The sequence below is a fragment of the Coffea eugenioides genome, chromosome 5, assembly GCF_003713205.1.
Source record: "Coffea eugenioides isolate CCC68of chromosome 5, Ceug_1.0, whole genome shotgun sequence".
Classification (NCBI taxonomy): Eukaryota; Viridiplantae; Streptophyta; class Magnoliopsida; order Gentianales; family Rubiaceae; genus Coffea; species Coffea eugenioides.
In genome coordinates this window covers 43,950,344-44,076,846 of record NC_040039.1, presented here as the reverse complement: position 1 = coordinate 44,076,846, position 126,503 = coordinate 43,950,344, and the positions used below count along the sequence as shown (strand labels likewise).

The following is a 126,503-nucleotide window of genomic DNA, read 5'->3' as shown; positions in this document are numbered from 1 at the left end:
TAATTGGGGTTGTTCTTAGTAAATCCTTGTTCAGTATTCAAACATTAATTGACTTAATTCGAAGGACTTTAGTTTTTTTTTTTTTCCTTTCTAAACCGATAATGATTAAAGAGACAATGACCATTTTAGTCCCTTGCTTTTGGGATCTTGGCCAATACGGGTCAATGTAAGACCCGTGACAGAAAATTAATAAACTCAAACAAAATTTGTCAATCTGCACGACATGTACGCCACCATATCTTATATCTTTTCAGTCGTGTCTAATTTGATTCTTTATGTGTCATCTCTACAAATTTAAACCTTGATTTCAACGAGATTGAACCAACGTAGGACATTTAGTTAAAAAATTATAGAACCTTGATGGACCAATCCCGTACACAGGATTGTACTACTAAAACAAAGAAGAATTATGTATATATAAAAAATAAAAAAAAAACCAGAATGGAGAAATAGAAGAAATTTTGCACCTAGTCCACATTGTCAGTTTCTTCCTTTAAATGGTATCTCCCTCCTTCAAAGTTCAAGCAGCTCTGCATTTTTTGTTTGTTGTGTTTTTTAATTCTTGGTTGGAAGAAAAAGTCAGCCTCAACCTAAGCCCGGGTTGGAGGATGATTGAAGAGCCTCCGTTATACTTGAGGCCTCTCCTAATTCATAATGTAATAGGCATTAGCCAATCTACACTAGTCACTTTGTCATGGGCCTCGGGCCCTCCATTAGACCCCAAAGAAGAAAAAAAAAAAAAGCCCCGTCTACAAATGATAAAGTCATTAGAGTGTTGCTACGTAAGGTGTTCAAGTAGGAAAATGGACATCTCCAGAAAAGATTTTAAGTTCAATTCCTTTTTTTTTTCTCTCCACCCGGACCAACCCACCCACTCGGCTTCTTATTAGAGAGTACGCATTACAGAAACGGCCTTAGATTCGGCCTGGACTAAGAAGGATTAGCGCGGGATTTTCATTGGCCTGCTTTACAAATTGGATCTGGCCCTGGATCCGATTTTGTGCAGACAAGCCCCCAGGACCGGATTTTGTATATAGGTTAAATATTTTGCAGAAGGGATCCTTTGTCTATTATGTCTGTCCATTCTCCTGTCCAATACAAAATTACGTAGTTCTATTTACTAATACTGTTGATGTGGTACATAACAAAACTTCAGACGTTTGACTGTCTTATGTTTCTTCTTCATTTTTTTTTTATTTCCTCTATTTACACAACTTAGTTACAATTCCCAAAACCCTATTGCTATCGTTACAATTCCCAAAACCTGTTGCTACCATTTTCTACCCAGAAGATGAAAGAAGTTCTTCAACAAAACAATTCTTTTCTTTCTGGTGTAAGTGAAAGCAAACAATTTTGGGAACCTTATTATTAAGAAAGAGACTTGAGTGTCAAGAAGATTTGTGACTTCTTTTGTCTCTCTTTTAGTTGATGCAATTGCTAACAGATTGCCAGAAACGAAAGTAGAAAACTGTCATTGTAGTAATCTAAATTAAATGGTATTTTTGGAAAAACAAAAAGAAGAAGAAGAAGAAGTGTATGGCAGCCAAACGTCTGAAGTTTTGTTATGTGTCATATCAGCCGTATTAGTAAGTGGAATTATATAGTTTTGCATTGGATAAGAAAGTGGACAGACATATTAGATAGAGGATCCCATCTGGATATTTTGGCACATTTTCATTTCAAATGGTGGTTATTTTTTGTACCAAAAAGTTGTGTTCAAGAATAAATTATTTACACAATTTAGTTACAATTCCCAAAACCCTATTGCTATCGTTACAATTCCTAAAACCTGTTGCTACCATTTTTTGCCTAGAAGACGAAAGAAGTTCTTCAACAGAACAATTCTTTTTCTTTCTGGTGTAAGTGAAAGTAAACAATTTTGGGAACCATATTAATAAGAAAGAGACTTGAGTGTCAAGAAGATTTGCGACTTCTTTTGTCTCTCTTTTAGTTGATGCAATTGATAACGGATTGCCAGAGATGAAAGTAGAAAATTGTCATTGTAGTAATCTAAATTAATTGGTATTTTTGAAAAAAAAAAACAAGAAGAAGAAGAAGTGTTTGACAGCCAAACGTCTGAAATTTTGTTATGTGTCATATCAGCCGTATTAGTAAGTGGAATTATATAGTTTTGCATTGAACAAGAAAGTGGACAGACATATTAAATTGAGGATCCCATCTGGATATTTTGGCACATTTTCATTTCAAATGATGGTTATTTTTTGTACCAAAAAGTTGTGTTCAAGAATACATTATTTACACAACTTAGTTACAATTCCCAAAACCCTATTGCTATCGTTACAATTCCTAAAACCTGTTGCTACCATTTTTTGCCTAGAAGACGAAAGAAGTTCTTCAACAAAACAATTCTTTTTCTTTCTGGTGTAAGTGAAAGTAAACAATTTTGGGAACCATATTATTAAGAAAGAGACTTGAGTGTCAAGAAGATTTGCGACTTCTTTTGTCTCTCTTTTAGTTGATGCAATTGATAACGGATTGCCAGAGATGAAAGTAGAAAATTGTCATTGTAGTAATCTAAATTAAATGGTATTTTTGAAAAAACAAAAAAGAAGAAGAAGAAGAAGTGTATGGCAGCCAAACGTCTGAAGTTTTGTTATGTGTCATATCAGCCGTATTAGTAAGTGGAATTATATAGTTTTGCATTGAACAAGAAAGTGGACAGACATATTAAATTGAGGATCCCATCTGGATATTTTGGCACATTTTCATTTCAAATGATGGTTATTTTTTGTACTAAAAAGTTGTGTTCAAGAATACATTGTTTCTAAACATTAGGAACAAGTGAAAAACATAATTTTCTAATAGATAAACAAGTTTCTTAACATCAAACTAACTAGAAAAACAATTGATCATTCTTTGAGAGAAAACTTGATATTTGTTATCAAGTCTGTCTAAATCTTGTTGTGTTCTAGAAGTAATTTGCCATAATCCTGTAATAAATACTTTGTGTATTGGAGGGTCAATAACACCTTAAGAATAACATAAAAGATGCCTTAAGATCATTAATCTCAACCCCACTTTTTTTCAGCACTTTTTTGTGCTTGTATATCAAATACACCAACAATTACTATTGGGTCAAGAATTATTATGTGAGTTGTCAGATTTGTCTTTTAAATGTTGAATACTTGATGTGTCCGTAACTTATTCCGGTCAAATTATGACTTGGAAATGTGACCAAGTAAAAAAGGAGTGTTTCTTATTTGTGAGCAATTAAGATAACTCATTTTGAATTTGAGGGACTAAATTTCATTTTTGTTAAAGAATGATCGATGTTATTTTCCCTTACATTAGTTATGAATATATGCTTTGAAGGTTCATCAAGTCAATATATCTTGCCTTTTAAACGTCCAACACATTGTAAATTGCAAAAGACGTTGTACGATAAGTAATTTCTGCTAGGATAAGGACTCACTATAATTGTATTTTGTGCGATTTCATTTAGTCATTGTACATGTTCAAAGTTTTGATGTACAAATACATCATAATATTGTAATGAATATATGTTAAATATTTTATTCATGTGCATCATTTTTACTTCGAATACAATAATATAATGTAATTATGCATCAAATAATATAAAAAATATAACAACTGGATCAAACTATACCAAACTCCAACTGCACTGAGTCCTCTCTTGGATGGTACCGCAATGTTCCAAATTTATTGCTTTAATTAAAAAAATATGTGGTAGAAGATTTACGTCAAAACATTTTACCATGTAAATGTCCAACACATTAACACATGGTCCTTCTATCATAACTAATTTCTACATAATTGATTAACTAATTTCATTTGTAGTTGAACGTTCAATTACCAATTATTGTGTGATTTAGTACAATAAAACCTCTATAAATTAATAATTTTGGAACCATACAAATTTTATTACTTTAAAGAGGTATTAATTTATCAAGTGTACTTACAATTCAAAAAAGCACTCATTTAATCAAGTAAAATTCTGTAGAAAAAATGGCCTCAAAGAACTTAATTAATCTTTTAGATGAAGAATATATATATATATATATATATATATCAATCCCTTAACCAAACCTCAACCTCTTTGAATCCATTAACCAAAGACCTCATCATCATCACTTTCCTCCCATTCGCCTTTATCCTTGTGTTTTCTTTCTCTCACAAAATCTCTTCACTCTCTTCAGCAGTCCTAAAAGATGAAGTTCCCAAAGGTCCAAACTCTCTTCCTTCATGTCTATTGGTATCACCCCATTTCCCGTCCCTTTTTCCTTCACTTGTCGACCACCACTGGAACCACTCACTCCTCCGTCCAAATTTCATTAGGTTAAATTTCCTTTGGTAACCCAAGTGAACCCTGAATATTAACCTTGTCACTCCCATTATTAAGTATTAACCTCTGGAGTTAGGCAAAGAAATTTTCCACTTCAAACTGTACTTTTGTTCAAGATTGGTCGAGGTCCATTTTTTTTTCCTTTTTCTGTTCTTTTCGTCCCTTAATTTTTGGACTGCAACTGGAGTTCCTTTCTTCTCTTATCGCCTATTCAGAAAGGAATTATAATTTATAATCATGTGAAACATCGAAGGATTGCTACTGGTGTGTTTATTTAATTGGGTTGGTCTGATGGAGACACCTGCTATGTTAGGGATTGTGTCATGGTTGACAGCTTTATCATTCTGGCAGCAGAAATAGATTGATTATAGTTTGGAGAACATCTTATTCAAAATTAAATGGTGGCATCTTTGCAGATGGAAAGGAATTGGAAGGGAAGACCCCCAAATAGAAAAGAGGAAAAAGAGAGAGAGAGAGAGAGAGAAACCGGCAAGCACAGCATTTACAAGTTTTATACTTGCACGTCTGTGATGCCTACTGGCAATGCTCTTTCTTTTATTGGGCCGCTTCTCATTTGAAAAGGAAAGAACAGTTTGCTACAATCATCTACGAACCCACACAGGAAGATTTGAATTGGCAAATTTTCATGGCTTGTGAACTTCCGCGGCACAAGTATGGAAGGGCTCGTGATTGAGTACTTGATGCATTCCTTTCAAATAACTTTTTGATTTTTGAGTAGTTGGTTGATGCTTTTTCCGGATAGCAGTTGAGCCATGATACCACATATTCAATATGTCGTGCGCAAATTCGTTGGATATGAATGTCCGCAAAACCCTCCCTTATAGTTTCAAAATAGTCACGTAAACTCCCTATAATTTTATATAATGTAAAAAATGGACGGAACACACAATCAATTACAGCGTTTATATCGAGTGCACTCTGAAAATGCGTGTAATAAAATTTTAATATTCATGTAATCCTCTTATGATTTGCATAATATCTATTTTACCCTCCTATAATTTTTATATTTATCTACGTAATCCCTCTATACTTTAATTCAAGATAATTAATCCGTCGATTGATTTAACATTTAATAAGAGCACTATTGGTATTTTAATTAAAAAAGTTACATATGCTATTTTTCTCAAATTTTCACTTTACATAAAAGTATAAGGGAGGTGAAGTGAACATTTTAAAACGTTAGAAGGGTCATGTGGCAATAAACAAAATCATGATGGGGTTATATGTAATTTACTCATAAGGCAATATGTATATAAGTGAGCCGCATGCTCAGCCAAATGAGTCATCTGTGTAGCATCAAATACCAATCCTAGAAATCGGATGATAATGGAGTTTGAGCACGAAGAAGAATTATTAGAACCTGTGAGTCCTACTGGACAATACATGAGAAGCTCGGCCTTATCGCTCAGTATCATTGGTGTAATGGAGCTGGAAATTCCAATGGCCGAATCCATTGCCATTCAGCTAGTTAAGGATCTCTTCTTACCCATCAACCCGCGCTTCTCCTCCATCATGGTACACATATTTGTTCCTTAATTTTCTTCTATTGAAGAAGCAAGATTTGTTTTTCATTTCTTGAAAATTTTGGATAAGGCCTTTGCACTTATTGCACTAGCATATCAAGCTTAGTCTGTGCAACACACTTAACACATATGTCCAAATTTTAGCTAAAATTAGACATCTTTCACGGAGAACCACCCGCTGTAAGATTTTCCACACTTAAGTTTTAAAAGATAATTTTTTGGAAATTTATGTTGGCTAGTGTAAACTTTGCTTTCATAGCAAGGAGTGGTACTTATATTAGCATCCGAATATATACACATGGGTTCTTTCATCTTTTCCACCTATAGATTCATGGAATCCCTTGATCGTCAAAAAGAATAATTGAAAAGGTGATTTGATCTATGGAGATATATTTTGTTCTTTAGGGTAAATTGCATGTAACCCTCTTGTAGTTTTGTCTATTGCCACGTAATCCCTCTAACATTTCAAAATATCCATTTTACCCCCTATGATTTTATGTAAAATGGAAAGTTGACGAAAAATAACTTATATAACGTCATTAATTGAAATACTAATAGTACCCTTACTTAAATGTTAAATCAATCGATGGCTTAATTATATAAAAGCATGGGGGGATCATATGGATGAATGTAAAAATCTCGAGGCATTAAATTGGATATTTATACAAACTATAAAGGGGTTATATAGAGATTAAGATTTTATCACACATAGTTTTAGAGTGCATTTGGTATAAATCTCATAAATGATTGTACATTTTGTCCATTCTCTACCTTATATAAAACCATAGGGGGTTATGTGATTATTTTGAAACTTTAGAGGACATCATTTAATGTTATGCAAAAGTAATCAACCCTTTCTTTTATTATTTGTGTTGTGTAGTTGTAGGCTTTATACAATCTTTAGACTTAGGATATTGCTTTTGAGGGTAATTTAGTTTTTCTATAGTAACAAGTAAATGTCACATGAGCAATTTAGTGCAAAATTGGGCGCACAATGCCAAGTGAACATGATTGATAAAAATAGACTAGAACCCCCCGGGGGGGATCCGATTCAAATTTCAGGGGTATTTTCAGAATTAACCCTAAAAAAAGGTTCTGTTTTTTAAATGAATAATAGGTCGAGTTCAGCAATAAGAAATAGTCAATATAGTTTAGGTAGCAATCCATTTCAAAAACAAAAAGAAATATATGATGGATTCCCAGCTACAGCTTCCTAAGACAAGGTAGAATACAAATTGATTGTGAAGAAACTGATTGCAGGAGAGGATGGACAGAAGAAATGGAAAAGGGTAGAAGTGAATATCAACGAGCATGTGAACTTTCCAAAATTTCCACAAGGAATGTCACCAGATTATTATGATGATTGTCTCTCAAACTATTTGTCAAAGCTAGGAATGGAGGATTTTCCACCAGAGCGTCCATTGTGGGAAATTCATGTAATGAATTATCCAACAACAAATGCGGCAAGCAATATTGTATTTAAGCTTCATCATGCACTTGGAGATGGATATTCCTTCGTGGGAGCTCTTCTTTCTTGTCTAAAAAGATCGGACAATCCTTCCCTGCCGTTGACATTCCCTTCACTTCAGTCTAAGACAAAGTTCAACACTGCCAGCACAACTTTTTTGCCTGATGTACTCTCAAGGGCCTTCAATACGATTTACTATTTTGGATATGGTGTTCTGAAAGGCTTCTTGTTACGAGATGATCACTCTTCAATTCGATCAGATGACGAAGGGGTGCTGTTTCGACCGTTGACTATGACCACTATGGAATTTTCCCTTGATCAATTCAAACAAATCAAGGCCAAACTTCGAGTGGTAAATCTTGGAGTCATTTACTGAATCGAAATTTCATGATTATTCATCTGCCTTGTCTTTTATAGATTTTGGCCACTTTTTTTTTTTTTTACTAATCTTGTTCAAGGGATAATAATGTGGACCAAAATCAGTTTAACTTATTATACATCAATTTTAATTGTTTTCATAGGCTAAGACATTTGTTTTCCACTCCTTAACAGACAATTAATGATGTGATTACGGGAATAATCATGTTTGGAACAAGAATATATATGCGAGAAATGAATCATGAGTCAAGCGAGGCAAATTGTACCGCTGCAGTGTTACTCAACACCAGGTACACCGCTGGGTACAAGTCAGTAAGTGAGATGATCAAACCTGTAGTAGTTAAATCAAGATTGTTATATTGTTGGTCTTGGTTTCCTAGTCGGTAGTGATTTTTAAGTCCAAATACAATTGTATTTCGGAAGCTAAGTTTTAAGAGACTAAGTGGTCTATATATACCACTTCTAGTAACCTCTTCCATTGTGCCGTGAGTTGAGAAGAATAAGATACATTAGTGCCTCCTAGAGCTCTGCTTGTTTTCGGCTCTTATCCTTGTTTTTGTTCCTTCGGTTTTTGTTTCCGCTGCAATACTTATTTGACTTTGAGTTTTGTCTTGAATTGTTTATCCTGTGGGTTCTATTTCTACAAAGTGGCATCAGAGCTTTGTTTGAGATCCTGAGAAATTAAAATATGGATCCAAATTATTTGCACAATTGTCACGTTTTTATCTTCGATGGTAAAAACGATTTTGAGGCTTGGAGGTCGATGATGAAGAATTTTTTCCAAAATATTGGAGTTTGAAATATTGTCGAAACAGGATATACGGAGCCGATAGAAGGTATAGAATTATCAAGCAATACAGTTAAAGAATTAGAGAGAAATAGACAGTTGGATTGCAAGACAATGTACTATCTCAACACTCAAGTCCAGTTGCATGTTGCCAAAAAATTTATACATGCAAAGTCGGTAAAAGAGGCTTGGACAATTTTTGTGAACTCAAATCGAGGTGCTGCTAACGTGAGAAAAATCAGATTGCAGGAACTTAGGAGACAATTTGAGTTGGCCCAGATGAAATCCACGGAGTCAGTTAAAGATTTTATTGGCACAATTAAAGAAATTGTCAATGATATGGAGTCCAATGGTGAGAATTTGGAAGAGGTTAGAGTTGTTGAAAAAGTTCTAAGATCTCTAACTACCAAATTTCACACCAAGAAGACGGTCCTTGAAGCCACAAAGGACCTTGACAATTTGTCACTTGCTGAATTGGAAGGTGAATTGCTGACGTATGAGATGTCCCTGAATCAGCAGCCATCGGATACAGTAGAGGAGGTGTTACAAGCCAAGGTAGATCACCCAAAAGGAAAAGAGGGGGTGAATCGTATGGACACAAATCAAAGGGGCCAGAACTTCAGAGGTAGAGAACGTGGAGGCAGAGGTAACTTTCGTGGTCGTGGAAGAGGTAATTATTCTTACCAACCCAGAAATAATTTTAATGGGGATCAGGAAAATAGTCAACAACAAAGTCAAAGAAATAATTTTCAAAGGCGTGATAGATCTAATGTCCAATGTTATAATTGTGGTAAAATTGGTCATTATCAGAATGAATGTTGGTCCAATGAAGAGGTGTATGCTAAAGTGGCTGAAAATAGTAGTGATAGAGAGGAGATCTTGTTGTTTTCTAGTTCTACATCTGAAGAGTCTATGAAAAATGATTAGTTTATTGATTCTGGTTGTAGTAATCATATGTGTGGTAAAAAGGAGATGTTTTCTGACTTGGATGAATCTTTTCATGCATCTGTGAGATTTGGAAACAATGAAAGAGTGTCTGTTCTTGGAAAAGGAAAAATCAAAATTATCTTGCAAGATGGGTCTTCAAATTATATTTCTGATGTTTTCTATGTGCCAAGTTTATATCATAATTTGTTGAGTTTGGGACAACTGTCTGAGAAAGGTTATGATCTGCATTTTAAATATGGTGATGGCACCATAAGTGATAAGAAATTGGGATTAATTGCCAAGGTAAAAATGAACCGTAGTCGTTTGTGGCCTCTTTCTCTTAACTGTGGTGATTTACCTTGCTTTAATTTCGTGACTTGTGATGATTCTTGGTTATGGCATATGCGTTTTGGGCATTTGAATTTTGGGAGTTTGAAATTTCTTGCAAGAAAAAAATTAGTTGTTGGGTTGCCTTCTGTTGAGTTTTCTGACAAGAAGTGTGAGTCTTGTATTTTGGGAAAGAAGCACAGGGATCCTTTTCCAAAAGACAAGGCTTGGAGGGCTAATCGACCGCTTGAACTGATTCATTCAGATTTATGCTCAGTTGAAGTTCCTTCCAATGGTGGTAGTAAGTATTTTATTACCTTCATTGATGATTTCAGTAGGAAGACATGGGTGTATTTTTTAAAAAATAAATCTGATGCATGTGATGTGTTTAAAAAATTCAAATATTATGTAAAGAAGCAGAGTGACTACTTTATTAAAATTTTGAGAACTGACAGAGGCACTGAGTATCTTGTTTGTGATGACTATTTAGTGGAAAGTGGTATAAAACATCAAATGACAGCTAGATATACACCTCAGCAAAATGGTGTGGCAGAAAGAAAGAATAGGACTGTGATGGATATGGTGAGATCTATGATGCACTCCAAAGGTATTCCTAAATCCCTTTGGACAGAAGCAGTATTTTGCGCTATTTATGTTTTGAACAGGTGTCCTACTAGATACAATTTTGGGAAGACCCCACAAGAGATTTGGACTGGCATGAAACCGGATATTTCTCACTTCAAGGTATTTGGCTGTCTTGCGTATGCGCATGTTCCAGATCAGTTGAGAAAGAAATTGGATGACAAAGTAAAAAAGTGTATTTTTATTGGATATAGTCATGAGACAAAGGGGTATAAGTTATTCAATCCAAACACAGGAAAGGTGATTGTTAGCAGAGATATAAATTTTGATGAACATAGAGTTTGGGATTGGTCTAGAAAAGATCTCGAGACATCACCAAAATATCCATCCATTTCTTCCATTATGGGACCGAGTGCTAGTAAGCAAGTAGTGGAGCAAGTTGTGCACTCTTATGGTGATCCCTCAACTTCTACTATTCAGGTTGAGACATCCAGTCGACCACAGAGAGAACGCCGCATGCCAGCCCGATTTGATGATTATGTTGTTGGCACAGATGATGATTTAACTGATGAAGCAATTGTAAATTTTGCTATTTTTGCAGATTGTGACCCTGTTTTATTTAAAGAAACTGTCAAAGATGATTATTGGGTTCGTGCAATGGATGAAGAAATTCATGCCATTGAGAAAAATGATACATGAGAGTTGACCACTATCCCACCTGAAAAGAAGCCAATTGGAGTGAAATGGGTATATAAGACCAAGTATAAGCCAACAGGAGAGGTGGATCGCTTCAAAGCGAGATTGGTTGTCAAAGGCTATAAGCAGAAGGCAGGTATTGATTATTTTGAAATTTTTGCACCAGTTGCCAGACTTGATACTGTTCGTATGATTGTATCACTTGCTGCAAATAATTGCTGAAAAATTCATCAAATGGATGTGAAATCTGCATTTTTAAATGATTATCTTGAAGAAGAGGTATATGTTGAGCAGCCTGCAGGTTATATTAGAAAGGGTCAAGAAGATAAAGTATATAGATTGAAAAAGGCATTATATGGTTTGAAACAAGCTCCTAGAGTTTGGTACACTCGCATTGATACCTATTTTGTTGAGTATGGTTTTCTGAGATGTCCATATGAGCATACTTTGTACATCAAATTCAACTCTGAAGGAGATGTCCTTATTGTATGCTTGTATGTGGATGACTTGATATTTACAAGCAATAATTCCAAACTAATTTCTGAATTCAGGGAGGCCATGATTAGTCAATTTGAGATGACAGATTTGGGATTGATGTCTTATTTTCTTGGTATTGAGGTTCATCAATTGGATGATGGAATTTTTATTTCACAAAGGAAGTATGCAAGTGATATTCTAAAGAAGTTTAAGATAGATGTGGCTAAACCAATGATGACGCCGGTTGAAGAAAAATTGAATTAACCAAAGATGGTACTGGTGATTTTGTTGATGCTACTTATTTTAGGAGGTTGATGGGGAGTCTCAGGTATTTAACTTCTACGAGACCTGACATCACTTATGGAGTTGGTTTGATTAGTACATTCATGGAATCTCTACGCCAGTCTCACTTGCAAGCTGCTAAGAGAATTTTGAGATACGTTCAAGGTAACCAATCTGACGGTATATTTTATTCATCTTCACATGATAACAACCTTGTTGGATACACTGATAGTGATTGGGCTGGTGACACAATACAAAGGAGAAGCACTTCTGGTTATGCATTTTACTTGGGATCTGGTATATTTTCTTGGTCCTCAAAGAAACAACAGGTGGTTGCTTTGTCCACAGCAGAAGCGGAGTACATGGCAGCCACAAGTAGTGCTACTCAAGCACTTTGGTTGCGGAGAATGTTTGGATTTTTACAACACAAGCAAGACGGTCCTACCAAAATATTATGTGATAGTTTGTCTGCAATTGAGTTGACAAAAAATCTAGTTTTTCATGGACGTAGCAAGCATATTGATATCAAGTATCATTTTATTCATGAGTTAGTTCAAGAGCAAGAAATTGTCATTGATTATTGTAGAAGTGAAGATCAAATAGCTGATATTTTGACAAAGCCGCTCAAATTGGAGGCGTTCATGAAATTGAAGAAGATGCTCGGCATGGTGAAAATTGAAAATCTTGATTTAAGGGAGGCTATGTAGTAGTTAAATCAAGATTGTTATATTGTTGGTCTTGGTTTCCTAGTCAGTAGTGGTTTTTAAGTCCAAATACAATTGTATTTCGGAAGCTAAGTTTTAGGAGACTAAGTGGTCTATATATACCACTACTAGTAGCCTCTTCCATTGTGCCGTGAGTTGAGAAGAATAAGATACATTGGTGCCTCCTAGAGCTCTGCTTGTTTTCGGCTCTTGTCCTTGTTTTTGTTCCTTCGATTTTTGTTTCCGCTGCAATACTTATTTGACTTTGAGTTTTGTCTTGAATTGTTTTATCCTGTGGGTTCTATTTCTACAAAACCTAATGCAGAAATGCCATGGGGAAATCGTTTCGCATTTTTGCCTCTTCCAATTCCTAAACTTACAGCAACCGAGTCATCAAATCCGCTGAGCTTTGTCCTGGAAGCACACCAAATAATTCAGAGGCAAAGGAATTCTACTTCAGTACTCTTGACTAGTTATTTGATGGAAACAATGAGAAAAGTTAAAGGCCCCGAGGTATGTTCTAGAGGAAATTTTGGTAATCTCATTGGGTATAACAGAGGAATTTTTTCACTTTGGACCTTTAAATTCTTATGTGCTATATTTTCGATTGTAAACTCTTACATGAGAATTATCCCACTTTTTTTGTTTCGGAGGGGGGCGCATTGAGTTGGATAGTAAAGTGTAAGGGATTACAAGTAGAAGATCCTAAATTCAAAATATTTCACTCCCAAATAAAAGAAAAGAATTATCCCAGTTTGGAACTTTAAACTTACCATTCGAAGTACAAAAGTATTAAAAGGCCAAAACTAACTATGCTCGAATTTAAACTCAATTAGGCTTGAGTACTTACTGAGATTAATTGAATATTTTCTTGGAGTCTGTCTACAGGCAGTAGCCAGGTACATGCGTGGCATTCTCAAGAATTCAAGCATGGCAATTACCAATCTAATAGGGCCAGTGGAGCAAATGTCTTTGGCTGATCATCCAGTAAAAGGAATTTACTTTGCTGTTCCTGGTGATCCACAAGTAATTCCTCTTTTTTTTATTTTTATTTTTATTATTTCATGTCTTATCCGTCCACTGATAGATTCAATTATTGATAATCTCTCTACACACACATTTACACATATATGATTTATTTGTAGCCACCATAACATCCTTATTTGCATGTTGAATATGCAGAGTCTCCACATAACAGTTATAAGTTACGCGGGAAAGCTGAGGATTTGCCTTGTAACAGAGAAAGATTTTATAGATCCTTGCAAGTTCAAGTCTTGCATCAACAATGCTTTTGAGGCCATCCTTGAAGCAGCTGTCCAGACTTCTCCACAAAAGATAAATTGATTTCATCACTGTTAATTTGATTTTCAAGACTTGTTTCTGTTTGATTTACTCGAAATTTGGTCATGTTATATTACTAAAAACCTTTGATAAAAGGTTTTATCGAATGATAGAAGAACTTGAGTAACATATTATTACTGTTTATGAAATTAGGGCCATCAAGCTTTGTGCCTTTTATCCTAAGCCTTTACAAGTTGTATCTCAAACTTAATTGATTTAACAGACAAGTTTCGAACTTGTTTGATTTACATATTTATTTTACATTTGAGTAAATCTTATATACATTGATAGCGTATATATTATTACGATTGGATATACGACACATATACAAAATTTGAGTTTCAAATTCAAATTTGAATTATGTATCATGTATCTAATGGTAAAAGTGTATACACTGTCTGTGTATAGAAGATTAATCCTCTACATTTTAGGGAATACCAATCTTTTGATTATGGCCCATAATTCTCTTCTATAATTGTTGCATTTAATGCCTCCCGTCGTCCATTAGGACGTAATAAAAATAAATTGCGTTTGAAGAGGAAAAACTACACAAACTATTGTTGAATTGTGGTGGATTCTAATAACAAAATATTGGATTAAATCTAATAATAATGGAGGTAAGTAAATAATTTTATTACACTCAAGGCGTATATAATAATAACACTCACAAAATAAACTTATACTAGACACTACTAAATTGAAACTCACTCTTGACAATATCTGCTCTAATTTTATCAGAGCCTTACACTTGATCTATCTGTTCTTAAATTGCATTGATTCATTGGAAAATCTAGGTTACTTTCACATGGAATAAAGCTAAAAGACAAAGTCCGTTTCTTATCCTTGTTGTAGCGGTGCAAAATTAGTTCCAAACGAATTAATCTCTCTTTTTTTTTGTCAATTGTCATTCCTACTCCTACTCCTACTCTTACTCTATCTACGGGGGAGGCTCAACTGAGTCTATAGGGACCGATGGGGACAGAACCACCACCGGACCAGACGGGTGCACTACGCACGCACCCGTCTGGATTTGAAGCATAGCCAAACGAATTAATCTCTCGAGGCATCTCAAACATGGTAGCGGAAAAGTTGGTGAATCAAACTTCCCGATTCCCGCCGCTAAATATGAAGTTCATCACCTCATTGCAACAGGCCATAGCGCTACACTTTTCTTTCCTTTTTTTTTTAATGTCAATCGGCAACATCTACTCTACTCCTACTCTAACTTATTTTAGAAGGCTCAATTGGATCATGGAAAACTAAGGGTGGCAATCGAGTCCGTTTCGGGTTGACGGGTAGGATTGAGACCAGAGTATAACAGAAAACCTGTTGACCCGAACCTGACCCGTCAACCCGAAATAGATCAGAATACCTAACACGAACTCGAAAATTTCGGGTTGGCAGGTCGATCCGAAATGACCCAAAACTTAATTTTAATTTATTAATTTACCACTATAATTTCTAATAAAACCAATTTCTTACAAGATTAATTACATAATCAAGTAATAAAAATTTAAATAAATAATCTCAAACCAAATTTAAAATAAATTAAAACGCCGTAAAAGTGTTTTATCCCAAACCAAATATAAAATAAATTAAAACAGTATAAAAGTAAAAAAATAATATAATATATTATTTGTCCAAATATATAATTTCAATTTCACACAAGTTAAATAAATTCATTTAGAATTAAGTGATTAATGCCTTTGAAAAAAAAGAATAACTTAGTTTAGTTAGATAAAATAATTTTTATGTTTATTAAATTTTTTTTAATTCACTGTGAAATAATATTGAACGAGTATATTCTTCTCCTTGAATCTTTTTGCAATAAGTCTGAAATCCCATTAACACTTTTGGAGGATATATCTCCTGTTGAGGTCCATAATATCTCCACCAATGATAGAACCAAATTGGAAAATCATTTGGGCAATGTTCATGAAATATAAAAAATCATGAATGATCAAATGGTCTATATAGAAAAGCTCTATACCAGGCCTGTTTGTAATCCTGATATGTGAATCCTTCTGGAATCCGCCGGACTGAAAAATTCTTTTTTGAATAAATAGAGGCCCATTCTCCTGGGGAGCAAACCTTTTTAATTATACATTTGCAATGAACTATTTCCTTTGGATTTGAAGGATTGGGTTTTGCAATAATTTCGACTGATCCAGTATCAACTAAAATCAGTTCATAATAAGATTGATTTTTGCGTTTCAAAAATGATGATAAATCCGGATATGCTTCAAAAATATCTGAATTATTTGAAGGAACAAACAAAAGAAGACAAAGGAATTTCAAATCAAGGACCCACAACAGCTGGATCCACTACAGCGGAAGAATCTTCGTCATCACCCACTCAACATCTGACCCTTTTGGTGGGCCATGTGCACAAGATCCGTATGACTACTAAAAGCTAATTTTCAAAAAGATGGTTGGCAATATTTCAAAAGCTATGGATTGCTCCATCCAATCAGAAGAAGATTTCAAGATTACGAAGATAAAAAGATAAAATTCAAATGAAATGAAAATGAAATGAAAATGAAATGAGCATTTTCAATTCATGTATAAATAGATGTAGGATTTCAAAAGACAGGCATCGATCAATCTATGTGATCTGAGCCTTCCTTATTGTAAACATTCTCCTAGTCTCCAATAAAATCAAAAAGCTTTTATTCTATCTTTTTATCTTCGTAATCTTGAAATCTTCTTCTGATTGGATGGAGCAATCCGTAGCTTTTGAAATGTTGCCAATCATCTTTTTGAAAATTAGCTTTTAGTAGTCATACGGATCTTGTGCGCATGGCCCACCAAAAGGGTCAGATGTTTGAGTGGGTGATGACGAAGATTCTTCCGCCGTAGTGGATCCAGCTGTTGTGGGTCCTTGATTTGAAATTCCTTTGTCTTCTTTTGTTTGTTCCTTCAAATAATTCAGATATTCTTGAAGCATATCCGGATTTGTCATCATTTTTGAAAGGAAAAAATCTTGGGCCGGATTTGCTGCTTCTGTCTCTTTTCCTTTTGAAGAGGTATTTGACCTTTGAATACTTGAAGAGGCAGTGACCTTTTGAAGCGAACTTTTTTCTTTTGTTTGAACTGTCACTAATTGCTGCATGGTCCATTTGAGTTTTTCGCCTGTTTGAAGAAATTTGAGTACTGTCTCTTGGGAGCATATTTCTTGTTTGAATTCATCCCACCATGTAACTTTGAATTCTCTAACCAAAAACATTGATAATGGTGCTTCTAGATCTTGCATAATTTTAAAACTCCAGTAAAATATCCAAGGTACTTTGAATTCACTGTGAAATAATATTGAACAAGTATATTCTTCTCCTTGAATCTTTTTGCAATAAGTCTGAAATCTCATTAACACTTTTGAAGGATGTATCTCCTGTTGAGGTCCATAATATCTCCACCAATGATAGAACCAAATTGGAAAATCCTTTGGGCAATGTTCATGAAATATAAAAAACTATGAATGATCAAATGGTTTGTATAGAAAAGCTCTATACCAGGCCTGTTTGTAATTCTGATTTGTCTTTTGAGAAGAAAGGCTTTTTCTTTAGGAGTCTGAACAGACCAAAAACTGGGTCTAATATAAATTGGGGAATGATTTTGAATTTGATGATGAGGAATAGGCTGAATTTCCCCTTGTGGATTTTTAATATAATAAGTATGGTATCTATTGGAAATATTTTTATCTTTTCTTTGAAGAATAGGATCGTCTCTTTCTCTTCGTAATCTTCGAATGTATTCTTTGTGTGACTCACGATCCATTCCCTTGAAGAAATTCGTGAGTAAGAAAATATACTTTATACAGATTACAGAAAATTATGACCAACAAATTCAACAGTTTCGAGAGAAACTCAACAAAATTATTTCTTGACTTTAATTTTGCAGATATGGCTCGCACTCCAAAGGATTATGAAATGTCTCAAAGTAAGGTCCCTACTTCAAATAGATATAGTTTATTTCAAGATTTCCCAGCTTTATCTTATGTTCAAGCAGCTCAAAATCCATCCAACTCTTCAAAAGCACCACAAACCCCAATTGCAAAAGAGAAATCTCCTTATATTATAAAACCCTTGATTCAACATATTACTCTAACTAAATTCAAAGAAGTACCTCCCTATACCACACTCAAAACCCTTACTCAGAGGATTTTCCCAGAAGGATGCTATTGGTGTCCTGATGACCCCCTCAAAAATCAATCTTATTATGAACTGATTTTAGTTGATACTGGATCAGTCGAAATTATTGCAAAACCCAATCCTTCAAATCCAAAGGAAATAGCTCATTGCAAATGTATAACTAAAAAGGTTTGCTCCCCAGGAGAATGGGCCTCTATATATTCAAAAAAGAATTTTTCAGTCCGGCGGATTCCAGAAGGATTCACATATCAGGATTACAAACAGGCCTGGTATAGAGCTTTTCTATACAGACCATTTGATCATTCATGGTTTTTTATATTTCATGAACATTGCCCAAAGGATTTTCCAATTTGGTTCTATCATTGGTGGAGATATTATGGACCTCAACAGGAGATATATCCTCCAAAAGTGTTAATGGGATTTCAGACTTATTGCAAAAAGATTCAAGGAGAAGAATATACTCGTTCAATATTATTTCACAGTGAATTCAAAGTACCTTGGATATTTTGCTGGAGTTTTAAAATTATGCAAGATCTAGAAGCACCATTACCAATGTATTTGGTTAGAGAATTCAAAGTTAAATGGTGGGATGAATTCAAACAAGAAATATGCTCCCAAGAGACAGTACTCAAATTTCTTCAAACAGACGAAAAACTCAAATGGACCATGCATCAATTAGTGACAGTTCAAACAAAAGAAAAAAGTTCGCTTCAAAAGGTCGCTGCCTCTTCAAGTATTCAAAGGTCAAACACCCCTTCAAAAGAAAAAGAGACAGAAGCAGCAAATCCGGCCCAAGATTTTTTCCTTTCAAAAATGATGACAAATCCGGATATGCTTCATGAATATCTGAATTATTTGAAGGAACAAACAAAAGAAGATAAAGGAATTTCAAATCAAGGACTCACAACAGCTGGATCTACTACGGCAGAAGAATCTTCGTCGTCACCCACTCAACATCTGACCCTTTTGGTGGGCCAAAAGAAGAATTACACTCTAATAAAATGTTTTTAACCAATTTAAGATGTCCAACTCTTACAGATTACAGATGGTACAAAGATATGTTTTTAACATATGTATTAAGAAGACCTGATTGTAATATGTCATTTTGGAAAGAAAAATTTATCACTGGACTACCAACTTTATTTTCTCAAAGAATTATGACTAATTTACAAAAAGAAATGGGTACAGATATATTATCATTGGAATGAGTCACTATGGGACAATTATTAGGATTTATTAAAAAAGAAGGATTAGCATTATGCACAGAATTAAAAATGCAACAGAAGTATGGATCACAAAAACAAGAAGTTGGATCATTTTGTGAAGCTTTTGGTATTCAAGGTATTAGATCACCTTATGCATTAAAAAGAAAATCTTACAAAAAATCTGATTATATTAAAAAAGGGAGAAGACAGCCTTCTAGGATTTCCCATGAACCCTATTATAAGAAATTTAAGAACAGATTTCAAAATAATAGAAATATTACTTGCTGGAAATGCGGAAGATTAGGACATAAAGCTAATAATTGCAAAGTAAAGCAAAAGATAAATGAAATATTTTCAAATGATTTAGAATTAAAAATGCAACAGAAGTATGGATCACAAAAACAAGAAATAGGATCATTTTATGAAGCTTTTGGTATTCAAGGTATTAGATCACCTTCTGCATTAAAAAGAAAATCTTACAAAAAATCTGATTATATTAAAAAAGGGAGAAGACAACCTTCTAGGATTTCCCATGAACCCTATTATAAGAAATTTAAGAACATATTTCAAAATAATAGAAATATTACTTGCTGGAAATGCGGAAGATTAGGACATAAAGCTAATAATTGCAAAGTAAAGCAAAAGATAAATGAAATATTTTTATACCATCTGCATGGTCTAATTTATTAAAATCTATTTTTCTTTTTAAGTTTATCATATTAATTTCTCCTGCCATTTGTGAATGTGTGGGTGAATATTCACTTTTGTTTGTCTGTATTATTTCTGGAACAGGACTTTTAAACTTATAATTCGTATCTTGATTTTGAACTGGTTGAAAGGTTTTTGGAAAGTCTGTCATAGAATGCCTAGGAGGTTGTGTATATGAATAAGATTTGTAAGAACTAGAGGGTCTTTCTCTAAATGAAAGAAATTGTAATGTTACCGTTCCATCGACTTCTTCAATAATTTGTTCTATATTTCGAGGAATTTGTGGATTTGAAATTCTTGTGGAATAGTTATTTCATTCCATTTTAATTTTTTAGGAGTAAATACATTAGATTTTTCTGCTTGTAGTTCTAATAAAACTGTTTCATCTTTTGAACTAGGTACCATTATACATTTTGGTGAAATTTGAGAGGATAATAATTTAAAATATACTTTATAGATTATAGCAAAATTTTTACAATTTTTATGAAATTCGTTCCCGTGTAAGTGAATATCTAGGACTAATGAATCCATTATTAATGGGTCTGTCATCTCTATTGAATAGTTAGGTGCACAATTAAAATAAATAGGACCATTACATGTGTTAGTTTGAATTAATGCTAATAAAGAGCTTTTATATCTTTTGAGTCTTTTATCTCTTAATGCCATGAAGATTGGGGCATCCACCCCCATATGAACTAAGGGTTTTACGGCTACTTGTACCAAACCTATGTGAATATATCTATATCCATTATTAATATATTTTTGTAATGATTGATCATTTAATAAATGTATAGTTTGAAATTGTTCGTTTACAGATCGAGTTTTCTCATGTATTTTTATAGTCATTGCTACTTTGAAATCAAATAATCCTACTTTGTAAATTTCTTCAATTTTCTGTTCAGGTATAGTCCAATTTGAACTATCTATTTCCATCTTAACTTCATTACTTAATACCAAGTCTGAATTTTTTGAATCAGATCTAGTCATCCATCGCTTTAATTTAGCTGCCATATTTGCTAATTTCTTCTATTCATCTATCCTATGGGAACACCATAGTCTTATGCCGGGAACACCAACTCTCTAGGCTTACCAACGGTCTCACTAAGTCTCAATGGCTTACCAACACAGCATAGAAAATAGTCAGAATATAGCATAGATAGTAACTATAATTAAAACAATTTCTGACCAGGCACTGGTACCAGAACCAGCCCAGGCATGAACAGAAAATTATAGTAGGAAATAAATAATTGAAATCACAGGTGTTGAAAGAAAATGAAGAGAGGGTTTTGAACTTACTTGTAATTAAAGTTCTTGAATAGTTTGTAATTAAAGTTCTTGAATAGTCTTGAGTTTAGGAATTAGATGAGCGTGGGGCGTGGAAGCGAATGTGAATGAAAGCTTTTTGATTTTATTGGAGACTAGGAGAATGTTTACAATAAGGAAGGCTCAGATCACATAGATTGATCGATTCCTGTCTTTTGAAATCCTACATCTATTTATACATGAATTGAAAATGCTCATTTCATTTTCATTTTATCTTTTTATCTTCGTAATCTTGAAATCTTCTTCTGATTGGATGGAGCAATCCGTAGCTTTTGAAATGTTGCCAACCATCTTTTTGAAAATTAGCTTTTAGTAGTCATACGGATCTTGTGCGCATGGCCCACCAAAAGGGTTAGATGTTTGAGTGGGTGATGACGAAGATTCTTCCGCCGCCGTAGTGGATCCAGCTGTTGTGGGTCTTTGATTTGAAATTCTTTTGTCTTCTTTTGTTTGTTCCTTCAAATAATTCAGATATTCTTGAAACATATCCGGATTTGTCATCATTTTTGAAAGGAAAAAATCTTGGGCTGGATTTGCTGCTTCCGTCTCTTTTCCTTTTGAAGGGGTATTTGACCTTTGAATACTTGAAGAGGCAGCGACCTTTTGAAGCAGACTTTTTTCTTTTGTTTGAACTGTCACTAATTGCTGCATGGTCCATTTGATTCATGCTTTTGGTATTCAAGGTATTGAATGGATTTCCCATGAACCCTATTATAAGAAATTTAAGAACAGATTTCAAAATAATAGAAATATTACTTGCTTTCATTTATATTTTGCTATAATGAATCAAGCTATACCAAATGATTTAGAATTAAAGGAGAAAATATTACTATAATCAAGTAATAAAAATTTAAATAAATAATCCCAAACCAAATTTAAAATAAATTAAAACGCCGTAAAAATGTTTTATCCCAAACCAAATATAAAATAAATTAAAACAGTATAAAAGTAAAAAAATAATATAATACATTATTTGTCCAAATATATAATTTCAATTTCACACAAGTTAAATGAATTCATTTAGAATTAAGTGATAATGCCTTTGGAAAAAAAGAATAACTTAGTTTAGTTAGATAAGATAATTTTTATGTTTATTAAATTTTTTTTAATTCGTAAACGGGTTATCGAGTTGTATCAGGTCACCCACGGGTTGACCCGAATTCGACCAGTTTTCTTTTCGGGTCCATCGGGTTCGACCCGATTCTGACTGAACCCGCGAAACCTCAACCCAAACCCATTAATTTCGTGTCAGGTTCATGTCATGTTTTCAAGTCGTGTCGGAAATTGCCACCCTTATGAAAAACTGACAAGAACTAAAACTTCATCAAACCAAATGAATGCACTACGAATCTGTATAAATTTGAGAAACCAGGAGTTAGTGACAAAGTGATGAAAGTAAAGATTTAAACCCTTAACTTTCTACCCCATAAAACCAAATCTTTTGTGGTGGCCAATAGATTGGCATTTGATCAGAAAACAAAGGCATCCGGACATAATTGCTTCTGACAAACTAATAAAACTTATGTGTCAAAAAACAAATATGTCAGTACTAGTAATGTCAAAATGCATTGTATAATTTAGCTACAATACTGGTGAAAAAGACTCATTTGTACACCATCAAAGATCAATATAACAAATAGCTCAGAGAAGTAAATGGAGGTTGAGCATGCAGAGTTGTTACAGCCTTTCAGTCCGAGTGGACAGTACCTGAGAAGCTCGGCCATATCACTCGGCGTTATTGCCGTAATGGAATCAGAAATTTCGATAGATGACTCTATGGCAATCCCGCTACTGAAGGATGTCTTCTTACCAATCAATCCCCGATTTTCCTCTATGACGGTAGGCTTCCTAGCTTTCTATCTTTCTCATGTCAAATTGGGAAATTGACAGAAAATGGAAATCCAGATTTGTTCTTTTGTTTCTTCTTTATTTCTGTATTACACGAAACACACATGTACTGGTCAAGAAGAATATATCTGCTTATTCTTATACAACCTTAATTTGCGCCTCGTACCTTTGACAAGGAAGTATATAATGGAATAAAAATTTGTTCAAGAGACTAGGTCTTTAACTTTCTAATTTAAAGCTTTCAGCAAGATGCAATCTGCATGGCTTACCCCTTTCTCCATTATCTAGAAAGTTAATCAACAAAGGATTTTGTTGAAATTTACTTTACTTGTTGAAATCATTTTACTTCATACACTAGTAATTTGCATGGGGTGCTAAGTTATATAAAAATTCCCTTGTAGAAACCTCAGTTCCTATAGATTGTGTGTAAGTTATATATGCACGTTTTCAGTACTTTTGGAGTGTATAGAGATATCTCCATCTTAATGAAAATTTTATACAATCATCATTTATTTCCTTGGTTCCATCTACCGGTAACAATCTCTTTTCATTTACCGTTCTTGCCTAACCGTATATTATATTTTAAATAAATTCATATCAAAATCACTCAATGTTTCAATATAAAAGATAGTATGGCCTTATTTGGAAGACAAGTTTTTTGTCAAGTTTGTCTGCTACAAGTTTTTTAAATATTTTTAGTTACAATAACCTCAAAAATTTTTTCAAAGTTTTTAAACTATACATTTCAAAATATTCAAAAATACATTGCCTACCATTAACATTCCCTTCACGTCAGTTTAAGACAAAGTTCAACGGTGCCAGAGCAAGTTTTAACACTACCCTTAAACTTCTGCCCTGTATTTTTTCAAGGGTCTTCAATACAATATGTGACTTTGGAGATGGTGTTCTAATTTCTAAAGAGTTCCTTGTTACAAGATGATTGCTCTCCAATTCGATCTGGTGAAGAAGGCGTGGACTTTTGGCCAACGACTATAACCGCCATGGCATTTTCCCTTGATCATACCAAACAAATCAAGGCCAAACCTCAAGTGGTATCATTTATTGGACTGTTATATCTTGACTTACTCACTCCTGCCTTGTCTTTTTCTCGTCCAACTTTTCAGAATTTTCATTAAATTGTTCTGGTATATTTGCACCAACACCTTCAACATCGTAATGACCACACACAAAAGCATTTCAAATCAGATGTGCATGTTTTTGAAATGGGATAATTGCAGAAACCTCCCCTGAGATTTCTGACATTTGCACTGACCTCCCCTCTAGGTTTAGAAATTGCATTCACCTCCTCTAAACAGTAACAATTTGTTGCAGAGACCTCCTTGACAGCTTTTGTAGAAGTGAGATAAGAATTTTCTTCCAATTTTGCCCTTACTTGCTTGATAATTATTATTTGCTTGACAATTGCTTAACTAATTATCTAATTAGTTAATAGTTAAAGTAATTAACTATTAATTAATTATCTAATTAACTATTAACTAATTAACTAATTATTTAATTAACTAATAAACTAAATCTGTTGTTTGTCCGAAACTAACAAACTATTTGCATGTTAAACTAATTAACTAATTAACTGCTTAACTAATTAACTAATTAATTAACTAACTAATTAACAAACTATTTGCATGTTAAACTATATGTAGTACGCATTACCTATTTAAAGTATCGGCTCTTTATGACTATTTTACTTTCAAACATTTAATTTATGATAAAAATATCAATGTTTGTAAGTAAAATTCAAACATTTGTTTGGATAGCAAGTTATTCCAAATAATATTTCGCTTGAATTATAACCACATTTTTCAACCCACCTTCTTATGTTTCGAATCATCTTTTTTATCTCATATACATCACATTATAAAAAATATTACAGTAATTATTTCAAATAATATTTTGAATAATACTTTGTCCAAACAAATCTATAACTGGAATTACCCTAGTACAGGCCTTACTCTTATAGTCTAATGCAATCCAAGATTGGACCCCCCCCCCCCCTCTCTTTTCAATCAGTCCAAGATTGGACCCTGGTACTATCAGCCAGGCAACTGTAAAAGTGGTTTTGCATTCCTATGGAATTTGACCCCCTCTCCCTCTTTTAACTACTATTTTTTTTTCCTTTGAATCTTGTTTCAAAAATTGATGAAGTTGATGAAAATCAGTTTAATATATTATCCTTCATAGTTTTCATTGATTAGGGTATTTGTTTAATGAAGTAATTACGGAATGATCATGTTGGGGACAAGATTATATATGCAACAAGTGAATCATAAGTCAAGCGCAACGAATAGTACGGTACTAGTAGTAGTGTTACTCTACACCAGAGCCATCGCAGGGTACAAGTCAATAAGCGAGACAGTCAAAACTAATGCAGAAATTCCATGGGGAAATCATTTCGCATTTTTGCCTCTTTCAATTCCTAAACTATATGCAAATAAGTCATCAGGTCCCTCAGCTTTGTCCTGGATGCACTTGAACGCGGATGATTCAGAGGCAAAGGAATTCTGCTTCAGTTCAATTGACTGGTAATAATGAGGAAAGTTGCAGGGGCCCAAGGTAAGTTCAGTAGGAAATGTTAATCCTTTCTTTGGGTATAATAGCGGAAATTCCACTTTTGACCTTAGAATTCTTATATGCCACACTTTTTTTTTGACTCAAAACTTGTATTTTTGTGATGAATCAGTACCGGCTAAATAACCGATCTAGACTCGATTTTGATCAAGTTTGAGCTTAAACTCTAACTGCTTAAATGCATAAGAGAATAAAAATGGAGTAGGTTATGAAACCATTTTGAATTTCAGGCCCTAATCGTCATCTCGAAGTTGTTTATTTATTTATAAATAAATAGAATCATAAATATGATTTCACCTAGAGATTAAGCGCAAACCTTACTTTTAAATCAATTTTCAAATTTTTAAGTAAGGCAATTTGCAAGAACAAAATAAACCATATATGTCGGCTTTCATTTTGGACATATACTGTAGTACGTTGGACTCATCGGCCCAGTCTTATTAGTTAAAACTCAGAGGCCTACTCCAATGGGGCCACCTTCTCAAAAGAATCATTTACAGCCCCAAGCTGTGTTAGGGCTCCAAAGTCCATCTGTATAAATTCCCCTCCTCTCGTCGTCTTCAGATCTCCACCTTTAGATGTCCACTGGTTCCCTGGAGCTAAGCTCGGCTGCTCAGGTATATTTGCTCGAATATTTAAGTAAAATATTTTATTTTTACAAATTTTTTTCTTATATATTTAAGGGAGGATGAATATGATGAAAGTTATAGAAGGTATTGATGAAATTTCTTCATTTGATTTATAATAGCCTTTGCTACGTTCTTTCTGATTCGTTCTCCAAATTCTTCCTCTCTTTTTTTTTTCGTATTCCTTTTTATTTTTATTCTTAGTTTTGATTATTAATAAATCATACAGATGATGAAATCTTAAAATCTTAGGACACCTTCTGACACAGTTTGACAATGCTGTGTATGAGAAAAGATTTTAAATTTTCTGATGTTTGATGACCACTCAATTAATTAATTTTATGGTTTTTTTTCTGGGCTTTTCTACGACGTCGTCTCGCCTTTATATCTGTGTTCGGTGGTATGTTTATGGAACGACGACGATTGTTTAATTGGGGCGAGCTGATTGATACAATAATGCTCGCAAGTCTCAAAAAGTTATTATGATTGAATTCGTCAAAACAAAGCGCTTCTTCAGTAAAAGCGGTTGAGGCTTCTATAGGAAGAATCCCGCTTTTCTGAAAGAGTCGCGTTCTCATATCCTATCGCCTTGGGGAGCGGAGACTCTGCTATTACCTCTTGGGATTTGCCATGAGAAATATATTCCCCCTTTTTTCTCATGAATTTATTTGCGATATTTAATTTGATTAGTATTTTGCTATAAATCGTTTTTATAAATTAAAGGGTTTATTCGGAACTATAGATGGTTATGCTCCCTCAATGTGCTTGAGTACTAATATTGGTGTAAAATTCAAAAGAAACAAAAAGGCCGAAAAAAAAAAAGAGAGTTTCTAATGAACAGAAAACATTATTATTATCTTCTAATTCATACTTTAAATGAGTTAGAATTCTGTATAGAAGGGAACAAAAAGCGAAAATTTTAAAAATTGTCAACTGCCCAAGTTACACTATCCATTTTCCAAGTAAACAAAAACAGCTCAAAAGATTAATTCCTAGTGTATTTCATTGGCCTTCTCTTATAATTGCAGAATCTTATTCAGTACAATGTATTTAACCAGGTCAAGGGGTGCCATGGTTTAGCCTCCACATTGATTTAGTGGCCAAAATTAAAATTTCAAAAATTAAAAGTTCTAGATTCTAATCCCTTTATTTTCTCTCTGCCTCTTAAATCTCATCTCTTTTTAGCTGAAACTTTTTTATTATTATTATTTTAAATTTTAAATTAGTCCAGATAAGTTGAATAAGATTTTAAGATTTTAAATATTGTTGAATAAATTAATAACATAAATGATCAAGATACCGAAGTAAAAGAAATTTGCTTGAGTTTAAAAAGACCTTTTAGCCAGGTATTGAGATCAATTGTGATAGGATGCATGTCAAGAGATCGAATCTCCTTAGCTACGTTTTCTCTTCAAAATTTTCAGGAGCATGGTTGAACATTGTTGAAGGTTATTTAACTCCTTCTGAACCTTTCAATCGATTAAATAGGTCCATTCCTTCCCCTTTCCCCTAATGTTGGACTAATTCTAAAAAAGTTATGCTTAAAAAAAAAGTATCTAGATCCGATTAAGAGATTGGCATGCACATACAACTGCATAGATTATATAAATTAGATAGCCCCCTGGGAGGAGGGATGGGTTAGATGGTGTGGAGAAGAGAGCGAGTGAGCGGTTCCAATCTCCCACTTACACTAAAAAAAATAAAAAAAAATAAAAAAAATAAAATAAAATAAAGCCCTCTAAACGTATTAATTTGCCACTCGTCTTAGCCAAGAATTTCCATAGCCTCTAGACTCTCTTGAGCCAAAAACTACGCCACGCTATGCTACTTTTTCTGGGCTTGTGCCTCCGTGGGTCCATGAGGTGATCCAATATGGGAGCCCAAATTTTTCGTTTCAATCGCTAAAGCCCACCCAAAAAAGAAAAAGTAAAAGAACAAAAAACCTTGGATGACAAAGTTGTAGTCGAATACATATTGTCCTTAAAAGGCTGTACAACTATTAGAAAGATGAGTTAGTGATTGAATTTTTTTAATCCCTTGTTATACGATTTGGAGTTTTCCTATAATCCTTTCCTCCTTTTTCCTCGTACAATTTGGAGTTTCCATGTAACCCTAAATATAATACGATAAATTTCAAATCTGACAACCAGATCTGAAATGAATTTGGATCAAACAACAAAATAAGGATATAAATAGAAAATTCTCATTAGAAATTTTTAGGAGAATTTTCTCACTAGGAACTCCCAGGAGAAACAGCTAAGAAAACTTAAAATCCATAATAGGGACCCCACAGTGGTCTCCCTTCAGAAAAGGAAGGCCTTCCAAGAAGACGAGGAAAAATAGGGAGAAATTAGAGAAAAACAGAGAGAAGAGTTAGCTACTGATTTCAGCTTACGGATCCAGAATCCAGCCAATCTGGATTATTGTTCAAATTACTATAAGTTCCATCTAAATATTTGGGAAGTCAGCCTGCAGTGTTAGCATTTGTCATTCTCCGCTAGTTTAGTTGTTGCTCGTATATTTAGTGGTTTTGTGCTTGTAATGACCTATCATGGTGATGTGTTCATCTTGCACACTAGTAATTTTGGATGCACGCTCTGCTTTTCATTGATGATTGACATTGCATGTGAATATCGGTCTACTAATATTAGAGCAATTACATGAACTTGTATAGAAAAACAGGACAGGAATCATATTACTCATATTGATCAAATGCAACATGATATGAATCCGGATGTCAAGCTATTCAAGAAGATGGTGATCCCGGGTTCAACTCTAACTCACTTATTCATGATTGAGTCTGATTCATGTCATCATTTATTAGTTGATTGTTTAAGTAGTAGCTATGAATAAATCTAGTCCAAGATCTCATGTTGAAGTTGGGTTGAGATTCATGGTAGATTGTCATGTTGAGATACATTTTAATTGAGTCGTTTGTGTAGAGGTCAAGTTTGGCCAGCTTAAGTTTCCATTAGGGCCGATTGAGCTTTCTTGGTTAAGTCAGGAATAGAGTTAGATTTGTCGTTGTCTTCTTTTTTTTTTTTTTTTTTTTTTTTTTTTTTTTTTATCGACACAGGAATATCCGGGTCAATCCTTACGGTTAGATTTGTCGTTGTCGAGGCTATAAAAGGTTCACTTTATGCGTTTAATAAACATAAAACATTACGTGAATTTTGAGAGTTAGCTATCATATATGAGATCTAAAAAGGATTGACCAATTACGGCAAAGATCGCTTTGTTAAGGATACACGTGGGAACGCACCATTGGGTACTATTTCGAAAGGAGGATCTATCGATTGTACTGAATTTTCTTTTGGTTCCTGTAGTTTTCATCGATCCAAATTTTAGTAGTAGTATGGTAGAAGTTTGAAGATAACAGTCACAAATTTTAAAACATTAATATTGGGCTCGCTTTTATTTTTTCTATATGCTTATTGTTTGCCCTTAGGGCACCAAATAAAAAATTTTTGCTTTAATGTAGAGTGTATTTGGTGAATTTAATGAATTTTACAAATCATATAGAATATTCAAACTTTTTCGTCTTGATCAATGTCTAGAAAATAACAAAAAGATAAAGTGCTTAATGTTTATATTGGAAAATTTGTTTGAGATGTTTCTCTTTATTTGTAAAGTATTTTGTCTGATTTTTATATGTTTTGTTAATCATTTAAGACTTTAAATTTTTAAATTTTTTGTGTCCAAATTATGAACGAAAACAGTTGAAGATTTCTCAGCCCATTAGAAACTTTTAATTTTTCATTAGACATGGTGAGTTTTCAAATTAAGGAATTAAATGGTTTGTCATGACAATTAAGGAACTATAACAAAAGAGCAATTTTGGAAAAAAAATATTTTCTTTCTCCCAAAATGAATTTTTTACTCTAATATTTTGAAATGGGTTGACAAAGTTACAAAATGTTGAAATTGGGGAAGGCAAATTATATTTTTTGAACTCTAGGGGTGTTAAATGATATTGTCACAAATCTTAGGGCAGGTTCCTGAAATTATCCTTAAATAAAAGGCCACAATTCACGACGCGTAGGAAATTTTTGCCTCGTAACCAGAGCTACTCGACGTAACCACACTTTATGGTCCCACTAGGAGGGGATCACCGCGCGATGCACGGTGTTAATTTCATGTTGCCCAGAAAATGCCCAGATTTTCAAGTGGAGATATCATATATCGTATGCATTGCATTTAAGTTATTTGGTTATAAAATGATTAAGCTTTTAAATAAGCAATGTTGTAAGAAAATGCGAGTAAATAAAGGTTTGCATCTAACATGGTGTCGAGAAAAAGATCAAAAAGAAAATAATTGAGGCGAATAAAATTGAAACTCAACAGTATGATTTTGCTTCATGTAGAGATGGGATGAAGTGTTGGGAGAAGTAAATGGGAGATTCAAAAATATTAAACAATGAGTAAACACTACTAATTTTTTCTATTATTCTGTGGAGGATTGATTATCTGTGGTGTTCTTAAATTTACAACGAGCATTAATTTTGATGTTGTTCAATCGTTTCTATATTGTTCATCCAATTCTTTGCATGTAACATTTTAGGGATGTAACAAGCATTTAATGCCTTTCTAAGAGCTGCCTTTCTTCATTGGCAGCACACTCCTACATTGAAGGAAGAAACCAAAACAGAATCAAACTTAAAGCAAGACCACAACTTAGAGCAGAAAATAGGTTCAAGTGGAAAAAAAGTCAAATCACCTTAAACTTCTTTTCTAGATCAGATAATTGTTTATCATTGACTGTCTGTGATTCTTCTACAATTCGGCCTAATTGTGAAACATGCGCATCCAAAGTTTTGAAAAAGTTGGCAGTTATTTCAGCAATTGACCTTATTGTCGTGACAGCTCTTTGATGAGCCTGCAGAAGATGTCAATGTGAGTAACATTAGCTGGTTCTCTCAAATTAGATCAGAGAATGGAAAGTTATCAGGCCAAGCATGTTTCTTTAGTTTCTTAAGCAAATGCCAACCTTACGTTGCTGCTGTGCAAATGCAATTAGTTTGCTCTCCTGACCGTGAAGACTATTTTGAAGATCATTCAGCAGTTTATCAACCTCTGAAGCAATACTATTGAAAAGCTGCATTTTTTTGAACATTGATCAAGCAAAAGATACAGAGGCAAATCATGGTTGTAACATTCAAAGTCAAGAGATACTCACCTTAGTCAGGAAGATGAATGCCCAGAGACCTGAGAATTTAGATGTCCAAAAGTTGACTGTGAATTCCCATCAAGTTCCCCAGCTAAACTGTCAAGAGATTCTATACCAGAACCATACATGGTTTTCAACTACTCGAGGCGGCTTCGAAGCTCTTCAGTAGCCTAGCACACAAGAGAGACGTGAATGTATTGACAAACAATCTATGCAGATACAAGTTTATGCTATTTCATGTATACAATACCTGTGTCTTTGTGGATACAAAAGACTGCATATCTTCTTCCATATCCTTTAATTGTTGCTCTTGTTGTGTTGCTGAAGCTGTCACAGTTTTATGCAAGATGCGAAGCTGTTGCGTTAGCTGTGATTGGAACTTCTGGACAAGAATTCTGTTTCCATCTTCTATTTTGTCCTTGTGCTCTGGATAAGCAATTATGCATGAATAACAACATTAAACTGCATGGTTTTGGGCATAATACATCCTTATTCTGTTTAGATCACTAAGCTTAGCATACAAACCAATCTTAACAAACAAATTGGAGACATCTGATGCAGCATTCTCCAGTTCTGTTTGAAGATCAAATGCCCGCTCCATAAGTGCTTTCTCTGGTAGAAGAAGACCACATGATGTCAGAAAACTGTTCTAATAATGTCTTGATGGATTATAGAAAGATTTCTTTTACATGATGGATAGTTGTTATTAGTACATAAGGTGAGAAAAAGCAAGCAGAGAAATTCAAAAACTTAATTGTGTCTAGCAAAAAAAATTCAGCTCATTGTGGGCCTCTGTCACTCTTTTGCGTTTCCTATTTAACCAAAGGCAAGTTGCACAAGTAAACAGACTAAAATATTGAAAGTAAAGGGACCTCATATCACCAGTCAAACTGGAAAAACTTAATTATGTCTATCAAAAAAAATATTCAGCTCATTGTGGCCCTTTATCACTCATTTCTGTTTCCCATTTACCAAGGCAAGTTACACAAGCAAAAATTATGAAATGGCCCATGTATATAACATCACAGATCTCACCTAGATATTACTGAATATTAGAGTCAAATAAGAAGGAAAATTGCTTAGGAGACAGGAAAGCATTGCAGGCTAGCAGATCAGATGCAACAAAAAATCATAAATTGAAAAAAGTTATTAGAATGACTTGGTAGCCTAAGTAACAGGAAAATAATAATAGATGCATTATTTATGCAGCAACATTAGCATTTAGGACTATATGTGAACAACTTTAAACTGTGGTGAACATTGGCCTCACCAGACTTCAGAAGATTGGCCATCAGATACTCCTTTTCTTTTATTGTGGCATTAGCTTGTCTAAACCGTTCCTCCAGATCAGCCAAAGCATGCTCAGTTTCCTGCAGCATTTTCTAGAGCACAACAAAAATATAGTTGTGACATCATGAGCAAAAGAGGGGAAAACAAGACGTACTATTATGAGGGCAACAAAATAAATTAATTTTATCTCAGTTTTGTCAAGTTTGTCACTTAACTCTGCTGTCAATAGCTGTTGAGATTTGTAAAGTTCCTGAAGCACCACAAATTGCTGCTCAAAAAGCATAACGTGTAATCAATCAAGTGTTGCAAGTGGCAACAAGAAAAGACAAGCTTAAAGATTCATTTCTCAAGCATACCTTGTCCCTGGATTCCACATCAAGCTCCATGCGTTCTATCTTCTCAGCCATTGCCTGAAATTAGAAACAAAATTACTAATTTTCAGGGGAAATTTTCAGGTAATACATGTCATCATCAGACCAAATGACCAGATTGGGACCTTTTTCTCGGCTTCATCCTGCAGATAACGATCTTTTGGTATATAAATCCTGTTCTTTTCTCTAGCAGCATACACCTCTGATGAACATAAGATTGTTAAATAGATTCAATGCAATATTGTCACGGCATGTGCAAAATTATCTAATGTGCTTAACCAGTCTGTAAACCAAAAGATTTCTGTATTTATGGAAGTGTACACAACACACTTGCATGAACAGACATAGACAGAGCAATCAACAAACCTTGCTTTAGTCTGTCAATTTCAGAGTATAGATCTTTAATCATTGCAGATTTCATCATCTTCTGATTAATCTGAAATCGCAAGCAAACCAACATTTTTTAGCAGGATATAAATGAAGACAGTCACAAACCCTATGAAGGAACACAATGGGAGAAACATAGAAGGAAATCAATACATGTAATGATGAAAGAGCTTTAAGAGCTCTTAGAAAGACATGTAACATTTTAGGGATTAAATGCTTCTAGAAAGCTTTAAGAAACCACCATAACTCATAATTTCTGTCAAACAGCACTAGAAAAAATGTTTACAGAGGAAAACATTGATGTTCATGCCTATTTTTAGCTAAAACCTAATAAAAAGGTATTCTGTCAAACATTGATGTTTACACAGGTATGAGCCAAAGGGCTCTTATAAAAAGGGAAAAACAAGGGAAAGAAAGGCTAAAGCACAGGACTTATATAGCAGCAGAAAAATGAACAGAAAAGCATAAAGCAGGCAAACGGACGAGCAAACCTTGTAACATTTTTTTAAGGAATGCAACATTATAAAGCTACTTTAGGGCAGACATAATCAGCACGAAGGAGGAAAACGTTCAAGAAAACCTTGTAACATTCTAGAAGGGTGTAACAACATGGACCAAATGTTAATTGGCAAGGAACAAGGCAACAGGCAAAGCAAAAAAGGCAAGCTTATGCAGAAGGGAGAATAAGTGATGGCACCTTAACCTTAGATAGGCAGAACAATCCTTTGGCAGCCAACAATAGAGCAGGAGGAAAAAGGGCAGAACCGCCTTCTGTATTAAACAAAACAACGAGAAAAAGAAAGATTAAGAGGATACAATGATAAAAGAGCTAATGAGCTATAGCACGCAAGAGAGAATGAAAGGGGAAAAGCATCAGGGAATCAGGGGAAAAGGGGTAAAAAGCATAAAACAGAACGCGCGAGAAGCTTACCCGCACAAGCTAAGAAGCGCAGAGCAGAAGCTAAAACAAAAAAATAAATAGGATTGTAAGCACCACTGACAGGAGAGAAATGGAACACTGAGCTAAAAAGATGCGCACAGGAAATCAAAGATAAATAAAGCAACAGAAGCAGCAAAAATGGGGCGTAATGCAAAGGAAGTAGCCAAGGCAACAGTAAGAGTTCAACGGGGCATAAAAATTTAGGGGGGAAAATCAAATAAGCATGACAATTCCAGACAACAAACTTACCAGGAGGAAAAATGTAATAGTAACAGGGCAAGTAAATTCGAAACAAGAACGCAGGAAGACAGCAACTCCGACAGAGGGAATAAGGGAAAGGAAAGAAATGAGCTAACAAGACAGTGGATAGGAGCAAATAGATGGAAAGAAAGAAAAGACCAGCGAAAACAAGGCACAGTTACCGTGGAGCATAATGGCGGTAGCTGGAGGAGGCGGTCTCAGAAACACAGGAGCCTCTGCATACATCGGAGAAACAAAGTTTCTCAGTCCTTTCAATCAGAGGAAAGAGAAAAAGTCCGTTTTTGGTAGCTCTCCAAACCAGAGCTAAAACTCCTTCTCAACAAAGGACAGAGGCAAGCAATAAGCTCAGCAACAAACAACGTTGCATTTGTTTTTTTAAAATGAAGGGCAAAATGGTAAACCCACGCAAACCCACATTGAGCCCATCACCCAATACTTCGCATCAATCAAACCAGCACCAACCGCCATAAGCTTACTCAGCAGGTTAGCCGGTCCTCATTTTCGTCTATCGGACAAAGAGCAGGAATTGTAGTGCTCCTCCCAGCGGACAAAAGAAAGAATCCGAAGCCCCCTCCCAGCGAAAGCACGCGAGCCTCACGTGATGGAGGACGACCCTCCAGCGAATAAAATGCAGCCACATCAGCACAGCCACCACAACCCTTAACGAATCCTTTCGCGCTTTTACTATATAGGTAGATTAAGGCATAAGTTAGAGCTTTCTAAATTAAAATTCCCAGCAGGCTAAGAACGGGAAAAGATTTGACAAATTGAATAGCATAAATGAGAAATGAGACTATGAGGGCTCAAATTATAGCAGCCTAATTTGTCCAGGGCAATAGGAGACGCTATTACTTTCTGTCTGCAGAGGAATTGGAACTAATGCTTGTTTGAAGGAGATTCGGCTAATGTTGTGATTAAGGCACTGCAAAGGCAGAATTAGATACCAGCGAGTTTGGTCGCCTGATTGATGAGCTACAGGCAAATATGCACAAAGAAAGAACACTAGAATCTGGTGTAGTCCTATCTCTAATTAATTAATGGCTTGTTCTCGATTGATTATTTTAACTGATTATAGATTCTCAATTTAGATAATCAATTTTTGTAATGTTCTCGATTATTTATGTATTCTGATTATAGAATTTTTAATGATAAAAAAGTTAAAATTTATAATTACTCAAAAAATAGCTTGTGCTGATTTTGTTTATAATCAATTTCTATAATCAGATTTTGTAAAATCTAAAACAACGGAAACAAGGCTTAAGGGATCAACAGCAGGCCAAGTCATTTCTTTTTGTTGAACATATAGCTTGATCTGCCTAACTTATATTGATCTTACTCTTGTTTTCTTGTCGCCAATTATTTCTTTAACTTTAGTCTGCATGCTAAAATTGGAAAATAATTTAAAAATTGAATAACAACAATGAAAAATGAATTTATGAAGACTTATTTGAATCCCCAAGCTCCATATTGAGGGCAACGTAGATGGGAAAAGAATTTAAATCCACAGGCTCCATATTTATTCCATATCTTCAAAGGAAATTAAAGACTTGTACTGTTAGAGTCAGGACTAACTCCACTTTGCACCCCTTAACTTATATTACTTTTTCATTTTACACTTCAAATTTTAATTTTGGATACTTTACACCCTAAACTCTTAATTTTGGACAATTTGCACCTTAAATTCTTAAAATTATCCCAATTAAGTCCAATCAATAATTACATTATCAAAATTAATGAGGTAAAAGATTATCAAAATTGATGACAATGTACCATTTTGTTATAAACGCGATCCTTTAGCATCTTTTGACAACTTTTAGTACTTTGTCATCGACTTGCATGGTTTCAATCATTAATATTGTTAGCAAAATTAATAACAATATTAATGAGATGGTTTAAATTAATGATAACGTATTGTTTTACTTTTGTCACGACATTATGGCATCTTTTGACCATTTTAGGCATGTTATTGTTAATTTGTTGGGTCCTCTATGCCACTAATTTTTTAATTTAGAAATACTAGTAACTTTCTATCCCAAAATGTGTTACTTTTCACCTGCAAAATCTATCATTGGAATATTTATAGCTTTCTTATCTCTTGAGAAACGATCCTTCAACTAACATGCGTGACTGGGAAGAAGTTTATCAAGATGCTTATACATGGGCCATTAACAAGAAGACATGGGCACCTTTTTAGCTCCTTTTGCACAATTATTCTTGAATGAATTGGAATGCATTTTGTTTCTTCTAGAATTTCTGTACCAGCCAGAGAATCTTTCATTGCTTCTTCAAGGCTCTTGAACCAGATTCTCTTGAAGCTTGAAGGGTTTTATTTTTTGGTTAGTTTATTAATCATAACAGAAAAGGCATACAAGTAAAGGGATTATACCATAGGAGATACAAAATTAACATACATACCTGAAGTTTGGAGTAAGCAGATACAAAAGCTGCATACGTGAAGTTTGAATTTTGAGATTGGCTACAACAGCAATTCTGCAGTAAGGATCGAGGAATATGGCTGCTGAAAACAGGAGATTTTTGCAAGAATTAGAGCGAATGAGCGTTGCAAGCTAATGCCAATTAGAGATTGATGTTTTTCTCTTTTTTGATTCAATAGCAGAACTCTCTTCGGCAAAATCAACCAAGGTTGGATTGCTACATTCAATTTTATTCAGATCTTATTCATCTTCAATAGCAGGCTAATGATTTCGCAGCTTTCGCTACATTTAGAAATCCTTCAGTTTTCCTTGGGAATTTTATGAGAACTGGAAATTAGTCACATAAGGACGCATTAACAAGATTATCTCAAATTCAGTTGGAGCTGCGATTTCAAGATTGTGGAAGATAATCTTACATGAACTAGTTATTGTACTCCACTCCTGAATCTTGATCAGTAGTGGTTCTGGCAGAACCAGGTGATTATGATGAATGATCAGATACAATTTTGTGACGAGTCTTCTAAGTTTGAGGGGCAACATAAACTAACACAGGACTGATTCACTGCTTATATGCATACCTACCTACCTGACACTAACTAACAACCATGGTTTATAATCGTGTAATATTAACACAATTCAGATGTACAAATGATTCTTCGTGTCAAATCAGATTCGTCTAACTATTTTTACATTTCAGTTCATGTCAAAAGCTTTGAAGTTGCAACTTAGGCCTTATTCAGTCCTTATTTTGCCGGCTGCTCGCTTACAAGTAAAGTTATAAATGTACAAATCTAAGGTCCTGGTGTTGAAATTGAACATCAGTATTTGGCAGCAAGGATTGATGAATGTGGCTGCTGCCAAAGTAAGAGATTATTGCAAGAACAAGAATGAACGAATTGCAAGCTAAATCCAGTCTGCAGCCATCCTTTTCTCTTATCTAATTCAATAGCAGAACTCTCTCGGGCAAAATCAATCAAGATGACTAGCTACTTTTGATTTTGTTCAGATCTTATTCTTTTTCAATGTCGGGCAAAAAGAATTTGCTACATTTCCTTTAGGATTCCTTGGGGATTTAACCAGAACTGGAAACTATTCATGTGACGATGCATTAAAAGATTTTCTTAATTTCAGTTGGAGATGTGATTTCAAGATTGAGAAAGATAATCTTGCATGAATTAATTAATCTTTTCCACTTCTGAATCCTCTTATGTATCAATTGTGGCATTATCATATGATTATGATGAATGATCACATACAAAATTTCTGAAAAGACTTCAAAGTTTGAGAGGCAACATAAAATGACATAGGACTGATTCACTGCCATATGCATACCTGGTAACTATTTTAAGAGCCATGGCTTGTAAGTATTGTGAACTTGTTATCTTATCTAATAAAAAATTCTAACATACAAATGGTTCATATTGTCAAAGTCAAATCCCTCTAACTATATCTACAGATTAATTCATGTCGAAAGCTTTGGAGTTGCAACTCAGGTCTTATTCAGTACTAATTTTGCCGGCTGCTTGCATAGAAGCAAAACTATAAATGTACAAATCTAAGATCCTTGTATTGAAATTGACCATCGTTATCTAATTTCTTATAGTAAAATCTCACTTGCGCGCGCAACTTTAAAGTTGCTGCAGAAAGCAAAACTGTCCTGGTGACATCAACTCAAGAACGTTAGAATTTAATATATCAGGTTCAATTTCAAAGTCCCACGAGTCTAGTCTTGTTTCAACCCACGAGTCTAGTCTTGATTCAACTTCTCCATGTGAGTATCCATAGATCAGTTCTTTTAACCTCTTGGCAACTGCTGTTGTTTCAGTCCTCGATGTTGATATTCCACCCTACACATACATGAATCAAACAATCAAGAAACTCAGTTTTTTAGCTATGCCATTTCTTTTCTCAATCAGCATTGAGAAAATTGAAAGATGATAAAGAATTACAACAGAATGGCTAGATCTCACTAGTACTTTTACTGAATACTAACCTTGTCATGAACTACTTGGAGCACTGAGTTTCCATTGCTGGAAAAGTTAGCATTGACAACCTCAAAACCTTCTTTGCAAAGCAGGCGAATAATGCCATAAAATGAAGCTTGTTCTTCCAGCCCATTTAGCAGAATCACATCCATATTAGGTCCCATGTCATGAACTTCAACATTAGTTATCTTTGTAGTCTCACTTGTAGCGCCTGAATATGGTCTTTTTCCAAACAACAGCTTCTCCTTCTTTTCCTTACATTTCTCGAGCTTCTTCTCCATGCTTTTGATGTAATTTATCGCTTCGTCTATTTGATCAGGCACTGTCAAATTTTCCTGCATTCAACATATATCAAAGTCAGTCCCTTCTGTGCATAATCTTTTTCTCTTTAACACATATAATTAGGAATATAACACCATCTGAATTGAGGGGTAAAAACTAAAAACAGACCTTGGAGCTGTCACTTGGAACAAGACCGTAAAGCCGAGCATAGAGATCCTTCATGTGACTTCTCCTATTTTTCTCAACAATTCTTCTTTCCATTTTGGGATTTGAAGGTGAAGGATGAAACCTCTCCATATGTTCTTGAATTGGAAGTTTAGTTAGGAACCGGAAAGCATTTGAAACTTTCAATCTTGAAAATTGAAAATTGTTGAAGTTCCTTTTGTGCTTGCGGTTTGGTTTTTATACTAGCTTTTTCTTAGTGGCCAAAGAATATTGCGACTAGCACTAGAAAGTAATGGGATTTCCAGCAAATTTATAGCGTCAAAAGATAAAGAGACATGACGAAACGAGTATGAAATCATTAATTGATACGTCACTTATCATTCATCAGCCGGCAAGTTGGAAAACAGAAGTTTGAGTTCACTCTCGCTTTTTCCCAACTATGAGTTGACTTTTTTCACCACGTGTTGTTTTGGGTAACTGCGACGAAGAGGTATCCTAGGACCCTGGTTAAAATGAAAGTTCCCGAATCATTCAGCAATTCCTCTGAAAATCCTTGAATTCGGTTAGTATTAAAAACAATAAGAGACAAAGGATATCTACCTGACGCAGGATTAATTACGAGGGATAGTGATAAAAAGTTTGTACCCACTGAATATCAACTCTATTATATTATGTATACTTAAAGAATGTTATACTTCTTTTGTCATATTTGGAATTTTAGGGGAAAAAAAAGGAAGAAGAAGCATATTTTTATAGTTTACTTTTTCAATATACTTAAACCAATGGTTGTGTTTGGATTGCTTGTTTCCATCGGAAAATATTGTCGTTTTCCGTGATCACATTTCCCTATCACCTTTCTCCCTCACATATATCAAATCGCTACAGTAATTTTTCCATGAAAAATGACGGAAAATGCAATCCAAACACAAAAGTCGGGGGATGATATCTATTTCTTTCTTTTGTCATCTCTTTCACTGTTGGCGTCTTTAGATTTTTATTTTAATATATATATATATATTAAAATATTTATTAAAATACTAAAAGAATGTTATACTTCTTTTGTCATATTAGGCATTTTAGGGAAAAAAAAGGAAGAAGAAGCATATTTTTATAGTTTACTTTTTCACGTTTTAAACTAAAAAAATAAGTCAGGGGATGATGTCTATTTCTCTCTTTTGCCATCTCTTTCACTGTTGGAGTCTTTAGATTTTTATTTTAATATATATACATATATATATATATGGTTGTATCACAAGTTGCATAAATCTAAGGCTACTTTGGCTCTGCTAAAGTCAATAGTTGTAAACTTTCTGTTTGATTTTCAAACTTGGCCCCAGATTAGGTCACAATCAAAATTTTTGTCCGATTCCTGATTAAAATTTGTGGCATGACTAAAAGACACGACTATGGCAACCATACCAAACACATCATCAATCACCATTTGGTTGGAATCATTTCAGGGGCTTCATAAAACAAAGAAAACAATTTTCCAAGCGATTTTGTGCTTTTTTTTTTTTTAAAGTGATTTTGTGTTTATTCAGCCAATTGAATCAATCACACCTGAATTTACTTGCAACAATAAGTTGAAGTTTGACTGTTAAGTGCTCAATTTAAGAAAACAAAATGCAAAAGGTGAGATTTTAGAATGCCCCAAATATATCTTTGAATTGTCATATCATATCATAGATTCAAAGGCTACACTGATGATTATCTATATTTAGAAACTGGAATCTTATGAATACATCTTTTTTCTCGCCAAGATTCAACCAGACAAGCTTTTTTCGCAACAACTTGTAATCTGAGTGTTTATTTCAGAATTCCTTCTGAGAGTAATCATGACTAATTAATGAAACAAACAGTCCGGAAAGATGGTTGGAATCTTGATTGTGGTCTAAATGTTAGATAAATGTTCAAAAATTGAACAGAAAAATTGAGAAATTGATTTATTAAGGGCTCAGCCGATGTAACTTCATCTTTTAAGGGCTAAATGCTTTTCGATTTTGGGTCCGACAATAGGTTGTGCAATGACTCACGAAGGCATTACATGTCTCATGCAAAAGAGGTAATGAAAAAGTCGCTATTAGATTAGGTGTATGATGTGTTAATGAAAAGTTAGTGGATAATTTTTCTTCACGAGCTCACTTTTGTCACCAAAAAATAAAGTTCAGTAAACAAAATTTTTAAAAAAAAAAATCAGTTAAAACTTATAAAATTCTCGAAAACGAAGTCATGCGCAAGAAAATAAAAACATGCAAATTTGTATTGGGATGAAAATCAGACAAGCAAAAGGTGAAATGATATGTATCAAGTCTCTGTTTCTCCAGTTATAAATTTTTTTCACTTTAGCATTAATTAAAAGAGCAAATTTGTTGATTGGAAATTGATCACTTTTATTCATTCACACAAATTTTTGTCTTGACTAACCTGGATGAATTTCGTGGAAAAGATGCAATGGCTATGGCACAACTGAAAAGGGTATTCCATAGATTCGAATTTGTCTTCCTTCCGTGTCAATACCACGAACACTAATGCAAGACTGAAGACTCCATGGTTCTCTTTTTTTTTTTTTCCAAAAAAAAAAAGCATTTATTTGACTCCATGATTTAACTGTTACTTTTTTCATTCTCTTTTAGAATTTCTTCTTCTTCATTTTTGTGACTCCCTTTTGGCTTCTCCCACTCCCAATGGCTAGTCAAACTGCCCCTTAGCATGAAATCCACGGTCCAAGTCTTGCATTCTTGTTGAGTAATTTGATCAACGTAAACTAAGCTAAAAACTTTAATCAAGCCACATGAAAACAACTCAAAATTTTTTTTAAACTCTGATGAAGCTAAAATCTGCTCCTTTTAAGGCCTAAGAAGATGATATTAGACCATCAATATACTATTGTTGGTCAATAATCTTCAAGGAAATAACGTATCAACTGCCTTTTGCATTTGAACACCTTTATTTTAGCATGAGCACCTCTGTCTGTCCCTAAATAAAAAAAGAAAAAGAAAAAGAGCACTTCTGCATTTTCCATAACTAGAAATCCAGTGAGCCAATAGTAGTCAATAGTCAACAGTTGAGCTTTTACCATTTGTGTATTACTGGTTTTGTATTTTTCTATTGGTTGCAAATGAGACGAGTCGAGTCGAGTCGAAATTAGATCTAATCAAGTCAAGATTTGATTTAATTTTATTAAGCTCAAGTTCTAGTTCTACTCAAATTCGAATCAAGTTCGAGTTTAAACAAATAAAAATAATTATTTTATTTTTAAAAAATAAATAAAATAATAATTTATCTTAACAAATAATAAAATATTAAGAATATATATAATTTTATTATTAAAATTATATATATATTTATACATATAATCGAGTCAACTCGCGAGTTAACGAGTTGGAGTTATCTTTAAAATCAAGTTCAAATTGATTAGTTCGAATTCGATATTGATTGAATTTAAATTGAGTTTTGATTCAAGTTGCTCGCGAGCGGCTCCACCGGACATTGCCCTCTTCTATGCTTCGATTTTGTCTTTGTTCCGTGTTATTGACGCTAGCACCAAGGCAAGAATACTCTATTTTTATTCAAAGTATGGAAGACCAATGACTTCAAAATTCAAAGTTTTACTTTTCTTTTCTTTTCCCTGTCTACTTTTTCTTTTTCTTGTCTTTTTCCCCTCTTTGGTCTTTTCACAACGTCATGATTCATGCCTAGCATCAGTGGCACAGCCACATGCAATCAAGTGGGGTCAATTGACCCCACTTAACTCTGGGAAAACTAGTTTTTACTTTTTAGACTCTGGAAATTTAAATAATTTTAAAGTTTCATCTTATTTGATTCCATTAAATTTTATCAAATTCTCTTTTCTGTATGCATTGATCCCAAATAATTGAAAATTCATAATTCTTACCATCACAATAATTTTGAATTTATTTGAAGTAATTTATAGAAGTTAGTTCAAGAATAAATTCTTTTAAAGTTTCCAAAAATTAAGGATGAGCTTTCTGGAGTGGAATGAAAAAAATAATTTTTTCAAGCTTCAAAGTTTTCAAAAACAAGAATTTTTCAAGTAGATGGTAAGTTTTTATTTATAATATGAAATTAAGTTATTATGATTTTTATTTATAACATAGTAAAGATAAATTTTTTAAAAGAAACCCATAAAAGATCGAGCTAATGATAGCTCGCAAATTATTTTACGAAAATAAAAAAACTTCAGTTACTTACATTGGAAAAGATGTATTTAACAAAATTGATAATGAATTCATTTTGTAACGCTTTAAGAAAATTGGTACTCGTGGAGCACAATTATAATTTATATGTAACGTTAGTAGTTTTTATTGTTTATTTTTTACAAAATAAAAAATTTTACTATACTAAAATTTGATCTCACTTACCGTAGGATCTTGGTTCCCCCCTTGCCTAACGCGGTGGAGATAGTTCATGGATAAAAGAATCAATCCGTTGGGATAAATAGAAGTAGTAATCAACTACCTATGCTCAATTTTTAATTGCATTAAAATGGATCAAATTCTTTAATGGACATTAGCACTTTCTTTTGAGACATCATTACATTAGCTTATATAATGGATAAGCATTACTACCAAATGTTCTTTTTAGACTTTTGGGGCATTATCAATAAGGTGTTTGTGGGCACCTAAATATACAATATGCTTCGGGGATTTGAAGCCAAAATAGCAATTGGTTGAGAGATTTAGTAGTGGACATGCCCTGTTAGTGTTAATGATTCAAGACTAGCCAATTACATTTTTATGTTACACATCAAAAAGCAAATTTTTAGCAAAAGCTGTAATGTTTTACTACCTTACTAGCAGATTTTATCGTGGTCCAAATTCCTGTGTTTATGAGTCGCTATGTGCTAATCTAACAAACACGCAAACACGTGAATGGCTGTAGACTTTAATCTGCTATAATCTTGGCATTATCTGATTGTCAGTCACTATGCTAAATTACGGACTTTTTTGTTTTCTATTTTCAAAAAAAAAAAGAAAGAAAAATCTTCTGTTTCTTTACGGTGTCATTTTTATAGTGATTCTTAGTTTCCCTTTTAGATAACAAATTTCTAACTCAGAGACACTAAACAAACTATTTGTTTATTGAAGAAAAGCCTTAGGAAAAAATATACAATTTCAAGATTGTACAAGGAACTCACTACAGGGGGAAAAAAATACGCGAAATTCGAATGTTTATTCATGAAGAAAAAGGTCTAGCTACTGATATTTAGTGTCCAATATGTGATAAATGGCGAGGGCAAGGACGTATGGTGGACAAAGTCCTGATCCACAATAGGATTTTCTTCTACTGTTTATTTGTTGTTTTCGTTATATTTTGTGATGCCTAAAATTCTCGTACCGTGTGGTCCAAGTAGATAGAGTGACCTTTGTTGACTAGAATAAGAGCTTCCTTCATCTTTGTTTGGATAGGGTATTATTTGGAATAATTACTGTAACACTTTTTATGATGTGATGCATGTGAGATAAAAAGATGGTTGGAAATATAAAAAGGTGAATTGAGAAATGTGTTTATGATACAGGCGAAATATTATTTGGGATAATTTCACTATCCAAACAAATTTGGATACCTCATTTTTCCAAATAATATTTCGCTTGCATCATAAACACATTTTCTAACTCATCGTTTTGTATTTTCAATCACCTTTTTTTCTCACATACTTTACATCACAAAAAGTGTTACAGTAATTATTTCAAATAACACTCTATCCAAACAGATGATTCTCATCCGCTAATTAGCAAGAAATGAAGGTTACAATGGAAACATTGAAGCCTCTCCCAAATCTTTTTCATCATTTGAGTCATCGAAAAACTTTACACTAAAATTAACCATTTCTTCTTAAAAAGCATTCAATCGAGTCCAACAAAAATTAGTAGGCTATGTCAATACTCTCGGCAGTAACAATCGTGTTTTGAGGTTGTACCAACCCATCCATTGTCACCTTTCACATTAATCAAGTATTGGTTCTAAAGTTAAACAACTATCAATTCAATTCAAGCCCATATTGCAAATTCATGAATCTAAGCTCTTCATCTAGAACCCTTCAATTCAACGAAGTAAGATGGACCAAAATAAATACGAGTAGGTGATAGGTGTATTTATCATGTATGTTAACATCTATGTCGTGCACTTTCACATCTTTGGCCCAAAGATCATGTGCATGCAAGCCTTCTCTCTAGACATTTATTCTCATTAAAAGGACATATTTGACTATTTCCCTGTAGGAATAATGACTCGCAAGACAAATCTATACGAAATCACTGTACAAATTTCGGCCGTGGTCCAAGTATATGTGATCATGCTGGTGAACTGGTGTCGCCGGTTGTAAACAATGAGGTGATAATTAATTAGTGTTTGCCACGTACTATATACTGATGAAGCTTAAGTCATTTTCATGGAAACTCGCAAGATGCCCCTTTGCCGTGGAAAGTGCAAAGTGGAAATAATTCATGAGGACATTTCCTCGAATTTGTTTAAAATGTGGGTCGGTTCTGTGGAGATAATACTGGCTTGACTGTTGACTTTAAAGTTGAAAGTGTACTGTTTTGAAAAACACAATAGTTGATTTGAAGAAAAGAAAGAAAGCATATATAGTTGATTTGAGCCTAAGCCTATGCTAAACTGCAAACCTAAAAGCTAATTTACAACCTAATCTAATTTAGGTAGACATGATAAGTACTACAGCAATCTTAAAGAAGAGCATATAGCATATACTAGGTGTCTGGTTATGTTCTTGTGTTTGAGTTGTATGGATTCTGAAGCTGTTTGCCATCATTTTATCGGTGGCATCTGGCAAATGCCTGCTTTGTTGATAGTGAACCAAATTTTTTTTTTTATGCATTTTGATTTTTTAAGTTTGTTAAATTTTGTGTATTACTCAATTAATAGTTATTGGATCTTAAGGAAACAAAAAAAAATTAAAACATGATGTTTATAAAGGAGAAATAGCAATATAATAAAAAGTGGGACAGAGAGTGACACAGAGTGTGGGACAGAAGATCCGTTGCGAGGTTGGAGTGACAAAAGTGAGAGCAATTTTGGATCAAAGTGAAGTTTCGTTATTGTTACCCTTGTATTTGGGGTTTCTTGGAAAGGTTCATATTTTTTCCCTGCAATATCCAGTTGTTATGTATTCAACAACCAAAGCTTTTTGGTGCTTGTTCTTATAGTTATGGCAAGAAGGCCTATAAGTCTGTACAGTATGAATATATCATCATGTTTAGGACATTTCAAGGATGGAGATAAGGCGCAGCCGGGGCTGCGAGGGGCAGCTGGCACCAAATTTTTTCACACTTTTTCTTTACGTAACTTTCACATAACAGACCAACCTCTGATCTTTTGAATAAGGTAAAATATCAATCAAATACTAATTAAACTGAAACGAGAATTAAAATAGAAGTAAAATATAAAAATCAACATAAAAAGCCAATACGTTATTGTCACAAATTTTTTTAATAGAAATTCCTCTAGCATATTTCCAATCTTTAGTTATTCTTAGCTGGTGATTATTCTCCCCTAGCTAAAATTTCTAGATCCGTCTATGGGACTTTTAATCTTGTATTTGTTACCTTATATATACTCTGTGAAATTGTTGCAAATATATCTTCTAAGCTCTTTAAAGATATATTTATGCTTGTGAATTGACGGAGACCATTATTGATGTTTTCGCCTTGGTGTTATGCTGTCGTGCCTGATAACTAAGACAGCCTATGTAATGAAGGGAAAATCAGAAGTAGCAAGTAGGAATAGAGCGAACAAACAAGTAGATGCTGAATAGTTGGGAAGTAGCCCCCAAAAAAGGTTAATTTTACTTTACACCCTTCAAATATATTTTGATTCCCACTTTAGCCCTTAAATTTTAAATTGGAACACTTTAATCCTTAAAGTATAAAATTTGTTCCTGCTTAAATAAAATATGTCCCAATTAGTCCTTAAAGCATGCATAATATGTGTCCCACATTAGTCCTAATTATAAAATGTTTCAATTAAATATAGAATCTGTCCTGCTTCTATTAATGATTTTATTTAAATAGAACAAATTTTACACTTTAAGAATTAAAGTATCCCATTTTGGAGTTTAATAACCAAAATGAGAATTCGGATCAGTTGAAGGATGCAAAGTGGAATTATCTCTAAAAGCAGTTATTCTTGTATAGACGGGAAATAAATTTTGAAACACTTTTTTACAGAACTTTTACTTTTTAACTTACATACATCATATTTTAAAATTTATGATAAATTTATTTTTGTTCTAGCTATTTTTATTTGGCTTTTGTTTGTCATGCTTTAGTTGGAAAGATTCAAGATATCAAATTCAATATTATAGCACCAAAGTAGCCAGCAGTAGATAAATATTAAATAGGGTTCAAAAGATTTTTTTTTTTAAAAAAAAACTTGATAAAGCCAACAAAAACGAGTGAGCCGTCAGCGATTGAGACGTCAGCTATCATCGTCAGCTGTCAAAGTCGAAAAAAAGAATAAGGAAAACGGGAATAAGATGACTCCAGTTTTTCGGCACGTGTTTTTTATGTCATGTTCACGGTCTCACGTGATATAATATGATCCCGCAACGAAGTTTTTACGAAGGATCCAGGTTCGATGCTGTGAACTTCCGAAGTCATATCTTGAAAAAATAAGAGAAAAATGCAATTTTAATCCCAATGTTTAGTTTCTGTGCAGTTTTAGTTTCTAAAATTTTGGTAAAAGTGTGTAGTTTTGATCTCTAAACTTTTGGTAAGAGCAGATCTAATTTCTAATGTATTCAATTTAAAGTAAATTAAGACATTTGAATAATTTTTCCTAATTACTAACAGAATTTAGTTACATTTAGTCCTATGTCCCTTAAATTAAATTTCAAAATAGAGATGGAAAATAGCAGCTAATTTTAAATAATAAAATTCATGTACTCACTTATATATTAACTGGTGAAAACAAGAAAAAAAATTTTAAACTAAAACTAGTCGCAAGACCAAGTTCATCAATATAGAATTCATTTTCACTCGCTATCCCCACAATCTCAAGCAAAAAATTGAAATACTTAATTTTCGTACAGACCAATAAATTTTCTATCTTTTTCTTGATTATTTAGATATTGATGTGCCATCATTTAAGTTATTCTTATTTTTCAAAATACTTGCTATTTTGCATTTTTTAAGAAATTTAATCCAACAAACATATAATCATACATGACTGATTTCTCCAGTTATGATTCATGATTTAAAAAGCAAATTAATTTCTTTAAGAAAAATCAAACTTCGTTTTCCAAAATTTCCAGTCCTTCAATACAATTGAATCCTCGTCTAGTAAGGATGAACTTCGACTTAAAAAAAAAATCTACTTAACAACTAAACTATGAATTTTGTTTTCGGTAAGTACATTTTAATTTTTATGGATGTTGCGTGATGAAACAAAGCTTCTGTAGATTCGATTTTTCCTGCTGAAACGTGATCACTTACGCAAGACCCTATGAAAGATGTGTTTTGTCTTCTTCACTTTCTTTATCTCTTATTTTTCTTTTTCTTATTTTTTTTTTGTCTCTCTTGTAGAACATTTTGGCTTTCTTTGAATTATACCGTCATGGAGTAAGAAGGATTTATGAAAATTTTTTTTTCTAAAAAGGGCAAAAAAGGTAGATGCTTGAAAAGAGTTACTTTTCTATCAACTTCTCAAAACTCTTCAAATTCTGTTTCTATCAACTTAAGGTAAAAATTAAATTAAATTAGACAAAAACTCCTCAAATTCTGTTTCTGAATTAGACAAAAACTCTGTTTATTTTTTCTAGGCTTCCTAACTAACTTAATATTTGTTCAAGAATTGCAAGATAATACTAAAATAATTTTCCACCATATGGAAGATGAAACATTTCAACTTTTACTAAACTTTTTGCATCTCAAATTTTGGCACAATTATTACATATCTTTTTTTTTTTTTTGAAAATTGTACCTCTTACTTTGAATGCTAAAATAATAGTTGCTTTTTTTTTTTTGCAAATTATAAAAATTGTTAGGGGACACTATTACCTTGTGAATAAATAAATATAGAGCAGATCATGTACAAGTGGCTGGCAATTCCATGGGATGCAACTGATCCAAGTTGTCTAATGTGTATTTTTGATTTACTTAACATTGAACTCCATTTAATCGGTCTGTGTACTAGTAAATTGAAGCTCAATTTGGGCCTAACTTCCTGCCTTGGGCTAAATGATCGTTGTTCACAATACGTGGGGCCATGAATATAATTACATAATCTATCAAACTAAAGAAGTTCAAGAATTTGGCTAGCCAAGTATTTGCAAGATTGAGCTTGACTCGGTTGGTTAATTCAGCTGCCGGACTTTAATTAGTTGCTTAATTCCACTTGTAAAAATGTATCGAGCAACGTGTCATGAGACATGAGTTACTAATTAAGCTGAAATTTCCAGTTTGCTCATAGTCCAACTTGTTTTTGAAACATTCAATTGCTTAACCATTTATATTTAGGGTAAATTAATTACACTTTACCCCCCTTTGGTTTAGTATTTTATTACATAATCCCTCTATGGTTTCAAAAACTATACATAACTCCCTCATAATTTGGATTAAAGTGTCAAAATGAAGGAATTTGCAATCCATAACGGAGTAAACTAAAATGTCAAAAATACCCTTATGTAAAGTTAAAAATTATATATTAACCACAGGAAATTATGTATATATATTGAAAATCATAAGGGGATTATATGGTAAAATACTAAACCATAAGAGGGTTATATGATAACATATAAAATCATACGAGGTTAGAGTATTATGCATATTATGTTTATAAATTTTGGTCACTTAAGCCATTTTAGTTTTTAAACAAGGGTAATTTTGACATTTTCATAGGTTTCGTTATGGATGATCAATTCCGTTACTTTAACACTTTAATCCAAATTATAAGATGGTTATATATAGTTTTTAAAACTAGAGGGGGTTATGTAAAAATTAGCTATACCACGCGCCGGAGAAGGGTAAAGTGTAATTTGCCCTTATATTTATCTTAATGCATCTACTTTCCAAGATACTACTATCCTTGCTACTTCAAAAGGTTTCAATTTTTCACCTAGAAAAGTTATACCAGAATCTTTATAGATCTCTTAACTCTTCAGAGAATCCTTCAACTTACATCAGTGGCTTGGAAGTTTAGATCGAGATGCTTGTGTGCAAGCAACAAGAAGAGGCATCAGGCATGCGTTGGCTAAAAATGACTTCTCGATTTTGGACACCAGCAAGGGAATCTTCCATGGTTTCGCAAGGCTCTACTGGGACTAGTTTATCATGAAGTTAGAACTTTTAGACATTGGCTTCATCGGGTCAGACTCAAGATTCAGCAGTAAAGATTCAAGGAAAGTGGCTGCTGACAGTAAGAGATTATTGCACTCGCCTAAACGTAGAGTGAGTGACCAGTTGCATGCTAAAGCCAGTGAGAAGCCATGCTTTTCTCTTATGACAGAACTCTCGGACTCAAATTAATCAAGATTTGTAGCTAGAGTTCAAAATTTGTAGATTGTAGCATCATCTTTAATCACATAAAGCAGCTTTCCTGCATTTAGTACATATCCTTCAGTTTTTCTTGGGATTTAACCAGGGCTGAGCCTGAAAACAAGTGATACAAGTAGAGACACGTAAAAATGATCTTGTCAAATTCAGTTGGAGCTGTGTTTTCATGATTTTGAATAAATAATTTAACATGAACCGATCCTGTAATCTTCTCCTGAATCTTGATTAGTATCGTTTTATCACTATGACGAATGATTATATACAAAATTGAGGAAAGACTTCTTAGAGTGGCCACATAAAATAACACTGAACGAATTCACTGCTTATATGCTCACCAATTGCTTGCTTCAGTCTTGTGCTAATAAGTAACAAAATCATGGCTTGTTATCTTATGTCTCATATAACCTCAACTGACCAAAGTACAAAACGAAAATGGTTCATCATATCAAAATCAAATGCATCCATTTTATCTACAAGACAAAAGCTTTTGAGATTGCAATGTATTCCTCAATCGGTCCTTCATTTGCTGTTTACAATACATAGAGGTAAGGTGTAAATATATAATCTGAGACTCCGTTATTGAAACTGAAGCATCACTCCATAATTTCTAATGGTAAAATCTCCCTGAAGCAACTCCAATGAATCAATATTGCTGCAGAAAACAAAATTTTTCTGTTGCAAAAGGTCCAAAGAAGTCAGAAGTTAACAGATCAGGTACAATTTCAAAGTCCAACAAGTCCAGTTTCGATTCAACTTCGCCCTGTGGATAGCCATAGATCAGTTCTTTTAACCTCTTGGAAACTGCTGTAGTTTCACTGCCAGATGTTGATGCTCCAACCTATAAAATGTGAATTAAATGATTGAGAAAATTAGTTCATTTGCAATGCCATTACTTGATTTGCTCAAGCATCTGAAAAAGTTCAGGAATAAAAAAACAAAATAAGAGATGCCTAACTTTCATTGGTTCTATACCTGACTACTGACCTTCTCATGAACAACTTGAAGCGTCGAGGTACCGGTGTTGGAAAAGTTAGCAGTCACAACCTCAAATCCTTCTGCATGAAGCCGGCGAATAATGCCATAAAACGAAGCTTGTTCTTCCAGCCCACTTATCAAAATCATATTCGCATCAGGTCCTATGTCTTGAACTTCAACATCAGTTAACGTTGAGCTGTTGTTAGATTCACTTGAAGCAGATGAACATGGTCTTTTGCCATGCAGCAACTTCTTCTTTATCTCCTGATAATCCTCCAGCTTCTTCTCCATGCTTTTGATGTGATATATCGCATCTTCTATTTTATCAGGCTGTGGGCACAATCCCTGCATTCATTACATAATCAAATGTTAATCTTTCCTATGCACAAAAATTATGCATGAAATACCATCTGAATCGAGTATTTCCTGAGGGTAAAGAGACCTTGGAGATGTCACTTGGAAGAAGACGGTAAAGCTTATTACAGAGATTCTTCATCTGATCTCTTCTATTTTTCTCTGTAATTTTTCTTTTCGTTTTGGTGTTTGAAGCTGAAGCATGAAACGTCTCCATATTCTTGAATCCAAAGTTTGGTTGGTACAAAGAAAGCATATGAAAGTATCAATTTTCAAAGTAAATTGAAACTGCCGAGGATGCTGGTTTTGCTTTTATACTCGCTTAGAAAGCGGACAAACTATTACAATTAATATTAATCCAACAGATTCATAGCGTCAGCCGTGACGAAACCACCAGAAAACCGCATCATATGAGATGGCGGTTTATCTTTGGATTGGAATTATCTACAATTATTATAGAAATTGCACAATGCAATAGAGGATCCATATAGGTTTAATTTGAAATTAGATTGATGGGATTAATTGTGTTACATAACTTTCCAAATTTTGTCATGTTTTCACTTGTTATTATATAGGAGTAAGGGTTAATTTTTATTATTTTAGTTTTTTTATATCTGTTTTGCTAGTACATGTAAAAATTTTATGGTGAATTAACACTAGCAGTTGCGGAAGCTCCCGTTGTCATTCAACAGATGGCATGTTGGAAAAATGTTTAGTTCACTTACACCATTTTGCAACAGAGTATACGTGTCTATACATACGAGTATCTGCTACAGTGTAAGAACCAAGGGTAGCTAATGCCTAAACCAGGTGTCACTAATGCCTGAATCAATCAGCATTTCTACATAGAGCCTAAATTATTAAGCAAACATAAGACAAGAACATGAAGGTTGTCGAAAGGATTCAAATTCTGAACCTGATAATTGAAGATAGAAAAAGTGTGAAGATGGATGAAAAGGTAAAAAGGTTATATATATATGAACTTGACACAGGATCTAAGGAATAGTGATCAAAAGTTGGTAGCACTGATGTTAAATATTTTGTTATTTGTTATGTATCCTTAAGAATGTTGTATTTCCTTATAGGACAATGAAGAAAAGACTGTTGATAAGTAAGAGTTTACTACTCCACGTAGGAAACGAAAAACTAAGTCGAGGCAATTGTATTAAAAATTATAATTTTCGCCGTCCATTTGAATGCTGTCATCTTTAACTCATTATTCTAAGGAACAAGTCCTTTTTGTACGTTGCATATAGCACAAATATAGTTCACTCTTTCCAAATGTCGACATTTTACTGATTTAGCTCTCCTACTGTCAATTTTTGTAATGGTTTTTCAACTTGCTTGGTAGTAGCTTCACAATCACACCTTTCTAGTAGTACTGTCGGCATGACTAATTGAAGAGATTGGAGGCTAGTAAGTATAAGTTTAGAAACTATCATATCTGTTAATTGTAATATCCAAAAAGTGTAAGTGGCAGAGTCTGAATTCGACATCTCTCACTCACTCTCCCTTTCTTTTGGACCATCCAATCCATTTCTCCCACAGTTAAGGAAATAAAGTAAATTACATTATTACATTTGGTTAAAATCAATTCACTGGAATATATATATAATAGAACAGCAAATCAAGGTTTTCAAGCCATTTGATTTAATCATCAAATAACTTAAATCAAAATACCCATATTAAATTCTAGGCATGAGTTCGATTTTTAATATTTAAATGTTTAAGTGGAGAAAATAAAGTGGCAAGGTGAGATTTAAGAATGCTCGAATATATCTCTTGGCACTGTCATTATCATAGTTCTATACCACCAGTTCTTTTACACTAACAAGAAGGTGTTTTAGTGAATAGTTTTTCTTTTTTCTCAGCAGGAGTTAACGAAACTATTTTTCCTTTAATCTGATTGGAATTTTGATTGTGGTCTAAAAGGTGGAAAAGCATTTGAATACTAAATAAATATGACTTATCAATTCCAATAAGAAAAGAATTAGTTTTTACCTTTACAAGTAACCATAATCAACTGTTAAAAAGACGGAACCCAGATTGAAGCATCATCAGCTTGGAATAAAAAATTCTACGAAAGAAGAATAAACATGCGCGACTAATCACCGACCTAACAATTCGTAAATGGAAGATGATAGAAAGCTATGGATTGCAATAAATAAAATCAGCATCTAGTTATAAATCTCATTTATTCTAGCTCATTCAGAGGAACAAATCTGTTCATTGAATTTCACGATTTTGTACAACTCCAAACTTTTTTCTTTCTTTTTTTTCTCTGGGGTAAATATTATTTGCCATCCTATTGCCAAATGTCGATTCCGCCACATTGTGAAATCATCTTTTTTCTCTCTCTCTCTCGCTTCCTCTCTTTTTTTTTTTTTTTTTTATGTCTTGGAGTTGTGATAAACTAAAACCATTAGTTAAATCAAAAGAAAGCGAATCGATGAGGAGAGTTTTTAGCATTGAAGAAGCTAGAATCTTATAATGGCTATTCCACAACTTAAAGGGTATTTTCATAGGTACATTTTCGTGTTCGTATCATGTTGATACTATGACCAATAATGCAAGACTCCAAACTTCCTTCTTTCTTTTTTTTTTTAATTTTTAAAAAATATATTATTTGCCCACCCTATTGCCAAATCGTGGCTACACTATAGTGTGAAATCAAGCCTCTTTTTTTTTTTTTTTTTTTTTCAAGTCTTGGGGTTGCCAATTCAAGATAAGCTTCAGTGAAATCAAAAGAAATCGACTCGATTAGGACAGTTTTTAGCATTTAAGAAATAGAATCCACTCTCTCTTTTTTTTCTTTTTTTTTTTAAGAGGGAAGACGATGATTCTAGGTACTTAGTACGTATACTCTAATTCTTGGTCAATATTATTTAGAAGATATCAAATTTGCTAACAACTTTTAAGATGTAGATACCTTTAAATTCAATGAATCAAGATCCATTAGTAGTCAAGAGTCAATGGTTGTCCTTGTTCCCCCAAACCTACTTCAATTTTTCTGCCTCTTCTACGCTTCAAATCTGTGTTTGTTCCACAGGCGCTAAGAAAGAATGCATGTACAGATGCACTGTAATTCCATTTTCAGATATGGCAAGACTTGATGACTTCAACGGTCGTTCTTTTATTATTATTATTATTATTATTTTTTCTTTTTCCTTTCCATACTTTTTACTTCTCTTTTTAATCTTGTCTCAGCACTTTTGGTCTTCTTGCGAACTTATGTTTCATGCCTAGCAGCAGCATAGTGCACTACAAGAAATATGCTTTTCAGTGACAAAAATTTATGTGACAACAAAAATCTTGTCACAGATAACCTAATTCAGTGACGACATTAGGTGTCATCACAGATGAGTACAGCACAAGCATAATCAGTGACAACATTGGAAGTTGTCATTCTCAACTCGTCACGAAATAGTTGGCGCGCATCTCATTTGATGCCGTGGGAAATGAATTTATGACAACTCAAGTAAAGTCGTCACAAACGGTCTCTCTACAGTGACAACATAACTTGTTGTCATTGAAAGTCTACCCGATTCCAATTTTGTGACAACTTTTTGCATCACTGTATACTACAGTATTTTCATCAACTTTCACTAATTCTACTATGACACCCTAATTTTATTTTTTAGCCCCCAATTCTTTTATATTAGCAAAAGCACCGAAGATATGACACCCTAATATTATAATTTAGCCCCTATTCATTACGTATTAGCAAAATGCAAATGATATAATAACAAACTATTTTTAGATATTTGTAATTTTTGCTAAGTTGACATAATAGACATGTCTGAGCATAAAATTTTTTTCACGAATTGTTTATTATTACTTATAACAACCCCCAAAAATCAATAACTGAAATAATTTGAAAAAGTGTAATTGAATATAATTTGTAGTCTAATGTTAGCACTGTGAAAGATTAGTATAACGTGTAATACATCATAAGTAATAATTATTTTCATATGGAATGGGTATATATGAAATTAAAATTATTCAGTAAAATATCTGTCGTGTAATAAGATTGAGAGTTGTAACACATTTAACAGAATATTTGATTACATGTTTCTTTTAATTTATTATAAAAACTAAGTAAGAGACAAAGAGTAGGATAGCATGAGTAAGAAGTGCTATACTGTATATAAGCAATTCTATAGTATTTTCATCAAATTTCACTAATTCTACTATGGCACCCTAATTTTATTATTTAGCCCCCAATTCTTTTATATGAGCAAAAGCACAGAAGATATGACACCCTAATTTTATAATTTAGCCCCTATTCATTACGTATTAGCAAAATGCAAATGATATAATAACAAACTAGTTTTAGATATTTGTAATTTTTGCTAAGTTGACATAATAGACATGTCTGAGCATAAATTTTTTTTCATGAATTGTTTATTATTACTTATAACAACCCCCAAAAATCAATAACTGAAATAATTTGAAAAAGTGTAATTGAATATAATTTGTAGTCTAATGTTAGCACTGTGAAAGATTAGTATAACGTGTAATACATCATAAGTAATAATTATTTTCATATGGAATGGGTATATACGAAATTAAAATTATTCAGTAAAATATCTGTCGTGCAATAAGATTGAGAGTTGTAACACATTTAACAGAATATTTGATTACATGTTTCTTTTAATTTATTATAAAAACTAAGTAATAGACAAAGAGTAGGATAAGCATGAGTAAGAAGTGCTATACTGTATATAAGCAATTCTATGCATGTTAAATTTTTGAAACATGTTTTATTGTGTAAGTTTTATTGTAAGGTAATTTCTTAAATAATTTGTATATTGAGTTGTCCAAACCCAAAAAGATGTATATAGACACAAACAAGCACACATATATATATATATACATGCACAAAAAAGAAACCAATATCAAATAATTTATTTGATATTTATAGATGAGATTAAGGAAAAAAAAAAGAGATTAAGTATGAAAAAAGAAACCTGAAAAAAAAATTTGACCAGGGAAAAAAAAAAGAAAAAAAATGTATGAAGCTAAAGGTGTGAATCCTGGAATCTCAAAGATGTGCTTAGATGCCAAAAAAAAAAGAGCGCCAGTCTGAAATCTGAAAGAGGCGCGAGGCGGGTGGCTGAAATCTCTACAAAACGACGTCGTTTTTGGTTGTTCACACACAAACAAAAGTCTCGCCGCTTCTCTCTTCCAACACTTAGACAAATTTCATTCTCAGTCTTTCCTTCCTATGGTGAACACCGAAAAACTCTGGACCTCAAACACCTTCTGCTTCCGCAAAATGCTCCTCTAAAGCACCATTGACGAGTGCCAATCTTCAGGTCAAGCTCGCCGAAGAAGCGAAGTCAGAACACTTCCAAGCTCCCTCCTCGTTCCGCGACTTCAGCTTAGACTTTTCTCCGACCCCCTCTTCAGCTAATTGTGCGGTATGTGTTTTTTTTTTGCTTTCAAAAGCTGCTCAGCCTTCTATTGTAAAGACTAATTTATGAACTAGATTGTTAATTAGCAGTGGGGAAGGTAATACTCTTGGCCAAATCGCATCCGAAACACTTGCGATCTGGAGTATTAACAGTGTTAGGGATGGTCAGAACCGGCTTTCTTTGAGGAGCTATGAAATGCGAGCATTTTTTGACTGCATTAATTTGGTTGGATGAAAGAGAAATTAAACAATTTGTCGTGCCATTTAATTGCTTCCTTAAGGGGAAGAGAACTTGACTGATTTGCCTAATTTATTTGGCTGTTTTAAATGTACTTTATGCCATACCATGTAATTTACTCTCTGGTTCTCTCTCTCTCTCTCTCTCTCTGGTAATCAAGCATGCACTTTACTAGAATTTTGCACGTTTGGGAACTGGCCAGAAAACTGTTTTGGGGTTTCAATTGCCGTTAACATGTTGTGCAATGTGTGTTTAGTCATACAATGGTTAATCTTTTGTAATAGTTAAGATTTTCATATCTGTATTCCCCCTTTGTTCTTCATTTCCTTGCCATTTTCGAACCTACATTTTAATTTTCCCCTGTTTTTGTTAGCTCATTATCCAATGGCTTTTGTCCTGCCCCCGAAAGGCTTCATTTCCTTGCCATTATCCGAGGCAATTTGGGCTTCTGAAATGTTGCATTTTCAGTTTGTATCTTGAGAAATTTCTGTGTACGGATGAGGAAATCATGGATTTAGGCCACCCGGGGGGGGTTGTAATTGATTTAGGCCAACATTTTTTAGTTGTTCTTTTTCTCCTGTTATTCGTTTGTGATTAGTGAATCTTCCAAAAGGGAGAGGGGGGTTTGACTTGGTCTCAAATGGCAGATGATAACTTGTAGCTACTAATTTTTATCATTGATGTTCCAATACACTGCCTTATTAAATGCTGCATTCACTCTTGGCATGGAATCAGTTTGAAAGCTAGTTTTCAGGGTACCTTGTGGAGTTAATTTGAATGACCTTGACTAAACATGCTGTTTTGTTCTTTAATTGCTTTTCAGTGCCTCATGCTGGGTTTGGCTTAGGTTTTGAAAGGTTAGTGCAATTTGCAACTGGTATTGATAATATAAGAGATGCAATACCTTTCCCACGAACGCCTGGATCTGCTGAATTTTAGTGTCGCCGACTTCAGAGATGCAGTAATTTTGATTCAGCCTTGGTAGTCGGTACCCATCAAGGCTTATCCTCCTGAGTTTGGCATTGTATTTTGATTAGAAGATTCAAGTTCAGATTCGAACGGTAAAAAATTTTGTTTCGAGTAGTTAGCAATTTGTTACACAAGGTTCATAACATAGTATATGCGATACCTGTCATTCATAATTAGCTTTTTCCATTTGGAGGGGAGAGATATTGATAGATCAATCATTTGTTTAAATTTGATCATCACCTGTGTCTTTTATTACATGGATAAGTCAGATGCTGTAGTTGAATTTATTCCAGTGCCTTATCTTGGTGTTTCTTTGTTAGATTTGGTGTCTGCTTCACTCTGGTTACAATTCCTATTAGTGTTTTGACGTATTGTTTGGGAACCCAAAATGTTGCTAGAGCTATTAATAACTGGTACTCTGCTGTCTAAAATAACTGAGTTGATTGAATTGAATGAAGCACGTGCTGTCTTTTCCTTGCAGCTTTTAGGTCTGTTGAGTAATCTCTTATCATTCTGCATTGAAGAAGCTGACTCTTATTCATGAGGATTTTGGAGTCAATTGATTGATTAATCTTGAAAGGAGTCTTCTTTCAATTTCTTACCTTTTTCAAACTCTGATAACTCATAAATGTTCTTATCTGTACCTGTAATATTTAAATAGAATACTTCTTATCCAGTTCTATATTAATCCTTGTTATAATCCTAGAGACCTAGTTCAACCCATAAACCTGATATTAACGTGTTTAAAAATGCATGACTTTTCCAATTATTCCTGGAGTTCCAGGCACAATTCAAGATGATTTTACCCGTCCTCAATCCAAGCCTCCTATCTTTCATTTTTGTTATCAAGATGTTAGAATGCCAGCGAACAGAAATTTTGCTTTTTCTTTAGACCTTTTGGGTTTATATGGCTGTAAAGAATGGTTTATTCTTTCCCCCATAGGACCAAAAAAATAAAAAGAAATGGTTATTAAAACTTTTGGAGCCACTGGAGAAAGCCATTGTTTCGTAAAAATTGCAAAGACTAAAGGTAAATCCAAAATTTTTTACAATGTATGATAAAAGTTCTCTAGTTTATATATATAATACATTCAGCGGTGGTTATCTTTCATTTCATAGTCTTATAGATGGTCAAAAATCGAAAAGCACAAATTCTAATAAAAAAAATGGTCTATTTTATATATATGGTTAATACATCCAGTCTGTATTAGATTCTCTCATAAGTGTAACCAAATCCCCTCTCTAATGGGGCCTTTAATTCCCTAACCAAAGTCCCTGAAAATAGAAAATGACAAATAGAGAGAAACAGAAAGGAAGCAAAAAGAATAGGGATTATGCAGTTGTTGCAGTTCCAACTTGCACCAAGTGATTGCTAGTGCATTTGTTGGTATTAACCATCAGTTGGTATTAACATTTGTTGATTGCTAGTGCATTTGTTGAAGTCTCTCCTCTTTAATTTCTATTGATTTCATGGTTAATTTCATGGCTGCTTTACATATGGCTTTTTTGGATTTTAGGAAACTGCTTTCATGGTTAATTTCATATGTTGTTTGATTTATACTTTGGGTAACTTTCGAGATTTTATAGTTGTACAAAGTTTAATAGTGCCTTTATCAAGCTACGCTTTTATTCTTGGTCCACAAGAAAGATTCAATAGAGAAATAGATTAGTTGTATACTTTCGTAGTACGCAATTAACTGTCAATGGTTTGTTCTTGCTTACTATTCAATATATATAATTTCACTTTATTTTTGTGTTAAGCAATTTACTTAGATTGCTATAATTTCAAATTAGAGTGACATTAGTTTTTATAATATGGTGCCTATCTAGAAGTGTAGTTCCAGTTTTAACACCAGTGCTCATTGCTTCAATTTTGGTAACGTGTAGGTTCTAACACCAGTGCCCAAGAAGAAGAAGCCAGTCATTGCTGTGAAGATGGTTTTTGAATTGAAGACTACAAGGCCTATCGTGCTCATGTTTTGTTCTAGATGGGAATCGTGCTCATATTTTTGTATAGAACTTTACTACTCTCTATTGTGGATGGGAAATCACTAGTATTGTAACTGAATGGCTTATTTTGGATGGTGCATGGTTTATGACTCATTTGAGGCAACATTTATATATATATGTATTTCGGTTGATCTTCTATTGGAAATGAATGTTGGTTTTCTTTTCGTAGGTTGGCTTTTTTTTCTCCTTGCTACTCAATGAACGTTTTGTGATTGTTGGCAGCTATGTTGCGTAATTAACATTAGCTTATTGCTTTTTACAAAAAAATAAATGACAATAAAAAAGTTGTCACTGCCAACAAGTTTTACTAGTGACACTAGAAAGTCGTCACTTTTTATGGATGGAAAACAACAAAAGTCGTCACTGAACGGAAGCATAATGTGACAACTCCAAGGGTTGACTATGACAAGAATTTAGCCAGCTTAGTGACAATAAAAGTCGTCACACAATGTACAACAATGAGTGACGACAAGAGTCATCACAAAAGCGAAATCGTTTGTGACGACTTTCAACAGTCGTCACATGGATCCCCTTTTGTGACATAGAACTAGTGACAGCTCTGTGACAGTAGTAAAAGTCGTCACTGACTTTTTTTGTGACAACTTCTGAATTTTTAGTGACGACTTTCGCCTGTCACAGAAACGCAATTTTCTTGTAGTGGTGGAGGTGGATCATGGCTAAGCAAACATATGAATGGTTGTAGACTTTACTCAATTATAATCCTGGTGTTATCTTATCGTCACTATGCTTTACTCTTGCTTTTATAATTTTTCTTTTTTCTAAACAAAATTTTCTGACGTTTTAAAATATAAAACAAGGTTGATTAATCTAAGGGATATATGCTCAGTAAGCACTTTTTAGGAGAGGTGTATATCAAATAATAGGTCTTTGAAAAATTGAAATAAAATAGGAAAAGCGTTTAGATCCATTAGGAAATAATAAATGTGAGTCCGTGCTTGCACATGATAATTTTGGCGTAAATGAAGTACACTAAAAAGTGCCGGTTAAATATAACGAAAACCCCAATAAACCATTTGGAATAGTATAGGGGAAAAAATTGTGGTGATAAATCAGGAAAAAAAGGTCTACCTACTGAGTATCTACTATCAATATTTAACAAAATAACAAGTGCAAAAAAAAAAAAAAAATCATGGTGGACAAAGGCTGATCTACAATATTTATTGACTATCTCTTATTGTCACTACAATGTGATATCCAAAATCCCTTTGTCTTCCTTGTTTCTGGATGAAAAAGGAAGATTGGTCATACTATTACCAGTAAACTATGATGTTGCTGATAATACAAGCGACCTTGTCGGCTAGAACAAAAGAATCTCAATTCTATCTACTCCTTCATCCCAACTCCAAGCTTACTTGAAAGGGCAAAGATTTCAATGGAAACACTTGTGCCTCGATCTCCCGAATTTTTTTTTTTAATCATAATTAGAGTTTTTGAGAAAGTTTTAGGTTGCACCAACCCTTCTTTTGCCACGCTTCACATTAATCAATATTAAAGTTGAACAACTTTTTTTAGGGGAAAAAAAAGTTAAACACCTTTTAATTCAAGCCCATGTGAAAATTTTTAGTATCTATCTAACCACTCCTGAATACCTCCTAACTCTTCAAGTAAGATGGACCAAAATAAGAACAAGTGCTTATCAATTGTGTTAAACACTTGTTTTCTATTCTTTGGCCCAGAGACCACGTAAATGCAAGTCTTCTCTTTGGGCATTTTTCTTCCTTAAGAAAACGATATAAGTTGACTCTTTTTCCTGTGGGAACAGAGAATATTGTAAGACGTACTCATCCTAAATCACTGTGCAAATTACGGCCATACAAAGAACATTTCTCTGAATTTTGTTTAAATTAATGTTGGTCGGTTCTAGGGAGTTAACGCTTGATAGACTTCAAAGTTTGAAAATTTTAATAGTTGACTTCAGCATCAGCCTAAGCTTAACTTAACTGCTAAGCTACAAGTCTAAAACGTTATTAGGCAGCAATCAAAATCAACACTAATCTGTCTTAACGGAGGTTAGGTTCATTGGATAACCAGGATAATTCTGTGTACCCGAAAAAAAAAAAAACTTGAATATTTCTCATTTTTGGCTGGAATGATTATGCTATTAGGCAACATAAGCTGTTGAAAGTGTAACACAAAAAAAAGGGCTCCCGACTTCCTCGATTCAAATCAGTTATAGATTTTTTATCCCACTCCCTGTGCCACTCTCTGTCTCATTTTTTATTGTATTGCTATTTCTTCTTCATAAATATCATGTTTTAGTTCTTTTTTGTTTTCTTAAAATCCAATAACTATTAACTGAGTAATACACAAAATTCAACAAACCAAAATGCATAAAAATGAGATTTTTTTTAATGAATTCTCTGCTATATTTTTTAATAATCTATTATATATTGCTTTTTTGAATCTGTTGTATTTATTTTTTACTCAATTAATAGTTATTAGATCTTAAGAAAACAAAAAAGAACTAAAACATGATGTTTATGAAGGTGAAATAGCAATTCAATAAAAAGTGGGACAGAGAATGGCACAGAGAGGGGAACAGAAGATCTACTACCATTGGAATCCCCTCTTCCCCCCACTCCATTTCTTAAATTTCACATTTTCCTTGTTAATTTTTTTTTAGAAAAAAGGGTAACACGAAATAATAGATTGGACCGTGGCGGACAAGCGGAATAAAATCAATTTTGATAAAAGACCATATCATAATCAAAGTCCACTAATCTTGTTTTAGGCAAATAATTTTTCTAGGCCATAGTCCACTAATCTTGTTGGGGCAGAAGAATGATAATCGATCCCACCAATTTTGAGATTTAAGGCTCAAATGCATACTTTTTTTCACTTGATTAGTGCTAAATGCGGCAGGTATTTTTGCTGGGATAGTGACAACGAACAGGGAAGATATTGGAACAATGACAAAGCCGCAACACATTTCCAGGTAATTTGGGGTCGATAATCAATGCAATTAGCATGGGATCAAATTACGGTGAAAACTCTTGGTATTTAATTAATTTTTTTTAATATCGAAAAAAAAGGTTCAAGAGAGTTTTCTATGAATAATCTCCTAATTTACGTGTGAATAGAGTCAGGCATTTCGAAATCAGAAGCTCTAAGGTGGCCTTAGTTATTGGCTTATTGGCATTAAAAATGCTGTTAAATCTTCAATACATCCATGTTCAATGACTAAACATGGGAAACTTAGATATCCTTATCATTATACTATATAAGAACGAGTTTAGGACAAAGACGGTTTTTATATTTCAACCGCAGGGATGGGGCTATTTTGGAAATGTGAGAGTGTTTGCAGTACAATTGGAGTATTGAGTACAAGTCATTACAGCTTTAATTTTGCTATAATTACTTATATAACCTTTCAGACATTTAAGGTTAGGGGCAGGTTTGGTAGGTTGCAATGTTTGGTGCCAAATTGACTATCAAGTACAACTGAATTAAGCTTGTGTTTTGATAGAATTACATAAAAGCCCTTTTAATCATTTATTATACTAACAACCAAGCCTTCCAATTTATTGAAACCATTCTCATCCGTTAAGGAATTAATTGGATGTGTACATAATTGGATTTTAATTACAATTAATTAACCTAATTATTATCTGAACAATCATTATCATATTTATGCCCCCATGTTTAGCCGATACCCTTTCTACTTTCTCCGTTTCACCCCTTTGGTTTTATTATGGCTATTAAATATTTGGTGGAAGGCGTAGCTTTTCCTTTAAATTGAGGTGAGTTCTTTGGGTTTGTCTTCTTTTGTTTTTTTTTCTGATGATTGGTTTATTCAAGAACTCCATATAGCTTGCTTTTTGATACTTCTAATTCAAAAAACTGACTAATTGTATTGTTTTCCTTAGCATATCCCAAAGATTTTGTCTCTGGTCAAAGTACCATTTGAGATAATATTGTCACTTTCTAAAATAATCAGAAAAGCAATTTTATCATCTTCTCCTCCTCGGCCAAGGTATTATCTTTTTATTTAAGTCAAATAACCTTATTTCTCATGAACTTTCTCCTATTGACTCCAGGAATCTGTTGACTCCAGGGATCTGTTCTTAACAATTCTATCGTAATGTTACTGGCGTCGACGAAGACTCATCAATTTGCGACCTTTTTGGACAAACATTTAGAACCATGCTTAACAATTCTGTCCTAATGTTACAAGTTTCCACGAAGACTTCCAAGTCGTCTCATCAATTTGCCACCCTTTTGGGCAAACATTTAGAACCACAATTAACAATTCTGTCCTACTGTGGCAGCTTTCCACCAAGACTTCCAAGTCGCCTCGTCGATTTGTCTCCTTTTCCACCAAAAAATTGGTTGATGGTTTTCTACTAGTTATCATAATGCGTATTACATATTTATACATACTTACATGTAAATGTGCTTGGAGAACTCATAATTTGATGTTTATAGCCATTACCACATTCAGAGGACAATGGGCTATAGCAATATGATTGGACTGCTAACGTGTTATGTCAATTATTTTTAGACCTTTACATCAATTATTTGTAGACGTTTATATATAGTCATATATTAATATATGGATCTCAGAGATATGAAAATTAAATTCAGCTTTAGCTTGGTTTACTGTGTTTTACCAATTATAACCTACTTTTTTTTCAGGGATTTGTTTGGGGAATACATCTTTTTAGCACTTTTACAAGAGACTCTGTGGGCTTTCTGGGTGTGTTCATACACCAACTGAAGAGTCTCTAAGCAAAGATACGGCCCATTTCCTTGTCTTCAATGCTTGCTGCCATGACTTCTCCTATACAGGCAAAAAAAAAAAAAAAAAAAGGAGTACATTTGAAAGTCCATGGGAAAAGTAATTGGAGAAATTATAATTCATTGAAGATCAAGTGCATGTCTAATCCATCAGTCTTAATTAGAAACAATTATGAATTTAAATTACAAATTCATTAGCTACAAATCTCAATGGAAAAAATTTAGATCCTGTAAATAGCAATTAAAAGAAATTCAAATCTAGTATGTAAAATATGTTCTTTGTTTTATATTGCTTTCGGAGATCTAAAAGAAATATTGTGACATTTCTTTTCGTATAGCCTTTTCAAATCGATCATTTTTTATGTAATAAAATGGATGATTTCACCGGTTATAATCGAAAAGAGTTTTAGCATCCTGGCGGTCCCGCTCATGATTATGTAAGTTTTTCTTGTATGGCATGCCACTGCTCTAGGAGCAGTTGATGTAAAAAAATTGGGATAATTTGAGAAACCTCTTTCTTAGATTTCTAACAATATTATTTAGTACCTCTAAAGTTTAAAAAATATCACTTGCCACCCTTATTTTTAAATTTTTATAACACAATTCAAATTATATGATAAAAATACTGTTATGTTTAGGAAAGGGAAAATTATTTCATTCCAAAGTTTCCTTTTTGTTGTGGTCTCTTAATTGTGATGATAAATTAATATAAAATCTCATGATATTTGAAAACTTGATGGATGTGTTCTTTAATGAATAATTGTAAGTTTGAGGTTGAGAGATCTTTTAACAAATTTATCTGTGATTAGGAGACAAAAATTAAATTTGACAAATTATAAATAATTAACAAAGTATGTAAAAACAATTTGAAATATTGTAAAGATGAAGAAAATAATTTTTTTCACCTTTTAAACATCTCAAATAAGTTTTAAATGTAATTTTATAAACATTTTATCCTTTTCTAATTTTCAAGCCATCGATCTAGATAAATAAAAATCAAATATTCTAAACAATTTATTAAATTTTCTCAAAACATTTTACATCAAAAGAAAGGTTTTTCTCATTTACTAATCTAAGGGCAAACAATAAACATATGGATAAATGAAGGTGAGCTCAATATTGAAGTTTTAAAAACATAGCTTCCCTCCTGAATTGCAACACTTTGGCAAAAGAAATATACGCTTTTTTCAGAAAGTGAGGCAAATAATATTTTTAATAATTCAATGATGCAGAGTGAAACTGTCAGAAACCTCAAAGGAGATTTCTGAAATGATCCCTTTTTTCATTTTTTTTTTCCTTAAACAAGTTCAGTATCTCCTGTGTCCTTTTTTTTTTTTTTTTTTTTTTAATTTTGGTGCAATGAACTTGTTAGTATAAGCATATTAAATGGGTCGGCCAAATGCAAGTGAAATCTTTTAATTTTAAGTTGGATCTAGAGCATATGCGAGATTATTCTTCTTAAACTGCAGCGGTACCTTAAAAGTAAAGTAGTTCGATTTAGTCACACACACGTTCTGTACCTTAAAATAAGTGCCTTGAAAGTTCAATTGTTCGATTTAGCCACGCCTATGCGTGCTGCTCAAAGAATAAGTGATAATAATAGATGCTCTAAATATATAGTAATGTAATGTAAAGAAGTCCGCCAACCCATGTGGATTAGTAGATTTATTATATCAATTACTAACATAAAATAACATTCTTTTCTTATACATATACAAAGTAAGATTCTCCTATTGAAGATTTTTTAATCGGCTATTTTAAAATCAATCAAACCTAAGTGATGCTATTGTCATTCACTCACATTCTTTAGATAATCTTCAACTATTGAGATTTTAAATTGCAACTGGTCGAGACTTGAGAGGAATGGTATACTTGATCGTGATTACTAACAATTTATTATTCTTGTGGATTGGTAATCCATTGAGAGACAATCCATTGATTTTTCTTTCAGGTAATTATTGAATGTAAAAGTATTCATTTTACAAGTAGGTCGGCCGACAGTCTGAGTTCAATTCTTTTTTCTTACCCCAGGAGTCAGAATATTAAAACCCCAAATATCCTTTCTTTTTGGTTCATGTACTTGAAGATGAACCTTGCCATCCCGTGGCGACAACTTCATAACTGAGAAGCATCAAAGTCATGAGCAGCTTCTATTTTTAATTTTGAGGTTGCTGGCACCTATAGTACCATTGCTGAAAAAAAAAATGGTCTGCCGCAGCATTTTTCTTTTCTATTTCAAGATTTGGTTAAAATAACCTGTTCCATCACGCTACTAACCAATGTTTTTAAAATCGGACCGTTAATTGAACCGGTGAAGTGAAAAGGTCGAGGTTCAACCGGTCGGACCGGTTTAACCTCGGTTCAATGAATTTTTTTTAAAATAATTTATATAAATATATATATGCACAAAATAAGATATGTAATGAATAATTTAATACTTTATATGATGAAAAGTTTACTATTTTCGAATAACTTGGATTTTTAAAAATAATTTTTTTAAATTATAAGTTAAAAACAAATAAATTTTATCTCAATTTCAATTATATCTACCAAAAAAATCTTAAATCCAATCCAAAAATATCACAATATTTGAAATTATACAAAATTCACGTCTATGAGAATTTAGACATTGTGAACTTAAATTTTAATTTACGTTTTGAAATTTAGATATTGCAATTTAAAAAAGGAAGTTTGGAGTTCGAAGGAAATCAAGAGAATCGAAAATAGAAATGCAAATTTGATGAGAAACAAAAAATGAGATAAAAGTGAGTGGTTATGGCATTAAATAAATTGGGTTAAAGAAAAATAATTCTTTTTTAACTTTTTTTAATTTAATGGACAAAAATAAAATTAAAAGATGGAAGAAAACATCAATAAATTAAAAATAAAGAGGTTTGATTAAAAAATGAGGGGCAAAAGAAAAGATGAGAGAGAGAGAGAGAGAGAGAGAGAGTTTGAAGATTAAAAAAAAAGAGCCATGAGAGGATGAGATTTTATAAGGAAAATGAAACAAAAGAAATATGAGTTTTTGTTTTATATAAATAAGTTATCAAAAAAAACTAATAAGATGTGATGGTGCAACGGTTACTATAAAAAAATTGAAAACCGGAAATGACCGGTTCAAATCCGATTCGGCGGTTTCGCGGTCCGACCGGTTTTTGACCGGTTTCTTGGCAAAGTCAAACCTAGCATTGAACCGGACCGGTGCCATGGCCGGTTCGCGGTTCAACCGGTCGAACCGGCCGGTCCGGTCCGGTTTTCAAAACACTGCTACTAACTTATCTAGAGGAGAACCTAACTAGTGATGGTTGATAATTTTTTGGGTCATCTGCACTTTGCTTCCCTAATTAATGATTTGACCCCAAGCTGATGCTAAACTGCAAAGCTGCTAGTTAATTTAGAACCTAATCAAGTAGATGTTAAAAGTGTAGTGATCATAAAAATGGGTTGTTATGTAGTGATTTGACCAAGTTTAGATTCAAAACTCTGTGATAGACGATCCGTAAGAACTAACATAAACTTATAAACTATTAAAATCGCCGAGCTGGTTTTGAATTAAATAGTGTTCTCCTCAAAAATTTTAATAAAAAATAAGTAAATAAATAAATAAATAACACGACTATTGCGTCACATGAGACTTCATGTATCATTCATCAGTTGGCAAACCTAAAAAAATACTGTGGGATTAGTCGACTCCAGTTTTCTGCATGTGTTTGTTTTTTTTTTTTTTAAACACCAAATTCTGGACATCACGTGCTATGGTGCATGGCCTTGGCTTACGGGTTTTCGAGGCCAACACGACGCAGAATTCGAAGTGAATCATTAAAACTAACGAGGAACAAAATTATCAATCTGGTTACAGGACAAAAATTGTAAAACCAATATTGAATATACTGTTGTAATTCGTAATTTATGTAATAAAAGATAAAATAAGTACATTTGTTAAGTTTTTTTATACACATCGTTGAAATTTTTATGTTATATTTAAAAGTTGGAACTGAATCACTCTAGTTCTCGTAAGAAGAATTATTTAATCTTATACTCTGAATTTTCAAACTTTTTTTTTGGAAAATTAGCAGGCGCACAATTTCGTCCATCTCTGGACAACAAATTTGAATTCACAAGGTCATCACAATCACAAAAGCAGCGATTAGTTTTCATTTGCTTTAATTTGATATATAAAATGTGACAATTAATAACTTCTTGGAAATTTTGTCCAGTGATCGCAGTCACTCTACTTGACACAAGTATATACCCATTTTGAAAATAGACCCCTTTTACCAAGGCTTAACAAGATAATTTGTTCGAGGGGCAGCATGAAATTAGCCAAGAGTTCAATTTTACATGCTCCATCTTCAACTTAGACCCTCAAACGTAGTTTTTTTTTTTTTTAAATGCGAGGGATGGAACTGAAAAAATGAAGAGGAATGGAGAATTTGAATCTAAAACTTTTAATTTTTAGGGTTTCAATTCTAACCATTAGACTAAGTTCTCTACATTCAAATGCAGTTAAAGACTTAAATATTAGCATTTTAAGATTGATGGAAAGTTGTGAATATATCTCCCTTAACGCTTCTTTGTACGTACCGACAGAATTGTATTAATGAGGAAAATGGATTCATCACATATTATGCCGCATATGTAATCGTTAAAAACTCAAGTCATCTATGCAACATAAAATACTGACAATGTATTCAATGTGGTAACAAATTATAGACATGATGCAACATTTATCATTTAATGATAAAATGTCTATCGTATCTCCTTCTGTAAGATTTCCTATGGTTGAATACCGAAAACACAAAAAGAGAAACACTCCAGGTGCAAAATATGTGTAAAATTGACAAGGATTTCCTGTCAAATTGAAATAAATAATTAAAGGCTTACTTTATGAAGTGCGCAAACATAAAATAACATAGGACTGATTCACTGCTTGTATGCTCACCTATTCCTTATCTTAAATCTTACACCAACAAATCAGGGCTTGTAATCTTGTCATCTCATGTAACCACCAAAAATCTAACGTAGACATGATTCATCATGTCGAAATCGAATGCCACCGTTTTGTCTACATGTCAAAAGGTTTGAGGTTGCAATGATACCTTACTCAGTCCTTCAAATACTGGTTGCACTGCACAGAGGTAAAGCTGTAAATATATAATCTGAGATCCCATTATGGAAACCGAAGCATCACTGTTTAATTTCTTATGGTAAGATCTCCATGAAGGACTTTAATGTTGCTGCAGAAAAGAAAACTCTCCTGCTGGCAATGGTCCAAGAAAGCCAGAAGCTAAGAGATCAGGTTCAACTTCAAAGTCCCACAAGTCTACTGTTGATTCCTCTTCGCCGTGTGAATAGCCATAGATCAGTTCTTTTAACCTCTCCCTCTTGGCTATTTCTGTAGTTCCAATGCTGGATGTTGATATTCCACCCTAGACAAATATGAATCAAATTATTGAGGAAATTAGTTTATTTGCAATGCCATTACTTGATTTGCTCAACCGTTTGAGATCAGCTGAAGGAGGATATATAGTATAACAGGATGCCTAACTTTCCTTTGTTCTATCACTACGTACTTACCTTCTCATGAACTACTTGAAGCATTGAGTTTCCATCGTTGGAAAAGTTCGCGTTGACAACCTCAAAACCTTCTTCTTGAAGCAGGTGAATAATGCCATAAAATGAAGCTGGTTCTTTCAGTCCACTGATCAAAATCATATCCGTGTCAGGTCCCATATCATGAACTTTAACATTAGTCAACTCTGAGCTCTTGGTAGATGAATATCGTCTTTTTCTGCCCAGCAACTTCTGCTTCATCTGCTTGTAATTCTCCAGCTTTCTCTCCATGCTCTTGATGTAATTTATCACCTCGCCTATCTTATCAGGCACAGGCAAAACTTCCTGCATTCATCATTAATCAAATGTTAGTCCTTCCTATGCACAATTTCAATTTTTCTACACATAAAATCATGCACAAAATACCATATGAATTGAGTACATCTTGAGGGGTAAAAAGACCTTGGAGATGTCACTTGGAAGAAGAGAGTAAAGCTGAGAATAGAGATTCTTGAAGTGATTTCTTCTGTTTTTCTCCTTAATTCTTTTTTCTGGTTTCGAATTTGAAGTTGAAGGATGAAATCTCTCCATGTTCTTGATTCCGAAGTTCGGCTAGCAGCACAAAGAAAGCCTATATTGATTCTGAAAGTTGAAAATGTTGAGGATTGTCTTGCGTTTTGGTGTTGTTTCTATACTCACTTGTTTTTCCTTAAGCGGACTAAAGATAAGAATCAATGGTCCAACAGATTTATAGCGTCGAAAAGACAAGATACTTGACAAAGTCAATAGGCACGGCGTGATGACTTATGATAAATACATTAAGACTTTTTAATCAAGACTTTTTATTTATAATTTCTCCCATCTTATTACTTAACTCAATCCTTCTTAAAATCACAAACACTATGACTATCATTAATTAGTTAATAGTAAGATATTTTTATTAAAACTCATAGAGGGTTTGGCAACTAGAATTGTAGGGATTTTGTATTTTTTTTCTTCTATATTTATTCCACTCTCTTCGTTTCTTCTAGTGTTTTTTTTTTCAATTTTTAATTTTTAATTAAAAATATGAGATACACGAGTAAGTTTAACATTTATTCTTTACTAAAACTTAGTTAATCTCAAAAATCATGAAAGTGGTTTATCATATCTATTAACTTACTATAAAATGAGTTAATCATATCTATTAGCTCATTCTGAAATGAGTTTATCATATTCATATCCATTGACTCATTCTAGTTAATATTAACTAAATTATAAGTATCAGTACTATCATTAATTTTGAAATCCATTCTTAAGTATGAAATTCACTTACCAAACCTCCCCTTATTTCAGAGCTTTGATTCATGAGATTAATTGCAAAACAAACTGTATTGGATGATACAATTTTTTTTTTGGGTGCTTTTACACGTTATTACCTTAGTATCTAACTAGTGTGTACTATACTTGATGGGTTAGTTTGTATATAGTGACAATTGTAATTGTAGAATTCCGAATTCTCGTTATCAGTCAATAGCTGGCAAGTTGGGGAAAATAAAACAAAAGTTGAGTTTTTTTTTTTGGTTGCCTGCCACGGTATCCAGGGCTTTTGCCCTGACTAATCCGTTGGTCGACTCGGGTCGCACACCTGACTATGGTGGGTGAGTCTCCCAACAAGGGTAGCAAAAGTTGAGTTAACTTGCAACAGTACTGTTGAGTATTTCTTTATTTATGCCCGAGTGTTGATGGGCACCGCGAACGGAGCGAGATCGTAGGATCCAGCTGTAAATAATATCCGAATCAATCAGCAGCCCTTTACAGATCCTTAATAATGAAGCTAAAAAGAAACAAGATTATCAACTCCTTTCTCTCTACAGGCAACTCCAATGGCGTGTCATACCTCCCATGACACATACTCATTACACGGTCACTATGGGTGATCATGTAATGAATATTATATGCATCATCAGAATGATATGGATAAATATTGATGAAAAAGAGGAGATAGTGAGCTTTTTTTTGCAACGGACAATTTTTTTTTTCAACGATCATTTTTTGGTTCTCTCTATATAAATACACAAGACACCTAAAATAACATTATATTATTTTTTGAAGGATAGAAAAAGATATATTGTTCAAACTCAAGATTTTATAATATTATTTTTTAGAAAATAAAAATTCGAAAGGTAAAAAAATTTAAAGAAAGTTAATAATTTATTTTTTAAAAATAACGAAATTATTTTTAAAAAAGTTACTTTATTTATTTACGCGAAATGAGTTGTACATTATTAAAATAAATGTTTGATTTGACGTGAACCTATACTATTATATCGTATAGAGTGTAATCCATTATGAGTGAGAATATAATAAAAAAGAAGATAGTGAAATATTGATGTCTATAGTGAAAGAGTATAATCCACTGTAGATGCCCTAAGAAATAGTGGTTAAACGTTTTATCACATATCCTTGAGAGGGTTATACTTCTTTTGAAAAAAAAATAAAGAAGAAAAATGTTAGTATACCTTACTACTCTACATATGAATGTTTGTTGATTAACACTTTGACGATTTGAGTCCTTGATCAAAGATTATGTTCCGACAAGCGTAGATGAAGTTCGTGGAAAATTTATAAAAAGGTCTTTTGGTTTTTTTTTTTTTTTGGGAGGTTCGTAACTTCGCATTCACGTTTGTACCGCGTTGACGGACGACTAATGCAAGACTCCATGGCTTGCTATCTTATGTCTCATATAACCACAACTGACCAAAGTATAAGATGTAAATGGTTCGTCGCATCAAAATCGAATGCGTCCGACATTTATTATCTACATGACAAAAGCTTTGAGGTTGCAATTTATTATGTAGTACGACATTTGCTGTTTACGGTGCAATATAGAAGCTAAGATCTCGTTATTGAAATTTGAAACTGAAGCTTCACTCCATAACTTGTAATGGTAAAATCTCCCTGAAGCAACTTCAATGCTGCTGCAGAAGACAAAAGTTGTCTGTTGTAAAAGGGCCAAGGAAGTCCGAAGTTAGGAGATCAGGTTCGATTCCGAAGTCCCACAAGTCCAGATTCGATTCAACTTCGCCCTGTGAATAGCCATGGATCAGTTCTTTTAACCTCTTGGAAACTGCTGTAGTTTCACTGCCAGATGTTGATGCTCCAACCTATAAAAATGTGAATCAAATTATTGAAAAAATCAGCAGTTCATTTGCAATGCAATTACTTGATTTGATCAAGCATCTGAAAAAGTTCAGGGAGAAAGAAACAAAATAACAGAATGCCTAACTTTCGCTGGATCTATAACTGAATACTGACCTTCTGATGAACTACTTGAAGCATCGAGGTCCCATTGTTGGAAAAGTTAGCATTGACAACCTCAAATCCTTCTTCATGAAGCCGGGGAATAATGCCATAAAACGAAGCTTGTTCTTCCATCCCGCTTATCAAAATCACAGTCGCATCAGGTCCTATTTCTTGAACTTCAACATTAGTTAACTTTGAGCTGTTGTTAGATTCACTTGAAGTGGATGAACATGGTCTTTTACCAAACAGCAATTTCTGCTTCCACTCCTTGTAATTCTCCAGCTTCTTCTCCATGCTCTTGATATGATTTATTGCCTCGCCTAATTTATCAGGCAGCGGGCAAAATCCCTGCATTCGTTACATAATCAAATGTTAATCTTTCCTATGCACAAAAAATTATGCATAAAATAGCATCTGAATCGAGTGTTTTTCAAGGGTAAAGAGACCGTGGAGATGTCATTTGGAAGAAGACGGTAAAGCTCAGCACAGAGACTCTTCATCTGATCTCTTCTATTTTTCTCAGAAATTTTTTTTCCCGTTTTGGTGTTTGAAGCTGAAGCATGAAGCCTCTTCATATTCTTGAATCCAAAGTTTGGTTAGCACAAAGAAATCATATAGAAGTATCGATTTTCAAAGTAAGTTGCTGGCTTTTATAATCTACTTTCTTTTTAAGCGGACAAACAATTACAATTAATTTTCCAACAGATTTACAGCGTCAGCCATGACGAAGCCACTTGGAAAGGGGACGCCGGCTATCTTTGGGTTGGAGTTATCCACAATTGTTAGAGAAATTCCACAATGCAATAGACCATCCAAATAGGCTTAATTTAAAATTAGATTGATGGGATCGAATGTGGTAGGTAAATTTCAAAATTTATCATGCTTTTATTTGTTATTATGTAAGCGTTTATATTTATTGCTCCTTTTTTTTTTTATCTGTGGTATTAGTACATATATTTTTTTAGTGAAATTACAATGCAATTGCAGAAGCTTTCGTTAACATTCATTAGTTAGCAAGTTGGCAAAACAGCGTTGACATCTGCAAAACAGCGTCAGTTCACTATTCATCGTTTTGCAAAACAGCGTTGACATCCGGAGTTCGTGCCTGTGTACGCACATGAACACTTGCTACAAAGTGATCTTAGGAACCAAGTGTAGCTAATGCCTGAACCAGGTGTCACTAATGCCTGAATCAATCAGCATTTCCATATTGATCCTAAATTATTAAGCAAATATAAGACAAGAATAAGAAGAGCACAGAAAGGCTTCGAATCTCGGATCTAACAATTAGAGGTAGGAAGGGTGTGAAAAAGGTGGGAGAATTATAAAAAAAAAGAAAAGAAAAGAAAAAGAACTTGACAATTTGACACAGGATATAATTTTTTTTTTTTGTTGCACTGATGTTAAATGTTTTATCATTTATCATCTATCCTTTAAAAGGTTATACTTCTTTAGTTTGTATCCAACATTAAATCAGTTGTAAAATGACTGACAATGGATTTATTTCATCAAACAGTGCCTCATCATCTCATGATAGCAGAATTTGAATTTTACAGTTAAATTACGTACCAACAAATGTGACAAAATTCTACAATCAGTGTCGTTGGGATACTATAAGTTGTTGTTATATATTTATCAAATATTGTACATTCAGTACCTTAATGAAAAGTTACCAATAAATATGGCATTTCAATTCCAACAAAAAAAAGAATTAGTGGGATAGAGTTTTTTTCTTTACAAGTGCCCATAGTCAACTGCTAAAAGACAGAACCCAAATTAAAATATAAGGAGATTCGAATTAAAAAAAAAAATCTGCGAAAGAAGGTTCAACGTGCGAGTAATCACCAAGCTGACAATTCATTAAGGGAAGATGATAGGAAGCTACTGATTGCAATAAATAAAATCAGACATTTAATTATAAATAGTATTTATTTTGGCTCATTTAGAAGAACATGTCTGTTTATTGAATTTTGCGATTTTGAATCATTGACCGGTCTTTAGGTTCCGAATGTAGATGAAATGCGTAGAAAATTTAAAAGGGTTTGTTGTGGGGATTTTCTTGGTTGGTTAGTTTTCGTGTTTATACCGTGTAGATACTACGACCAATGATGCAAGACTCCAAAACTTTTTCTTTTTTTCTTTTTTTGGTAACTATTATTTGTCCAGCATATTGTCAATTCTAGACTTAGTCACAGTGTGAAATCATCTTCTTTTTTTTTTTTCTAAGTCTTGTAGCTGTGACACAACTACAAGATAAGCTAAAATCGTTAGCCAAATAAAAAGAAAGTGACTCATTTAGTGCAGATTTTAGGATTGAAGGAGCTAGAGGTTACTCATTTGATTATTTTAAGAGAGAAGAAGATGATGATTCTAGGTACGCAGTATGGCATACTCTACTTATTGGTCAACACTCTTTTAAGGCATCAAATGTACTATGACAACCTTTAGGATGTAAGTATCTTAAAATTCAATGAACCAATATCTATTAGTAGTCAAGAGTCAATATGAATATATAGTTATTACCACGAGCACTAAGGAAAGAATGCATGTACAGATGGACTACAATTCATTTTCAGATATGGCAAGACTTGATGACTAATTAGCTTCATTTTTTTTTCCTTTTTACCTTTTTTTCAGAAACATGTGAGTGTGTTTTTGCATATGATAACTTTGGTACAAATTAAGTACACTAACTAGTACCTATCATATATATATATATATAATAAAGTCGTATTCTCATTCTTATCACTTTATGGTTTCTCTTTTCTACGTGACTTAACGACAGGGCAAGTGATTTCAACACGCTCTATAAAATAACCTATGCTCTTCCATCTCTCTCTTCTTTTGCCTTTGTTCATTTATTCCATGATTTCCACCTTTTTTTTAAAAAAATAACCTATGCTCTATATGGAGCTTATCTCTCTCTTTTCATAAGCACAAAATCAATTATCAATATCTATCTAAATTAAATTTCAAATATAAAACCGTTCTTATCATCCATGTATGACTTATAAAACCATCCTTAGCATTCTATCCTATATTAACGGCCGATTACCAGTCTATCATAAACATATATTTGCGGCCGCTTGCTCCTCTTTTGGTTTGTGAACTTTTAGGTATAGCAATAAGGTATGACCCGTATAATTTCTTTAGCATGCATGCCTTTAGTAAAACTATTTTTTATTATCATCTTTTTATGTTTTTATCAATATCTCTTTATATTCTTATCAATTTTTATTTCCTACCCAAAGTTATGTACTTTCAGCAACTTAAATTAAGATAAAACTACTTTTAATATTCTTATCAATATCTCTTCATATGCTTATCAATTCTTATGCCTACATATAGCCTCTTTATATGGTTAGGTATTTCCAGTACAAGCGGTTGGCACATTAAAGCATCGATTTTGGGTTTCCACTCCTCTTGATTATCAGGTAAATCTTCCTTCGATACACATATTTCTTTTTTAAAAAGACATGTTCATCTTCAATTGTAAGAATTTAGTAACATAACTTGAATTTTGTGTGTTTTGGTTTTATTTTTTATTTGTTTTGTACGAAGAGATAGGATTTAAAATAGTATTTTCATCGTAAGTTTTCATATAGAAATATGTTAGATGTTTCCACCGAATTGGACAACATTCATATGCTATAGGATGCATGTTAGATGTTTATTAATTTGCCTTTGTTTCATTTGTCCAAGGTACTGGGCTTGTAGCTGGTGCTGTGGATCCTTCCTCAACGCATACTCCAAGAGTTGAATTTGTTATTTTCTCCAACCTTTTTTTCCCAATCACATGTAAGTCTGTTAGTTATTTTAGTTGAACTATCTATTCTATGTTTTTTACTGCTGTTAAACATTCATATTATTTGGCCTATACCTCTTGAGTGATCATGAACTGAGAGGAGCAAATTTATTTTCGTTCCTTTTGCGAAGACAAAATGTCTACTAAATTTTCATCTTGTATTGTAAGTGATCATGGGTTTTGTTGTCCAGAATTGTAAATATACTTAAGAAAGGTTATAATAGAATATACATTAAATTTGTATTTCATATCGACATTTTTATAAATTTGATTAAATAGTTTATCATTTTTCGAAGATTCCCGTTCAACGAACGGGTACAAAACTAGTTAAAAAATGAAAACCAAGAGAGTATTTGGAGATTGTACAGGGAACATTATAGGGAAAAATATGATGGAGTGAATTAATCAGGGGGTCAATTCCAAAGTATATGCAGAATTCCACTTCAATTCCTAAATTTCAAAATAAGACACTTAAGTCTCTAAACTACGAAATCCATTGCACTTAAATAAAATTAGTGATGAAATCCAAAAAATTGACGGTATATTAAGGGTGTGGGCTGCACGCTCCATTAGTATGATTATGTAATTATTATAGATAAAAAGATAGGGACATAAAGATTATTTTGCCTTTTTTCCCTTCTTCATCATCTTTCCTTTTTTTCATTTTTTTCTTTTTCCTAATCTTCTTCTCCCCTTGTCCACCACCACTGACGTCTCCAATCCTGCATTTATTATACTCCCCACCACTGACTTTTCCACTACTACTGCCACCATTATCAAGATTTCTCCAGAAGACAAACTTTGATTTTTCACAGGAGGAAACAAGAAGAAAAAAGAAAATTTTGTTCAATTTCAAATCTTGCTTCATCATAATAATTTCATCAGTTGGCAATTATCTGATTACCTCATCTCTCTGGTACTATTTTGGAGGTATTCAGATGCATCAAAGTCATGAGCAGCTTGTATTTTTAATTCTGAGGTTGTTGGTACCTCTAGGACCACAGCTGAAAATTTTGACTGCCACAACATTTTTCTTTTCTTTTTCATGTTTTGGTTAAAATAATCCATTCCATGCTACTAGCTTATCTAGAGGACAACCTAATTAGTAATGGTCGATAATTTTGTGGATTATTCGTACTTTGCTCCCCTCCAGATTTGTTTGACATCTCTTTATTGCCTAAAAATATAGTTGATTTGAGACCAAGCTTATGCTAAACTGCAAAGCTGCAAGTTAACTCACAACTTTATAGGTAGATGTCAAAAGTATAGCAATCTTATTAAACGAGTATATTAAATGTCTGATTATGCAGTCATTTGATCAAGAAAAGTTTAAATTCAAAACTTTTTAATAGACGTAAGAATTATTAGTATAAACTATTAGAAATGCACTTTCTTTTATAAACTACTCTTTGGAATTAATTAGTGCTTTCCCCTCGAAAACTTTTAGTTTTCACCAAAAGTATAAAAATAAACCCAAAAAAAAAAAAAAAAACACGACTAGTGCGTCACAATATGCGACGTCATCTATCATTCATCAGCCGGCAAAGCTGGAAAAGTAGTGGGGTCAGTTGACTCCAATCTTCTGCACGTGTACTTTTCACGCCTTGCTCTGGACGTCAAGTGCTACGGTATGATACTGCCACGAAGTCAACGCGATGTAGACGTCGAAGTCAATCATTAAAAAAATTTAAAAAAAAAACGTGGAACAAAATTTATCAATCTGATTATAGGAGATAAGGCACGAGAGAACAAAAGTTTGTAAAACCAATATTAAATGCTTGATTATACTAAACATTGTTGTAATTCTTAATTAATGTCATACAAGGTAAAATAAATTTATTTATTAACTCTTTTGATACATATCGTTGAGATTTTCATGTTGTATCTAAAAGTTGAAATTGAATCACTCCAATTCTAGTAAGCAAATTTGTTTAATCTTATGCTTTAAATTTTGAAATTTTTTGGCAAATTAGCACAGGCACAATTTCGTCCATCTTTGGACAACAAATTGTATTTCACAAGGTCATCAACGTCACAATAGCAGACACTAGTTTTCATTTTCTTTAAATTAATATATAGAAAGTGACAATTAATAAATTCTTGGAAATTTTTATCTAGCGATCATAGCCACCCTACTTGACCACATTATATAATTCCTATTTTGAAAATAGACCCATTTTATGTAGGTTCAACAAGCTAATTTGTTTCGAGGGGCAACATGAAATTAGACACGAGTTCAATTTTACATGCTTCATCTTCAACTTAGACCTTCAAATGCAATTTTTTTTCGAAAAAAATATTTTCAATTAAGGCAGGGATGGGATTAAAGAAATTGGGATGGGGGAGAAAATTTCAAATCAGCCTGAAAAATTGTCAATTTAGTCCATCACATTTTCAAGAAAAATGTTTTTAGTCCTTCATATTCAAAATCAACTAAAATAGTCTTTCAGATATAAACAATTTTGTGCGTTTGACCACAGAACTCGTTTTTGTCTAGTTTTACACCCAAAAAAATGTATGTCTACCTCATGTGCATATAATTGCAAGGGCAAAATTGAAATAAAGTTCGTTTCTCTTCAGAAAACATACGCTCACACAAAACCACTATCATATTTCAACCATTAAAACTCTATTTCTAATTCTTAAGCAACCAAACCCCAATTCCTAGTAACAAAATTTCAGCAAGTGCACCTTCACAAAAGGTGAAGAAAAAGGGTGTACAGATCATATTGAAAAAGGATAAAAATGATCGAGAAGTATTGGTGAATCATTGTATAGACGAAGAAGGAAAGTAAAACTTGAGTCATATGTTAGTTGTCTGAGGACGTTAAAACAAAAAGAAAAAAAAAAGTAGTTATATGAGTTTGGATATATTTTCCCTGTCCCCAAATCAAACAACTCTGAAGACTCGGCAAAACGTAGACAATTGCAAAGGGAGAATAACATCACGACTTTATCTCCGGTTATGATTTATTTGTTTCCCAATCCTTCAGTGCAATTGAAACTTCTAGCAGTCGAGGATGAACATCAGCCAGAAAATAAATGCAAAGTGCATATCGCTACAGCAAGATCGACTGGGGCCCCACTTCCCTCTTTCGTGGCCAAAATGTTGCAATACAGACATAATCACATGGGAAGATGGGAACGTTAGATAAGGAAATACGCTTAGGTAACTCACAACGGAAAAAGTTTATCCTGGTCTCAATTAATTACGTGGCAAGCCTCGTGTTGACCAATGCGATATCATTAATTAAACAAATATGGAATCCATAATCTTACTTTTGTTTGGCAATCAGAGCCGAACCTACTCAAATTTTTAATCCAGAAAAAAAAATCCTATTTTCATTATATATAATGTCAAATTAGGGTTCCAATATTGAAAATTTTTAATATCTTATCTCCTTATGGTTATTTAATTGGTACTTTCACTCGCTAAATTTTACACACTTCTTTGAGTATGTAACATCCCAACCGGTTAAGTAATGTTGAGGGAATTTTATATTTTTTTTGTAAATTTAGAATCTTAATCACGTAATCTCTCAAAATATAGAAGTAAAAAATATATGGAGTTCCATTAAGTTCTGCAAATAGGCTAACCAAGTATCAGCAAAGTATCAGGGCGCCCTTGGATACTCATTATTAGGGAATATGATAGGTATGATTAGTTTTAAATGCAATTGATATGGTTGTTGTACTCTTTTAAGTCTCTTTTCATGATTTAATGTGCATTCACATAATTTTGTCATATTTCATAATTTGATATACATCCGCATAATTTTTGTTATACATCATGAAATATATTAAATTTACATAATTCTGTACAAAATTATGAAAAAAATACAATAACATGTCAATCGCACCTAAAGCTAACCTTATCTACCCCAAACCCCTTGTTATTATACTTAAATTATACTTAACTTGCTATGTATATATACAAATTCACTTTTAATGCACCCCCTACTTTATTAAACTTCTCCACGTTAGTTTCACTCTTATCGAATGATAAGAGCTAACGCCTAAACTCCCTCTTGACCGCCCCGGGCACTGTTGACCAAACCCTTTGACTAATGCGTCTACTTTTAAGAATACAACTAAGCCTGCTACTTCAAGAGGTTTAGTTTATGGCTCTCTTTAACTCCTTAGAAAGAATCCTTCAACTTACATCAGAGGCGCGGAAGTTTATCCAGATGCTCGTGGACAAGCAACAAGATGAGGCATGGATTGGTTGGAAATGGGTCATTCTTGAGCCTCTTTGCACAGTTATTCTTGATTGAATTGGATGGCACTTTGCTACTTCTAGATTTTCGAAATCGCCAAGATAATCTTCCAGTGTTTCAGAAGGCTCTTGGGACTCTCATGAAGCTTGAGTGAAGTTTGACATTGACTAAATCAGCTCAGGTTCTTCACTAAGGATTCAGGAATGTGGCTGCTGAGCGGACAATAAGCACTCGCGTAAAATCAAAGTAAATTAGTTGCAAGCTAATTAAGACAGTGACAAGCAATGGTTTTCTCTTATAACAGAATTCTCCGGCTCAAATCAATCAAGATGCATAGCTGCAGTTCGAAATTGTTGAGATTGTATTCGTCTTTAATCTCATAACAAGGGCCGAAAACAAGTGTTAATTACAAGCACAAATACATGTAAATGATCTCGTCAAATTCAGCTGGAGCTGTGATTTGAAATTTTTGAAACATAATCTTACACGAACTAATCACTGTACTCCACTTCTGAATCTTGATGCATATAGATTTTTGCAGAACCATATCACTATGATGAATGATCATGCGTAAAATTGAGGAAAGACTTAATTTATGAAGTGCGCAAACATAAACCAACATAGGACTCATTCACTGCTTTATGCTCACCTTTTCCTTGCTTTAGTCTTGGACCAACAAATCAGGGTTTGTAATCTTGTCATCTCATATAACCACCAAAGTCCAACTTAGATATGATTCATCATGTCGAAATCGAATGCCACCATTTTGCCTACATGTCAAAAGCTTTGAGGTTGCAATTATACGTTACTCTGTCCTCCAAATACTGGTTGCACTGCATAGAGGTAAAGGTGTAAATATAACCTGAGATTCCCTTATGGAAACTAGAGCATCACCGTTTAATTTCTTATGGAAAGTTCTCCCTGAAGGTGAAGGACTTTAATTTTGCGGCAGAAAAGAAAACTGTCCTGCTGGCAATGGTCCAAGAAAGCCAGAATCTAAGAGATCAGGTTCAATTTCAAAATCCCACAAATCTAGTGTTGATTCCACTTCGCCATGTGAATAGCCATAGATCAGTTCTTTTAACCTCTTCCTCTTGGCAATTTCTGTAGTTTCAGTGCTGGATGTTGATATTCCACCCTAAACAAATATGAATCAAATTATTGAGGAAATTAGTATATTTTCAATGCCTTTACTTGATTTGCTCAACCATTTGAGATCAGCTGAAGGAGGATATACAGTATAAGATGATGCCTAACTTTCCTTTGTTCTATCACTATATACTTACCTTCTCATGAACTACTTGAAGCATCGAGTTTCCATTGTTGGAAAAGTTAGCATTGACAACCTCAAAACCTTCTTCGTGAAGCAGGCGAATTTTGCCATAAAATGAAGCTGGTTCTTTCAGTCCACTTATCAAAATCATATCCGTATCAGGTCCCATATCATGCACTTCAACATTCATCAACTCTGAGCTCTTGGTAGATGAATATTGTCTTCTTCCGCACAGCAACTTCTCCTTCATCTGCTTGTAATTCTCCAGCTTTCTCTCCATGCTCTTGATGTAATTTATCGCCTCGCCTATCTTGTCAGGCACTGGCAAAACTTCCTGCGTACATCATTAACCACATGTTAGTCCTTCCTATGCAAAATTTCAATTTTTCTTACTCATAAAATTATGCACAAAATACCATCTGAATTGAGTACATCTTGAGGGGTAAAAAGACCTTGGAGATGTCACTTGGAAGAAGAGAGTAAAGCTGAGAATAGAGATTCTTGAAGTGATGTCTTCTGTCTTTCTCCTTAATTCTTTTTTCTGGTTTCGAATTTGAAGTTGAAGGATGAAATTTCTCCATGTTCTTGGATCCAAAGTTTGGTTAGCAGCACAAAGAAAGCCTATATTGATTCTGAAAGTTGAAAATGCTGAGGATGGTCTTGCGATTTGGTGCTGTTTCTATACTCACCTTTTGTGCTTTTTTCGGTTGGTTTGATTTTTATACTCACTTGTTTCTTTTAAGTGTACTAAAAGTCAGAGTCATTGGTCCACAGGATTTATAGCGTCGAAAAGACAAGGGACTTGACGAAGCCAAGAGGAAAGATGCGGGGCGTCATGACTCATGATGACAATATGTATCATTTATACGTGACGTGGGAGATTTTGAATTTACAATCTCTTTTTCTACTTTGTCATCTAATCTAATCCTCCTCAAAATCATAAATACTATGACCATCATTAATTAGTTAATAGTAAAAAATTTTTGTTCAAGCTCATAGAGGATTCAGCAAATAAAATAGTATGGTTTTTTATTTTTTTTTCCTTCTATTCTTATTCCACTCTCTCTGTGTCTTCTAGTATTTCTTTAAATTTTTTTAAATTTATTTTTTAATTAAAAATATGAGATACACGAGCAGGTTAACATTTATCCTTTACTAAAAGGTAGTTAATCACAAAAATCATGAAAGGGGCTTATCATATCTATTACCTTATTCTAAAATGAGGTGATCATATTAACTAACTCATTCTGAAATGACTTTATCATATTCATATCTATTAACTCATTCTAGTTAACCTTAACTAAACTATAAATGTCACTAGGGGAGGGATGGGTTGGGTGGTACCGGGGAGGGAAGTGTAAGCAAGAGGTCTCGAGTTGAGTCCTCCTACTTATACTAAAAAAAAAAACTATAAATATCACTATCATTAATTTTGAAACTCATTGTCAAGTATGAAATTCACTTACCAAACCTCCCCTATTTCAGAGTTTTGATTCATGAGATTAATTGCAAAACAAACTGTAATGAATGATACGATTTTTTTTGTCCTTTTACACGTTATTACCTTAGTTTCTAACTAGTTTTGATGGGTTAGTGTGGATATAGTATCGTGCAATTGACATTTGACAATTCTAGAATTCCGAATTCTCGTTATCATTCAATAGCTGGCAAGTTGGAAAAAATGTTGAGTTCACTTGGAGCAATGCCTGTCCCGTGAGTTAATCGGCACCTTCGATGAAGCGAGATCGTAGGACCCTAATGCCCGAATCAATCAGCATCGGTTTACAGATCCTTCTTTCTCTCTAAGAAGAAAAGAAACAAGAATATCAACTTCTTTCTCTCTAAGAAATAGTGGTCAAAAGTCTGTACTACTCATGTTAAACGTGTTTTCACGCATCCTTAAAAGTGTTATACTTCTTTCGAAAAAAAAACAAATAAAGAAGACAAATGTTAGTATACTTTATTATTCTACATATCAAGCAAAAAATTAAATTTACCCACAACTTTTCGTTGTCAAGTTCAGCATTTGAATCTTACACATGACAGTTGAGCGTGAAAAAGGCGTAAGGAGGGATAAAAGAAAAAAAAAGGAAAAAAAAGGTCAATGCACATAAATAGTTTATACTTTTGCCATCTATGTCTATCATGTTATCATTAACTTATTATTTTAGGGAAAAAGTCATTTTAGCACGTTGCACATAGCATAGATCTAGTTCCCTCTTCCAATTGTTGTAATTTATAGATGCGTAAACTTCATTTGGATTTAGGTCACAATCACAGTTTCATATTTGTTAATGCGGACATGATTAATTGAAAAGATTTGAACATCATATTAAAGGAACTTAAGTTAACCACAACACTATTACCATTTGGTAGGAACCGATTCAATGGATTAAACGAAAAATTATAAAAACAAGTTTCAAGCCATTTGGTTAAGTCATAAAATAATTTTAATACAGTGATACTAAATTCCAAGAATAAGTTGGAATTTGAAGCTTAAATGTTAAGAAAAACAAACCCGCAAGGTGCTGGAGTATATGTTCGGATTGTCATTATCATAGTGCTATAGCACTATGTTTTTTACACTTAGAAGATGGAATTTTTTTTTTTTTGTTTTTTTCACCACGAGTTAAGGACACTAATTTCTCTTTAATTAAATGAGATGTAGCCACAGAAATATCCCCCTGGATAGTGCCAACGCGTACAACAATGTGTTGAAAATGGATAATCTATATAATAGATATTAATTAAGTAATAATGAATGAAAATTGATTTGTTACATTAAAGGGTTCATCATCATTTCATGATAGCAGAATATGTGTAAAGAATTAAAGATAAATTTTATTATAACTATGGTCCCAACAAAAAGAATTAGTACCTGCCAGCTGCCAGAAAATAGACCCTGCACTGAAACATCAGCCAAGCTTCGTATGGGAAAATGATAGAAGCTACGGGCTGCAATTAACCAAATGAGACAAGTCCAATGGAAAATGATAAGACGATTCAAGTTGCTCTAGGCTTTTAAGAAAACAAGTTTGTTCATTGACATTTTGACGATTTGAGTCCTTGACCAAAGATTGTTATGTTCCGACTAGCGTAGATGAAATTCGTGGAAAAATTACAAAAAAGTTCTTGGGAGGTTCGTATTCTCGTTTGTACCGTGTTGATGGACAACTAGTGCAACGACCCCATCACCTTAATTTTCCTTTTTTGTTGTTTTCTTTGTTGCAGTATTATTTCACTCCATGACTTTTATGTACCTTGTTCGGCCTTCTGCTCATCTTTAGCTTCTCCATGAATTAAGAGTCAGGATAAATTGGGACAAATCAGTAGCAAAGAAATCAGGACAGTTTTAACTTTTGAAGAAGTTACAAATCTACAATCGACTCATTTTATTATTTTAAGAGGGCAGAAGATGGTTCCAGATTTTCTTTTCTTTTCTTTTTAGGTAATGTTGGTTCTAGGTTATTAATTAGTAGACACACTCTAATTGTTCAATATTCTTAAAGATGTTAATTAAATAATTCAACTACTTAAAGAGTTTGAGGATGTGAACACCCTCATGGCATGAAGACCTCTCCCATTTTTCCTACCAAGAAATTTAATGAACTGACCAGGTAATTAGAAGGTCCTAGTAAATGGACTCTTAAACACTTTTTTCTTTCCTTTCTTCCTGTAACACCAAGAGTTTTTTTCTTAATTTAAAAGAAAAAAATAATACTCTCTAATTGTACATCCCGATCTATTTCTATATTTCTATCTCTTCTATGCTTAGAATTTATCTTTGTTTCGTGTTGTTACCACTAGCACTAAGGCAAGAATGCATGCACTACACTTTTTCTTCTTTTTTTTCCAAATATGGCGAGACTAGATGACTTCAGCATTTTTCTTTCTTTTTCCTTTCCACTTTATCCTTCTTTTTCTTTTCTGCCTGTCTATTTTTGGTCTTCTTCCAATGGTATGATCCATGACTAGCATGGCGGAGATGGATCATGGGTATACTAATCAGTTCCTTGGGATTAAGGAATAATTGATCAACTAGACATGCTTAATTTGTTAATGCAGTAAAACTTATCGACTGCTTATTATGACATTAACACTTTTTTTTCGGGGCATCTCATTATGGATTTGCATAAACAACTTTGTCATTACCACTTCCAAGTGCCTTTTTAAGACGTTTGGGGCGTAGCCATAAGGTGTTTGTGGACACATTTCCGGTATCATCCCGGGATTCATGGCCAAAACAACAATTGGTTGAAAGATCTCATAATGCAGATGCTCTATTTTCCAGTGTTAATGCTTCAAAATGAGCCAATTACTCTCTTTCATCACACACCAAAAAACTCAAGGTGGACAAAGACTTGACCTACTCCTACTCTGGAGAGGCCCAACGAAATTTAGAGAAAATCGATGGAAACTGAATTACCATCGAACCAGATGGGAATCATCATCAAACCAGACGAGTGTAGGGACTGAATCACCATCGAACCAGTTAGGTGCGCTATACATCCGTATAGATTTAGAATAAATTACTATAAACCCTTAACCTCCCACCCCACCAAGACTTGAAGTTTTTTGTGGTGACCAACAACTCCAAAGACTTTGGTTAGTCATGATCCGTAATTGAAATTTTATTAGTTGTTCATTTCTTGTTATCACTATATTGCGATACCAAAAATACACTTTTGTCTACCTGGGATCTGGATGAAGGAGAGAAATTGGTCATACTTGGTAGACTTTGATGTTGCTCCTAATAGATGTGACCTTATTGACTAGAACAAGAGCTTTTCATATTTGGCTTGGAAACCATTTTCATCCAAACTTTGTTTTCCAAACTCAATTCTGATTCACTTCTCCATCCAAATAAACTTATAACGGAAAAGATTACAATATGGCATTAATGGCTCTCCGAAATATTTATTACAATTAGAGTTTTTCAGAAATTATTATTATTTCTTTTTGCATTTTTCCAAAAATTTTTTAGTTAGAATAATTATTTCTTTGAAATTCGTTTTAGTTGAACTTCAAAAAATAAATAATCAGACTAAAATTTTCTCGCAGCACGACTGGCTTTAGGTTATGCCAATCTTCCACTGTCACATTTTTCATTAATAAAAAAGAAAAAGAAATAGTAAAGTTGAACAACTTTTTATTGAACCCCTTATCGCAAATATCACCATCTAAGCAGTCCCTGTGAAATAATAAATTTGATCAACTTTTTATTGAACCCCTTATCGCAAATATCACTATCTAATCAGTCCTTCCGAAAACCACGTCATCTAAAGAGAACATGGACCAAATTAATGGTAAGTTATCATCTATGTTAACACATCCATCGTTGGGCCCAAAAACCTCGTAACAGCCAAGTGTTGCCTTTGGGAATTTTTCTTAGTTGACTGTTTTCCAGTGGGAACAAAGACTTGTAAGACATATGGATACTAAATCACTGTACAAATGTCGGCCGCACAAAGAACAGTTCCCTAAATTTGTTCAAAATGTTTGATAGATTTCAAAGTTGTTCGTGCACTATTTCAAAAATAAAATAGTTGATAATCTAAGACTAACCATATACTGGTATTGTAATTAACCCGTGCTAATGCAAGAGATTTTTTTTTCTTTAAATTAGTTGTTGAACTTGAACGAATATGAATAATTCATAAAAAAGATATAAAAATATTTTTACTTTATAGGTAATATCCATTTTAGAAAATTAATATATCTTTTTTCTAAATACTTCTTTATTGTAAATAGGAGGTTTTAAACTCAAGATCTCCTAGATATAATCCCACCTATCTTACCATCTAAATTGAAAGAAATCAAGAAAATGCCAAAATTTCATTATCCGACAGTTGTCAAGGGCTTGCTGGGATCTGGTTCAGAGGACCAACAAGTGGGAAAGGAAAGGAAAGGTAAAATATGCAATATTCAACATGCCTCATGTAAGTTGTTAATTTTCTTTGCTGGTGTGTGAAAATGTTAGCTAACTGCAAAATAGTTTTCGATGAGAGTTAAACTTCATTTTCGGACTTGTCCAGTAACGAAAGACGAGTATATTATTCTGAGAATGTATTGTTATTGAATCATGTCTAAACTGAATATTCTGGTTCATTGGGTAAACAAAATAATTTTACCAAACATAAATTTGAACACCTCTCAAATTTGGCTAGAAATTTTTGAATGCAACTTTTTGAGATTTCAAATTTCTGAAAACATCAAGTCCTCATTTGCTTATTCAGAGTCCAAAACTGTGATTTTTGGCTAATTCTGAATGAAGTGATACCATGGTATCAACAGCAACAACCGTGGCATAGTGCGTCAAGATGCACTAATTAAAAATGCAAATGCATTTTTAGTACTGGAAAACATTAAAGGTGTAACACAATAAATAGACTAGACCACCGTACATGAAGGGAAGAAAATCAAAAGTTTGAGTGCAAATTAGTGACCAGACCATAATCAATTAATCATAATCCGCTGATCTTGTTGGCCAGAAATATGATAATGCGACCAATTTTGATAATTAAGGTTAGAATATACACTTGTTTAGCTGTTCATGCGGCCGGTGATTTTAGCCAAGATGGCGACCAATAGGCGAGACGTTGAATCAATGATAACTAATCTTCAAGTAATTTCTGGCTAATAATCACAAGTATTAGCACGGGATGACACATTTCTACTGAATTGAATTATAACTGGTTGATCAAATGCTGTTTTCAAAGGAAAAATACCGAAATTATCGGTGCTGCGATTTCAAAAGTTGTAGGCATCTCTATCAACTATTAATAGACTGTGTTTTTATATAAATCAATCTTTCAACCTAATCCTATTCTTATCTCTAAAGTTTAGATATACCCACCTCTGAAAAGTAAACACCCTCGTGATTTCTTAAAATCTCACGTGTTTACGTTGTGTTTGCAATTTTGAAATGATCTGTGATGTACTACTTATCGTCCCTTTTCCAAATGAAGAACAAAATTTCAATAATCTCTTGGAATAATGTCAAAGTTAGACTAGTCTCCCGATTTGACGCGTCAATAGACTTTAGTCGTTTCTAAGAGCTATATAATGGCCTTATTGGCCTAAAACACATATGGTTTTACCTTTAAATGTTTTTCATGTGCTGTATTATATGGTATATAGCTTTGCACTATACTGCATATTTGTTTGGATAAATAGCTGTTAGACCAGTCCATTGTGACTTGTCAATAAAGACTTTCAGCTACGACTTGCCAAAGTTAGACGTTGGACTTTCCAGTACGTTGTGTGGAGGTGAGTGTCTTATTACTAGCTATAAAGAGGTTTCATACAAAACTAAACAAGTAAAAGGATAATATCAGAAACCTCCCTTGAGGTTCATCTAAAAATCACTTCGCACTCCTAAGGTTTTAGAAGTATCACTTATCTCCCCTAATAATTGTAAAACGACTATATTAACTCTTACTTGACACATAATTCACAACACATCAAATAAATGGAGGTCAAAAATTAAAAAAAAAAAGAGAAACAAAAGTCACTTTTTTCTTTTTCCCTTTGCACCATCATTCTCTCTTACTCATTTTTTGGATGACTATGCAATATTTTATTTGTAAATTATAACAAATTGAATTTTGTTTAACTTTTACTTTTTGTGATTATGATAAAGTGGGGTATATTTATTTGCTTAGTTTGAATTGATTTTCATAATGATTGGTACAGTTTAATGATTTGAGCAAGAGTTGAGAAGATGTTGGGAAAAAAATATAAATTTGGTAAGAAATCGTTTAAAGCATATACAGTTAAATTGATGTAAGTGTATTTCTTTTCAAATATCTTTTTTATTTTTCAAATTTATATTTTAATGGGGTATAACATTATGATGTAGTAGTACTATAAGAGATTGTTTTTGAGGTGATAGTTTTCTTAAAGTGAACAAAGTAGTTTAGGAATATTTTTATTTAGAAAGTGAAAGGGTAGTTTAGGGTTTTTAAAAATTTTGTTACACAAATAACAAAAGTAACCAAGGTAAGTGATATTTTTAAAATCTTAGGAGTGCCAGATGATATTAAAGAAAAACTCAAGGGAGGTATTTGATATTATCCCCAAGTAAAACGATCAATTTGGGATTATTGAAAAATAAATATATTAAGCCTCAATTTAGTTGATAGAAACATTAACCAAATAATGATGAGCTTTCAATTCGACTTTCAATTCCTCCCAATTCTCTAATCTCATTCATAAGGTTTAAATCAGTCTTTTGAAAATCGGACCGGACCGGCCGATTCCATCGGTTGAACCGTGAACCGGCCAAGGCACCGGTTCGATTCTATACTAAAGTTGACTTTGTAAAAAAACCGGTCAAAACCGATGAACCGGGGGTTGAACCGATGGTTTCCGATTTTTCAATTTTCCCCTCAATATTTTTTTAAGTTTTGCAAAACACAACTGCCAAGGATTGAACTTAGGATCTTTGTGATAGAAGACCAATATAGTAACCATTGTACCGTCGCATCCTATAAGTTTTTTTGCTAAATCATTTATATAAAATAAACATCCATTTTTCTTTTCTCCATTTTTCTTACAAAATCTGATCCTCTCGTGACTCTTTCTTTCTAATCTTCAATTCTCTCTCTCTTTCTCCCCTCTTTTCTTTTGTCACTCCCTTTTTAATCAAATCTCTTTAGTTTTAATTTATTGATGTTTTCTTCCACCTTTTAATTTTGTTTTTGTCCATTAAATTGAAAAAATTTAAAAAAAAGAATTATTTTTCTTTAACCCTAAAGACTAATTATTAAATGCCACAACCTCTCACTTTGATCTCATTTTATGTTTCTTATCAAGTTTGAATTTCTATTTTCAATTCTCCTGACTTCCTTCAAACTCCAAACTTTTTTTTTTAATTGCAATCTCTAAATCCCAAAAACGTAAATTAAAATTTATACTCACAATGTCTAAATTCCCAATGACATGAATTTTGTATAATTTTAAAATATTGTGGTATTTTTGGGGTGGATTTAAGATTATTTTTTGGTAGATATAATTGAGATTGAGATAAAATTTATTTGTTTCAACTTATAATTTAAAAAAATTTATTTTTGAAAATCCAAGTTATTTAAAAATATTAAAATTTTCATCATATAAAGTTTTAAATTAGTCCATTGCATGTCTTATTTTGTGCATATATATATATTTATATAAATTATTTTTAAAAAAATTCATTGAACCAGGGTTGAACCGATCCGATCAGTTGAATCTTGACCCAAATACCTCACCAGTTCAGTTAATGGTCTGAGTTTTAAAACATTGGGTTTAATGCCTACCTTTGAACTAAAAAGAAATTAAGTACTTTCTTCATCTTTGCCAAACGGTTGATAAAGAGAACTGAGAAGCGGAGGAGTGAGAGATTTGACTAACTAGTGCACCACCAATTAACACGGTAATCATTGACCAAAAGCAAAAAGTAAGAGAGAAATTCTTGGTCTAATCTACCCCTAAACCCAAGTAAAAGATTTAATTGGATATTTCTTGACTTTTGAGGCAATTCAGCTTGAGTTTGTTCGAAAAAAGAATTTCTTTTTTGGGATACATGTATGTTACTATTGTTGTAAAGAGAAATTTACACTCATAATTTCACTATCAGAACAAATCTATTTCATATTATTTAATCATCGTGTGATTAAATAAATCTTCGTTCCATCAAACACGAGCATCAATTGCAACAATAATTTGTACTTTAACGTTTCACGCCATGGTTTAGAAGCAAGAGCACGTAGACTTTTCAGAATTTTATTGTTGTCTTCTTGCTTATGGAGAATATTTAACTTCTCCTTCATTTTGTGTAATTATGAAACTAGCTTGTAATATTTTCTTGTGGGTACCAATAGCAAGTTAGCAACTATAACTTGGTTTAATTAAATCATCATCTTGGTCCTAATAATAACATACCTCTTTATCTTGAAACGTGGAATTAGCTCGTTAACCTTATCTAATCATGCAATTGACACTGCATGATGGTGATTTCTTGTGGATTAGCCTCGAGTTTGGATGACACGTACGATGATATCCATGAAAAGGCCAAGGTGATCAGAAAGGTTAAAATATATTTTATTTTATCGAACTATAATAATAAGTTAGATGTGGTTGGAAAAACACATTATTGTTATTACCTGAAACATTAAGCTCCTAGATTTACAAAACAAATACTCTATTGTTTGAACTTGACTGTATCGAGGACAAATGATGACTATTAAATTTCAGATTTCATTGAGAGACAATTTATGTTTTTGCCAAACATTATTGATCCTTTCGATCTATTATTTCCGTGTCATGTTTGATAATGTATTTTCTGTGATTAATACAGATTTCATAAATAAAATGATGATTTTTATTTATTTATATATTTATATATATATATATATCAAAAAAGCAATCTCTAATTCTTTAACCTTTCTTACAAGTGTAATAAAATGATTTGATGATAGGTAGAGGTATTATTCCAATTCCAAGGTACCTTACTAATTTATACATTTCTTTCCCTTTCTAACCTTCTTTTTCACCCTCTATACAAGTGTACAAGAGTAACATGACCAACTCATTCTTTATAAACTTTTTACCTAATCAACATGATTATGGGCCTTAAAGCAACGGCAGTATGCCAAATCTGTTTTCCCACCCTTAGTCTGATTATTCCCCACATTTCAGAAAGTTTTTTTTTCCTTAGTCCTAAATATATTTTTTTTCAATCCAATCATTTAACTTTTTAATAATAAAGAAATAAAAAGATTGAATGGTCCAGAAATTGTTGCCAATAAGTAGTATTTAGAAACTTTATATGTCTAAAAAGCTACAAGACACTCGAACCAGAAATGATCGTAAGACCTTTCGACAATTACAAAAACATGAAGTACAACGATTCAAGAAAGTAATATATAAACAACATTTTCAGCTTGAGACCATGGTTATCGTTTGCTTGAATTTGCATCCATCATGCTAGCTAGACAAGATTGACGTTTAACCTACTTTACATTCTTTTTAGTGCTTCGTAACAATATAATTTCCTTCAAAACAATTAAATCTCTTCCCTTATTTACAAACCAACACTTTCTCTGAAAAGAAATCATACACAAGACTCTCAAAAAACTCAACTACCACCATCACTCCTCATAATTTAGAGCAAAACCTAAGAGATCTAGGTTGCAAAATTGACAATAAAATTATGACTACAAGACTTTAATCATGGTTGCAGGGTGCAAGGTTTTCAAATTATCCGAGAAATCAAAGGTAAGCATGGAGGCCTTGGGCCTTGATGGCCTGACTTCCGTATGCAATTCAGGCAAGGTTAATGTTGGTTGCTTTTCAGGTTTGCCAAGCCACTTTGCTTGCATGTATTTATGCTTCCTCCATGGTGCCATATGCATTTTATTCTCCTTCATGCACTTCTTTGATGCAGAGCACAATATTTTGATCAGAGTTTTCAGTCTTTCAGTCTTTCCAATATATACATCGGGCAATCGTTCAAGTAGCCGGTTATATTCCTCACAACCTCTTGCCATCATGAATTCTGACTTGAAATTCAACTCAATGATCACCTTCACTTCACCTTTAGATGTTGTGTTTTGAACAACTTCCAAGTAGGTATGCTCTCCTAAACAATTAGCAAGATTTGGTTTAGTTAAGAAGACTAATAAGATAGCATCTATTGTTTCATATCAATTTGAAGTCAAGAAAAACACACTCACGCGAAAAACAAAAAACCATCAAATGTTGTAACGTGCCTTATTAGCCATCATTAGGAAAGATGCGTGCAAAATTGTTCTGAAACCTCAACTAATTGTATTGCTATGGAACCATTACAGATACGTAAGGTCCACTCAATGGATAAAGATGTGCATCTGGGTAAAGTTTCCAACGTATATAGTAGTAATTTAAACATTTTATTCCCAAAAGTGTGACATGCTGGACCCAAAGAATGAGACACTTAGGGACCACATTTCTAGCACTAAAGTAGAAAATTTGGTCCTAACAAATGAAATTTAGTAAGCAAAATGCTACTCATAATAGTTTATTTTGTTTCAATCGCATAATGTCAATTCAATTAAGTAATAATAAATAAAACTCAACCTACCGGCTGGAATTTCCTGTGAGCTTTTCCACTTGGACTTGCAAATGGTGCAACTAAATCCATCTTTCTGAAGCCGATCGCAGACTTCTTTTAGCATGCATTTCCGGCAGCCATCAACAGCCCTATTCTGGCAGGCACAATTAACACAAATGGTATTTAACTCCATTAAAGCTTCCTTTGTTGCCTTCCTGATTTTTGATTCAAAAGAAGTGGTCCTACGTAAAGTTGACTGCATTCGAAAACAACCAAGAATATGAATGTAAAATTTCAATTCATATTAAAAAACAAAGGAAAACAGAATCAAGAAAAAGCAGCCAAATATATATGTCATAAATTACCAGCAAAAGCTCCTCTTGGGAATCCCAAAAGGCCTTGGCCGCATCAGCCTTACAACCATTTCCTTCGGTGTCAGCAGCCGCCGCCGCCTCGTCATCCTCCTCCTCAGCCTCATGATAAACGCCTTCTCCACCATCAAAGCCAGTGCTAGAAGAACCACATGATGAACTACCAGATGAAAACTCCTCAACTTCATCAAAGAAGTGAAAAATCATTTCCCCAACATCTCGGGATTCATAAATATTCGTATCACCAAATTTTGCTGCTATTTGCTCTAAAATTTCTTTGGAAACCACTTGAATTTTGTTTGTGGCAGCCATGATAATGATTTCTTGAGATGCTGTGGAATGAAACTGCTTTTGCTACTTGAAATTTAGCAAGAAAGAAATGCACGTGAAAAATGGTCCTAGAGGCTAAGGTATTTATATAGAGGGGCACATTCGGGCCCAAAGGTGACTCACTAGTGACTTAGCATACTGGCCGCCGCGGCGCTCATGATTATCTATATATTTTCTTGGAAGGCATCCCTCTACACGACCAGACTAGGAATAATTGATGTAAAACAAATGTGGATATTCTATAGCTTGTTAGTGAATATAGGATGTACCCTTTTTTATGCCAAGCAAATATGAAATTACCGCTAGTCATATTCAAATTTACTCCAACAGGGTATATTATGCACTCTTTAACTAAGGTTCTGTAGGATACAAGTAATACTCTATTATTAAGTATAACATAGTTAATGTATAGTTACAGTATAACCTTTATCCTTTCTCTTGGGTCTAGATATCCTTTGCAGTTACGGGGGCAAACTAAAATCACGGTTGGCACTTTGAACGATTAAGATTGATCTGATTCAAGATCATTTTGAAATCCGTTCAGCCGATCTCGATCGTTAAAAGTCCTTTCTGGTTGCACTTGCAGTCACAGAGGATCAGCATCCCCTCTTTAAATAATTAACTTATTTGTTTAAGCATATTAAATGGCTTGAATAATGGGAAGTAGAAGCTCATTAATTGTAATTACGATTTCGTTTGTAGGCTTAAATTCCAATGTTCATGAGTTTTTGGCCAAAACAATCTACTTCTCAAAGAATAATCCCAAAGTAATTCTTTTTCCATTTTTATTCCCTTGTTAATCCATTTATTGCCACATAGGATCCCTATTAAAAGAAAAGAATCACTTGTAATTATTTTTTCTCTTATATTACTAGCTTTTTTTTGTTTCTATTTGGTGCCCCAAGAAAGTAAATCCATATTAATCAATGCTTTAAAATTATCAACTATCCCTTGAATTGCAACAATTTTGCAGAAGAAATTTACCCTTTCATGGAAACAATAATGACAGTCTCACTATTGTGTATTCTTATGGCATCACCGCATCAGATAGCAAGCACATTTACATATATATCCTATCTTCTAGCTATATCTCGCTTTTATTGTTTTGTTGTGAGTTTTTGGCCAAAACAATCTACTTCTCATAAAATAATCCCAAAGTAATTCTCTTTGTTTTTATTCCCTTGTTAATCCATTTATTGCCACATAGGATCCCTATTAAAAGAAAAGAATCACTTATAATTTTTTTTCCCTTATATTACAAGCTTTTTTTTGTTTCTATTTGGTGCCCCAAGAAAGTAAATCCATATTAATTAATGCTTTAAAATTATCAACTATCCCTTGAATTGCAACAATTTTGCTAAAGAAATTTAAGAAAAGAGCAGAAACACATATGGTATTTTTTGGTGTTAACTTCTTCTGATTTTTATCTTCTTCTTTTTTCTTTTTTCTTTTTAAGGTAGCTGCATAAACTTTTCTTCCTTTTTTTGGAGAAAAAAAATAACTTATAGGTATATTTTATAGAAGTAGGTTGATAGGTTGGCTCCTATCCTCATTTGCCAGAAGGATAGGACATTAGCACCAATGTCAGTTACTACTTAGTAGATTCAAGAAACGTTAGAATAGACATTCCAATCGCTTATGCGTACATTAGTAGGAGAGCAGAAATGGCCCTTGGGCATCTGAATTATTCCCATTTCCAGATCTCATTTTTCTTAGTTTATTTACTTCAAAATGGACCTTCCCATGCTGCAGGCACAAGTGCATGACTAAATTCACAACTATGAACCTGCCCATCCTGCTGATATAAGATACTTTCTTGGAGCTATCTGAGAGACATCAAGGTCCTATTATCACTGTTGAGGATGAACAGATTAATACCTGTCCCAGCTGTCCCTCTTTGTCTCTCTATCTCTCCCTCTTTCTGTCTTTTCAAAAAAAAAGAATGATCCATTCAGGCTACTAGATTGTAGAGAGGACAAAATGGCTTAATAATTTTGTCTGTAATTTGCACTTTAACCCCCAAGGTTTGCTTAATATCTCTTTTTCCCTTGAGTTATTGAATGTAGGCAGACTATTTTGGCTTACAGTTTCTTTAAAATGATTTATGTTTAATTACTTTGACTAGCTAAAAGAACAGTAACCAGATCTAGATATGATCCTATCATGTATTTATATTCTAAAGTGTTCTTAATAATCCTATAATCAATTGTTTAGCACCTTATAAGGATCAAATGATAAAATATTACACGAAATAAAACAAAAAAAAAACAGTAACCAGATCTTATCATGTATTTATATTCTAAAGTGTTCTTAATAATCATATAATCAACTGCTTAGCACCTTATAAGGGTCAAATTATAAAGTATTACACAAAATAAAACCAAAAAGTTTGTACTTAAAGAATAGGAGTTAGTCATGGTGCGACAAATTGCACCACCGAGTTACCTATTCTTTATCATGAGTTAAAGATCTCCCCCCCCCCCCCCAACACAGAGATGTTTAAAGACTTCCTTAAGAAGCTGTAAGAAAGGTAAGGAATAGATTATATTATGATTAAAACTATTGTTTGGGAGCCCTCCCAGGCCTCCCTTCACTTGTTTGTCCCCCGTGGAATCCCAACCCATGGGGGGAATTCCTTCAAGCGCCGGGGGCTAAAGTTACAGGACTGTTATGATAAATAACTTAAAGTATAACTCAAAGTAGGGTTTCATATTAACGTAGGACCAAGAAGACTTTCGGATCAACTACGACGAATACGCTACTTCTTCTATTGTGACGGAGTTCAAATCTCAGTCACTAGCTTATGAGTAATGTGCTTAACACTAGCTTGCCGTCCCTCCTTGAACTAAAATTAAAAGGCAAAAAAAAGGCAAAAAATCTTGTTTCTTTTTTTTTTTTTGACAAACGATACCAATTTTATATATATTAACACTTGAAATTACAAGAGTTAATTACAAAACGGGTTAACTACCCCCATATCTTTCCTAGCTAGTTTTGATAACCAAGATGGGAATGATCCCTCCCATTCAATTATCCTAACTGACTTAACTGCAAATTGAGCCAAAGCATGGCTACAAGTATTAGCAGTCCTGGGAATAAACAAAAACACACAACAGTCAAAGTTCTTCTTCAAGTCTTCAATGTCATCCAGGATCGTTTGCAACTTACAATCCTGTCTATTGCTTGAGTTGATTAGGCTTACCACACATTTGCAATCAGATTGGACCTCTATTGTAGTCCATCCTGCATTTTTGGTCATTTCCAACGCACTCCTTATTGCCATTGCTTCCTCGATTGCTGGTACTCCTCTCCTCCGTGTCACGATGCCTTTAGCTTTCACTATCTTTCCATGCCAATTCCGCGCAATGATCCCCAGGCCTGTCCGGACCATCTTAGCTGAGAGTACTGCATCCGTGTTTATCCTTATCACCCCTTCTTTAGGTGGTTCCCATTTCTGTTGTGATTGCCCATTCTCCTCGGCTGGTGTAGCTGGTCTTCCATTGGTTTCATTGCAAGCTTCATACTCAAGCCATTCACTGTGAGCTTTGTCGACAATCAGTTTTGCATTCCCCCTCTCAGCTTGGAAAGTCATTTTGTTTCTAGCCTTCCACACTTGCCATAAAATGCTAACCGTAAGCTGGATTCTGTCCAGGCCATGCGCCTCCTTTGCTGATTGCATCACAGCAACCCACCAGTTCCAAAAGTTGCCTTGTAGTTCAGCTATCCCATCCCATTTCACTGGAGCAAGTTTCCATACCACTTTGGCAGTTGGGCAAAAGAATAACATATGTTCAATGGTTTCAGCATTGTCACCACAGCAGGAACATATGTTACTTCCCTTTCCTATCCTCTTAAAAAGTGTTTCATTTGCAGGCAAGGCATTTTGTAGGCATCTCCATAGGAAGTGTTTTAGTTTCAGCTTGATATTCAAACTCCACAGCCTTTTCCATACCGTATGTTTCCTAATTTCCCAACTCGTCTCAGGTTCATGTGCCGTTTTGCTCCTCATGTTGTCAACTGTCCCTTTTGCGACAGCTTAGCCAGTCTTTACTGTGTAACTTCCAGATTGGCTATACTGCCAATAAAACCTGTCTTTCCTGCCAAAAATACTAAGAGGGATGCTGGAGATGAGAGTGATGTCTTCACTCCTGAACCACAGCTGCAGGAGATCAGATTTCCACCTCCCATCCTCAATTAATTCATGGACATATACGAGTGGGCAGCTTGTTGGTCTTGGAGTTGATACACAACCATTGGTCGATCCAGGTATCCACTTATCCTCCCAAATCCTCACTGTTCTACCATCTCCCACCCGCTTCCATTGCCCTTGTTGCAATAACTCTCCCCCCTTATGGATACTTTTCCAGCACCAAGAAGCCGTGGGCGGGGGTTGTGTTTCTATCCAGTTTCCCTCTTTCATGTACTTTGCTTTCAAAACTTTGCTTACTAGCAAATTTGGATTAGTGATGACTCTCCAAATTTGCTTCGCAAGCAAAGCTAGATTGAGAATCTCTAAGTCCCTAAAACCCAACCCCCCTCTACCCTTCACATCTGACAGCTTGCTCCATTTGACCCAATGCATCTTCTTTTCGATTCCCCCCCCTCCCCACCAAAATCTAGCTAACCTAGAACTAATCTCCTTACACAACCCACTAGGGAGTTTGAAGCAAGACATAATGTAATTAGGCATGGCCATGATTACAGATTTCATCAGAATCTCTTTACCCCCTTGACTGAGCAGCTTGTGTTTCCACCCTTGCAACTTGCTATTTATCTTGTCTTTCAGGTACCCAAACACCTGGTTCTTATCTCTTCCTATAGTCATAGGTAGACCTAGATACTTACCACTTTGGGCCTCCCTCATATTATCCAACACCTTACACACCTCCTTCCTAATCCTGTTGGGAGTGTTTTCAGAGAAAAACATGGCAGATTTTTCAAAGTTCACAACCTGTCCAGATGCTTGGCCATAGTGGTTGATGACTTCCTTAATCTTCAGAGCTTCCTTCTTACTTGCTTTGCAACACAACAAGGAGTCGTCTGCAAAAAACAAATGTGACACCATGGGGCTGTCTTTACTGACTTTGATTCCAGTGAGTTCCTTTCGATCCACAGCTTTATTGATTAAATTGGAAAATCCTTCAGTGCACAAGATGAACAGGTATGGAGATAAGGGGTCTCCTTGCCGAATGCCTCTAGAAGGCTTAATATATCCAACCTTCCTACCATTCAAGTTAAAGGAATATGAAACAGAGGAAATACAAGCCATGATCCATTGGACAAAAATAGGACAAAAACCCATGTGTATCATAATTCTCCCCAAATATTTCCACTCCACCCTATCATAAGCCTTGGACATATCTAGCTTAATGGACATGAAACCAACTTTTCCAGATCTTTTGTTTTTCAAGAAATGTAAAATTTCATGGGCAATCATGACATTGTCTAAGATCTGTCTCCCTGGGACAAAGGCTGACTGTGAGGGGGTAATACAGGGGTGAAGGACAGATTTCAGCCTATTAGCTAAGATTTTGGAGATAATTTTGTAAAGCACTGAGCATAAGCTAATAGGTCTGAAGTTAGAGAGAATCACTGGATTGTCGACCTTTGGAATTAAGGAAATTAAAGTTTCATTTACAGATTTAAGGAGGTTTCTAGTATGAAAAAAACTAGTAATGGCATGTATCAAATCATCTTTAATGATGTGCCAATATCTTTGAAAAAATAGAGAGGACATACCATCAACTCCAGGGGCTGTGTTAGGGAACATAGAGAAAGTAGCGTGTTGTATCTCCTTCTCGTCCACTGGTTTAATCAACTTTGTGTTCATAAGATGGGAAATAGTGCGAGGTATTCCCTGTAGCACTTCATCAAACTCAGAAGGTTCCGTGGAGGTGAAAAGTTCCTGATAGTGTTTGCTCAGTTCCTCTTCCACTTCTTGTTCGCCTCTACACCACTCTCCATTCGCCTTTTGCAGCATATTGATTCTGTTCCTTTTCCTTTTTGCCATGACACTTAAGTGAAAGTAGGCTGTATTTTTGTCCCCCTCTTTGAGCCATCTACTTCTTGATTTTTGACTCCAATAAAGCTCTTCATCCTTGTAGGCCTTGCTCAATTGTAGCTTCAGGTTCGCCGCAGTCCCCTTGTCCCACTCTTCTTGCTCCCTTAGTGCTTTCAATTGTCCTTTTAATTCCTGGATTACTGCCCGTGAGTTACCTTTTGTTGTTCTATGCCAATCGATTAGAGCTAACCTGCACTCTTTTATTCTTCTTACCACCTTGAACATTCGAGAACCATGTTGATCTTTGCCCCACGCATTCTTGACGACTACCTCAGAAGAGTTGTCTTTTGCCCAACGTTGGTCAAAAAAGAATCTTCGTTTCACTCTCTTTTGCGCCGGGCTAAAGTCTAAGAGAAGAAGACTGTGGTCAGATGCCTCCTTTTCCACATGCTCACAGATTGCTTTCTCATATTGTTGCACCCAGCCCACACTCCCTAAACATCTATCTAACCTTTCTTTTATTGTCCCTTGCCCTTCCCAAGTGTTGCTCCAGGTCCACGGCGCTCCCTCGTATCCTATATCCACCAACTCATTCTCAGAGATGAATCTATTAAACTCCCTAAAGCTCCCATCCGCTCTCTCTCTCCCTCCCCATTTCTCCCCATTGGAACAAATATCATTAAAGTCACCCACTAGGATCCACTTATCTCCCCATTCCCTCTTTTTTTCCTCTATTTCCTTCCATTGTTGCTTTCTTATACTTTCCTCTGTACTTGCATAGATTCCTACCATCCACCAGTGGTCGTTATTGTTCTCATCCACCACCTCTGCTGCAATATACCAATCCGTACCATATACATTCCCCAAAGTAATCTCCGCATTCCAGAACAAAGCTAACCCCCCTGCTTTACCTTTAGAATTAACCACATAACTATTCTCCATTCTAACTCTTTTTTGTACCGATTTCATGAATGGTTCCTGATTTTTCGTCTCACTCAAAAAAACTATACTAGGAGAGTGGAGGTGAATTACCTCCTTGAGTTGGGGAATTGTCAAGGGGCCTCCTGCACCTCGACAATTCCACACCGCAACCTTCATTGATAAGGTGGAGGCATTGCGGGGCTAGCCTCCAATTCCCCTCCTTGTTGGGTCATAGCTGGAAGCACTTTTGCAAGCTTGTGCTTTGGACCCTCGACATTGTCCTCGTCCATCATGTCCAGGTCTTGTCTAGTGTCCTGCTCTTTTCGCTTCCCCCCTAGCCTGCTCAGCAACCCATTATCCGTTAGCTCCCGTGAAGGTGCTCTTGTGGTACGCAAGCTCCTCCTCCATTGTTTCACCCCCCCTTGTATCTTTCCTTTCCCTGGAGGCTTACCCTTTTTATGCGCCATTCCTGTTTCTGTACCTAGCAAGTTCCTCTTCTCAGCTGCGGCTACCAATTCGCTGACCATGTCTTCTTCTGTTTCCATGACCTCTTCGGGTATGATTACATTTCGAACTCTACCTTCCCCCAGGTCCACTGTGACCTTACTGATTTCAACGATTTCCTTCCCTTCACACCTGCTTCTCTCTCTAAGTAGTTCCTCATGATTGACTCCTGTCTCCCTTCGTTTTTTCCCCTCAGTGTTTTCGCCTAGAATTTCTCTCCACTTATCCTCATTTTCTGCTTCTCTCTTATCCTTATCCATGTCCTTTCTTTCCTCCCTTCTGGTACTTGTTCCAGCTACCACTTCAGGCCCTTTGCCCATGGTGATTCCAGCATTTGGTCCAGTCATATTGCTTGCAGGAGTTACCACCACTGCTTTGTGATTTATTTCGCTGCCATCCATTTTCGCAGTTCGCAAAGGAGAGACCATTATGTTCCCTCCTCTCAGCCATGCCCCATACTGACCCTCCCTCCTCGACTGCCCCTCCTTCCTTCCCCCAGTACATAGTTTGTCCCCATGTCCAACTATCCCACATTTGTAACAAAAATCCGGACATCGCTCATATTTGAATTCTACCCAAGTACTCACACCTTCCAGCGATACTAGAGTTCCTCTCGGCAGAGCCTGCAGCAGGTCTATCTCCGCTAATATTTTTAAGTGCCTCCTCTCCTTCCTCCCTCCTGGTGGAACAATTACCTCCCTGGTGGCTCTAAAAACTCTCCCTAATTAGAATCCCACTGTTCTACACACCCAGTGGACGGGTAAGTTCCAAATTTGTACCCAAAGCCAAGCAAACCTGAAGTGGTTGGGGTTTCTGTCACACCCCAACTCCCACTCTTTGACCACTAGGATTTGATTATCCATGACCCAAGGCCCTCCCATGAGAACTTTCTCACGATCTTGTTCCTTTTCTAACTGAAACTGAAAGATATTTGGGCCCAGTTCCGTAACTACCATATTCCTCGGATACCCCCAAGCATGATTAGTGAAGTTTTTGATGCCAGTGAAGTTTGCCACCTTTTCTCCTATCAATTTCCCAACAAGACACCTACTGCAATCTTGGACCCCCTCACTTATATCCTCGGAACATAGAGCTATCCCTTCCCTCTCTGACTGTGATAGCTCAAATTTACTAAAGGCTCGAGCTAGCTCGTCCTCCATTTTGTCGAACACCTGCTGTGCCTGGTAACCCGCACACTATTTCCCTTCTTAGTAGCACCAGTTGGTTAAACCTGCAAAACAGAGGAGAAAAACACACCGAAAAAAACAACTCAGAAAACTAACTCCCTATAACAATCTACACCACTGATCTAGCAAGGCACCTAAGCTCCCACCCAGAAAGGTTATGGTTAATATCCGATAGTTATCCTATGGATCATGGTTGCATTTCCACTTGGAAACAGAGTAGTAGTCTCGAAAGTGATCAGAGTAGATGACCCAATTGGGTGGTTTCAGACGTACAGAAGGTGAGCAGATACTATTGTTTGTTTGAAAACCAAGAACTCTCTACTTTGAGTTGCCGCTAACCGCATGAGGCGTGAAACCTCCTAGAGGCAGGAGATGTGCTCTCAAATAAGAGAGAGAGGCTCTCAAAGTAGAGAGAAAAAAGAATCTCGGTTGGCTTTGAGTTTTACGCCAATATGTTTTCTATCCCAGGTCTGTGGATTAACCCCAAACGGTCGAGAAATGGAAGAGGTGTAGTACAGAAGTAGGACTTTTATGAAGATAATTAACTTGTAGGGACACTTTAATGTAGTAGTTGAAACTACAAAAATAATCTACAGGAGAATTCGATGGTCAAGAGAGGGTGATTTTGCGTTCAGTTTTCCTCATAATTAATATGTCTGCTGACATGATTAACATCATTAGGGGACTTCCATTGGCATCGGTATGGGGGATCTAGTGTTATTCCTATTAAATCTGATGAAATCCAATGCCAGTGGGGCTAATTTATATGGTATCTGAACAAAATAAACACATTTTTAAGGCCTAACGAACTTGCGATTTACAACTATTCACTCTGGAGAAAATAAAATATTTGCCAAAATCAAACCATTGAAGTGGCGAGCTATTCATTCACCTAGTCGAGAAGAATGAAAGAAAAGAAGTGAAAAGAATCAGAATCAAAAGGCAAGGATCCCAAATAATTTATAGTAGTTTGAATCCTAGTTAAAAATGATATAGCTGCTTTTATTAAGTTCCTATCCTAACCAGTTGGCATGCAAAAAGGACCTCCAAAAGCACAGAGAAAAATGTCATCCATAAAATTGATTCACGCCAAAATGGATTTAAAAGTTGTACATGTTAGTGATAGAGGCTAGTACAATATAGGAAAGAATAAATACAAACTGGAAAGAAAGAAATGATTGAAAATAACAATCTGAGACTTGTGAGTACAATTTCCTTAAAACAGATTCGCCCCTTACAGGTTGAGTGCTTGAGGTTCAGTAGGCGTCTGTCTCCTAGGATACAACAGATTAAAGGTGAAAATGTTAGCACCAAACTTCTTCACCACAGCGAACTCGAACTAGAGCAATATGGAACACTATAAAAGATGAAGATGCAAGAAGGAAAAATAGAGAGAGCGATTGTTTTTGAAACAAAAAGAGAGTTATCTATTTATAGATGCTGGCCAAGGGTGATTGTAGAAATTGGAAACAAATGTTAAATTCCACTTAATTATCTTTTCACGTACATACATGTATTCTTGATAAGAAAGCTCCAAATTCAAGTATCAATAATTAAGTACATGAATACTTAATTCCTAAGTACATGAATCCTTTCTTGAGAAAAAAACTTCAAATTCATGTATCAATAATTAAGTACATAAATACTTAATTTCTAAGTACATGAATCTTCAGGTACATGAATGATAGATAATTATCCTTGGATTCTATCAAGAGTGTCATTATGAGAACGATTTTCTCATTCACTCTACAATGAATTTTTCCATTTTTCCAATAATCCCCCACATGAATGAAAAATTGTTTTGAATTTGACTCTACAGTAGTGTTCCACAACTGAAACCTGCATAAGATAGGTTGGTGTTACCCTTTGAACCTTCTCTTGTGAAATACACTTACTTTACTAGCAATCCAGTAGACATGATGTCTTTGAACTGTCCTGCTTTTCAATGTAAATGAACCATATATTTCACATAGGAATCATGCTCCATTAGTTCCGTTCTCATAGTTATGTTCGTTTTGGCCATAAACATCTACCTGGTTCAGCAAGAGTTTTTCAAGAATTGAGCCCTAAACAATTCTCTTTTGAAGCGGCCCCACTTCACTCTCACATAGGTGATTTACTTAAGTCTCCAGTAATTAATTACTTCACTTGAGAATCATTAAAGCACACCATTGTGCTATCTTTAATTCTCCTTTGCGTCATTGTTTCATTATGGAATGGGTCTAGGGATATCCCCCCACAATGACTATGCTAAATCCTTATAATTAGGTTGTCCTTTTAAACCTAGATATTGGGAACTCCAATCAGTTAGGTTGGGTTTCCTTTATAACACTTAGCCTTCCATGGGCTTTAGTCCCATTCCCGTTGCCATTTTTGCAACCAACTCTCTATTCAATCCTTTGGTTAGCGGATCCGCTATGTTATCCTTTGATTTCACATAATCAATAGAGATAACTCCTGTTGAGAGTAGTTGTTTAATCGTATTGTGCCTACGACGTATATGTCTAGACTTACCATTATATATGTGACTCTGTGCTCTTCCAATTGCTGATTGACTATCACAATGAATACATATTGGTGGCACAGGTTTTTCCCATGTTGGAATGTCCTCAAGGAAATGGTATAGCCATTCAGCTTCTTCTCCACATTTGTCCAAGGCAATGAATTCAGATTCCATTGTAGATCTAGTTACAATAGTTTGTTTAGAAGACTTCCAGGATACTGCCCCACCGGCAAGTGTGAACACATATCCACTTGTGGATTTTGAATCTTTTATATCAGATATCCAATTTGCATCAGCGTACCCTTCTAGAACAGCAGGATATCTAGTGTAATGCAGTCCATAGTTTCGAGTGTACCCTAGGTATTTAAGTACCCTTAAAATTGCTTTCCAATAATCAGCACTCGGATTGCTCGTAAATCTGCTCAATTTGCTCACTGCATATGCAATGTCAGGTCTAGTACAACTCATTAAATACATTAGACTGCCAATGATTCTTGAGTATTCTACTTGAGAAATACTCTCTCCTCTATTCTTAGATAGATGGAAACTATTGTCTAATGGAGTTCTTGCAATTCCAGAATCATCCTTATTGAATTTTTCTAGAATCTTGTCCACATAATGAGTTTGGCTCAAGACCAAGCCGTCTGGTATTCTTGTAATTTTAACTCCTAAAATTACATCAACATGCCCCATATCTTTCATGTCAAATTTTGAATTCAACATGTCGTTGGTAGACTTGACCATTTTGTCATTACTACCAACAATAAGTATGTCATCTACATAAAGACATAAGATGACATACCCATGTTCTGTTTCTTTAGTGTAGACACATTTGTCACACTCATTTATTTTGTATCCATTAGTTATCATTGCATTGTCGAACTTTTTATGCCATTTCTTTGGCGCTTGTTTTAGTCCATACAATGATTTTACTAATTTACAAACTTTACTTCCTGTTCCCGGAGTTATGAAACCCTCAGGTTGCTCCATGTAGATTTCTTCATCTAAATCACCATTTAAGAAAGCCGTCTTTACATCCATTTGATGTATCTCCAGATTTTTCAATGCAGCGATAGCAAGAATCATTCTGATAGAATTTATTCTCGTAACAGGAGAATAAGTATCAAAATAATCCAAACCTTCTTGTTGCTTGTATCCTTTGATTACAAGTCTGGCTTTGTACTTATCGACAGAGCCATCAGGTTTCATTTTCCTTTTAAAGATCCATTTGGACCCTAAAGGTCTACAACCAGGAAGAAGATCCACTAACTCCCATGTATGATTCTGTAAAATAGAATCAACCTCACTTTTTATTGCTTCTTTCCACAAAAATCCTTCAGAAGAACTTACAGCTTCTATATAGGTTTGTGGTTCCTTTTCTAATAGAAAAGTTGTGAAATAATCTCCAAATGATTTTTCCACTCTAGCCCTTTTGCTACGTCTCGGTTCATCTTGTTGAATCAAGTCATGATCATGTTTTCCTTGATTCATAACTTCATGTGTTCGTTTTGATGAACTTGATGCACCATTCGATTTACAAGGAAACACATCTTCAAAGAATGAAGCATTCCTTGATTCCATTTAGAGCTGTTATTCGAGTCGAGCCGAGCCCGAGTAGTAGTGGTTCGAGCTCGATTTGTACGAATTTCGAGCTGGCTCGAGCTCGCTCGATAACATTGTCGAGTCGAATAACTAGCTCGAGTTCGAGCTCGTTAGCTCTATATTTAGCTCGAGCTCGGCTCGAGCTCGACTCGTTTAACACAATCGAGTCGAGCTCGTTAAGCTCGAGCTCGAGCTCGAAATATTTACCATAGCAGCCATCTGTTCACTGCAAGTCTGTAACCATTCAGAAGATGCAAATTTGGCATACATATTTGTTGCTGAGTGGGGATTATGGATTTAATCCAATTTAGCAAAAGAGAAAAGATCAAGCAGTCCCACCAAAAGAGAGCATATGTAATTTTCTATCAGTCCAACAGTCAAAAGAGCCGTGTTTGACTTGGTATGAATGTCCAGCAACTTAGAAATGTGAAAATTACTCCTCTAAATTGATGAGAATTCACTTTGGCATTCATAGTACCTCAGCCATGGTTGCTGATGAGAATTCACAAGTAGTCAAGTACTCATATTTTGTTCACGTACAACAAACATCAAAGCAATAATCAAGTCTAAAAGACAGCAAACAATAAGAGCTACAGAGCAACAGCAGTAGCAATTTCTAAAATTTAGCCTTCATTTTGAGGAAGCTCAACTTCATGACACGTAAAATGTCTCGACAACATCCGATTGATCCTACAGAATAAAAATGTAAAAGTCATGATATTTTCTAAAAATAAGAGCTACTGAGCTAAAAAAATGAAGTAGAATACCAAAGGACAGCAGCAGCAATTTCTAAAATTTAGCATTCTTTCAATTTTGAGGAAGCTCAACTTCATGATACGTAGATGACTCGGCAACATCAGATTGATCCTACAAAATAAAAATGTCAAAGACTCAAAGTCATGATATTCTCTAAAAATAAGAGCTATAGAGATAAAAGATGAAGTAAAATAATCAATTAACCACATATTACTACTAGAAAGCGTAATACACTTACACGAGACTTGGTTTTTATTCCATGAAGATTGCGAATCCAATCACTACCGCAAAGTAGCATTTGCACTGTCTCAACAGACATAGAAGCTCGCCGATCATCAATTACTCTTCCCCCAGCACTGAAGGTAGATTCAGAAGCCACAGTTGTAACTGGAATAGAAAGTAAGTCACAGGCCATCCTTGACAATATTGGAAACCTCCATCTTTCTCCTTTCCACCACCCCAAGACATCCAGATTAGCAGATGCGTCACAAGCATACCTACTTTCTTCTAAATAAATATCTAAATCTGATTTTTCAGGTGGCGCCTTGTCAATTTCACTAACATGCATTTGAAATTTTTCCTTGCCAGTAAGAATTGGAAGTCCAAGTTTCTTAACATTCCTCTGAGATTGAGCCGAAGAACTACTCACTTCCTTATGTTTACGCTTTACCGACTGCCTCGGTGGTTCCCCGGCAAGGGAGGAGAAGTGAGTATCAACATATTCATTGTAAAGCTCATAAAGAAGCTGTTTAATTTCATCAATTTTCACAGCAGCTTCTTCCTCACCATAAATAATCGGAAAAGCATGATAAATGAGTACCATTTTGTACCTTGGATCAACAATAGCACCTAACGAAAGCAACACATTGGTTTCTCCCCAATATTTGTCAAATTTTACTGACATGCTCAAAGCCATGGCCCTAATTTGATCAGAAATATCAAGAGCTTTTTCATTTAAAAGCTCTTTAATCCTATAAAGCTCCACAAGAAAGATGTTAGAAGTTGGATAGTCGGATCCAGAAATCATGTCAGTGATCTCATGAAAAATACCCAAAAATCGACACACTTCTTCTACTTGCAACCACTCGTAATCACTTGGAACATAGTGAAACCCCGGGTCAATGTCCTCATATCTTGGGAAAACGTCCTTGAAGTCTAAAGCCGAAGCCAACATGAGATATGTGCTATTCCATCTAGTTGGACAATCTAGAATCAATTTCCTAGAGGGCAACTGTAGCTGTTTCGCAATTTTGGCAAATTGATTTAGGCGACCCTCAGAGTTGTTCAAGTACTTGATCCCCTCTCTAACAGTATCAATCACATCACCTAGTTGATTGAGGCCATCTTGCACTAAAAGATTAAGTATATGTGCATAACACCTCACATGAAAAATTTTTCCAGCAATACTTAACCTCTTTCTTAGAGAAAAATCCTCCCTAAGTCTCCTAACACAAGCATCATTATAAGAAGCATTGTCTACCGTGATGCTGGAAATTTTATTCTCGATCCCCTAATCAATAAAACATTTACTCAAAGCATCAGCAATAATTACTCCCGTATGAGGAGGTGGCACATTACAAAAATTCAACACACGTTTTTGTAACGCCCAATCAGAATCAACAAAATGCCCTGTTACAACCATATATTGAATTTTTTGACCAGATTTCCATAAATCTGTAGTTATGCTAACTCGACTAGCACTCTTTAATACAGATTTCAGCTTTCTTTTTTCAAGTTGATAAGTAGAAATGCAATCCTCTTTGACAGTTTGCCGGGTAATCTTTTTATAAAATGGGGACACAGCTTTCATAAATTTATTGAATACAACATGATCCATCATAGAAAATGTGTATTCATGTGCAAGCACCATATGAGAAGCAAGCTCCCGTACCTTGGCATGGTCATATGAAAAATTTGTGATCGAAGTAATTCCATCGGATGGCCCTTCGGTAAAAGACAACACTTGCTGTTTCATCCTATTTTGCTCTCCCATTGCCATCTTCTTTTGTAAACATGCATTTAGATGACGCTTGTGTTGAGATGTAGCTCCAGTTGTACTCTTGGCAAATAACTCCTTACAATGATTGCATTGCACCTTTCTATTCCATTGTCTAACTTCACAATTTTCATATCGTCCCACACCGTTGATTTCTTTTTCCTTTGCTTTTTCTCAAAGGGCATTGCTGGTTCTTCATTTCCACCATCACCTTTTTGCTCTCCTACTCCTCCTCCTTCATTGTCATGTTCTTCTATTATTTCTAACTCATCTTCAGTCATCTCATCCGGATTTTCTTCAATATCCAGTTCTTGATCTACTACTTCATTTAATTGCTCCATAGCAGGACTTGAAGATGAACCTTGGTGGGAATTAAGAGGGCTGTACATACCTATATATTAAGAAAAAAATTTAAGGCATAATTATAAATCAAAGGTTGCATGTCAAATTTCATTATAAATAAAAAAATTCCAATAATTTCAATTATCTATTACAATATGAGAAAATAATTACTGCTCATATTGAAGGCCAAATCCACTTGACACCAAGCAATCTACATAAACTGATTAAGCAATCAATTCATCTAGTTGGTCATGTGGTAGAAATAAGAGTTTATGAAAAATTGGATAAACTGATTAACAAAGAAACTAACGTATTGTAATGGACAAAATTTTTTAAAAGATTCAACCAGTCAAACATAAACTAGTCAACATCCACTATCTATAGGCAGCATATTTTTTTTCATGTCATTTTCAAAGTTTCTTTTTGGTTTCTTTAGCAGCCCCTCCATGGAAAGGTTTTGTCAAATCTTCAAAATACTACCTGTCTCCACAATCTAAAAAGTCTGCGCAGAAGCCCATTGCATCATTTGTCAGCTTCCACACGAATATAGAGAGTATCAGACAAAACCCACATCCCAATAACGCCTCAAAAGTACAATATTTTAGCAAAATACCAAAATCCCTAAATCCTAATTACCAAATAGAAGAAGATAATGCACCTTAATTTTTTTTTTGGATCTCAGCTCTATATGTACGTAACTCCAAAATCAGAAATCAAGTACAGAAAAATACACGGGTTCACCAGGTGGCGGCTGGTGTTTGCGCAACCAAGGCGGTGGGCTGGTGCGACAAGTCAGCTCCTCTGAAGAGCGATTGCTGATGCTCCCTGCAAGAGCTATTACCGAAGGGTGAATTGGTGATTTAGGGTTGACGCCTGACGGGCCAAAGTCTGGACGGAAGAGAGCAGAGCCGAAGAGAAGGCAAAAGCCCAGAGGTGAAGGCGGAAGAAGAATGAGCGAATGAAGGATTAGGGATTCGGGAGTTTGACTCTAGAAATAGATGGAAGTATTTTACTGAAATAGCCATAATTAATGAATTGACATTTTTATCCCTCAAATTCGAGCATTTCGGGTAGCCCGCGAGCCGAGCTTGGCTCGGCTCGTTTAATTAACGAGCAGTCTTTAGGCTCGAACTCGGCTCGTTTATTCTAATAAACGAGCCGAGTTCGAGCCTTAACGAGCCGGGTCGAGCCCGGCTCGCGAGCTGCCCGATTCGAATAACAGCACTAATTCCATTATCGTATTTTTGTGTATATCCGAAATTTCTGAATTATACACAAGAAACCGATAAGCAGCACTATTATGTGCATAGCCTATAAAGATACAGTCCACGTTCTAGGACCTATCTTTATTCTCTTTGGTGTTGGAATAGCCACTTTTGCAAGACACCCCTACACTTTCAAGTATTTGTAGGATGGTCTCCTACCTTTCTATAACTCATAAGGAGTTTTATCTTGTTTTTTCCGGGGTACCCTATTTAAAAGGTAATTGCTTGACAAAATAACTTCACCCCACATATTTTGAGGTAATCCTGAACTTATTAACATCGTATTCATCATTTCCTTTAATGTGCGATTTTTCCGTACAGCAACACCATTTGATTGAGGTGAGTAAGGTGCAGTTACTTCATGAACAATTCCATATTTTGCACAATAATCACCAATAGGTGTTTCATATTCACCACCTCGATCACTTCTTAACCTTTTAATTCTCCGGTTAAGTTGATTTTCAACTTCATTCTTGTAGAGAATGAATTTTTCCAAGGCTTCATCTTTACTTTTAAGCAAATACACATAACAGTATTTTGTACAATCATCAATGAAAGTGATAAAATATTTATTACCACCTCTTGTTTGAACAAATTTCAAATCACAGACATCTGTGTGAATCAATTCAAGGGGTTCGGTGTTTCTTTCAATTGTTTGAAAGGATGACCTTGTTAATTTTGCTTCTACGCAAATCTCGCATTTATGGTTTGAATTGATTTGAAAGGAAGGAATATGATCCAAATTAATTAGTCTACGCAAAGTATCGTAATTAACATGACCTAGTCTACCATGCCATAAATTGGAAGACTCAAGCAAATAAGCAGAAGATTTATTCTTATTATTCACAATAGTCATTACATTCAATTTGAACAACCCATCGGTTGTATATTCTTTCCCTACATACATTCCAGATTTGGATGATATAACTTTATCCGATTCAAAAACCATGCAAAAGCCATGCTTGTTCAGCAACGATCCAGAAACAAGGTTCTTGCGGATTTCTGGCACATACAGAATATCGTTCAAAGTCAATGTTTTGCCAGAAGTCATCTTTAGCAACACCTTACCTTGACCTTCAATAGCAGATGAGGCAGAGTTCCCCATGAACATTTTTTCCCCTTCAATTTTTTCAAAGGTAGTGAACAGGTCTTTGTTTGTGCAAACATGTCTTGTGGCTCCAGTGTCAATCCACCATTCTTTCGGATTTGACCCCATCATATTCACTTCAGAAACAATAGCAGTCAGGTTCATGTTTTCCATGTCTCCCTCGATTCTATCAAGCAAGTTTGCTTCATGCTTCTTCTTCTTTGGAAGCTTACATTCAGTGGACTTGTGACCTTTTTTGTCACAGTTGAAGCACTTCCCTTGAAATTTCTGCTTAGAGATTTTCCCTTTTGCCCCAAAATTTCGATTTGGCTTTTTGCCTTTGGAGTTTTGCTCTTGCTTATATTCCACAATATTTGCTTTAGCATCAAAAGAATTTATTGCCTTGCAATCAGAACCCCTGTTGTCTTCTTCAATTTGAAGTCTAACAATAAGGTCCTCCATACTCATCTCTTTGCGCTTGTGCTTGAGATAGTTCTTGAAATCCTTCCACCCAGGAGGTAGCTTTTCAATAACAGCAGCTACTTGAAAGGTTTCACTCAAAATCATGCCTTCAGCTAGAATTTCATGCAAGATAATCTGAATTTCTAGCACCTGACTGATAACAGTATTGGAATCCACCATTTTATAGTCTAGAAATTTTCCGACGACAAATTTCTTTGCCCCGGCATCTTCGGTTTTATATTTCCGATCCAAGGATTCCCATAATGCCTTCGCCGTCTTGTGTACTTGATACACGTTATACAGCGAGTCATGCAAGCAGTTCATGACATAATTTCGACAAAGGAAATCGGAGTGCTTCCAAGCATCAACAGCACTGATAGCTTGTGCATCAGTTAAGCCTTCAGACAGTTTTGGAGCATCCTCACTTAAGAATCTCAAGAGATTCAATGTTGTCAAATAGAACAACATCTTTTGTTGCCATGTCTTGAAGTTCAGGCCATGGAACTTCTCAGGTTTCTCACTATGGTTGGTAGAAACCGTAGGAGTAATCATACCTTCAGGTCGTTTCACAATAGTGCCAGAGGCAGAGGCATCAGAAGTAGAATTGTTGGTTTCTCTTCCTGTATTGTCAGCCATTGAGAACAGAATCTGTTTTAAGACTATTAGTGATAGAGGCTAGTACAATATAGGAAAGAATAAATACAAACTGGAAAGAAAGAAATGATTGAAAATAACAATCCGAAACTTGTGAGCACAATTTCCTTAAAACAGATTCGCCCCCTACAGGTTGAGTGCTTGAGGTTCAGTAGGCGTCTGTCTCCCAGGATACAATGGATTAAAGGTGAAAATGTTAGCACCAAACTTCTTCACCACAGCGAACTCGAACTAGAGTAATATGGAACACTATAAAAGATGAAGATGCAAGAACGAAAAATAGAGAGAGCGATTGTTTTTGAAACAAAAAGAGAGTTATCTATTTATAGATGCTGGCCAAAGGTGATTGTAGAAATTGGAAACAAATGTTAAATTCCACTTAATTATCTTTTCACATACATACATGTATTTTTGATAAGAAAGCTCCAAATTCATGTATCAATAATTAAGTACATAAATACTTAATTCCTAAGTACATGAATCCTTTCTCGAGAAGAAAACTCCAAATTCATGTATCAATAATTAAGTACATAAATACTTAATTTCTAAGTACATGAATTTTCAGGTACATGAATGATAGATAATTATCCTTGGATTCTATCAAGAGTGTCATTATGAGAACGATTTTCTCATTCACTCTACAATGGATTTTTCCATTTTTCCAACAGTACATTATTCGTGAACTACAAGTTGAGCTTGTTTTTCAATTAAGGTGATGATGCCATACCATAATGTCCTCTGTAAAGGAGACATCCACTGGACTTCATTTTTAACGGGGCATTTAAAAAATGTTACAGTCTTCTAAACAAATTGCCATTTCATTATTAATAGCATTATACTCGTACAACAACTACACCACATATCTAAGTTAGCATTCGTCTTACAAAATTGGCATGACATGAATCCAGCAAAGTAAACCAACGAAAAAGATACAAATTTATTGGTTCATATCTCACTTTAACAACAAAAGTCGTAGTATTACTATTAAAATCAGCAGTTCAATATACCAAGATGATGAACTCTCTCTAGGGCTTTTTTTTGTAAAAAATAGAAAAAAGTTTGGATGAGTTCGATTTCGATCATAATTACGAGTCAAGGCATGTTTCACTTGCAAGAGTTCTTATAGATTATCCATCAATGCAGCCTTTACATTAACAACAAAATTTGAACACACGATTTTTTGTGAGGAATTGATCCGTTCTTACCGACTAAACTAACTTGTGTTCGCACTTTAGAAACTTAAGTAAAAAAGATTTTACTTAAATAGGAAAAATTTTATACTTTAAAAACTAAAGTGTCTCACTTTAAAGTTTAAAAATTTAAGTGAAAATCAAGTATAGATTAAAAGTCCAAAGTAAAATTAACTCTTATTTTTAAACTTCCAACGGTTAAAGACCCCATAGGTTGTGAACTCTTAACATGAAATAAGGATTTAACACTTTTATATATGTCTGCCTTCGCGAAGATAATAAAGTTGAAATTAAGTAGAATCAATAAACCAATGCCTCAGGAACACCGTGGGCTCCAAACAGCTAGTCCATCATAACAAGAATACAAAGTAGGCACAAATTGTTGTATATGCCAATGTATAATCTTAAGGGTCCACCCTCAAGTTTCAAGTATAAGCCTAATTAACATTGTTTAGGTCAAAACAAGATAAAATCTACCCAATTCAGTATATCCATCCCATTTCAGCAAAGGTTATACCCTCCTTAAAGAAACCAGCTTTTTGATAAAAAAAAATTAGAAAAACAAACCTGAAGAGGCATAAGGACAAAAATCCAGATTAAAAAAATGATAAATTACAAATAACTCCACTATAGTTTCATCTATTAGTACATGACCCTTTAATATTTTAAAATGTCAATTTCACTCTCTATAGTTTCATGTAAAGTCAAAACTTGACAGAAAATAACCTATATAACGTCGTTAATTAAAATACTAGTAGTGCTCTTACTTAAATACTAAATCAAATGACAAATATAATTGCCTGAGATAGAACCATTAATGGAGGGTCATGTGGACAAACGCAACATTTGTGTAAATCAGAGAGGGATTAAGAAGATATTATGATTTGATCACATGCACTTTTGGAGCGCATCTATCTTGCATAATTGCCATAACTAATTGTACATTCCAACCATTTTTTGCTTTATAGAAAACTATATGAGGGTTATATAGCTATCTTAAAATCTTAAAGGGATCATCTGACATTATGTAAAGTCACAAGAAGTTATATATAATTTACCCTAAAAAAATCACCAGCTGGCACGCAAAGAGACATCCGAACGCACAATTAAGAAAATCACGAAAAGAATAGATTTAACCTGAAATGAATTTATATCATTGCACATTCATGAACTGCAAGTTGAGCTTGTTTTTAATTGAGGTGATGATGACATACATAAAATAAAAGTTTGATTAGTACTGAAAACTGTAGGCAGTAGGTGCTATTTAGAAAGTTATGGCAATTTTTGAAATTTTTGTAATACACAAACACACACACATATAAACACACGCATATACATATATACATTTATACATATATACTTACTGTAACAGTGTGATATATAGGAGATAAGAAAGTGATTATATATCAAGTGAATATTTTAAAAACTATCCAAAAGCAAAATCTTGATAAGCTACAAGGATACTCAAACCAACAATGTTCGTAAACTTCAACGGATAGTAGGAAGAAAGATAATCAACATTCAGCTTGAGACCATGGTTACGACGGATTGAATTTGCATCCATCATGCTAGACAAGATTGACATTTACACTAAACTACATTTTTTTCATCTGCTTGGAAACAATTTAATTTCGTTCAAAACAATTAAATCTCTTACCTTATTTACAAACCAATACTTTTTCTCAAAAGAAATCATACACAAAACTCTCAAAATTTCATTACTACCATCGCTTCTCATAATTTAGAGTACAACATAAGAGATCTAGCTTGCAAAATTGACCATAAAATTATGACTACAAGACTTTAATCATGGTTGCAGGGTGCAAGATTTTCAAATTATCCGAAAAGTCAAAGGTAAGCATGGAGGCCTTGGGCCTTGATGGCCTGACTTCCATATGCAGTTCAGGCAAGATTAATGTTGGTTGCTTTTCAGGTTTGCCAAGCCACTTAGCTTGCATGTATTTATGCTTCCTCCATGGTGCCATATGCATTTTATTCTCCTTCATGCACTTCTTTGATGCAGAACACAGTATTTTGGTCAGGGTTTTGAGTCTTTCAGTCTTTCCGACATATACATCGGGCAATCGTTCAAATAGCCGGTTATATTCCTCACAACCTCTTGCCATCATGAATTCTGACTTGAAATTCAACTCAATGATCACCTTCAATTCACTTCTTTTAGGTCCTGTATCTTGAACTACTTCCATGTAGGTATGCTCCCCTAAAAGATTAGCAAAGATTGAATTAGTTAGGAGATCTGTAAGATGGGGCTTTATGTCTTCAAATGGGAAGTCAAGAAAAACACAAATAAAAAACCCATCAAATGTTGTTACGTGCTTTATTATCCACTATAAAGAGTGAAACATACAATTTTGTTCTGAAACTTCTGCTAATTGTATCGCTATAGAACCATTACACATAACTACATAAGTAAGGTCCACTAATTAAGATGTGCAAATTCGTGATGTTTTAATGTATGGTATGAATTAATTTTTTAGACAATGATAACGTATACACTATTAAATACAAATTTTATGTACATGCCATGCATCTAATCATAATCATATATGCATATATATAAGATTAACTTATATAGCAATACACATTTTCTCTTGTAACACATATTATAAAACTACCTTTTATCCAATAATCAAAGTACAAAATTTTTTTTTCTTATTTCCAAAAGTGTGACATGGTGGCCGCAAGAAATGAAACACCCGGGACCACATTTCTAGCACTAAAGTAAAAAAATTTGGTCCTAACAAATGAAATTTAGTAAGCAAAAAGCTACTCATAAGAGTTTATTTTGTTTCAATCACACAAGGCCGATTCAATTAACTAATAATAAATTTAACTCCACTTACCGGCTGGAATCCCCTGTGAGCTTTTCCACTTGGACTTGCAAATGGTGCAACTAAATCCACCTTTCTGAAGCCGATCACAGACTCCTTTTCGCATACATTTCCGGCAGCCATCAACAGCCCTTTTCTGGCAGACACAATTAACACCAGTGGCATTTAACTCCATTATAGCTTCCTTTGTTGCCTTCCTGATTTTTGATTCAAAAGACGTGGTCCGACGTAAAGTTGACTGCATCAAAAAACAACCAAGAATATGAATGTAAAATTTCAATTCATATTAAACAAAGGAAAACAGAATCAAGAAAAAGCAGCCACACACACACACACACACAGATATATATATAAGCTAAATTACCAGCAAAAGCTCCTCTTGTGAGTCCCAAAAGGCTTTAGCCGCCTCAGCCTTAGAACTATTTTCTGCGGTGTCGACAGCTGCTGCCTCGTCGTCCTCCTCCGCATCCTCATGATAAACGCCTTCTTTACCATCAAAGCCAGTGCTAGAAGAACCACATGATGAACTACCAGATGAAAACTCCTCAACTTCATCAAAGAAGTGAAAAATCATTTCCCCGGCATCTCGGGGTTCATAAAGATTGGTATCACCATTTTTTGCTGCTATTTGGCCTAACATTTCTTTGGAAACCACTTGAATTTTGTTAATGGCGGCCATGATAATGATTTCTTGAGATGCTAAGAGATGAAACTGCTTTTGCTAGTTGAAATTTAGCAAGAAAGAAATGCACGTGAAAAATGGTCCTAGAGGCTAAGGTATTTATAAAGAGGGGCATGTTCGGGCCCGAAGACGACTCGCTAGTGACTAACATACGGGCCGCCGCGCCCATGATTATCTATATTTTCTTTGAGGGCATGCCGCTACACCAGACTCGGAATGATTGATGTAAAACGAATGTGGATATTCTATAGCATGCTAGTGAATATAGGATGTGCCCTTTTTATGCCAAGCAAATATGAAATTATAGTATAGTTAGACTTATTCGAATTTATTGGGGTATATTATGTACTCTATAACTATATGTTCTGTAGGATACAAGTAATATTCCAGTGGAATATTCAGTCATTCATTACAGAAATGGTACTATATTGGGTTTTTTTCTTTTTAGGAAATAGTATTATAGTAGTTAACTGTTAACTCATCACAAATAGTTTGCTACCAATAACTATTTTTGTGTTCTATTGTTTGTGCTGTATGATTGAATTGGGAAAAAAATGTAATATTCAGATGATTGGAGAGAAAGAGCCCAATGATAAGCCTTTTTGGGTATGTGCTTAAAGCTGAAAATCTCTTGTGTCTTTATTTATTTATTTATTATTTGTAGAGTTTATTCCTTCTGATCTCGTGTTGGATCAAGAGTATATGCGCCAATAGTCTTATTAAACAATAGCAATACAATAAACAGTAGCAATAGTTGTCAATCATCCAACGCTGATAGTATATACATTGTCAGTGTAGAAAAGATTAATCCATAAAAGAATACCTTAGAACTTCTCTTGCTCGATTGAAATGGTTAAAGGAGAAGTCATAATAGATGCTGTAAATATGCGAATCAAATAAACCAGAGACTCGGTCAAAGAGATAATAATTTGTAAAGAAGTCCCCCACCCCATCTGGATTAGTATATCCATTACATCGACTAGCAATACAAAATAGATTTTACTATTGCAGACCTTGGGTTTTTTGCTATTTTTAAATCAATTAAACGTACATAATGTTCCTGTTACTAGCTCATATCCTTGAGATAATGCTGTTATGGGTCCACTAGAAGAATTAATTTGCAATTGGTTGAGACTTGAGAGAAATGTTATAAGTATTTTGTTGTGATCCCTCTTGTTTTTGTGGAGTAACTTTCTACATTAGGCCGATTGGTAGTCTATAGACAATCCATTAATATAGCTTCAACTTCTTGATTTTTACTTTTTTTATAGGTAATTGCAGAACCCTTTTTTTTTTTTAAAGATGAAATGCTTAAGTATTTTCACATGTAGGTTTAGAGTCAATATTCGTCGGCCAAGAGGGTGGGGTAGGATCTATGCTTACCCTTTAGTACTAGCTAAAGTCATCAGATGTTGGAATGGGACATTCCAATAGCTTATGCGAATATTAGTGGGAAAGCAGTCTAGGCCATTCGGCATCTGAATATTCCAAAACCAATCCTTATTCTTAGTCTCTTCAATTGAAGATGAACCTTCCTATCCTTACATTTTTTTTTGGAGGTACTTTGAGTGCATCAAAGTCATTGAGCAATTAGAGGCCTGGATTCAAGTTTTCCTACTTTCTCTCCATTTTTTAAATTCCACGCCTCTCCTGCTAGAGGCAAAAAAATGTTATTGAGTGGCCTTTTTTCTTTTTTTTTTAAAAAAAAAAATTTGAGGTTGTTGGTAATTTCGGCTTATAATCCCTTTTGAATATTTTACCTTTAATTAGTTTGAGTAGCTAAAAACGCAACAACCATCACTAGATATGATCTTACCATGTACTTGCAAGCAAAGTCTTCCCAATAATCATATGCAACATTTGTAACTTAATCAACTGTATAGCGCCTTACGAAGATCAACTTGCAAAAAAAGAAAGAAAGAGAGAAATAAAACCAAACAGTTTGTGAAAAGAAATTCTTTGTTTTCGGTTCTATTGCCATACCTTTTCTGATTTATCTGTTAGATGTTGAGCATAATACCAAATTTTTGAGAAATGGAAGAGCTGGAGTGGGAAATTTACGAGGAACTTTAATCTCATGATGGATGTATACTTATAATGTGGAAAGATAATTAATTTGAGCACTTTAATGCTACTACTACATAAATAATCTACAAAGCCGCTTTTTTTGTTCTGTATCCTGATATGCACATGTGCTTTTGCAATTGATTTGAAATCATTTGGGGACTTTAACTGGTAAGGTATGGGGTTGTAGTGCTTTTCCTACTAAATCCAAGGGGATCCAATATCAATGGGCAATATTTTTTGGGACCTAAACTCAATAAACACATCTTTTAAGGCCTAAAACTAACTTACTAGTTAAAACATTCACACTGATGATGCTAAAAAAAAAATATTCACACTGAAGAAAGCAAAAATATTTGTCAAAATCCAACCATTGAAGCTTCTAGCTGGTCATTCACTAAGTAGAGAAGAGAAGGGGGGTTTGTGTGGGTGGGTGGGGGGGGGGGGGAATAATCAATCAGAAAGAAAACACAAGGGCCCAAAAAATTGCAGAAAAAACAAAATATGGATTGGATCCAATCGATGATAAAGAAAGGCTTTATTTTATATTAAGCTACTTGAAGTTCCTTATCTCACCAGTTGGCATGCAAAAGCGACATCCAAAAGCATGATTAAATGAATCACCAAAAATATAGAATAAGCTGAAATGGATCTATAAGTTGCACATTCATGAACTGCAAGTTGAGCTTGTTTTCAATTAAGGTGACGATAACATACTTATATACCATGTCGTCTTCTTTAAAGAAGACATCCGCTGGACTTCTTCTTTAACGGGTCATTTCAAAAATGTTTCTGTCTCTAAACAAAATATCTTTTCGTTAATCAGTTTGCACTATCCTCGTACAACAACTACACCACATATCTAAGTTAGCATTCGTCTTCCAGAATTCGTCTGATAGAGAGAATCCAGCAAAGCAAATACAACGAAAGAGATGTACCTTTATTGGTTTATAGCTCACTTTTTAACAACAAAAGTCTACCTAAATCACGAACTCCCTTTGTGGCTTTTTGGCTTGAGCTACACTCGGGCATCAGCTGATTGGTATGAAGTCAATATATGTCAGAAAATGGTTTCTTACTGAAGAAATGTTCATGACTGTTATTCAATGCTTCTAAGACATTTCATTTTTGTATCATCTATCAACGTAAATTTTTTCTTTTCCAATTGAAAGTCTGCATTTGATTGTACTTTTTGTAATGCGTCAGGAGTCACCAAAACATTATATATCTTTTTTCAAAAACAAAACGTTTGTATACGGGTTCAAACAACCAACGTATTGTAACTCCATATAATTGGGTCAGCCAAAGTTCAGATTTGCTTGTTTTATGTCCCTTCCCATGCTTTAGCTTTCCAGAACTTCTATGGAATTAATTTAAAGTTAATTAGATTCTTGAGAGCTCACAGATACTTTACAGACTCTTTAAACTTTGAGGAAAAGTTTAGTTATACACTTTACAGGAAACAATCAAATTCTTTTAATAAAGTCCTCAAATTCGAAATTAGTTTAAAGTCTTTAAGTCCTTCTTAATCCAAAACACTAGGGAGAAGGCCCATGTAAAGCATGGGAGTTTATACCTGTGATGTTGTTAAATAATTTGGTAATGTTGGACAATTTGTTTTTTCCTTAGGTAAGGCATACTATTAATGGTAGCCAAAAATGTCATACTAGGTGTAGATAAAACATTGCATACTATTATAGCATAAAATCAGTGAGAGAATTATAAAAGTTTACACGACCATAGTGAAGGGATAATAGATATAGTTATAGTTCAAATTGAGGGTTGATACTGAATGGCTCTACTATTCAACCTCATATTATTCACATAGATAAATAGATAGATAGATAAAGTAGTAGTCCTAAGAGGTAAGTAGGCAAATAGCTAACCAACTACTCTAACCATCAAGAGATCTTTAAAACTTTACTTGTGTGTAGGTCAAGTGATCAAATCCCCTTACCTACATTCTAAAAATTCAAGCTTTCTTGGAAAAAAGAAGGTAAATAGCTATAGGGATGAGAAAGGATACGATTAGATTTCTGCTTCTTTAGGTACGATGCTTCTTGGTTGGTGGTTGAGCACCTTCTGCAAAACTTCTATTTCATGAGTGTTTCTTGGTTGATGGTTGAGCGCCTTCTGCAGAGCTTTGTGTTTCACCAATTATGGTCAAAGCTTCTGGAGTGGAGCTTGGTTCGATTGTTACTTCCAAAAACTTCTATTTCATGAGTTCAACTAAATTCAATAAAAAAATAACAAAGCATTTGAATATAGAGACTTGTCTATTCAAATAGCAATTTCAACCCGCACACACTATCTCATGCACTTAACTATTGAAATAAAAAATTGCATCATCTGTAATATAATTATAAAACTAGATCAATTATTCACACACTTGTCAAAGACGCCACACAACTGTAATCAATGCAATAAAATTGTAATCACATTTAAACAACTGATGACATGCATCAAGTGGGAATACACAATTATCTTGTACCTTGAGAAACAAAATGCAATCTAACAAAAAAACTACCCACACTTCACCTACCTGCAATAGCTATGACAAAAGCTAATTTAGAAATTTTTATTGTGCAAACAAAGCTATACAGTTCACAAAGCTAAAAGCACGATTGAAAATGAGCATACCTTTGCAAATCTAACTCTACTGGTGGGAAACAGAAACATTTGAAGCCACAATTTCATATATTAGTGATTGCCATTATTGCCACCTAGTTCAAAAACTAATCTACAAATGGTGGAGAACATGGGGGTTTTTCAGTTACAGTTGTGAGTTGAGTTCAAATGATTCTTAACCTCTCACACTTTAATGAGCTCTTCAACAAGCTACAATTACTGGTTCAAATAAATGTCTTTTATTAGAAGAACTCAATTAATATTTCTTGAGTTTTAACGATGAAGAAGACAAAACTTCCTACAGTTACAGTCCACAAATGGTTCTTCTATTTTGGCCCATTATATAATATTGTTTTAAACACATTTAATTCAATCGAATGGCTTTACCCCAATTCATCCCTCTCTTTTTGTTTTACCATTGTACTAAACGAATGGTTAAAGGGGTGAAATTGTCACTAATGACACATAAGTATTATTTGCGACTGTAATCATCATCTCACAAAAGGCACTGTAGTAAACTCATACTCCAATGAGCATGACTTGCTTGTACTCTGAGGTGGATTACTTGTATAATGCTTATCCAATCCCTAAATTGCTCCTTAAAATGTCAGATAAAAATCACCTAATAGACAAATTATAACTCCTTTAAATTGCACCTCAAGCTCCAAAATTTGCAGTTGTGAGGATATATTTAACTGCCGTTAAACAATTTGAGCTTCTTTTTTGTGCGACAGGGTCTACTAGATGAATTTCTACCAGCTAGTTCAAGGACTCAATTGAAAGATTTCAAACTTGAAGGAACGAAAGTCCAATTTATATGACTAATAAATTATTTTTCCCAATTAATTTGATAAGACTAAAGCTGAAAACAAGTACAATCATTATTTAAAAAAAAAAAAACTTTACGGAAACCATGGGTTCGAAACCACTAATCAATCATATCAAAAGTATAAAGTAGGATACTTTTATCTATAATTGAAAAGGTTCTTCTTCAAGTGTCAAGTTTAATCCTAATTACCTTTTCTTGGGTCAAAACAAGATAAGATCTACCCAATTAAGTATCTCGATCCAGTTCAGCAACAGCT

The 126,503-nt window shown here is 34.2% G+C and overlaps 8 protein-coding genes, 2 non-coding genes and 1 pseudogene across 12 annotated transcripts; 4 read left to right on the top strand and 7 right to left on the bottom strand.

Moving 5' to 3' along the window:
* The first annotated feature begins 5,671 nt into the window (after positions 1-5,671).
* LOC113771773 (O-acyltransferase WSD1-like) lies at positions 5,672-7,712 on the top strand. Its single transcript, XM_027316333.1, has 2 exons — positions 5,672-5,860; positions 7,116-7,712. Exons 1-2 carry the CDS (start codon positions 5,672-5,674, stop codon positions 7,710-7,712), a joined length of 786 nt encoding a protein of 261 aa, XP_027172134.1.
* A 903-nt stretch (positions 7,713-8,615) lies between these two features.
* On the top strand, positions 8,616-9,428 carry LOC113771772. The gene has a single exon (XM_027316332.1). It carries the CDS (start codon positions 8,616-8,618, stop codon positions 9,426-9,428), a length of 813 nt encoding a protein of 270 aa, XP_027172133.1.
* A 16,913-nt stretch (positions 9,429-26,341) lies between these two features.
* LOC113772701 lies at positions 26,342-26,431 on the top strand. Its single transcript, XR_003468660.1, has one exon. It is a non-coding gene; the product is annotated as a small nucleolar RNA R32/R81/Z41 (small nucleolar RNA).
* A 71-nt stretch (positions 26,432-26,502) lies between these two features.
* LOC113772700 lies at positions 26,503-26,599 on the top strand. The gene has a single exon (XR_003468659.1). It is a non-coding gene; the product is annotated as a small nucleolar RNA snoR31/Z110/Z27 (small nucleolar RNA).
* A 4,124-nt stretch (positions 26,600-30,723) lies between these two features.
* Positions 30,724-35,165, bottom strand: LOC113771770 (annotated as a pseudogene).
* Positions 35,166-38,457: 3,292 nt separating this feature from the next.
* LOC113772196 (transcription factor bHLH162-like) lies at positions 38,458-39,824 on the bottom strand. Its single transcript, XM_027316781.1, has 3 exons — positions 39,568-39,824; positions 39,126-39,452; positions 38,458-38,979 (listed from the first exon to the last, which is right to left on the bottom strand). The coding sequence occupies exons 1-3, from the start codon at positions 39,694-39,696 to the stop codon at positions 38,761-38,763; spliced, it is 675 nt and encodes a 224-aa protein (XP_027172582.1). The 5' UTR covers positions 39,697-39,824; the 3' UTR covers positions 38,458-38,760.
* Positions 39,825-51,541: 11,717 nt separating this feature from the next.
* On the bottom strand, positions 51,542-52,656 carry LOC113772488 (transcription factor bHLH167-like). 2 transcript variants are annotated; one of them, XM_027317091.1, is made up of 3 exons: positions 52,513-52,656; positions 52,068-52,415; positions 51,542-51,933 (listed from the first exon to the last, which is right to left on the bottom strand). In XM_027317091.1, the coding sequence occupies exons 1-3, from the start codon at positions 52,639-52,641 to the stop codon at positions 51,739-51,741; spliced, it is 672 nt and encodes a 223-aa protein (XP_027172892.1). In that variant the 5' UTR covers positions 52,642-52,656; the 3' UTR covers positions 51,542-51,738. The 2 variants fall into 2 exon arrangements, with proteins under 2 accessions (XP_027172892.1, XP_027172893.1); XM_027317092.1 differs by having other exon boundaries at positions 52,080-52,415.
* Positions 52,657-71,046: 18,390 nt separating this feature from the next.
* LOC113771769 (transcription factor bHLH162-like) lies at positions 71,047-71,962 on the bottom strand. Its single transcript, XM_027316331.1, has 3 exons — positions 71,834-71,962; positions 71,396-71,716; positions 71,047-71,247 (listed from the first exon to the last, which is right to left on the bottom strand). Exons 1-3 carry the CDS (start codon positions 71,960-71,962, stop codon positions 71,047-71,049), a joined length of 651 nt encoding a protein of 216 aa, XP_027172132.1.
* A 2,360-nt stretch (positions 71,963-74,322) lies between these two features.
* On the bottom strand, positions 74,323-75,231 carry LOC113771768 (transcription factor bHLH162-like). The gene is made up of 3 exons (XM_027316330.1): positions 75,103-75,231; positions 74,669-75,004; positions 74,323-74,517 (listed from the first exon to the last, which is right to left on the bottom strand). The coding sequence occupies exons 1-3, from the start codon at positions 75,229-75,231 to the stop codon at positions 74,323-74,325; spliced, it is 660 nt and encodes a 219-aa protein (XP_027172131.1).
* A 7,713-nt stretch (positions 75,232-82,944) lies between these two features.
* LOC113772258 (transcription factor bHLH162-like) lies at positions 82,945-84,626 on the bottom strand. 2 transcript variants are annotated; one of them, XM_027316847.1, is made up of 3 exons: positions 84,404-84,626; positions 83,965-84,285; positions 82,945-83,816 (listed from the first exon to the last, which is right to left on the bottom strand). In XM_027316847.1, exons 1-3 carry the CDS (start codon positions 84,530-84,532, stop codon positions 83,616-83,618), a joined length of 651 nt encoding a protein of 216 aa, XP_027172648.1. In that variant the 5' UTR covers positions 84,533-84,626; the 3' UTR covers positions 82,945-83,615. The 2 variants fall into 2 exon arrangements, with proteins under 2 accessions (XP_027172648.1, XP_027172649.1); XM_027316848.1 differs by having other exon boundaries at positions 84,368-84,404.
* A 10,402-nt stretch (positions 84,627-95,028) lies between these two features.
* On the bottom strand, positions 95,029-120,945 carry LOC113772140. Its single transcript, XM_027316701.1, has 4 exons — positions 120,409-120,945; positions 120,057-120,282; positions 119,355-119,413; positions 95,029-95,515 (listed from the first exon to the last, which is right to left on the bottom strand). The coding sequence occupies exons 1-4, from the start codon at positions 120,721-120,723 to the stop codon at positions 95,147-95,149; spliced, it is 969 nt and encodes a 322-aa protein (XP_027172502.1). The 5' UTR covers positions 120,724-120,945; the 3' UTR covers positions 95,029-95,146.
* Positions 120,946-126,503: the final 5,558 nt, after the last annotated feature.

Excerpts from the sequence above, each read along its gene's own strand:
- LOC113771773 (XM_027316333.1), top strand. The coding sequence starts at position 5,672 with ATGGAGTTTGAGCACGAAGAAGAATTATTAGAACCTGTGAGTCCTACT. Across the intron at positions 5,861-7,115 it reads CGCGCTTCTCCTCCATCATG|AAACTGATTGCAGGAGAGGA; the intron begins GTACACATATTT and ends TTGATTGTGAAG.
- LOC113771772 (XM_027316332.1), top strand. The coding sequence starts at position 8,616 with ATGTACTATCTCAACACTCAAGTCCAGTTGCATGTTGCCAAAAAATTT.
- LOC113772196 (XM_027316781.1), bottom strand. The coding sequence starts at position 39,696 with ATGGAGAGGTTTCATCCTTCACCTTCAAATCCCAAAATGGAAAGAAGA. Across the intron at positions 39,453-39,567 it reads TTCCAAGTGACAGCTCCAAG|GAAAATTTGACAGTGCCTGA; the intron begins GTCTGTTTTTAG and ends TGTTGAATGCAG. Across the intron at positions 38,980-39,125 it reads TCCAAGTAGTTCATGACAAG|GGTGGAATATCAACATCGAG; the intron begins GTTAGTATTCAG and ends ATGTATGTGTAG.
- LOC113772488 (XM_027317091.1), bottom strand. The coding sequence starts at position 52,641 with ATGGAGACGTTTCATGCTTCAGCTTCAAACACCAAAACGAAAAGAAAA. Across the intron at positions 52,416-52,512 it reads TTCCAAGTGACATCTCCAAG|GGATTGTGCCCACAGCCTGA; the intron begins GTCTCTTTACCC and ends TAATGAATGCAG. Across the intron at positions 51,934-52,067 it reads ATGAGAAGGTCAGTAGTCAG|GTTGGAGCATCAACATCTGG; the intron begins GTATAGAACCAA and ends CACATTTTATAG.
- LOC113771769 (XM_027316331.1), bottom strand. The coding sequence starts at position 71,962 with ATGGAGAGATTTCATCCTTCAACTTCAAATTCGAAACCAGAAAAAAGA. Across the intron at positions 71,717-71,833 it reads TTCCAAGTGACATCTCCAAG|GAAGTTTTGCCTGTGCCTGA; the intron begins GTCTTTTTACCC and ends TGATGAATGCAG. Across the intron at positions 71,248-71,395 it reads TTCAAGTAGTTCATGAGAAG|GGTGGAATATCAACATCCAG; the intron begins GTAAGTACGTAG and ends ATATTTGTCTAG.
- LOC113771768 (XM_027316330.1), bottom strand. The coding sequence starts at position 75,231 with ATGAAGAGGCTTCATGCTTCAGCTTCAAACACCAAAACGGGAAAAAAA. Across the intron at positions 75,005-75,102 it reads TTCCAAATGACATCTCCACG|GGATTTTGCCCGCTGCCTGA; the intron begins GTCTCTTTACCC and ends TAACGAATGCAG. Across the intron at positions 74,518-74,668 it reads TTCAAGTAGTTCATCAGAAG|GTTGGAGCATCAACATCTGG; the intron begins GTCAGTATTCAG and ends ACATTTTTATAG.
- LOC113772258 (XM_027316847.1), bottom strand. The coding sequence starts at position 84,532 with ATGGAGAAATTTCATCCTTCAACTTCAAATTCGAAACCAGAAAAAAGA. Across the intron at positions 84,286-84,403 it reads TTCCAAGTGACATCTCCAAG|GAAGTTTTGCCAGTGCCTGA; the intron begins GTCTTTTTACCC and ends TGATGTACGCAG. Across the intron at positions 83,817-83,964 it reads TTCAAGTAGTTCATGAGAAG|GGTGGAATATCAACATCCAG; the intron begins GTAAGTATATAG and ends ATATTTGTTTAG.
- LOC113772140 (XM_027316701.1), bottom strand. The coding sequence starts at position 120,723 with ATGGCCGCCATTAACAAAATTCAAGTGGTTTCCAAAGAAATGTTAGGC. Across the intron at positions 119,414-120,056 it reads CTCACAGGGGATTCCAGCCG|GGGAGCATACCTACATGGAA; the intron begins GTAAGTGGAGTT and ends CTAATCTTTTAG. Across the intron at positions 95,516-119,354 it reads CTAAAAGAAGTGAATTGAAG|GTGATCATTGAGTTGAATTT; the intron begins GTGATCATTGAG and ends GGTGAAGTGAAG.